The sequence below is a fragment of the Corvus moneduloides genome, chromosome 12 (assembly GCF_009650955.1).
Source record: "Corvus moneduloides isolate bCorMon1 chromosome 12, bCorMon1.pri, whole genome shotgun sequence".
Classification (NCBI taxonomy): domain Eukaryota; kingdom Metazoa; phylum Chordata; class Aves; order Passeriformes; family Corvidae; genus Corvus; species Corvus moneduloides.
This window is the reverse complement of record NC_045487.1, coordinates 19,368,298-19,510,848: the sequence shown is the minus strand read 5'-3', so window position 1 is coordinate 19,510,848 and position 142,551 is coordinate 19,368,298. Positions and strand designations below refer to the sequence as shown.

The window sequence follows — 142,551 nt, the reverse complement described above, 5'->3', positions numbered from 1 at the left end:
TTGGAGCATCTTTGTGGCCTCTTCTGAACTCTCTCCAGCAGCTCCATGTCCTTTTGTTGGTGTCCCAGAGCTGAATGCAAAGAGCCAATTTGATCTTGTACTCTTCCTATTCAGTGTATTTACTCAAGATAGGATCAAAGGAGACGTTAGTGTGGTCTCCATGGCAGCCTAATTAGGCAGAATTTATTCCCCTTTTTCCCACATAAGATACCTACTATTGGAAAATAGCCTTGTGCCCCTGAGGAGAAAAGTAGCGTTGCTGTGTGTGGCAGTACAATGGAGCATCCTGATCACATTGTCCCTGATTTGGTCACAGAACACGACAGACTGTGCTCTTAAACAACCATTACTGCTAAAAAGGTTTTCATCCCTGTCTCTTCGAACAGGAATTTCTCTTTCCTACCCTTGCTTCTTGCTCCTAGTTATCAACTACCAACTACCATCAACTAAAGCTGAGAAAGTACTCTTCTGCTCGTTATCTCCATAGTGCAGTGCAAGTGGGAAATTAGGATATTTGCTTTAATAAAGAACTACATTGGAGAGCTACAGATCTGACTGGGAAGCTTTTTAGCAACTTTGTGAATTTATGGACCTCAAAGGAAATCAACAGAACTGGTTATTAGAGCTTATGAGATTTATTGGTTTATAAACGGTATGAATCCAATAACGTTTACTCAATATTGCAATGAAATGACCCATTGGTTTTATCTGATAAGCAAAGTGATCTGTAAGCTAAACTGTTCACTAAATATCTCCCTGGTTACTCCTAAGCTGTACCCATGGAGTGCCAGACAATGGATAAGCATCCTAAGAAAGGAAAGCTCCTTTCGTATCCCATCCTTCAGTAATGAAATTCAGTAAGAAGCACTGTTGTTCTGCACTGTTCTCCAGAGCTCTAAAGCATCAACAAGAAAACCACTGAAAGCATGAAAATGTGAATTTTCTTAGCTTATGTGCTGATCCAAAGGTTTAAGTGGCCAAGGAATCTCCTGTGCAACTGAACCCTCTGTTGGTGCCAGACAGGTTTGTTCCTGCTTTGTCTCCAAAGACTCCTCCTGTCACCTGGAACAACACAAACGCATTTTATGTGTGTCCTGACTGCAGAGAAAAGCCAGCCAGCTTAAACTTAAACTGTCCCCTTTGCAGGGGTGGTTTGGGGTAGTCATGGTGCAGGTCGGCTGAGGGATGGTGACTTCCCAGGACAAACCAAACCAGTTGCTTGGCAGCTGTTTGACTGTATCTGCACACCTGAGTGGGGAGAAAGGAGGAATTCTCCTCCAAACTCACAGGAATGCTTTTAACAAAATGTCACTTTGGTGGTGTTGATGTGACAGCTACCAAAGATCCCTGGGGTCTCTGGGTCCAAGGAAAACTTGTGTTTTGGTGGGAAAAGGTCTGGATACAATGTGCTGCTAGCAAGAATTTTTCTTGCTTCTTTCCAGTCCCGTGAGATATTTTTCTCCCTCACAGAAGATATTAGTAGAGTTCTATAAGCTATGAACACCTGTGACCTTGCAAAGATTTGTTTATAGTACAGTAGAAAAATACTTTGACAATGGATGTTTTAGGATTTTAGCCAATCACCCCAAGGGGTGGCTGATCCTTTGACCAATTAGACTATGAAGAAAAAAGTCTATAAAAAAGTTGTAAAATAATTAAATAAAGGAGTCTTACTGCACAATTCCTGCCTGCTGGATCTCTCTTCTCCTCCCTACCACTGTGGGATACCGTGATAAAAAGTAAGTGTACCTCTTTCTGAAACAGCTCTAGCACGTACCTCTAAACAAGCTCCGGTGTATGAGAGGTTGGTTTTTCAGCTACATGTACAGGAACCCAGCTTTTCAAAGGGGAGAGGTTCCTGAGCCAGCAAAACTACCCCTGTTCCATGAGGATAACAATCAGAGAGTCTCACACACTTGCTGCCATGAAGAGAAGAGCTGAACTGGTTTCAGTGCCAGTCTTTCTGTTCCCTCACACTCTGAACAACACGAGGTGTGACTCTTGGAGTGTCCTGTGAAGGGCCAGGAGCTGCACTCAATGATCCTTGTGGGTCCCTTCCAACCCATCTGATTCCATGGTTCTGTGAATTGTTTTGTTTCCTTGTATTCTGTACCTGTCAATCTCTCCTCTTGTATCCACTAAAAGTATACTGGTGCCTACAACCTGTTAATCAAATAAGAACATTCCTCCTCACTAGTCCAAGGTAGGAAATGCACTGAATGACTGCTCAGAGTGAAGCTGTTTCTGTGCCAGACACCAGCAACCACATATTCACAGTGAAAGAGGAAGTCACAGTGAGAACTCTCTGGAGTCAAGCAGCAGGAATTCAAACACCCATTTTGTCCCTGGTAGCAGTTAAGCATCTCCTCATTATCTAATCCTAAAGTTGAACGTGATCAACAGGTTCCTGCAGAAATTTCTCTAAGTTCTCAGCAGAAAAGTTGGTTTGACTGCCTGAAGGGAATGACTTTCAAGAAGTGCAGCCTGTGCTTACAGAGGCACTTTGGGCCAGTAGAGTGAAAGTTCAGCTCAGTTGCACTGGGTTCACATTTGAACGATGCTCCTTGGAAACTGAGGTACAGCCAGCCAGCTGAGACTGCTTTTGAGAATGAAGACTTCTAATTTATAATTCATATGACATAAATACCCTCCCTGAGTGGTTTAGGAGAGTGTTTGTGTACCTTTGTAACAAGGAAGGGAATTTCGTATGAGGGAATTTCCTTTGTCTTGTGATAAGGGGGAGAAGCTTTCTTATAATTGAGGATGATTTGAGAGTTTTGAACTTGGAAAATAATTAAATCCACTACCTGTATGTCTGAACCTATTTTTCAGTAAATTTTAACTGGAAATACAACTGAAATGCAGCAGGTCATAGGGTAGGGAGACAGTGGAAGTGCACCAGGGACATGCAGTACACTACTTTCCATTTAGGTTTGGTACTGAGCCCTGCACAGAAATAAAATTGAAAACCACAAAAAACCATATAAAGTGAAAAGAAGAATTTTCGGTCACTTTCGGAACCAAAAAAAATCCCATCTAGAAAAAAAAGATTATTGGAATCAGGTAGAAATACTGTGGAAGCTAATTTTGTAAACCTGTGGAAGCTTGAGGGGCTGCTCTGTCCCAAGAAGTTTCCAGACAAAAATTGCTGAAATAAGTGACTAGGTAGGAACTCTTTTAACTTAATCTAATGAGCTTTTCTGGGGTTAGGAGGAACTAGCACCTTGTATGAAAAGATTCTACAAAGCAGACAGAAGTTTGAAGGGAAAACTGATGGAATTTTCATCTTGCTTGCCGAGAAAAGGACCAAGTTTAATTTAAATGCAGAGCATTCAGAGCAAGAGGGACACTCCCCCTCCTTATCCAGGGATCCTCACTCTGTAAAAACAACCTAATGACCTAGAGACAGTTTTAGCTTTTTTCTTGCACATATTTCTGCCAAGTCTGAGTGAAATGTTCAGGAGAAAGGAGAAAATACTGGTATCTTTTCATGGCACAGGATTCTGAACATGCTATGTCAGGTGATTAAGGAAGCTAATCAGGTGGAGTACAGTTTGATTTACATTTTGTTCCAGGAAAATTATGTATTTCCCAGCAAAATCATCACTAATGTACAGTTTTGATGCAGCTGAGTAAAACTGCCCCTAACAGATATTCAGGGATTCCCTTTTTCTTATGAGTATTCATTTCCTTGCAATGGTAATACTTAGAGCTGAACCAAGTCTCTTCACAATACTTGGCAAAACCATATCTTAGAGGGGGCCCTTTGGAGAATACTGTTTTGTTTAGATAGAATCTAAGAGAACCTAATGCCATTTCAGAAGTATCCACAAGGGTATTGCTGCAATTAGTTGTGAATTTCACATTAAAAAACCAGACATTGTTATTAAAATGCACAGCTTGGATTAAACAAGTAGACAATGAGCAACAACCTCTAGTTTGGCATGAAAGATAAAGGAGCCTGAGTGACAGATAAGAGGTTCACAGCAGGTAAGAAGCAAGTCAATTCTTTGCCATCTCCAAAACAAGTTCCTTGCTACACAAAATGTAACAAACGGAACTACAGGGCCTTGGCTGATAATTCTGGCGATATTTTCTAATTAATAAAAGCACACTGATTAGCCCTAGGGCATTTGCTTTGGGCAGCCGGGTGTTCTGTACCCAAATGCAACAGAAGTTGCCCCAGCTGCCTCACCAGTGTGTCTCCAGGACATCAGCATTCTACTGAAGTCATTAAGGTGAGCTTCCTATTTTTAGCAGTCCAGAAGCATATTCTGCCAGAATTACTTCAGCATTCAGGCAGTGAGCAGTTAGGGGAGCTGAAATTGCATTTCTTAAAATCTAAATCCTGGCAGTTCAAGTGTCAGACGCTCACAGAGATGTGCTGATGGTTCTGACAACTCCTCTCAACCTCCCGTGCAGAATTCCTGCTTTCATACTGGAAATGTGCAATCCTTAACCAGACCCAGAAATAACACCAGCTCAAAAGGGGCCAAATGAGACAAGTTTCCAGTCTAAAAGTAGCTTAAAAAATGAGCAATGAGTGATTAAATAAACAAACCAAAACCAAGAATAGAGCCACTATACACAAGGAATGTAAACATGAAGCATATTTTTAAACTTTTTCCATCCCCAGGATGGTGCAACACCTTAAATAAGGCAAATGTTTGCTCTGGAACTGAAAAAGACCTTGGTGAGTACCATATTGATCTTTTCAACTGACGTACAAATGCATTTCTATTGACAAATTTCTGTTAGCAATCTGCTCAGTAAACCAGCAATGATCCACTAGCATCCTACTGGGAAGTTAGAATATACTCCCAGATCTACCCATGGATACACATTTCCATTCCATATGTGCCTAAAAAAATGAACATTTTCAAGTTCCCATTTTGCACAGATAGGACTAGTTGGCCCACTAGAAATCTGTGATAAGAAAATGCATTTTCAACTCCACTGGCAGCCTCGGCACCTGAGCTAAAGTGAGAAGTCAGGTAATTCAAGTGTAATTCACCCTGACCTTTTGGCTGGTCACCTACTTAGATCAAAGATTCCTTGTTTGGCTGTGCAGTTGGGAACCCAACAAGGTTTACATTCCCTGTTGAGGCATTTGCATGGGAAACAAATCTAACAATACTTCTACTACTTCCAATACTAGTACTAGTATTTAACTTGGCCTGTAGAACCCCCACATCACATCAGGTCTTGCTCTGAGGTAAAATGAAAGAGCTTCTTCTGAGTTACTTGTAGACTGCTTTCTTATAGAGCTGAAGTTTAGGTGTCAGTGCGGTTACATATTTATGTATAATCACTTGTGCATCTCAGTCTCAAAACATATTTTGAACCTGGTGAACAATTTCACATAAATTGCAGAATCTAATACTATCAATCAGTTAAATTTATGAGGCCCTTGCCCAAGAGAATAAAAACCCCAAGCAACCCCTGGGCAGCAGAGTGTGCAGTCACTCTGTACACAGCTCCAGATCAGCTGCAGAGCGCTCTGTGTGTCACTCAGCCCAGGACAGGCAGCTGGGACACTCTGGCTGCAATGCCATGAAAAGCTGGTGAAGGGCAGCAGAAAATCCTCGGAAACACAGGAAGGATCTGGGGGATTGCAGTGAAGGTTGTGGGAGATGTGGGAGATGTGGGAAATGGTGCAAAGAGATGAGATGATTGAGATGAGATGAGATGAGATGAGATGAGATGAGATGAGATGAGATGAGGAGAGGAGGATTTGTGTTTATAAACTGGTGCCTTTTGGCCTCCCCCGCTGTGGCTCACACCTGCCCAGCAGGTTCCAGGCAAACAGAGAGCAGGGGAATAGGGGAAGGACAGGAGATGAGCTCCATTCCACAAGCACAGGAGGGAGACCTTGCAGTTAGAACTTGGCTTTTTCAGCACCAGCTCATCCCCTGTCTCGATCTATCTGCCATGTGGATTTTCTGGTGTCTAGTCAGGACACACTCCCACTGCAGAGTCTCCAAGTACACACTCAGCTCTTCCTGTGGCATTTCCCTCCCAAGTAATACAGATTCATATCAAGTTTCAGCCTTTTAAAACTCACTTAAAATCCATCAACTACAGGAAGTGAATATTTAGACAGCCAAGTTACATCAATGTTTCTGAGTGAGAGTGAGAATGAGAATATTTGTTTCACTTTGAGATCTTTTTTGGTTATCTGCATTACTCCTTACTCTAATATTGTCTTTGAAGTACAAGGTACATTTATTGCCATCCTATCTGTACAACCAGTGCCTGGAAAGGAGAATATTCTACACATGTGTCATTTAGAGACAAAGAGCATTCACTATTTATTTCAATGATAAAAACTACATTCATTATGTGCATCCTAATGCTGTAGATTCACAGCCATTTCAGACTTCAATAAAATCACATTGTTACTGAAAGAAAAGATTTCCAAATATCTCCCTTTTCTTGAGCAGAGCAAGCATTCACAGACAAGAACTGAACAAGATTAGCAACAACAGCATTTTCAGTCTTTGGGAAAAGGAACTTTTCCACATAAACTGGAACTTTGCCTTTTTCCTGCAGTCTCCCTGGCAGCCAGACACCCCACCTTTTGGCTGCTCCCCATCACTGCTTGCCTTACTAGGCAAAGTGTTTTAGGCATCCAGAGAGGGCCCACACACCCTGCTTGGGCTCCTCACGCTGTTTTCTTGCAAAACCCGCCAATTTAAACAGTTCCTGTTCTTAGCTGCATCCACATCACTCCTCCCACCGTGCCAGCACAGCTGATGTGCCAAATGTGCAGTGCACAAGATCATCTTAAAATGATGTTAAAAACAAATGCCCAGGCGTTTCAGGTGGTCACAGCCTATTCCAAGGGCACCCTTCACTTCTGTCATGTAATGAGGTGACAATGCACAGGTTCTGAATGGTGACACAGTTCCCTGGACTGAGTGGGATAAGTCAGTAGTTCTGCCTGTACAGAGTGAGTATCACACATGGAATTAGACTTCAGGAATTCTTGGATAAAAAGATTAGTAAAAAGCCCATATTTAGTAAGCAAAGCAGAAGAAGAAAGAGTAAAAATGTACAAAAACAGGAACAAATAGGAATCCAGTAAAGTTAAACAGCAAAGTCACTAAAATACCTTGTGCTTTGAGGCTGGCAGTGTGTTTTCATTCTGTGCCTGGCACAGAGGGAATCCTGGATTATAGCTGAGGTCCCAAGAGGTACAGTGTGAATAAAAATACCACAGGAATAAAGACTGAGCCCTCATCACACATTCTCAAAACCAGCACATCCTCAATAGATCAAAGTAATCTTTTTGCAAAAAACCAAAACAAAACAAAATCACTTTGAAGCACAACCTCAGACAAAGTATTGATTCCACATCACTTAACAACTATGAACCTCTGTTCAAGCCAGAGCTTTTTAGTTTGGAATTTACCTGAAGAAGCCATGAGAAGGAGACACTGCTGTGGGGAATATTCCAAAAATGCCTCAGAGGAAAAACAGTTATATAAATATTGTGTGCAAGGCACCAGAGGGGCAGAATTACTTTGGTTATTGAAGCAAAGTCTTCCTGTGGCCACAAGAACTGCCTCTGCAAGCAATTGTCAAGATAGATCATTGACATATTTACATATTTACATATTTGATATTGATATAATTGCCTTTAACTTGCATGATATTTAAATGAAAAATGAAAATTTAAATGCAAAAAAACCCCCAAAGTCTGTACATTTTGTGCTTTCAAACGTTTACATACAAGTCTTAGCACCACAGCTACAGAGCAAAGATCTGGGTTTACTTCTTCATTCAAGTTTAGGAAAAAATCCTCAAAGATTAAGGAAAATTCTGCATCTGTGTTTAGAGTTACCAAGTGAGGCATGTCTCTAAAACTGGGCGATCGACTGGCCTGAGCAAACCCTTTTTGTGTAGGGGAGATCAGTCCCACAGACGATACTGTTAGCAAACCCTGAGTAGGAAAACTGCCCTTGCTCTTTCTCTTCCTCCTGTCCTTTGGCCAAGCACTCTTTTAAAGGGAAAGCTGAATTGGGAAGGCATTGAAAAGGAAGCTGTAAGGTTCCCTTCCAGCTGGCCAGGGCTCCCTGTCACTCCCAGAAAAGGCACCAGAACTGCGGAAAAACAGAGGCAGGCTGCATGCCAAGGGCTGCTTCCATCCCTCCCTTTGCTTCCCTCCCTCCTCCTTGCTGAAACCCTTCCATGGACGAGGAATCACCACAGCCTGCAGCAGCTCCCTGGCAGGGGCACAGGGCCAGGGAGGATTTGAACATTTGGGTGTCCCGGTCACACAGCCACCCCCTGCCTGGCCATCGCCCCCAGGGGCCCTGGAGCCCTCAGGACAGCCAGGCCACGTGAGGGGCCATGGCCGGGCAGTGGCACCATCCCCATCCCATCCCCATCCCCATCCCCATCTCCATCCCCATCCCCATCCCCATCTCCATCCCCATCCCCATCCCATCCCCATCCCCATCCCCATCCCCATCCCCATCCCATCCCCATCCCCATCCCCATCCCATCCCCATCCCCATCCCCATCCCATCCCATCCCCATCCCCATCCCATCCCATCCCATCCCCATCCCCATCCCCATCCCCATCCCCATCCCCATCCCCATCCCATCCCCATCCCCATCCCATCCCATCCCATCCCCATCCCCATCCCCATCCCCATCCCATCCCCATCCCCATCCCCATCCCATCCCATCCCCATCCCCATCCCCATCCCATCCCCATCCCCATCCCCATCCCATCCCATCCCCATCCCCATCCCATCCCATCCCCATCCCCATCCCCATCCCCATCCCATCCCCATCCCCATCCCATCCCATCCCCATCCCCATCCCATCCCATCCCCATCCCATCCCCATCCCATCCCCATCCCATCCCCATCCCATCCCCATCTCCATCCCCATCCCCATCCCCATCCCATCCCCATCCCCATCCCCATCCCATCCCCATCCCATCCCCATCCCATCCCCATCCCATCCCCATCCCCATCCCCATCCCCATCCCCATCCCCATCCCCATCCCATCCCCATCCCCATCCCCATCCCCATCCCCATCCCATCCCCATCCCCATCCCCATCCCATCCCCATCCCCATCCCATCCCCATCCCCATCCCCATCCCATCCCCATCCGCATCCCCATCCCCATCCCATCCCATCCCCATCCCCATCCCCATCCCATCCCCATCCCCATCCCATCCCATCCCATCCCCATCCCATCCCCATCCCCATCCCATCCCCATCCCATCCCCATCCCCATCCCCATCCCCATCCCATCCCCATCCCCATCCCCATCCCCATCCCATCCCATCCCCATCCCATCCCCATCCCATCCCCATCCCCATCCCATCCCCATCCCCGTACCCATCCCATCCCCATCCCCATCCCATCCCATCCCCATCCCATCCCCATCCCATCCCATCCCCATCCCATCCCCATCCCATCCCCATCCCCATCCCATCCCCATCCCCATCCCATCCCCATCCCCATCCCATCCCCATCCCATCCCCATCTCCATCCCCATCCCCATCCCCATCCCCATCCCCATCCCCATCCCCATCCCATCCCATCCCCATCCCATCCCATCCCTCCACCTGGATCCACCGTGGGTGCCATCCCCTCAGCCACGGGGGGCTGCTGGCACCGAACCCCTGTGCTGGGATGCCAGTCAGCATTCCGGTATCGTGGCTTCATAAGCTGTTCCAGGCAGTTCCTGGTGAGCAGCTTCAGTCCAAGCATCCCAAAGGGAAGGAGTTATCAGCATAAAGAAGCAAGCAGTCAAAAGCAAATATTCAGACCCCACATCACAAGTCAGTGGATCCCCAGTGTAAGATCAGATTTCCCCAGCTGCTTTTCTTGCCAGTGCAGATGGTTTTCTGTTCACAATAGGATTAGCAGCAAAGAAACAATTACTGGTTAAAAGTGTAGATTCGAAACTGGGTAAATTTTAGTTCATAATCAGCTAAAGCCCCAACTCAACCATTGCGTTTTATAAATAGCAGTTTAAATTTGTTATTTGGGATTTCTTATACAAATGGGAAAGGAAGAAGGAATTTAAAAATCATTGTAAATGGGGAGATGAAAAATTTTAAAATAGTATTTTGGGAAGGTTGTAAGAGTTTTAATTAAAAAAAATAAAATCCATCCCCTCAAAATACTTTGATCTATTCAGGTTGTGATGCATGTGTGTAGTAATAGCAACAAATAATTTAATCTACTATGAAATTCCTCAAACCAAGACAAGGAGGTTACCTGAATCTTTTAGTCATTACAAGAGAGAGATGTTGGTTTGTTGACCCATTTACAAAACCAGAAGGATTAATTTTGGTTTAGATTTTAGGACAAAGATGGGGATGATAACAAGCAAAGGGTGGCTCCTGTCACCAGGCTCTGCTCGTGCAGGATCTCCAAGGGATGTCCAGGGGCCAGTGAGGACACCCACAGCTTGTGCCTCGCTTCTGAGCTGTTGGCTCTGAGTTCCCCCACGTAGGTTCCCTGTCTGAGTCAGGGGAGCCTGGCAGCATTCCCGATTATCCCACACAGCTCTGGGAGTGAGCACTCCCAGGGCCTCCCTCCCCAGCCCCTGGGGCTCTGGGTGCCTCTCTGGGTGGGTGTGAGCTCAGGGACACTCCAGACTCACAGACTGTGTCTCATGGACTGCAGCTGTGGTGAAATTCTCTCATGTGGAGGAAAGAAGTGCACAGGAAAAAAATCCCAAGTTCTGAACTCCTAAAGGACAGCTCCCAGGATCCACACACAGGAGCACCGTGGCCCTGCCTGGGAACTCCCTGGAAAGGGGGATTTTGTACTCGCTGGGTCCCTGTGCTCTGGGGGCCTCATTTCAGACACGCCACTGCATCCCAGCAGCTGCTGGGATTACTGGAATGGCCCTGCAAGCTTGGCAGAGCTGGCAGGGGCTCAGGAGCTGCAGGGTGTGCCAGGGCCAGCTGGGCACACACAGGCTCTTCATCTCCAGAGTCCTCCTCACAAGATCTTCTACCAACAGCCACTGATGGCAATGTTTTCTGTGTAAAAACCCATCGGCCAAATGCCTGGATGCTCCAGGTCTTTGGTCAAGCTATTTCTAAGCAGCGTACCAGAAATAGCGCCTGGGTTTATTTACTGTGGAGCAATGCACATTAATTCGCCAAGTGCCATTACATAACAGCAATTAATTACATTATTTCTTCATTACTAGCTGTGAGCATAGACTGTTTTCACAATGTGCTGAATGCATTTCTGCAGCTCTTCTCAGAAGCTTTGAAGGGAAGATAAATGAGGACAAGCAGAGTGCCTAGATTAACAACAAATGATAAATCCAAGCCCCTTCATTGAAGCCAAATTAAATATTCTGTTGTAGACCTTGACCTAATTCCAGCTACTTGTTATTTTTCTTGTACTTTTTCATTAAACAGATTTTTTTTAAATATCTGGGTTTGTCATGAGAATAGGCTAAACTCTTCCTTTAGACATACCTTCAGAAATTATTTGCAAGCTATCGATAATTTCAGATGGCTCTAAAAGTTACTACTAGATTTCCTGGAATCAGGATTTAATTCTCTATTTAAAGAGAAAACCTCCTGTTGTTAAGAATAGTGATTTATCTACCTCTTAAACACCACAAGACAACTCCAAATGTTATTGACATTGACCTGGTCCTCAGGTTTAACTTTTTAAACTTTTCTTTGGTTATTCTTGTGTTTTAGAACACTGATGTGTCCAGAAGATAGGTGTAAGGTATGTGCTGGACACCCCCCTGGCATATACACTGTATACTGTACTTACAGTTTTATCAGAGTTGTACTGCCTTTCAAGCATTTGTAAAGAGCAGTAAACACTGTACTGAATTACTTTAAAGTAGTCCATTTATTTAATCTTCTCTGGTTTTGCAGCCTTAGAATCTCCTGAATTTCTTTTTTTAGAGCTTTGTTTTCTCTCTCTACATCTTCCCTGTAATAACTGATCTCTCTGTCCCTAGGATTCAGTCTCCCGCATCAGAAAAACTCCGGTGTGTTCTATCTCATAGATTCAAAATCAGCCCTAAACTACTCTGACCTGTTTTACCCCTGTATCATGGTCAGAGAGAAGATGTGCCAGATGTCTGAGAAGTTTCATTATTCCCTCAGGGAATCTGACCTGTCCTAGAATAAAACTGAGATTGCAGAGAAGGACCAAACTCTGTTTTCAGACAGATTCAGAGCCTTGGAAGTGCCTGTGTATCCATACTGGTGTGGCTGGGGTCAGAATCTGGCTAAAGAGCTGCTCTCAAAATAACAGTTTTGCTAGCTGATCACCAAACTGGGTGCTAAACTGAGTCTCTCCTGTGCTCTTAAAATGCTTTTGGCCCAGGTAGGCCCCAGATATGTGCGGGTGTTGGTGTTAATGATATCTCTGATGCATTTGCTGAGCAAAAGCTTCATATCCAAACTCAGTGCCAGGTCTGCTCCTCCACAGGCAAAATCCCAACCAGGAGAGGATGTAATCATGGAAGTAAATAGGTCCACACATGCTTGTTTAGTCACTTAAGTGTAGAACTCTAAAAACCCCAGAATATCTGCAGTATCCCTGCCCTTCACACGCTCCCTGGGCTGAGGCTGGGGGCCTCCAGGATCCTCCCTCAGCCCTGCTTACCTTCTCCTCCACATCATAGTTTGTTTATTTCTCTTGTGCAGCCCTTCTTAAAATTTACTTATTTTGACTGGTCTCACAGCTGATTTTATTATATTCACAAGAATCCCAGCCCTCCCTGACCATCACAGCCCTGTGCCCCTGCAAGCCAGCACTGCCACCTGATCACTGTCCTTGCTCTGCTGTGTTTGCTTGGTGGGAAAACAGTTCCACTGCTGGAGACCTCATACAAAGGACTTCCAAGCTGTCAAAACAGAACTTACTGCTCTGGGGGTTTTCAATATCATTTCCTCAGTTCAAATCCAAAAAAGAATGATGCCTGCAGAAAGAAGAGAGGGTGCATTTTAAATGCTCCCTACCGTTCCTAAGCTTCTAAGGCTGTGTGACTTTTTTCCTGATCAGAGTTCATAAGGGATATACAGATAAGGCTCTCCTAAGACACACACTCAGCATTGCAAACACTGGATTTTGTATCAGACATTGAATTAAACTGGCTGTGTATTTGGGGTATCTGCAAGGGTACAGACTGAACTGTGTCTGTGTAACTTTAAATAACCACCTCTGTATCCCAGAGTGCCATCCCGAGGTGACCTTTTAAAACCCCACTGATTCATGAGAGACATAATTGAAATTTGTGCCTATTCTGATTAAATCCAAACTGGACCAGAAAAAGCCTATTTGGTGACCTCTGTACTGCAGTCGCTTTTCCAAAAAGCAAAAAGCAATGTTGCAGTTGCTGAACAGGAACTTATATTGAGCTGTTTTGGTGGAATGGGCAGTGACAGGACAGGCTTGAAGACAGAATAACCTGATCTTTCTCTGGGATGGCATCTCCAGCAAGGCTTTTAGCACAGGGGCTGTCAGCACAGGGGAGCTTACCCTGATCCTTCTTCTGTCACACAAGTTATTCGGCTGGCACCAAGTAACACTTACCCATCTAGTCCAAAGAAATACAAAAAAAATCACTTCATAGATATAAGCACATTTTTAGGCATGATTACTGTAAAAAATTTTGTGGGGTGTTAATTAGATTTCCAGCACATGGAACAAATATAATCAGAACAGTGTTAGTAGGTGCAGAGCTCAATCAGAACAAGCAGAAACTGTAAACTCTAAGTATCCCCTACGGAAAAATTTGGGGTGTCTTATTTTGACATGTCAGCACTGAAAGGAAAAATCCTGGGACTTATGACAGCAATGAATGCAGAGTCCAGAGTCAGAAGGCCTGGAAAATCTGCCCACTGCTCGAGGGGAAGGGAGACAGTGAAATCACATACACGGTAAAGATCCATACAAATTAGATAAGCGAATCCTTATTTTTAGCATTTGCCCAACAGCAAAGACAAGGGAACAGCACACAAACAACTCAGAAGGGAAGCAGTAACCTAAGCTAATCCAGGGTACATTGAGCAGTCAAGTTCCAGTGGCAGGAGGTGCTCATGTAACTGAAGAACAAGAACACCTATAACTGAAGAAAAATTGTAATTTGTAGTCAAACAGGGAAGAAAACCCACATTTTCTGTGGTTGGACCTTGCCACTCCAGGGGTGATATTGCAAAATGCCAAGGGTCTTTTGCTCAAAACTGAGTGCCAGAGTAAATCAAAGACTTCGCTTGCCCAGAATTATGAGAGTAACTTGGCACTTAACGCTCATTAAACTGTCATGAAAGTCAAATGGGGTTTAGGAAGATAAACCTCGGAGGATCTAGGCCTTTGGTACCTAAAATAAAACCTGGGCTTAATTGAAAACCAGCACCAAAACAGTGATTCTGAATTCTTTTCAGCCATCTGGAGATGCCTGATATTTTTAGTTTTCCCTGTTTTTCTGAGAGAGGCATAAAGATAGAATAACACTGTAGCATAGGGAATATGGAAATCAGTCTTGAGCTCTTTCCCTCTGACATATTTAAAGCAAAAAGAATGAATAACACACATTTCCATACCTCCTTCCTGAGCAGCTGCCTTTACCAGAAAAGGAGACACCACCACCACCTGTCCTCTCAAGGAACCTTTCAGGACAAAAAAGGAAACCCTGCTCTGTTCTGTGGGTGAACAGGCACAAGGGGCATCGTTTGGAAGGGGAATCAGAGCTGTGGCATCTGAATGGAGACAAGATCCCCCCTGAATGTGGAGAATGAAATCTCTTGCAACTCGGTGTGTGAGATCCAGCTTGTCCCCACTGCTTGCCTAAAAACCAGCACACAGCTGCCTGCTTGGTATGGGACTCTCCAGATCCCTTCTGCTGCTCTTCCAAACTCTGCTGCAGCACTGGAATATAAAGTCTGCTCCTGAGATCAAGGTCCAAAATGTTTGGAATAGATCTGGCCTTGAAGCCATTCATAATTCCACACCAGTTGGAACTCTTGTGGAAAGGGATATCAATTATATTTTATATACATACATGATTGCATTTTATATTTTGCAATGTATTGGAGAGTTTAAGAGGGATCTCCCAGACTATAAGAGAATGTAGGTGATAAGCTCCTAGGAGCTTATCTTATTCACAATAAATGAAATATGATCTACACCTGTTCATGGTATAAACAGAGCTAAATTGTAATTCTCTCCACTGATTCAATTCTGTTTGTAAGTAAGGAAAGCAATTAAAGATGCCATTAGCCTAGTGATGAGTATGTCTCCATCCTCCACGTGACTCTTACTTGAGCATCTGTCTTGTGAGCAATCCTGTGATTAAATTCGTGATCTCTGAAGATAATCTCCCAATTTCTGCTTGCTTATTCTCTCTGAAAAGTTTTGTCTGTAACCTGAAAACAGTACAATTAAGTGTGTGTAGCCTAAAGTAAAGCCATGTTTTAGAAATTATATAAATTGTACCTGTTGAATTATGTTCTCTGTTCAAGACAAAGGTTTTTTGCTAGGATTGGCCAAAGAGATTTTCAAAATCTTGCTTCAGGCACTGGGGTACAAAAAGGAAACAGTTTGTATAACTGCATTGTAAGAAATCTGAACAACAGCAGTAAAAACATTTCCCAGAACAGAATCTCCTGGAGTGGGAGTCAGTGTGACCCACATGCTGCTTGCAAAAAAAGTCTAAGGAAAATCTTTGTACTTGACTTGGAGCAGATCAACAAATGGCAGCTCTGGGAAAGACTGGGCTGTTTATTAGCATTTGTCATCACCCTGTTAAAAAGGATTGGTTGCAACAGCAGGGGCCTATCATAATTAGTACCAGTGAGGGAGGGGTATGATCCTAATCTAGAAGAGGAAAATTAGGGATTAGGGAGTTTTCATATGGACTTGGAGAACTTTGTCATCCTTGGTTATTTAATGAAGTGACTGAAGCAGTTCTGCAGATCTTAATAGTTCTCTTTCAAAAATACTACACAAGGGTACCAAGGGGAAAAAGAAAAAGAAACACAACTCTTATGGTAAGAAAGAGTGAAGCAGTTAGCAGATGGGGAATTATAAATTACACTCATTAATTAAAATTCCTGGGAAAATACTGACATATTTTCCAACAGTTTATAAAAGGATGTGGGAAACCCAAAGATTCACAGGCATCGTGGATTTATCAAGAACAAATTCTGTCAAGACAACCTAATTCCCTTCTCTCAAAGACAACTGGCCCTGGGAATGGAGAAAAAGCAGTGGGAGTCAAATGTCTGGGCTCCAGTAAAGCCTTGGCTGTTGTCTCATGGAACATCCACACAAGGAAGTATCCTCTGGATTAAGTTACTGCAGGATGTGTGCAGGGAAAGGATATTGAGACTGCAGAGTCCAGTGATTCAGAGAAAACTGAAGGACTTGTGCTTGATTCTGTCCCAGAAAATCCTGTTTGTGCTCTCATTGCTGACTTGGAAGATGGAATAGAGAGTCTCCTCATTAAATTTGCAAATGCCAGTAAGCTGAGCCTGCAAGTGCTCAGGATAAATTTGGAAAATAAATGTCTGAAAAGAGACACAGGTCAATAGCAAGAAGTGCTATACTGGTCCAAACAGAAATAGTCAACTGCAAAAATAAAAGATGGGGAATAAATAATGAGGGAACATTAATGCTGAACTTGGGAGCCTCAGTGACTCACAAGCTGGACGTGAGTCAGGGAGCCAACACTGCTAATGCAGTCACAAAAATGAGAGAGGACAGGCTGAGAGGTTTAAGTGAAGGAACCTTCTGCTCTGCAATGGTGCAACTTCTGGGCCCCAATTTTGTGGGCCATTCTTCAAGAAAGCTGTTTCTGAGTTTAAGAAAACTCAGAGGAGAGCTACAATGAAGGATCTTTTAAATTCTGTGCAAGAATGAACAAAATGGGTTGTCTTGCTTAAAGCATTGAAAACTGGGAAAACAATGAAATACTCCCCAGATGGACAGGAAAAGAAAAAAGAGATTTAATGGCAGCAAAAAAGCCCCAATAATGTTCAGGTTAGACATTAGGAAAGCTTTCCAAGGATAATAGTGAAATTTCAGGAGAGCTGACCCCGGAGTATTTCAGTCCCCAGCGCTGTCAGCCCCTAAGGACACTGCTGAGGAAAGGCACAGAGCAGTTTTCTTGCCATGTGGCTGAGGGATGAAGCTGGTGATAAGCTGAGGCTTCCTGGAACAATTCTCTGTGACTTTCTAGAATGCCTTAGTCTCCAGCTGCTAACAAATCTCCATTTTGGAGTAATGATAAACCCATTTGTATGCCCATGATTTGTTCTCTGAGATAGCCCTGTACATGGCCCTGCCTGTTTGCTGGGGGAGGTTCTGTCCACACTGCCCCCATTCTCTAATGGCTTTATTTAATATCTTTCAATAACAATCTTTTTTTGTCTAATTTTAGGATATGGATAAGAATTATCCAATACAAAATATAAATTACCTGCATAAATACAACAAAGTGGATGTGAACTCAATAGAGCTGTTTGTGAAGACACTTGGACATAAATATGTTGTGGAGTTTGAACAAACAGAAAAAGGAAGCCCTTTTGTGTTACAGCATAACATACATGTGTTAAAGCAGTAAGCCTTTGTTACTCAGGTGAAAAGAAAAATACTACAATGTCTTTGCTCATTTTGTGAGTGACTTTACTTGAAGCAGATACTCTTTGAACTAATAATCTCATACATGGATCAAGCCCCAAGTGCCAGAGCTTTTCCTTGAAGTCAAAAGCAAAAATTTCTCCTTATATCATGCAGAACAGATAAAAGCAGCATTGCAGCTGCACAAAATTTTCTTTGAAAACCTCGCTTCGAAATAACACCAGAAAAAACCACAAAACACCAAAGTGGAAAAGGTTAATGCTGGTACATTCACAAAACATCTATGTTAGATACCTTCTTGAATTTAACCTAAAATTATTTCTTTTGCTCTTTCCTGTAGATTAGGAATCTTCAAGAAACACAGTGACATGTCAGTGTACAAATGAACCATGTAATACCTAAATAATTTTCTCATTTTCCCTACAAAGTTATTCTATACATCAAGAAACACTGATTTAACAAAGTAAACTCTTTGCATTTTTACATTTTTAAAAGGATCCTTTCAGAAAAAATAGAAACCTATTGATTATAAGATGGCCTATTTGTGTGTTTATTGTGAGTTTATCTCTGTCATAGCTGATAGTCTCCCAAAGAGCCTATTCATCTGGATTTTCCCACTAGATCTCTGGGACAGGATTCCAGCTGGGTTGAGAGCAGGTGCCTGGAGCTGCACTAAGGATTCCACAAGGACACTGGCCCAAAGAAGAAATATTTTTCAGGAAGCTGCCAAAATGAGGAAAAATTCAGGAAGTGAGTCCCACTTCAGTGAAATGCATGTTGCTCATTTCAGAAGAATTTATTGAAAGTGCTTTACACTTAAATCTGTTTTAAAGCTACTCAGAGTAACCGAGCTCCCAGCGAGTTTTGTTCTCTGGGTAAGATTGAAATATTATTGTTTCCAAGTAATAGAGGATCCCAAAATGATAAGCAATTGATCAGCTCAATCCCAACCCCTTTTGCTGTGTGCCCCCAGCCCAGGACTCTCCCTCTGGCTGAAAGCACAGGCACGCAGGAGTGAGGGACTGGCACCCCACCAGCCCCAGTTCGCTGCGCCGGCAGCGCTGCTGCTCTGCTGGGACAGCACACAGGCACTACAAACAGCACTGAGAGCTTTGTGGAACCAACACTTCCCCCAAAATTGTAACAGTGGAACACAGAAAGGTCAAATAAAGGTGATGAGATACAAATCAAGGCTGTTCAAATACATAGGATTTGGGGTTTGACTTCTCGTGTCCATTAGAGGTTTCTGTTAACTGACACATTCTTTTTTTCTGAAAAATCAAATGAAATGGTTGTTTATGGTTTGACCATGAGTCTAAACACAGGCAACTGGAGGAATTAACTGGGCTACTCATCAAGGATCTGGCCTTCCTTTCTAAATGCTGGCTAAACAATACTTCTGAAGAGGCGTTTCTTAGCAGTCATGGCTCATTGAGTGAAGGAAGAAATCCACTCTGGCTTGGGTCCTGCTTCGAACAGAACCTGGGTGAACTACAGTCTGAGCACAGCCAGAATTGATAAAGGACAGAGACAATCTCTGGTGTCACCATTGCTAAAGACACTCAGCAAAACACAAAAAGACTCAATGTACTATAAATGTGATGTAGACTCCCCAAGCTGGGTATAATAACATCAAAAAGAGAGACTTCGTTTCAATAACCCTGGTTAACCCTGGTCTCTTTTAGCAGTAATGAATTTTTAGTGCCCATTCCTGCCTCATGCAGGGAGCCTTTCATGTGGTTACAGCAACCAACTGAGCTTCTTTGAAAAATCATATGCCTGATAAAATGGAAAAGATTCTGTTCCAGTTAGATACCAGCCTGTTGGCAGCCACAGGCTATTCTGGGAATCACACTTCCAATACTGCATGTCAAGCCAAGATATTGACTTCTGCCAAGGGTACAGCTTGATGGGAGTTTAAAAAGACTTAAGGTTTTCTACCAAGATCTTAAAAAAACTATTTCTGTAAAGCTGCTAGAATCAAGATTGTAGTAATTCAGGGGATTAATTATTCTGTAGTGAAGACTATTATGCGCACCTTTTTATAGTATTTGGATCCTATACAGCAAGGTACATAAACAACTGTTTACTGCTAATATATATTTCAGGATAGATGCATGTGTCTTGCCAAAGGAAAGCCCAAATTACTGAGGATAAACATCTGTGTCAAATTTTCAAAAGCAGCTTTTCATTTTACTGCTTGACCAAACTGGTTTATTGCTAACAGTCAAAGCGTAGTTCTGGGGAAAAATTCCAGCACCTTTGCAGGTCTCCAACCTTCTGAAATCTCCACTGCTGGAAGACAAGTTCTTCTGTGAGCCCTGGAAATGACAAGAGGGCTGCTTTCTGTCAGTGTGTGTTCTTCATCTCCACGAAAGCTTGCCTACACCATTGCATTAACACATTTCTCTCCATATGTTCTAGAATGTCCCTGCCTGTGGGTTGGCCTGTTGGCCCTGCTGAGCAGGGTGTGGCACTCAGGGTGTCCCTCTCCTCCCCTCACTTAGCACAGATTTTCTCTTCTGCACAGCCTTCAGTTTTATAGGAACCTAATTATGAATCAGTCTTCCACATTTTTTGTCAGCTTTGGCTAAAATTATCCCATGAGTGTAAAGCATTTCCAGGGAAATAGAATGATGTTATTGCTAATAGTATGATAATATAAATCTCATTTTCATAAGAAGCTAAGCTACACAGAAAATGACTGCCAGTGATTATAACTTCCATGAGTTCAGAGGAGTTCTCCTAGGGCTTCAGCTGATTTCTCCTTATCTCAGAAGGCAAATCTGGGAAAGAATCATTGGACTCATTTCTTTCAGTGAGAATCCAGTGGCTGAAGTCACTGTCCTCAAAGAGACGATTGTTACCATCCTGTCTGAGAAATTCCAGGGACAGTGACCTCCAGAGTGTAAGACGCTTTGCTGTCTGCAAGTTTTCCAGAGGCACTGACGAAAGATGGAAAAAAGTTCAGTGTGCACCATGGGAAGGCCTGGTGAAGATTTTCTGGATCTGGCTCCTATTCTCTTTTTACATTTTTACCTTTCCTGGATATTGGTGGAAAGCAGATTCAAATTCCCCAGAAAATGTATATCTGGATATAAAACCTGAATGGTGTGTGAGACTCTAACAAATAGGTAGGTGCCTGTTGTCTGCTGTTTTTACTGAATTCATCAAAAATACTTCTTTTCTGATTTGGAACAGACTGGATCTAAAGAAGAGGGGTGACAGTTCAGTCTTAAGGGCCACTGCTAATAATGGCTCTACAAATGTTTCTTGGGGCTTCCAAGCCTTCAAAATAATGAAGTATTTATTTGATTTATTTTAAAAAATTGTAAATCATACCCACTTAAGAAGCAAACTTGCATATCTCTTTAATGACTCTTTCCTAGTAGCTTAGAACTGTGCTTTATGTACAAGCTCTCCTTTCTAGAGGTGGGACTTTTGCAGGAGCCATTTCAAGTTGGTGGCTGATTCTCTTTGCACTTTATCAAAGCAACGCTGACCTGTGAAAAATACCAAAATTCCTCCCAGTTGCAACCATGTGTCTGGAAACTCCTTTCAAACTTATTTTTGGAGTTTCCATGTACCTTGTAGCACCCTTGAGTCCTGCAGTTTGCAGGAAAGGTCTCCTGTTCCCACTCGAGTTGGATTTGTGCCCAAGCGCACCAACGTGAGCAGCAGAGGGATAAGCTCTGCTCTCAGTAAAACCAATGCCAGTGAGCTCAAGAGGCCCATTAGAATAGAAATAGTGAAGACAAGTGGTGCAGCCATACAAAATTTTCCTGGCAGGGAAGGAAAGGGGTGCACTGGAGCTAGGACATAAATGTCAGTCTCCGGATTCCCCCCCTGTGGTGATCTCACTGTAAATCCCCAAGAGGGGCTGCCTCCTGGTAATGGTTTAGCTACAGAATAACATTTCCCCTCATTCAGAGGGGATGACAGAAACCCAAAATGCCCTTCTTCTGCTCTTTTCTTGCTTTTACAATCTCGTTGTTTCAGTGAAACATTCAGAAAGCTGGGATACGGGAATGAGTTTCTGCTTGCCCAGCTCCCCATCATCCTCCAATTTGATTTATACTTCAGCAACATTTAGGATTAGGTCTTTTGAAAATTTGGAGTTTTGGAGAAAATAGGTAAGAAAGACTGATTTTTTTCATTTCAGCTATTGGGACTGTAGACTTTTGCAATTATTTGATGGCCTGACAGTAGAGAAAGTGATGACTCACAGAAGGTAATGAGAAGAAGCAATTGTCTTTCATGGACAAAGCAAGTGAAATGACACAAAATGGAGTTGTATTTCAGAGATTTCCATAGTAACAGCAGAAGCAAGTCGTTTGTACAGGTTCAGAAAGATTCACAAGAACAGACCTAAGGCAGAAAACACCTTGGGATCACAGATCTGAAAAAGTCAGAAAGAGCACCTTCTTCTTCCAAAATGCGCTTCAAACACTGGCGCCTAACAAATACAAAGGAAGCAAGCAAGCCATCAGCCAGACAGAAATCTGGGCTCAGGTGCTGATTCTTGCACTGCTGTTGTCTCCTCTCCCTGTTCCTGCCACCAGGTCTGGCAAGACTGGGATGAGAAACCTGGAAAGGAAAGGAATCCTCCTTCTGGGAGTTGTGCCTTCCCTTGGGCACTGGTCCCTGGGTAGTCTCCACGTGGCTCCTGCCTGTGGGAGCCCTGACATCTCTACCATCAATCAGTGGCTGTAAACAGCACCCAGAAATGGGGTGAAGGTAGAATTACTCATTAATTACGTGCTCTTTACCTTCTGAGTGGCAAAGGCTCAGCTGTTCCATGGCAGGGACTCAACAGAGCCCATCACTGAGGGCCCCTCCTGGGCAGTCACCCTGATCCCATTGTGGGATATCCCACACCGGAGGCACCAACAGCGTGGGAAAAGGACTGGAACCAGTTACTCAGGAGCCTCCTTCCTGCCCTGCTCCCCTCAGACTGAAAAGTCACCTTGCAGCTGCAGGAGCTTCCCTGCCTCGCTGGCAGCTCCGCCAGGAGCACTCTGGCTGTGGGCAGCTCGGCAGTGGCGAGCGCTCGGTGACTCTCACAAGTCACACTTCCCTGCCACTGAGTGCTTGAACTATTTATAGCCCCTGCCAGATTGTGCAAGGATTCCCAGAACACTGCAGACTCCAGTTGGAAATTATATCTGCATAGCCTGGATTATATCAAGCAATATTTTTTAAAGCCCACTGTTAGCAAAATAAGCATCTTGCTGCTAAAGCTATAGAAAAGCTGAGGTAAATTGGGATCGATTCCTTACAATAAAGAAGTTAATTTTGGTTTGGTTTTCCAGGTAATTTTGATAATTTATATCTTTTAAAAAACCCAAAATATTAGCTGCATTTAAAAAAGCCTGAAAACCCAACATAAATCGCTCATTTCTTTGAAAAGTGAGATTTTTCTGATGTTTGAGACAATATATTTTAGAAAGTGTGAGGGAATAACTGTGTGAATAATTTATACAAGAATACCTGAATTTCAATATTTCAATGTCAACTTAAAATTTCTTGAAAGCAACAAAATGTTTTCAAATTTCTGACAAAATACAGTACCTTGCTCTCCATTCAGCCACGGGACAGGAACTTTCAGTGAAATCTTGTTTTGTGTTGCAAACATAACAAATTTCTTACACTTGCACGTTGAAAAAACCAAATAAGAAATCTGGGACAAGATATTTCAGACATTTAAAAACCTGATAATCCACAAGAAAAGCAACTTAGCAGGAGAGCTACATGGATATAAAGGCAAAATACATCTTTCACTCAGCATCCAGGTTTTCAATGCAAATACACTGTAAACACCTGCATCTATTTCTTTTCTTATGCCATGTAAACTTGAAGTACTCTTATGCTTTGAAATAGGTCAACTGGCAGAGCTTATTCTTAATATTCATACGGCTTATTGCTCCTGAAGCAGGAATTTCTGGAAGTCAGGCTCAAGAAGAGCCATTGTGAAAATTTGGCTGAGTTTTGTCAAAAGCAAAGAAGATTCTTAATTCTATTAAAAAGTTTATTATCACTGAGTTATCACAGGTTTTCACTGAAACATCAAATACAGACACAAGTTTGGGTCAAGTCTATTCAAAAATATAACCAACAATGACCATTTTCATGCCAGTGCCTTCTGTTAGACTTCATAATCTTCATTAATTTCAGAAGTGGACTATTATTATTTCACAGTCTATTTTAGTGAAACAGTGAAACTCTGTTCACTGGTTTGCTGGTTAGCTAACCAATCCAAGAACAAATTGCACTCTTCATTATGAAGTGAACTTTGTAGTCTAACAATAAAATACAGCTACAGAGTCTGCACAGTCATCCTCAATAATAGGCTCACACAGTAACATACCTGGGCTTAACTGTAACATTTCATGAAATGCCTTAAACCTGCTACAAAGCAGAGTTTATACTACTAGAATTAAAAACCCCAACTTCTGTGCTTGATTTAGAAACTGGGAGTTAACAAAATTTCCTATCAAACTGTTAATTAATGCAGCATTCTGGTCTCTGTACCCACATGTCAGCTTCTGCAGCCCTTCAGTGCATTAAAAATATAAAATAATGGGAAGAGGAGGAAGAAGAAAAGGGGTTGTTTCTAGACCCCAGCATGATGTGGGAGGGCTTTTTTTGGTATTTTTGTTTAGTGATGTCACTCAAATTTTAACCTGAGAAGTGCCATTTTTCTCTCACCAAACTGTGGGAAGAGGGCGATGGGAGCTCCTCGGTCGTGTCTCCAGTTATCCATCACTAATGGCCTGGGCTGCAGCACAAACCCTCAGCAGTAACTTTAGAGTCAGCAAGGAGCCAGATTAGGCAGTTTTAATTACCCAGGAGTCATTATTCGAGCCCTTTCATCTCAGACCCCTCCATTTTTGAATCAAACCTCCCGCCTCCCACGCTGGGTCTGGCACCCCAGCCCTTGGGCCCTGCAGCAGCTCCCCCAAGGTGTGAAGGAGCCCATTTTTAGCTATCTGGGACAAAGTTAGCAGCGTTACTATTCTTACTGGGCACAGCGTGCGAGATCTATTCCCACACTAGGAGAGTGTTTAGTAAGGTCACAAGGATGCCTAATCCTTATCAAACACATTCTCTGGAAACTTGGCAGGGGTTTCGTTTTACAAGAATTCAGGTACAAATTAATGGCATTTATTTCAGACTCGTTTAAATTTCTCAGTGTTTGTGCAGAAAAAGATTTGCATTACTGACCTACAACAGAAAATTTGTTGTCAGCAGTATTCAAAGTCTAATTTTCCTTTGGTTAAATTGATTTTGGATCCTTTTAGTTGACCAATTTTGGTAGAGTTGCTTCACATTTGTACCAGAAGCACGCTGCATTTACACTACTAAGATTTATTTTAGTCTATTTAATCATTTCTTAAGGAAGAAAGCTGCACTTTTGACATCATTTTAAAGATGGTAACATTGAGGCTGGAGGCAAACACAGACTGATATATGCAACAACTGGATGCAATTTTCCATGTTCAAAGAGGATCCTATGTAAACCAGAGATGCAGAAGCAATACGAGTGTGGCTCTAAATGAAAACAGAGCCCTGCAGAAAGACAGGACTTGGGCAGAACACTGTGTCTGCCTAATAAACTGTGGGAAAGAGGGGAATCCCCCACAGACTTTGTTTCTTGTCATTTTCCTGACATTTTCCTGTGGAAAGTGTCTGTGTGTGGTGGGCTCGTTGCCAGAAACAGAGAGGTGTAAATTGAACATGACCAACCAGTGATGGTCCCCCAGAGCTCCCAGACCATCTGTGCAATCACAGGGGGCTCTTCAAACCCTGCTCCGAGCCAGATCAAACTGTGTCCTGACAAGATGTAGTGAATAACTCATCACAGTGCATCCAGTGGAAAAAGATGTGATATGCTGGCTCCTGAGGAAAGCCTTGTTTAAGGAAGAGCCTTTTTTAGAAAACTTATTAAAAGGAAAAAAAGAAGAGCAGGAACAGAGCAAAACCTGAATAGAGCCACAATAAATGAATTGAGGGGGCTCGGGCCACTCTGAGAATGCAAGAATGTGTATAAAAACGGATTATGACTCCTCAAAAATATTGCATTTAACTCCATATCCTGAAAGCAGAATATCCACATCTTATATGCAATGCCAAATATTTTCTGTGGCATCATCAATTGGGGTTTGTCCATTTGTTATGCATTGAGGCCCCTCCTCAACTTCCTCAGCCTCAGCCAGAAATTGGAATGTGAAGATGGGTAGTTTATTAGTTTCAACTAGTAGGAAAAGGCCTAGATACTGCCTTGTACAAGTCCTGTGCAATTAAAGCCCAGAGGCCTTTCCCAGGCAGGCAGAGCAGGGCCAGCAGGCAGCAGAGCTCTGCTCTCTGCTCCCACTCTTACACCTTCATCCCCAGCACACTGGAATGGCACCCTGGATTTGCAGAACATCCTGGCCAGAAGAGGACATTTGGATAAATCCCCACTCCAGAAGCCCAGCAAAATAAAACCTCCCAGCCTCTGTATCAGAGTGAAGTCTTCTACCAGAGGACACCTTTTGTCAGACGTTGGCAGTCCTGCCGAGGACAGCCACACTATGGGAACCTTCACATCTGCCTCTGTGACCTTGAACAAGTAATTGGCTTGTCTGAGCCTCAGTTTGCTGCCTGAAAAGTATTTGCAGGGGTTCTTGAGGATAAGATTGCAGAGCCCTCAAATACAATGGTACTGAGGACAAAAAAAGTGGGCAAACTTCTTTTGGAAACACAGCTTTCTACTTCAACTATCAAAAAAAGCCCCAGCTGCACCAGAGTTCAAGTATGGGGGTCGAAAAAGGCTGTGATAAGAGAGAGCCTTCCAACTCTGCTCATGGGTAGTGACCATGTCCTGTGACACTTACACAGCCCTGCTGATAAACACTGCAGCATCTTGCCCTTCTGGCCCACACGAAGGGTCACCACGCGCAGGGCTTGGAGCTGCTCTGGGAAATGCAGATCCTGGAAGACTTCAGCACGAGTGCCACAGTTATATAATCACCATTCCTTCTCCGAGATACAGAGCTCTCAGCCCCCGACGTGCCCCGGCTCTCCTCGCGTGAGCGCCGCGGTGCTCTGGGAGCAGCAGCGCTCCTGGAGCTCACGGCTCAGTGCCCCTCTGGCTGCTGTGACTCTAAGTGGCAGTGTCAACGCTCAGGCCAAAAATAACCCCCTGACGGATGGCATGGATACTCCACAGGCATCCAGGCATCTTTTTATAGCAGCCCTTTGATTTCAGATACCAAACCTGGGCTATTTTGGGCGCACAGGCTTGGAGAAACTTTCATGATCTTTAGCTTACATGACTACTTTTGCACACAGGTGCTGTCAGAGTTCTTGTGGCTCTTCTTGAAGATAGGGAATATATTTATCCCACTGGACATTTGTACTCACTGGAGGGATAACTAACCTAGAAAACAGAGACTGTGCTATCACATGAGGTTTTCCAAATTTTTGCTGGGGTCTAAAGCACTTGTCACTTCAAGAAGTCCTAAGATGTCTGATAGTTTGATACTCAATGTAACTGAAAAAAATAATTTTGAATTGAATTAACTAGAAGTGAAATGTGACCATGGGATGACTTTGATGTCTTTCCTCATTTAATGACCAGGAGAGGACATATATACACACACATATATACCTACATATATATATATATATATTTTTAGTAAGAGAATGTGGTACTAATGGCCAATATCCAATTCACCCTTCTGGAAGATGGAAGTCCACTATTTATTCACATTGCAGATATCCTTATCCAAACACGTTTTTTAAAACAGAATGTACCTCTAGTGCAATTCTACAAGCCATAAACAGCACTAGAGTCTCCTGTGTGGGCAGAGCCCTCGTTGTGTTACCTCACATCACTTCGGTACAGCAGGGTAACAGAACAGGAACATTTTGGCAGCAGCACCTGGTTCAGTCATTGCTATCAACATTCTAGGGAATTGTAATTCTGATATTTACCATTGTAGTCGCAGCCAAGCCTCAAGGAAAGGTGTATAGATGGTAAATGTTCTGTAGCTTGAGGAATGCTGCCCAGATCAGACCTAGTTTACCACAATACATACAGAATCTGGAATGTAATTTCATTTTCCCATCCTTAAAACCTTCACATCACTGGTAAGATTTTTCAAAGGAAGATTATCATTTCCATGACAACCATGTCACGTGCAGCTGATTAAATACGAGTCCGAACTAGCAAATCCACTTTTACCTAGGAAAACATAACACAAGGAGACAGGAACAAGCAGACACTCTGGAGGGGCAACTTTCAAAGAGAGAAGAGGCCTTGTAAGGTGACACATCTGAAATTCTGTGTCCAGTGTGGGCTTTGCTGCTCTCCAATGCCTCCAGTTCAGAAAGTCCCTGCTCCCTGCACCTGGCACCATTCACAGAACAAAGAGAGCAGCCTGTATTATCCAGGACAGGCACAGAGTGGGAAGGTAAAGAAACACAGCAAAAACAAATCCATGGCTCAGCATCAGAAAAATTGATTCCCAGCTGTACTTTAAAACTTTTCATTGAAGTTTCTTGCCCATGTTGCCTTTTAATATGACTTTGTAGCCAATCTAGGCAATAAATGTACCAGGGGAAAAAAATCAGTGTTATGGACATTTTGCCAATATTTGAAATAATTTTAAAAGTTAATTTCACAAGAAGTCTGTGAATAAGGCCTTATTTCTTCTAGAAATAAATCTGGTCCTAAATACCAGTGCATTAAGGCTGCTTAAGGCTGGAAGTAGGGTGATTCCAACTTGTCCTATTTTAACAGAGCATACCCAAGGTATACTTTAAGACTACAGAATGCAATTCATTTCCTAATTACTTCTAAAGGATTAAAAACCTGACCAGATTAGATTCAAAGCCTGGGCAGCAATTGCTGCAGCTGAGTATCTTCATATACCTCTGCATTTCAGCTCTTCCCTGATGGTAGAATCCACTGGTCATCAAGGAAACACTCAGTCCTTCAGCCTTTCTCCCCTAAGGCACACTAATGAATTTATTCATGGCTATTAATCCAACTAGGAAATTGTTCCTCTATACATAATCTCCCTCTCCTTTAGCATTTGACAGTTTCAAATGCTGGAGGAGGGACCATGACCTCCAATGGAAACACTAAAATTAAATGAATAAATGAAAACAAAGGGATTGAAAGGTTACTACACTTATGGTTGAGGTAAGTGGGGACAATTGCCTTTTATTTTAAAAGCTGTCCTACAATGTATATTCATATATCTGTGTATGTGTATCCCTGTGCTTTAGCAGATTTCTTCTCTACCTTTTCCATGGTCTCCACAGTCTGGTCTGGCTCCAGGGAAAGCCTGTTGGAGATTATGTACCTTTTAGTGCTGTATCTGCCAGAACTGGTTTATTTGGGAAAACAACAGAAAATAGGCCAAATTAAAATTAATAGAGAGCCATCACTTACACTGTCAACCAGAGCACAGGCATCAGAAAAATATATAGTAAAGCAATGAGCTGGTTTGGGAGGGAGAAAAATCCCCTTACCTTATCTTAGAAATTTGGCAGCGATTTTTAACTCTGCCATTTGTCAGAAAATGTACTAAAATACAGCGAAATATGAAAGCTTAAGAGAGATGCAGCCATAATCAGAGAGGAGCTGTGTTGTCACAAACCATCTTTCTCTCAATTTATTGGTGTTATAAAGCCTGACAGGAAATTAAAGTGGAAGAAATTCTTTTGCTGCACTTCTCTAGTGCAGGGTGTCTGCCGAGGAGTGACTCTCGGGCTCTCTACAGCAGGACCAGCAAGTCAAAGTAAGCAAATACTGCTTATTATCTATTTTCCACAGCCTCCCGTGTGCAAGCACCTCAGAGAGGAAACCAGCCCACGTGCACAAGGATGCTCTGAGCAGCAGGCATGGTGCAAAAAGATGGTGCAAAGCTCCCTGAGAAAGCCGTGAGCAGAGCCTGGGTGAAGCTCAGAGCAGCCCAGCACTGCACAGAGAAAGGGCAGCGCAGCCCAGGAGCCCCCTGGACTCAGGCTGGGCGCTCCCCAGTCCCTGCCCGGAGCTGCTGGGCGCTGAGGGCTGTCTGCACAGGACACAGAGAGCGCGGCGGCACAGCTCACACCGCTGATGCGCACTGAGTCCCTATTTATAAACAAACCGTGCTTCACACTGCTACTCATCTTACCAGTGACTTATCACCTCGCACCCTCACTTCAAAGAGTGATTGTTGCAACCACAACTGTCTGATCCATTCTAAATACCCAAGCCTATTCTCCCAATACATTACACTTGTGTGACCCCAATGGAGCAAGAATTTCTCCAGACTGATGACAAAACAACAGGTCAGAATCTTGATTATTTTATTTTTCTACTGTCTTGGATGTCTGGTTTTACCTGGAAGTATTATTTGTATACTGACATACGTAAGTTTTATGATTACGTTGTTCAGAGAAATAAGCAATGAGCATTCTTGGACACAACCTGCAGCTGACAGCAGGTTGGCCAGTAGAGGGAAATAATTCTGAATTCTCTTCATTTCAGCATGAAATAATGCCAAGAAAAGGTGAATACCATTATGTAAGCTACAGACAACTCATAATTAATGTCTGAAATACCCTTATAATTTAGGCTTTAAAGGGAAAAAATTGACACAAATATGAAAGATCAAAAAGTAGTATGGGACTGTTGTTTTTACATTTAAAACTTATTCATTTATTTCCAAGATTTTTAAAAAACCTTGGTGTCAGATACGAGCACCATTGTTTGAGTACAATGCAAATTGTCAAGCACATAATCTTCGGGAGGCTTTTCTCATCCCCAGTGCGAGGTGCTGGGGGAAAGGAGGGCTGCTGACAGCAGCCCAGATGACTGATAAAACACACATCTAACACTGACTCAGATGCTCCACAGCCCCAGCTCATGCAGGTGACAGACGGACAGACAGACAGACACTGGTGTCCCTGAGCAGGGGAGTGCTCCCAGGTGGTGGCTGAGAACGGAACAGCTCTGGCTGCCTGTGCCACCTGCACTGTCAGCCAGGGCTGGGGGCTCTGGGCTCACAGCCAGGGCTGTTCACCTTCCCTAGGCTCACAGAGGGAGAGCCCTCCCTTGCCAGAACCAGACCAAAATGGACTTTTCAGCAGACGTGAGCACAGTGTGGGTTAGCAGATTTCTAAACTCACGGGCAAAAGATTGGAATCACAGTAAATGACATAGTTTAAATATTTCCATAATTAGAACTATAAAAGTCTAAAGGATGTCCATAATTAGAACTGTAGAAGTTGAAAGAATCTGTACTAAAAAGTAGATGCACTGGAAACACATTTTTGGTAGAAGCCCTCGTTCTCCTTGCTGGAAACCAAGAGAAGCCCTATTCACTCATTGCAAAGGGTGAAAAACCTGAACCATTTTATCTTTTCTCAAAACCAAGCATCTCTGCAAACAGCACCCCTGCTCCCCTTACCTCCAGATTTCAGCAGTAGATTTCCTGCCTCTTTTCTGGAAGGGCTGGGATATTTTTACTGAAAGCACGCAGTGCTCAGCATCGTGTTTCAAACCAGCTCCCTTGCCCACATGCTCCGAGTTGCGAGGCAGCAGCAAAGTAACTCACAACTGCTGTTTGTTTCCTGAAGCAAAAAGCTGGAAAGATGCCTTTGTTCCTTTGATTGACACAGAGTTTAGACATTCTACCCACAGCTGACACAGTTCCTTCTTGTCCTTAGTTCAGCTCTTCCATTTCCACCATATACCTGGAAAAAAATAAATTGTAAGGTGACAGATGAGGAGCCATCTTTTCCCTAAGAGTTAACTGTAAGAGAGAATTCACTCTTGCTCCTAAGAGGCATTGGTTGAAATGTAGGCTGTTAGCCTATTAATTGCAGAACAGACACAAAAAGTTAGCCAAAATAGATAAAGGATGATATTGTTTTTCTTTTAGTTTGTAGTGAAATGAGCTACCTGCTTTGATTTCATATGCAGTCACACCACTAAAACAGAATTGTTCTAGTTCAGCTGGATCACTTATTTGAGCATTTTAGACAAATTTTGAAAGCTAATTGAAGTTTACCAGGTACTACTTCCCCACTTTTTCTATGCTGTGTTTTGGTTACAGCTTGACTTTGTTCTTTCATTGGGCCAGGGGGATGCAGCTGAATGCTGCTTCTGTAACTTATTTTTCACCACCCGAACAAAGTGCTTGTGTGTTTTCATACCTCCACTTCAACACTGCTCTGTCTGGTGGATCAGACTCACTAATCCCCCATTCCCATGAGCACAAGTTATTGGAATGCTGATTCTTTAGCAGGCAAGTTCTGGCTATGGTTATTCACAAATATGCCTTTAAAAACCCAACAATATGGTGCTGCAATATCAGACACGGCTCTGCTGGTTTAGAGATGGCAAATCCTGCTGTGCATAACTCTGGAACCAGAATCCTGTGTGGACATATCCCATATTACTATTAGCTACCTTAAAACTAAAATTTGGTGTGACAAGTGCTGTTTCAAACCGTGGATATGACTTAACCTATTTGAGAGTTCAGGAACTCTTTGGGGAGCTTGGTTAATAGTTTCACCAGAGTACTGGAACACTACCACTTTTATACTCAGGAGGACATAATTTTTAAATATCCAGAGATTTTTTTAAAAAAGCAAAAATCTTCAGTCTTTAAGAGAGTATTGCTCTTTTTAAAAAATACGGGAAATTTCTATTGTGAAATTAGTTTTAAAAAATAGTCTGTGGTAGCCACAGACTCTGCTCAAGTCTTCCTTGCTTTTAGAGGGCTGGGTGCCCTTCTGCAGGATGGCTTAGAGACTTCAGCAGGATTTCAGACATTTATGGTAGCACAGCTTCTGGCTCTTCTAAGGGTGAAGCCAGTGCAAATAGGGAGAGCAGGAAAGTCACTCTGAAATGCCAGAACACATTCTGCTCAGTCAGCCTGGGCTTTATAGATCTCAGTCACTTCCAGCTGAAACTCTGAATAAATATGCAAGAAAAACTACATGACAAATGGGTCTTTCAAGTGTTGTTCAAGTGGACAGAACTTTAACTGGTGCTTTCCCATGCAGAGTCCACACACACTTCCAGGACACAAACACTCAGACACAGCTGCAGTACCGAAAAATCCCAAGTGACGTGGATGCACAGCCTTCAGCAACAGTGTCAGAACCATGTCATCAATGGCCTTCTCAGAGACACATGCCATAAACCAGCCAGGGCCAATGCTCCCCAGTTGTCCAGCAAAACAGGGGTAATCTTGGATGCCATACAACAGCAAGTAAGCTGAATGCATAAATTGGTGTCCTTGGCTGAGATTTCATCCCTGATCCCCTGCAAACCCAAAGCCCAGAGTCTGGGTGCTCAGGCAGAGCAGGCAGTGCAGTTGTGTGCACAGTTGTGTGACAGCTGTGCATTGACACGAGCTCAGAGGCATCCAGCTGTGCTTTAACTGAACACTTGCCCTCTGAGCTGTGAACTAGGGGTGTTCCACTTGTTCCATTTCTCTTTCTGCACAACTGTTGGCTTGAATCTGCATTTGAGTTAAATATGATGAGGTAAAACCTATCACAGAATTAATGTTTACAATCCTTTGTACATTAGGCTAAAGGCAGTATTAATACATCCCATCACGTGCCATTTCCAATGCCTTGTAGAAGACAAGATTATCTCATTAATCCTGTTGTGCTCCCCCCCTGGAGGTGAAACACCAGACAAAAGAACACAGAAATAAGGATGTTGGAAAGTGGTATCTGGCACCAGAGCATCAGAGCAAAGCTATGGGTGCTGCCAAAGGTTCTGAAAAAGCACAAATTTAAGTTAGGGATCTTCACATTCTGTATCTCCCACCTAGACTCACACATAAGAGCAGTTCTTTTTGACCAGTCTAAACTGTGGTAGAAAACAGACAGGTTTCATTCACTGCTCCAGTTACTCCCTAACTTTGCCTCTAAACAATTCACAGTCCTCAGAGCCTCAGAGAAAATTGTGACAAAAGGAGCATTTTTCCCCCAATTCAAAGAAATGCAACAAAAAATTCATATAAATATACTTTAAGCTGTCTCTTACTGTTGTATTTATGAAATATATCTGTTTATCTATACACTTCAGGCTATCTTTTAAGCAGATATGACACTTCCTCCCCACCCTCCTAATACTTCCATTTTGACATCAATTAGTAGTTCAGAAGACAATAACAGAAGGTAAGACATTTTATATCAATCAGTTGTATTAATATTAAACAAGAAATGCATAGAGCATTGTGCTAAAAGTTAGAATTAGACAAACTACATTTCCACAGTTACTGTTAAAGTAGTGGGAACTCTGCAGAGCTGGAAAATGGAAATTTCCATCAGGGCTCCAATGGAAGGAAGAGAATACTGTGAAGAGCCTCAGCAGCATTTTGGATGTTCAGAGGTTCAGCCGCTTTCTGCTCGCATAAATATAGCTTTAGTCAGTCACATCTCCTGAGTGTAACTCATGGAGGACTTTGGCTCCCCGTTTTGTGCTTTTACAACCAAAAAATGTCTTCACACTGAGTGAACTCCCTTCTTACAAACTTTGAATGATAATCATGGGAAAGAAATAACAAGCCCTGGAGAGTAAAAAAGCAACACATGGAACAGAAATAGAGTTGTCATCAAAACTGTAAAAAATACATTATGAAAATCGAGTGTCCAAATGCATACGAGGGTTGAATGCCAGAGATGGAAACCTCAGGGACACCCTATCAGAGGGGACAGAGATAAAGCTTCCACACCATCCCTCAGATGCAGACCATCAATCCTTGCCTGACAGAAGGGGATTTTACTCAGCTACTTGGAGTTTTCAGTGTTATAGAGAGAAATGTTATACTTCAGTCACACTCAGCATTACACAGAGGTTTTGTATTTGAAAAGGGAGATCAGAATCCGACAAAAAATCACTTGGCTTCAAGAATTCTCCATTTTCTACAAGTTTATAGTTAGCATTTTTTAAGCTGAACTGTCTGGCCTTTAGACACAAACCGATATTGAAGACAGGGGCTGTCTGAAATCTTCTCATGGATTTCCTTTTTCCCATAAAATTCCAGGTATTAACATTGAGTTTTCACCCACTCCCTACACATGTTGCAGCTCAGAAGGAGCAGTGATTTCTAGCAATCACTTCATAACAACAGGGAAAGCTTTCTGTCCTTGTTACCAGGACAAATCTGTTCTCAGATAATTACTTCACAGTATCATTGGCATAAACTCCTTCATCTCAGAACACCCAAAACTGGGAACATCCTGGCTCAGCAGTCCCAGGCTCTGCAACAGACACCTACAGTGGACACCTACAGAGGGACAACTAAGAGTTACTGCTTGCCAAAGACTTGCTGAAGGCCCAACAAAGTATTTGGGGCCAAATTATTGGAATAATAAAAAAAACCCCAAACAACAACAACAACGAAACAAAACAAAGCAAAGCAAAACAAAACAAAGCAAAACAGTAATAATAATACCTGGTTTTACATTTTTGTATTATATTTATGATGGTGATGATGATGATGAATGAAAGTATCCCAAAACAGCCAGTTTCTTTAATCTTGAAATGGCAAAGAACAGGAACAATCTGGTGCCATTGGTCAGCTCAGCTCTCCCAGCAAGATGCTAAATCCCTGGAATTACCAGGCAAATTAAGAAAATGTGCTCTAACACCAAAAAAACCCCAAAACATCACTCAGCCACTAAGAGAAGTCAGCCTGTAGCCAGTGACCGTTCACAAAGGGATTTGTAAAGCTCTCCCTAAGGAATGATCCATGTCTCTACTGTGCAGGAAGCAGCACGTTCCCAATCCAGTCATGGCAGAAGTTTCTTCCCAAGGGAAGATGCAACAAATGTGGCCTTGAGGACTAATGGCACTGGATTGTCATGATTCCATCTGAATCAGTCTGCTTAACTCTTACACAGAGAAACTTTTGAAATTAATACTTGGTTTTATATAAGCTGCTCCTGAATAAGCCATTTAACTTTAAAAAGTGCTGATGGAAATTCTGAATTGCCTTTTCATAGGAAAATAGCATTTTTCATCCCTACCCTAAGGGAAGGAAAAAATTTATTGCAGAGTTTATTTCCCTGTAATATTTTGTTGATTACCTGCAAACATTGCAGGTTTTGTCCTGTGAAAATCAGTATGTAAGACTGTGAAATGTGTGACTGAATAATCCAGTTTCTTTAAACCAACAGAAAATTATTGTACGTCTCAATTTTAAATGAAAATTAGAGCTCTATACGCTACTGAAAAGCTGTGAGTGCTTTAAAACTTCTTTTTTTTAAAGAAAAACCTTTTCATAAATTAAAAATTACCGCTTTATATCACTTTAGTGATTGCCCTAATGCTGTAACTTGGCAGGTTATGGGCTTTGCAGATGACTTGTAAACCTTCCAAATAGACATCAATAATAGAAGTAATTGCACGGTCTTTATAAAGCAATCTGAACAATTATGCTCCAATATAAAAATCTATTTCCCCTATAACCAGCAATGAATCAGATACCCATTAATGAATAAAGATTGTGAATCATCATCTTTAAAAGATTTAAGACTGGGAAATGTAACAGCTTCTTAAAATTGGCTCCTGAGCTTGTCTGGATTAGTGACTGCATGGCCGAGGTGGTTTTTTCAGTGTCCCAAAGTAAGTTAACCTGATGTGCATCCTGGAAATGCCCCTCCCAAGGACACACCCTCTGTCTGGGAATGTCCCCTGCTCTCGCCTGGGCTGGACAACATCACAGAGCCACAGAATTAACCAGGTTGGAAAAGGTCTCTGAGATCATCGAGTCCACCCTGGGACCCAGCACCACCCTGTCACCCAGACCAGGCTTTCTTAAACACCTCCAAGGACATTGCCACAAAGCAAAGGGGCCTCCTTCAGCACAGCATTCATGAGCAGTTTCTAATTTCCTGTGAAAGAATTCCCTCCTCCATCAGTATCAATTAAACACGGTGTGAGTCAGATGGGAGCAGACCCCGCTGGCTGCTGCTGACTAACTAATTGTCAGCATCAATTCCTGGAGAAATTCAGTGAACTAAGGGTGATTGGCAACTTTGGTCAGAGGCAGCCATGCCAAGCACAGTATCTGTGCTTTAAGGATGGGTATTACTGCATTTAAGCCACTAACATGAGAAGGCAAGATACATCACAAAGACTTTCATATTGAATAACCCAAAACTACTTTTGTTGCCAATCTTTTGTATTTTATGAGTATTTTACATTCTTGGCTCACTCCTTTTGCTGAGACTTGTCCTTATGAATCTTGTGTGTATGCCTAAAAAAATTTAGGCAATGCATTATTTTTAACCTCTTCTTTTTATAAGCATTGTATATTATGTAAATAAACACATCCTTTGCCAGAGGGAAAAAAGTTTGCAAATCCACAGAGACCAAAGGAAAAAGACAAGCATACAAGAAGTACTTCAGTAATTTTGAAATGAGCATGACAAACTTATTTTTCAGGTCAGTGCATGATTTTCTATTACTACCTTTTCCTTAAACAGTCCTGGCTTACATTACCCATAGCATAATTAAGATCACTAATTTAATCTGAAATTGAAATAGATTTTTAAAAGTCAGTTGTGCTTTCAGCTCGGATCCTTCACACACAGCAAGTCAGCTGCATGTGAGGAGGTAGTTTGGAACTGTGGGCACAGGTTTTTTCTACAGTCTCCAAGTCCTCTGAGCTTCACAAACACAAAAAATCTGCTTAGACAGACTGCCCATTCACACGTACTTGGTTTTGAGAGGATGGTGTTTGTTTCCATGGAGCTTGAGGGTTTTGGGGTATTTTTAGTTTTTGGAGAAGGGACCAAAATTGTAGTAAGGCACAATTCAAAGGAGGATGCAGTGATTTTGAGCCTCAGTTTTCTTTCTTCTGACTTCAGGATACTCTAGTTACTATTTCAATGGTCTAATTTTGCCACAAAATGCTTAGTCATATACATCTACATAGCTACATCAGAAATTTCCAGTTTTAGGGAAGTGAAAGAATGATTTTTAAAAGAAGTGTCAAAAAACACAGGAGGAAAGAGACATCCCCTTGAAGTTATGCAAGTTATGTGTATTAACAGTAGAAATAACAAGCATGAGAAACAAACAAGTCACAAACACAAAACCTAAATGGAGTTTCAGGTACTGCCTGTGTCCTTCCCATTAGGGTGGTATTGATGCCATGAAGATTTTTGCCTTTTCTTTTATACCCCTGTTATACCTTTTTACAACTTCTGTATTCTTAGTGCTTTTTGCCTACATTCTTGGCCTTGTTTGTCAAGCTGAGAGACTCAACATTTAGAAGCTTCGTAGCCAGGGATCAGTGTGCCCCAGACCCCAAGGTCCTCTCCAGAACACATTCTGTAAACCAAGATAGAACCATCCAGGGGAAGGTTCCTTGGGGAGGGGGGCTCACTTGAGCCTCTCATTGGGGAATCTTTGATAGATCTGCTAATTAGTAACACCTATAATGATATACCCAATGTTGGGGGGGGCGGACACAGGGAAAGACTCGGCGGGGTGCATCTCGATGCATGTGACCTGGACGTGTGCACCTAAGGATCCTTAAAATAAATACCAAGGTAAATTCCCTTTTCCCCTTCTAACCGTGTATGACTTTTGATTTTAAGACCAGGAAAAGGCATCAGTATAAGTGAGTCTAAAAAAACATTTGCAGTTTTGTCTAAATCCAGCAGCCACCCTGATCACCCAAAAGCCATGTGAGAAACAGTTGGGAAAATCAACCACCTGTCTTGCCATTATCACTGCTTCTTTTCTTAATGCAGTGCCATGAACACAGAAGAGCCTTCTTTATCTTTCAGACACAAATATTGGGTGTTTTATTTAAAAACAAAAGGATTTGTAGCCAACACAATTTTTCAAAGTTAGAAGTATCTCTTTAAATAGTCCTCTCAAAGATCGAATTCTTGGTATAACTAGATGAATTTTGCAGTTCTGGGTGTGAGCAAGAAAAACACCTCACGTCAAAGACGTTTCACTCTTCCGTAGTGAGGAAGAGGAAGCAGGACTCTCCCAAGGCCTGTTCATGCCATGTCTGAGCTCAGAGCTGTGCACTGTCAGGGCTCACAGGTTTCATCTGCTTCTAGGATGGTCTGATCTCAGCAAACTTTCTCACTCCACTGGTTGCCCTTTCTATCCTTTATTCCTTTCTCAGGCACTTACAATATATGCATTTTCTTGTATGTTTTGTATGAGGAGAGGTGAGAGAGCTGGGATTGTTCAGCCTGCAGAGGAGAAGCTTTGGGGTGAGCTCAGTGTGGCCTTGCAGGGCCTGAAGGAGCTGCAGGAAAGCTGGAGAGAGACAATTGCCAAGGGCTGCAGGGACAGGACACAGGGAATGGCTGCCCAGTGCCAGAGGGCAGGGCTGGATGGGAGATTGGGCAGGAATTGTTCCCTGGGAGGGTGGGCAGGCCCTGGCACAGGGTGCCCAGAGCAGCTGGGGCTGCCCCTGGATCCCTGGCAGTGTCCAAGGCCAGGCTGGACACTGGGGCTTGGAGCAGCCTGGGACAGTGGAAGGTGTCCCTGCCATGGCAGGGGTGGCACTGGATGGGCTTTAAGGTGCCTCCCAACCCAAACCGTTCTGGGATTCTGTGATAATGTAATTCTTGAATATCTAATGTTCATATCCTAGAAAAATGTCCTCCAGCTCCCCCTCATCTCCCTGTGGGTCTCAGGGTGTTCACCCTGCACAGCGAGCTTCGTTCCTCAGTGAGGAAAGAAGTCAAGACATTCCTTGGGGTACTACCTCACAATAATAAAACTGACTGGTTTGGCATCCAGCCATGTTTGAAACATGACAGTAAGGGAGGAATTAGGGCAAAATCTTCATGCATGCCCAGATCCAGAGTTTCCGTGTGCCCAGAGTTACCAGTTCCCAGAGGAGTTAGCTGTGGCCTGATGCAGTGAGTCTTTACTCTTCCACGTGGGTAGGTAGGTTAGAGGATTTTTGCACTTTCCAATAGTAATCCTACTTGAGACAGTGAAATAGTCACACATCCATAAATTTACCTCACCACTTCAGCACCCAGTGTTGATACAGGAGACATATCTGCCTCTTACATCTGAGGAAGACTGGCAGAGGTTTATAAGACTTTGATTTCATGCAAGCCTCACGTGGAGATAGCTCAGAATAGCAGAAGATACCAGAAATCACTTGTTTATCCCACAGTATAGACTTCATTTATTTTCCTTAGCATTAACTACCCTCATTTTTTTCCTCCTTTCTCTCCTTCCAGTATATGCTGCCTTGAATCTCTTTTTCCAGATGGTTTCTGTCACCCTTAACAGTAATACAAAAATTGCCCATGTGTTCTTTAAAGGCTGTAAACCAATTAGCTAAGTCTTTGCTTTCATTTCATCAGCTCAAAATTTCTGTATATCTGATCACATTGTTCCAGCTGTGATCCTAATGAGCTAGAATTTCTCATTTTGGGGGCCCCTAAATTCTATTTATAGAGTCTTTTCCAACAATGAATTCATCTGTTCAGAAAACAAGGTCGGACTGTGCTCAAAAATAACTTATAATGAGCCATGTCAGCAAATACCAGATAAAGGTAGTGCTGAAAGAGGGAAATGAATACTTCAAGCTCATTTATGATTTATGAGTTCAGGGTTGAAATGGAAATGGCACATAATAATGAACAATGGAAATATCTCTTGTTTGGAAAGTGCAGATGAATAGAACTTTGGGCTTGACTAAGTTATTAATAGGTTATTGATCCAACCTATTTCTGCTACAAAAAAAAAAAAAAAAAAAAAAAGAGACCAAAGTTCAAAAACTGGTCAGCAATAAACAAAAATATACTCCATCAGCCAATAGCCAAAATACTCCCCAGCCATAAAAATAGAGATCCTCAACCATCAGTCACAGGTATCTCACATCCAAGACCACACTGCACCTGCAGTTACAATGGGCACATCCAGGGGGTCACACTCACTCCTCCCGAGTTTCCCAAGGAGAGGTCAAGTGACTCTGGACAGAGTCCCAGGACGTCGTGGGAGTGAAAATGTATGTGACTTCAAGGGAGAGCACAACACTGCGTTTTCTACCCAGGTCAGGGAATCCAAAACCCTGGGATTTTTTTAGAGGTGGACATTTGCTTCCCTTCTACTTTCCCAGTAGAATTGTCCTACTGACCCGTGCCTGGTCTGTCTTCAGGTGCAACGCCCACACCTCTGGCATGTTTGGTTTTAGTTCAACAGCACCCTGGCAACCAGAGCCAGCCTTTGCTGTGCTCCTAAGGAACATGTCAGAAATACAGTTGTGCCTCTCAGCTCATGGCAAAGCTCTTAGAACAGCTAAAATTTCATCAAGTATAGAAAACCTCCTTAGACAAAAATAAAAGTTTACTTGGATGCATCTTCATACCTCTCCCTTTTCTTCACAGAGCATAAAAATCATATTTTCATCACAAAAATGTATTTAAAGCAGGAAGATCCTTGGGCTCATGACTGCCCAGGATCCCATCTTGCCTACAGGTCTTGCTCTTCCTCTGTGGATCAAGTGATGTGTTTATCCACACTCATATATATAATATATATACAGCTGCAGCAATCAGTTGGTCTGGTGAACAGCACAAATTTCTTTAGGAATTTTGTTATATTTTAAATAGATAGGCAGGCTCCTGCAGCAATTTGCAGTCTTTACAAAACATAATTGCCAAATACAACTTGAGGAGAGTGGTTTGGTTACAGCTGTTATTTGCTGGGTACCACGTGGGTATTTTGCAATAAGAACATAAAGTAAGGGCAGGTTCAGCTGTTGCTACATTTCCTGTCTTACATTCTTCCCCTTGCTCTAATTAACATCAGAATTTTACAATTCCTAACCTCTTCAAGAAAAGTAATAAAAAATTCTTACACTAAGCTGAAAAAGGATCAATTACATCCATAACTGGAAAGTTTTTGAATTCTCTCAGCAACAGAAGTTTCGTGGGAGATTGTTTTCATCAGCAGGATGAATAAAAGATGAGTTGGCAGGTGAATCAAGTAGAAATATTTATTACTAGCATGCACTGAGAATGACACTAGAATGCCTCTAAAAACCTGACTGGGGGAAAAGAAATAAATGAAAAAGCCATTTAAAAATTAACTCTCACTCCAGAAAAGGAAATGAAGATAACCAGATAACCAAGCACACCTACTTTTATATCATGTTGTTAAAAAACCACACAAAAATTGAAGTCAAAACAAAATTGAAGCCAAAATGAAGTTGAAGCCTCTTTTCCTTTATGTCACATGGTCACAGAAGGGCAACAATGTCCCATTGTTTCTGTGGGTTTTACAGAGGGTTCCACACTCTCTTCCCCAAATGCCACCACAGAAACTCAAACTACTGGCCAGTGCCATCTGCTCTACTGCAGCCAAAGATTTCAAAGACACAGGGTTTACCACAAACAAAGTGACCATAAAAGTAAATAAATCACTTTTTCAGCAGTGTTGGGATTTTACTACTATTGTCATAGTTTCAATAATTCAGCAGTTATCTCTTATTCATAAACTGAGCTCTGCAGATGAGGGGAAGGTTCTATGTGCCTGCCTTGGGAATTCACAGGGGATTTCACAGCAGAGAAAACCCCTGGCAAATTGCAGGTTTCCGAATACACAGCACATCAGAATCAGGGTGGATGCACTGATTTTATTTGTTTCTCATATGCTTGCAAACAGTCAGAGATAACTATTCCAGGCTTTTTTAAAATAGGATGATGCAACATGAGCCCCAACCCTGGAAGATTTAATCATGACCTATTTCCTCTGAAAATCTGGCCGAATGATTGGATTTCACTTCTGAACGAGCGAGAGCACAGAAAAGATCTGGTTAGCAAAGACTCCCAATGGGTTTGGGATCAGAACCTGACCCAAGGCTGTGTGTGGAGCAAGTCCATGGAGGACCAACTCCAAAGTCCACAACTTTGCCCTGCCCCACCACTGCCCAGCATCTCAATCTTTCAGATGAGTTGCCACTTATTGTCTGATTATTTTCTTTTCATGGTAAGTGGTTAGAAACAGACTCAAACAAATCCCAGGCTGAAGTTTGGGATTACACAAAAGGTAAAGTTGGTCTAAGATGAGGATGCATTACTTTTATCAAATAACAAAGAGGACAAAGCGGTTGCTCTGTCCCCCAGCACTTCAGACAGGTGTTATTTGCTGTGCTAATACTGCATTGCTGTGACAGCAGCAAACAGTGGGAGAAGCTTTTCCACGCAATTGTGGATTATTCACATGTGCACCTGGCTGAAAGCACGTCCGGTCACACTCTGGAATTCCCTCACCCTCCTGTGTGGAAGAAAGTCATGTCTCCCTTCTCATATTGCTCTAAAATTACAATGTTGCCCCTTTTTCTTGATGTAGTTGCTCAGATCAGTAACCAGAAAATATAATACCGTGGAGTAACAGGAACGGGAGGGGGACAGGCATGTGGGAAATGTGACAGCAAGAATACACAGAAAATGCAAGTTTTCATAAGTTGCATCCAATGCAGGCAACTATGTCAAGAAAAAAAGAACTGAACATGAAAGGATAAAGGTGGGGAAACCCTCATCTTACTCAAGAATGCCAGCTGACAACGAGGTTGGAGCAAGACAACTCCGTGAACACCCAGATTAACAGTGTATCCCCATTCCTCCCAGCAGCAAGTTCCCCGGGAGCATCCCAACGCAATTCCCAGACTAGAAGTTTGTCCAGATGGAAATGTTTTAACCGAGGCCACAGCATGGCCCCGGGGCAGCCGCGGCGCTGCGGCGGGATCTCAGCAGGAGCCAGGCACCGGGGTTATGGCTGAGCGAGATTTCCTCGGCTTTGGAAGCATCTTTTCCTCTTGTGCAAGCGAAGACTCTCCAGGAAGCTCAGGCAGGTGTGTCCTGGCTTCACCTGCACTGTTCTTGTGCCTCACAGTGCCAGGACAAGGAGACTGTTCCACAAAGCCTGACCCTTTAGGGTACCTGCACCATTCAAACTTGGTCTAGAAAAAGAATTGAAGTTAAACTCTTGCTCAGATTACCCCATTCACAGGTGGGAAGTACTAATAAATCACATCGAATTTTTAAGATGTGTGTAGACGATTGGTGGGATTTTTTTCTCCATTTTCAAGAGCACCTGAAATTTATGTCATGAACACGTAAGAGCGAGGAGAGACTGGTCAGAGCACAGCAACCCTTTTGCAAAACTCAGGTGACACCGTCTGGGCAACCCCGGCTCTGCAGGAACCGAGTCAAGGATTATCCAGCAATGCACTGAAATGGGAATTCTGCTTCTTAAGAAAAACACCGCGGAAGTGTGCAGCGTGAAGTTGTGCTGTAAGAGCCACCTCAAAGCAGCCAAGTGCATTTCAAAAGGGACAAAACAAAGCAGCAGAACACACAGAGAAAGGAGCGTGCCCGAGGCTCAGAACCCCCTGCACTGGCAGCAGGATGCTGGCTCCTGAAGCACTGCAGTCGCCTACAGGTGGGAAGAACTTCTTCCACAGGGAGCACCTCTGCGTGGGTTTGAGAGAAGTACAAAGCCAGAGTCTGAACTAACCTACGCACCCTAGAACAATCCTATAGGATTGGCTCCAAAATTTCGGCAGGGAGGAGTAGGAAGTATGCTTTATGACCCACTCATCTGCTGCCCATATCATTTTAAACATTGCTTGCTGACCCCAGTTTCCCCTTCTGCACTGTTTAGTTCAAAAAAGCTTCACCAAGCCATAGTTTTTCACTTTAAGAAAAGCGCCCAGATAAGTTCCCTTAACCCAAATAAAAACCATAATTATTCTTCCCTGCCACAACTGCTGGCTCCCAATCACCTTTTTCCTTGAGGATGTTAAAGAGCTTCAGTCAGAGCATCCCCAGCCCCTGACACGCGGGCTCCAAACGCCAAGCTCCGGCAGAAGTGCCCTGTGTGCCATGTGGGGCTGTGATGTCCCTGAGGCACCAGCACAGAAATGACTCTCACCCGACCGACAAGTGCAGAGATCAAAGGGGAGCAGTGTGAGCCAGCTCTTCAGGATGAGTACAAGGATCTGGTAAAATGTAAAGAGTTCTGCTGGACAGGAACAATTTGAAGGTCAACATCCCCGCCATAGATACAAAGAAGGGAAAACTTTTTTTCATGTCATGGCATTTTTATTCATTGTAACCCCGAGAAAAACACACACCTGGGATTCTTCCCTCTCTACTTTCTATTGAAGTATTCAGCCTGTGGCAGTACAGAGCACACACCAGCTGTGTGACCAATTGATATCTGACAAAACCCCAAGGTGTGCACAGCTCTGGCTCCAGTTCTCAGTACAACTACGGCTCTGAACAGAGAACCTCTGGTCGACTTAAACAACACCAAAAAAACTCTTCCTCAGAGTCTAGACAAGTATCTTCTTTGGGAAGAAAAAAAAAAAAATCAGTCCCAAATAGTTTTCTCTTTACCTCTCCTAGAATAGACAAATACTTGAAATTAATGGGAATAAAGTTAAGCTTCGAAGATTGAATACATGAACAGTTGCCTTGCTACTGGTCTATTGCAATTTAAGGATTTATTGTTTCTATAGGTGTTGTAGGGGGGTTTGCATTATTTTAAGACAATTACAACATTTTAAATGTTACAGTGATGTTTTATCTGTTGATGAGCTCATACATACCGAAGTTAAAATAACTTTCTGTAAGTGTCAAATTAACTAAAGCCCAATTTGGGTATTGGGCCAGTGAACTCGTGTCCCCTGTGCTGCCTGGTTAATTTAGTGGAGCCTCAATAGTGTCGAGATGTCTTTACTTTCATTTCTTAAGAGCTGTTTTCATTGTGGAAAAGCCCCAGAGCCGCAAACACTGCAGCAAACTCGCACCTACTCAAGCTGTTTACCTCTATCCCAGGTTGAACATTTGTGCTCTCTGACCTGGAATCTGGTGTATTTCCCTAGGGGCTACATTCCAGTGCAGCAACCAAAACATTGCCTTCCATCCATTTAATAAAGATTAGTTTTAAGTGTGAAAAGAATATTTTTACTTAGAAAAACAGTGATCTCCCCTCACCAATTACAAAAAAAGTTACCCTTTTTTACAAAAAAAAAGACCCTCTCCAAACTCCAGCTGTGTTACGGAGGTCTGAATACTTTAAATAAGCATCACAATTTAGAAGTTCTGGAGAAGAAAAAAGTGACGAAGCTGTATTTGAGCTCAAGATGTAAGTTTTGGGGAAGAAAATAATATTTTTCTACTATTTACATCCATGCTTAACCTCAGATGTTTCACTTCAGGGTCATAATGTCCATAATACCACATTTTAAGACATGGAAGTTGTGTGAATGCTGTTGACTATTACTTCTCTTGCTGCCATGGAAGTGAAAAACACAAAAGGGAAGCAGAACTATCTAACCTAAACCAGACAGATTGCCTGCAAAGTTGTTTGTTCCAACAGATTTTCAATACTGCAGGAGTTGCATCTAAACATTCTTCACATCATCAAGCTTGCAGGAGCAGGTTAATGCAGTTAGTTTGCTCACCTAAACATTGTCGATGCTCCATGTCACAAAATCCTATTTTTATTAGTGCCAGCTAGCTCTGATTGCACTAATTGATGAAGCAAAGACAAGAGAATACCTACGATCCAGTTCAAATGGTACAATCCCTGTTTTCCTCACCACAAGTTATGGTGTACACATTACTGGGAATTTAGTGTGACTGAAATCTGGAACTTCTTTAAAATACATTGGATAGAAGACATGATTGAATTGCTGTCAATTCAGGCAATTTCAGGGTGCAGTAAATTGTTGAATTCATGCATCTTACCGTGGTTGTAGTGGGTGAATTCATCAAGAAACGTTTCACTGTGTGCACACTGTCACACTTCAGTACGCCTGTTAACTTCTGCAGTGACCTTAAAATGTGACTTTTTCCTGGGTAAACATGCACATTTAATACTGCAGAGAATTGAGACTGAAAGGAATTGTAAGACAAGTGCAACATCTCAGCATGGTAAAGCATGCAAGTTTGAGCAGCTCTTCAGAGCTGAAGATCCCTCATGCTTGTTGAGAGGACACTCCCTTGCTTTGATCAGGTACAGCTCTTTTGGGGCACCTGGCTACCAGCTGTCAGATATCAGGAAAGGAGGGGGGAAGGTGTTGTCATCTTGCTCTTATGCGAGCATGGAAATACAAATGAACCTCAGTGCTCATGTGGCTCCAGCTGCTCAGCTGTTTGATGGGATGGATGGCCCGGGTGCCGCAGCAGCTGACTGCGGTGCGTCACCTCCAGCCGGCTGCTGCTGTCACCTGTGTGACAGCTACACTGACAGAGAGCGGACAGCCAGGGGTTCTGTGGTAAGAATCCATAGCTCTGTCATCTCCCAGTCCCAGGATACAACCTAAGAATGCAAAACTTAGTGTCCTGATAACAATGCAGAATAACACCTTGCTTACCTGAAGGTAAGGTCTTTGACAAGTGCTTGGCATCTCAGAGAATGCGCTTTGGGTTTCCAGAGTTCTCACACACTTCCACATGTGCAGATTTTTCACCCTGGGGTTTTCTCACCCTGCTTAGTTCTAGTTCACACACATTTTGTGGAGGGGCAGGAATTTCTGGCAGGTTCCTGTCTTTCCCTGTGTGCTTGCCCAGGGCAGTGGTGGAGTCACCACCCCTGGAGATATTTAAAAGACACGTGGATGTGGTGCTTAGAGACATGGTTTAGCAGTGGCCTTGGCAGTGCTGCATTAATGGCTGGATTCAATCTTACCAATCTTTTCCAACCTGAATGATTCTAAGTATGGATGGGTTGCCTTCATTGACAGCAACAAATCCCAGGGAATATGCAGTTGAATCCACGATTTGTATTTAAAAAACCAACCAACCAAACCAAACCAAACTTTTAACCAGTTTAACGTTATCCTTTTTCACCACAGGATGATTACAGTGCTGCATGGTACAACTGAGCAAACCTACCATGAAATGGGAAATATCTAATTTTCAGACACGTTCCCCAAAACAATCATTACCAATTTGCCGGTGCAGGTACAACCTACACATAGTATCACCAAGAGTTACACTTGATGAAGAAGTGCCACAGTGACTCTTTCAAAAGATGAGCTGGATTTCACCACTGGACAGTGGAAGGAACAGAAATTTGTGTTTATTTTATGACTAGACACTTGCTGGTTTGCTACACTACTCTTGCAGCGGCAGGTTGGCTCTACATGAGATGTTTTCTAGACTATCTTCATAAAACAAGTCCCACTTCACACCCCTCTGAGAATGGTTTAGCACCTTTGTGCCTCTGGCTACATTGCAAAGTAATCTATTAAGAGGTAGTCAAAGAAATGCTTTCTTTCACTACCTTAGGGCTAAACTTCAAGCAGTGAAGCTTGTAACTGATCACACAAGAGGATTTTTTAGAGCAAACAGAAGCCGGAAGGGTCCAGGGATGCTGCTGAGGAGCTCTCCCCTCCTCACCCGCTGCCTTGCAGGCAGAGCAGACCCCTCCCGAGGTTAACACAGGCCTGACCTCCCCTGTTTGCCTTTCCTGGCACAGGAAATCTCGGTCTCCGCAGCACCAGCCTCGAGGATGAGAGCAGGACACATTTTAAAGCAAGCTGGACCGCAGCAACAAGAATTTCAACAACCTCTGTAGCATCTGGCACAAACCCAAAGTCTGCCTGCAGCCCTTATCACCCAGAGCTCAGGGGCAGATTTCCTGAGGTAAATGCTGGTTTGGTGATATCAAGGGGAACAGACCCACTCATTGAACATGCCTCCAGGCTGAACTGCTGGATGTATTCCAATATGTACTACATGAAAAAAAAATTAACAGTAAATTCAGAGCAAAGGTTTTTGTAAGGATGCATTCAGTGATTGCAATTGTAGCACTGAATTACAGTCAGTCCTGAATAGTCAAAAGCATGAATATTTTTGGAACAGTTTTAGCTTCCTTCTCCTTCTAATCCCACCTTCAAAAGATTATTAAATGCCTGAAAAAAGCACTAAGAAATTTTATGTGTAAGGAAAAGCACACAAAGAGCCCCAAATCCACAAATGCTACCTGTTTAAGCTCCAAGACCTCATCTACTTAAGATCTTGAGAAAAAAAAACAACTACTTTTTCACTTGCTAAAAACCCAGTATTTTTATTTGCTCTGCTGCTCCCACACAAGTTCTTACTCAGCAGCAAGAAGAATGAACAGTCCTGTATTCCCAATATTCCTGTGGGCAACAGTTCCTGTTGTGTGTAAACAAGGAAGAGGCACCAGAGAACACCATATGTAAAAGCTAATTTGCAAACTTGGATGGCACTCTGGAAAGCTCAGTATAAAAGAAAACCATTGTAAAATACACTTTCGTGTATGTTCAGAGACTAAAACATACATTCAGTAGTGAAAATAACTCTGTATCTATAAGGAAAAGCAAGAATCAAAGATTAAACATGTTTTGGAGAAGTACCAGCACTGTTATTTCTTCTAAGTGAAATCTGGAGAGAAAGGTGCTCTCTTTTGTTATATTTACCTTTAGGTGAATTTTTGAACTTCTAGATCTGACAAACAATTTAAATTACAGTTGGTAGATTTGATGCACAGCACTTCATAGATCAATACCTAATAAAGGGTACATTGTTTAAGCAAAACACTCAAATGCTTAAGTCTGGTGCTGTTAAATCCTAAACAGGGAATTGTGGAGACCCTCGTGTTTGAACTCTAAGCTGTCACACAAGTCCACACAGAGTTAAGAGAATATGCGTTCACTCTTAAAAAGAATTGCACAAGAAAATAACAATTTTTCCCTTGCTTAAGGAAGAGAATCAGGAAATACATCTGACAATCTGACAAAGGCTCTTTGAACAGCCTTCTTTCATGTTGTTTTATAAATATGGGGCCATTTGTTAGAATATCTGACACATCCAAAGAAAGTTTGGTAGTTAATTTATTTAATTCAGTTACAGTGCTTCAAGAGGATGCCACTCATTCTCCACAAAAGCAGAGCCTGACACTCCATGCAGCTACACCTATTATCCATCTCTATTAAATTGTACCAGCCTCAGTGAAATTTGCCTTGTTTGTTCATTTGGAAAGTTTTACCAGAGGTTCTCATGGAATCAGAACTGGTCCACAGTCTTTAGTTCAGCTACATTTCAGTGAGGTTTTATGAAAACATTTTTCTTCAGTGCATACAGACCTGGAAACCCAGGGCAATTTCACCTTCTAGAAAGTTATTTTCAAAGCCAGTAAGTAACAAAGATTTAGGAACTTGCAGACACTGGTAGCAGCTCAACTACCAGAGAATGAGAGGAATGCTTCAGTATCAAAGTTCCCTAGTGGTATTGCACTGCAGCAGTGCAAGGCTCTATTTGTGGTTCCTGTAGTAATCTTCAATAGTTTCTGAGTTGAAGTACACCACAGTGACTGTGATGTCGTCCCTGTACATGCGGGCCAGGTCCTCAGGCAGTGTCAGCATGGCAGCCAGCTTCTCCGGGTCCACCTCGCCGTACTCGTTGCTGCCGATCGCGTGCCGGATCAAATGGGTGGCGATGTTCTGGTCCAGGGAGGCCAGGCCCTTGCTCTTCCTCTGCAGCAACAGGTTGTGCATGTAACCCAAATTAACTGGTTTCTTAAAAGTCAGTGATGGTTTCTGCATGTTGAGCTCTGTAAGGTGTCCAGCAACAAGTTTTACAACCTTCTCATTACTCAGCATCTCCCATAGCCCATCTGAAGCAATAACAAGAAACTTATCCTTGCTCCTTAATTTGTGATACGTTACTTCAGGTTCTGCAGTTAAATAAGGGGGGGTATGGTAGTTTGGAGGAACATACTGATAAATGTTTAGAGCCTCAACATCACAGCTGTTCTCGAGAATGCTGTGTTGCAATTCTTTACTCCATTTTAATTGCACATCTCCAAAAGCTCTGGAGGGCATGAGAATCCCCAGTAATCTGTCATTCACAAATAGGGTTTTCTCCTCAGATCTAGGATGTTCTCTCTTCAATCTTCTAATTTCAAATTCATCATAGGCATTGTGGTCTCGGGTTAGAGGGAGAGTAGACCATGTTCCATCTTCTTCACGAACCCCTAAAACCGCTCTGCAATCACCGGTGTTTGCCACGTGTAGGTGAACACCGTCAATGTGAGCTACACAGGCTGTTGCACCAGAAAAAGCTACTTGCAGGGCAATATTTCTCATCAACTCACTTTCCTGAGGAGCCTGAACTTCCAGTGATATGTCTGAGTCTAACCTTTTGAATGCACAAATCATGGCTTCTTCTAAACTAAACCCCAGCTCAGTGTCCAGGTCCAGCAAGTGCTGCCAGTAAACCCGAAGGTTTTCAAAGTACTGTGAGGTGATTTCCCGGTACTCTACATCGTTGGGATGCTTGTGCCACTGCAGGATGGGCCGCACTGGTTTCATGGCCTCCACGGCCAGCTCGATCTCCTCCAGGCTCTGGCGGGACATGAGGGACACGGCGATGTAGTGCAGCAGCCTCTCGCTCACGGCCTGGGCACAGGCGGCGCCCGCATGGCCGTCGAACACCCCGAACATCATCCCCGCCGTCTGCAGGCACGTGGCCGCGCTCCGCCGGTCCTCCATGGGGCTGTTGGAGGCCAGCTGGTTGCTTTCAAACCTCAGCACGGAATTTGCATTCTTGCCATTCAAATCCAGTGTTTTGTGGGATAATTCACCTGCTCTGAGCATGTCGTTGATTTGTGCTGGAGACAACTGGAAAGAAAAGTGTTCTTCTTCGGTGGAAGTGTGTCGGAATGCTTTGGGTAAGGAGAAGGTACTGTCTAAGCTGCAGCTCCCAGCACGGTAGGGACATGTTTTGGAGAAAACAAGCTTCCATTTGATCTTGTTTCTATTTGGGATACAGATGGAGTACCAACGTCCTTTCCCTTGTAAAACAATGCTGCTTCTGGCTGAGCTTAAAATCCAGGATGATACAGTTCTTGACATCATAAGTCACTCCAAAAATAGAGCACCTTCCTTCAGTAACACGGAATGTCCTTGCAGCCTGGAATAGAAATGCAGGAAAGGGAAAATAATTAGAAAGTTCATAAGAAGCTTTCCATGCAGAAATACAAAAGCATGTCTAGAGCTCTCAGAAATATTCAGAACTTTTTTCCAAAGAGATCACTATAGTTGAGGCATCTCAAAAGCGATACAATTTCCATCCCTTAATTATAACCAAGGATATGACTGCTCCTTTTAACTCATCAGAAGAGGTAATTTTTACTTTCCAGACACGTATTTTTCCCTCATCGTAGCAAGACTAAGAAAAAATGGCAACATTACAAGAAATGCTATTGGAAACTGTACAATGAAAAGCCTCATCTTTCAAGTCATGGCACAGAACAAACAGACCCAACGAGATTTAAAGTAGGGACTTAAGTGACAATTAATGCACAGCTCTCACAAAAGCCTGCTAGAGTACAACTCTATTAATAGACTCAAAACTTCAAACCCAAGAGAAGATAAGTACTTAAACCCTGGGGAAAGACTGAAAGATGTGGCCAGTTAATGATTTATGTGCACTATCCATGATCCTCACAACTAGAACAAGCCAATCTACCTTTCCAATTCTGTTACAGTTTATAAGCTCAGCTGTTCTTTTTTTTTTACTTTCAAGGTCTTAACCAAGCTTCAGGCAGGCAGGATCTTTTACACAGCTGAAGGCAGATTCTACTGCTGGTAGAATCAGTAACATTGACAACTTTTACAGGTTCACAATTTGGCTTGTTCATTCGCAGGGCAATTAGAACAAGCAGCAGTGAAGATCTCTGCCGCCAACAGCACTGAAACCTAGGGAACTCCAGCAGCTGAAGCTCTTCAGCTGCCATAGGGGAGGTCCCCACATTGTCTCCTGCATTCAGTAAGCTATTCCAGCTGTGCAATATTGCTAACTACAACCAGATGTTCACTCACAACAGAATTTTGCCCCATGGATTTAAAAAACTCACTGTATGGCAGCACTGCAAGTACAATTAACTCCCAAAAGATCCCACTAGCAACCACTGAGAACAAGAGAGTCCTCTGAGAGCTTTCAAACACTTTGAGGTGGTCTGTGACACTACTTGCTCAGGCCAAAGACACTACGTGCTGCTACAACACTGGTTTTTTAGCAGGGTGCTTCACAAGAAATAATGAGAAACCAGCCAGATCAGATGCATGCAAATGTTTCCAAGAAACCAGCAGGAAGCAAAAGTGACCGTGAGCTATTCTAAAGAGAAGGCCTATTGCTACAACCCAAGGACTGCTGAAATCCCACTTGGAACCCAAAGCAATGTGTCACAAAACATTTCTGAAGTGTGCTACCCATATTTAACACAAAAAAGAGCAGACAAGCATTGCAACAGACCCCACCACTATGATTCTGGTGACCTGGTGAGAACAGGCAAAGACACAGCATAATTTTACTGCTGATGTCAGGAGAGCAGATGGAAAAGGCAGTGCCAGTTCACTGTCCAAGGCGTGCCTGCAGTCTCCTGGGACACTGCATCTCCCAACACACAGTGCCTTTTGTTGTGCTACAGAAAGAATGCAACCAAAATAAGAGGAAGACAGCTGACACTGCCAACTCCAGCAACAGCTAAACCCAAAAAGCACCTACAGCACAAGACAAGCCAAGGTTTGGCAACCTTTTTCAGTCCATTCCCCGTCCTTCTTTGTTTTCGTGCCCCGTCAGCAACATCAGATTGAAACAATGATGACTTTCACATACTTATCAAAAAGCCCAATGAAAGAGCGTTTTAAAGAAACCTCCCCCGTTCACACCGCCTGGCTGACAGAGAGAGGCGGTGTGGTTTTCCGCCAGCAGCAGTCACTAACACCAGTTAGCCCTGAGCTCGCCTAAGCACTGACGAGTCCTGGAGCACTTGTAAGCCAGCCCTGCTCACTGCGTTCCCATCCTCAGGGTCCTCCCCAGCCGCAGTGTGCAGACGCTGCTGCCCAGGACGTCCCCGGTAGCGGTGCTAATTAAAGCGGTGTGCTAAAGACCATTACGTAAGAGCCAATTGTTACATAAACTCGCTCCCGCTCCAGCACTGCCTCCCCGGGAACGCGGTGTCCCAGCGAGGCCCGCCTGAGCCCGGCCCGCGCCGTCAAGGCCGCGGCACGGCCCGCAGCTGCCGGAGCGCAGAGCGCGGCAGCACCCGCTTTTCCCAATGAAATTAGCAGATACCCGCTACATTTGGATTTACAGCCCCCCTGAGAGCCCCACAACCCCACATTCCCCTCACTCACTCTCCTGACGCTGCCCACACCCATCCCTCACCCCACACACATCCGATCTCTACCCGGCCACCTCCCCACTGCCCCAGCCCCACACACCGATACACAAACCCCCTCTGCTGCCCAACATCCTGTGCCCCCCACACCCCTGTCCCGCACACGCCCCCTGTGCCCCGCACACACCCACACCGCACCCTGCACACACCCCGTCCCCCCCACAGACACCCACCCTGCCCCGCACAGAACACGCCCTGTTCCCCGCACACTCACCCCTTACCCCGCACACATCCACCTCACACCAACCCCGACCCCACCGCCGCCGCGGCCCGTGCCCCGCACAACTCCCACCTCCCCGCTCCCGCTGCCTCTTCCGCACACTCGCCGCGCCAGGCCCGGCTCCGCTCCCTGTGTCCCGGCACGGCTCCCCCGGCGGCGGCCGCTGTCTGCCCGCCCCGTACCCCGCCCCGGGCGCACCCACCGGCCAAACAGCCACCTCTCGCACCCGCCGGCCCAGCGCTGTCCCCGGCCGGGCTGAGGGACAGCGCTGACCGACAGCCCCGCCGCCCAACCCGCCCCCTGTGCCCCGCCCCAGCTGCCGCGGGTTCCCGTCAGGACACGGTGGGGCGGGCGTGGCGCGGCCCTTCCGCCATGTTCTGCGCGGCGGCTGCGGCTGGGCTGGGCTGGGCTGGGCTGAGCTGGGCTGGGCTGGGCTGGGCTGGGCTGAGCTGAGCTGAGCTGAGCTGGGCTGGGCTGGGCTGGGCTGGGGGGCCCTGGCCCCCCTCACTCCCCCGTCACCGCCGGCCCTGCCCCGCGGCCGCCGCCCCTCGGGTGCTGAGGGAGCGTCGGGCCCGGCCCCGCGCGGGCCTGGGCGGCGCAGTAACGAGAGCGAAAAGGAAGCGAGTGACACGTGTTAGGAAGCAAAAGCACCAGCAGGGATTTCTTCCTCATTAATAACAGTGAAACTCACGCTATTCCCTTGAGAGGGGAACCTCGGCTTTTCGTTTCAGTACTCTTCCACACTCCGCAGCACTGAGGGCACCGGCTGATGAGGCTCAAAATCGCAAAGCTCTTAAGTAATTAATTCGCCATATAAATTATGGAGAAGAAAAGGGCTCATTTTGCTGACTCCCCGGTTTTTTGGTTTCATATGACTGCTTGTCTTGGTTGAAATTTCCACTGAGCGATTCTAAGCCCGGTAACGAGGGGAAGGAATGGGCCCAAAGTGCATGGCGGTTAATCGGTAGTTACTGCTGTTAACGCAGTGGTTACTAAGTAGTCCTTGCTTTAAAACCCCTAACAATCATTTATTCAAAAACAGAGGCTCAAAAGTCAAAAGGGGCTTTGATATTGTCAGTGCATTTTTTAATTCGCCTGGCTTCTTGTACTGAAGGATTTTTTAGTTAAATAATGTGGTGCAAGTATCCTAGATGAGATGAGAGTGTTCCCAGGTTATCTCATTGTGGAAAGATGCAGAGCATCTTCAATGACTCTGAGCTTTCACTTGTTTCTTGTTTTTATTAAAACAATGAAATGTAGCTTCATGTTGCGTGGAAGAGTAAACAAAAAAATAGGTCATCTTAAGGAAAATTTTCAAACAGTATTTTAGCACACACAAAAAAACCTTAAGTTTGAAATAATTTTTTTATCTGCCTGACAAATCTGCTGAACTGAAAGAGGACACCCACAGCAGCCCTTACCTGCATCTCCCTGCTCTGTGCAGTGCTCAGATACACCAAGAGCAGTTTCTGGATCTCCGCAGGGAATGGGCACAGCCCGAGGCTGCCAGAGCTCCAGAAGCATTTGGACAGCGCTGCCAGGGATGCCCAGGTTGGGATTGTTGGGGTGTCTGTGCAGGGACAGGAGCTGGATTCAATCACCCCTGTAGGTCCCTTCCGACTCAGGATATTCCATGATTCAATGATTCTTCCTTTGGACCTACCAATTTTCAGCTTTTGTAACATTTACAAAACTGATAAAGCCTCCTACAGCAGCCTGAAAATGAACCTGACTGCTCTGAGTTTCCTGTGCTCCCACCATGATTAAATGCTTCTCTTCAGCTGAAAGCTGTAACTTATTGCTCACATGTTCATGCAGTAATTTCAGAAATTCATATGCATAAGCTGAAGTGGCTTAGGAACCATGTAAATGAAGGTGAAACAATTAACAGTCCTGCAGGAGAAGATGTCCCTTTCACTCCGTGTTTTCTAAAAACAAGAAGGAATACCATATTGAAGGTAGTTGACAGGGCTGGATATTAAGTTGAATTGAGATTTAGATTCTACTTTGGACTGTTTGATTATGCTGATGAACTAAAGTGATTTATAATTAAAGGAAAAAATAATAGAAATGCTACTCGCTGATGTGATCTGAGAAAAGAAATAGTATTACTCAAGCTTGCAGTATTTTTGCTTTTAGGAATATCTAATAAAAATGGCAAATTTCTGTAGCAACGTTGCTTGGTTGCCATAGTGCTCTATGTTCTTAATTTGCATTGAAAAAATTAGAACTCGGGTTTCTTTAAATAAAACTCAGATTTGGTATTGACTTTGCTGATTATAGATGAGCAAAGTTTAGGCCAGTGCCAGAAGAAAATCCTTACCTGGATTTATTAGAAAATGAGTCTAATTCCAGATATTGTATTAAGATAAGGTTAAAATGTAGCAAATCCTATATTTAGATTTTTTCAGGGAGCAATTTCATCTGCTGACTTGTACAGTCAGCAGCTCTGGTTTTCTTTGGAAATACGTTCTTGTACTCATTTCTGTGTTCTTATGTAGGCCAGACTGCACTATTTGGGGTTTCCTTCTTTCCCATGGAATGTTATTTTTCCCCCTTGCTTGTTCGTTTGGACAACTAGCTGTGGCTACTTTGGTGCAATTTAAACATCTTCTGCTTCCAGAGGCTGCAAACAGCTGCCCCTCATCCCCACTGCCTTCACAGCAGGTGCTAGCATGGATTACTTTCCATGACCTCGTTGATATTCGTGAAAAGTCTGGGACTCCTGATGCTTTGTAAACATTTCTTGTTTGGGGACACACAAAGATCAGAACCACCAGATATCCCTAAGAAAGCAAATCATAAATTAGACTAATGTTTCTGATAAATAGCTAATCCTTTTGTCAGAAAGCTGACCAGTAGCAAAAAGTTTGAATCTAAAGAAAAGTAGTAAACTACTACTAAAAGTAGTTTCCTAGTTTTCAGAAGTTTTTCTGCAACAGAGACTCAGCCTAGTGATACAGATTGGAAAACAACCATAGATCCAAAGCCTTTGGAAACTTGTGAATGGCCAACATGCAAAGAAAGGTGGGTCCTTTGAATGAATTGTCTCTCTGGCCCATCTTAGTGAACACAGACTGAGCTTTGTGCTTTTTGCACAATAAGCTCAACAGTCTAATAACCAGCTTCTGGAGAGGAAACATGGCACCAGCCCACAAAATACCTGCTGAGTGCCATTAAGAATGGATGTATCTGCCTGTGAATAGTGACATTTCATCTGCTGTGTGTGGCATTTTGGATTTTCACAAAAGGCAAATTGGCACCACAGATGCAGAAATCTCTTATTATAAACAAACAAAACCCACAAATAAATGAAGAAATGAAGGAGGCTCTAGGTCTGTTAGAGCAATTGCATTTTCTAGTTTGGTTACAGCTGTTTCCAGTCTGATCTTCCTAAGTAATCTAAACCAAACCCTCAAATGCTAGAAAAGAAGGCAAGCTGCAAGAAACATTGATGAACAGAGGTAAACACCATGCACAATTGTAGGAAAGGTGCCATTCCAACTCTCCAGCTGCATTTAGCCTCTCCTGTTGCAGCAGAGGCTGAGTGGCATCTGGAGTTGCAGGGGTTAACCTGAAGACCCAGTTTAAGTCAATGTAATGACACCAGTGCAAAGGTCTTTCCAGCTGCTGTAATGCAATCTGAACTTCACATGGATCATTTTTATTGGATGTTGCTTACAAATTGGTTTAAGTTAAACTGAAACAAATGTTCATTAAGGTTCTGTGCCACTGTAAGAGTAAATTTACATTTCTTGGGGCAGTGTTCAAGTACAGGAAAGTCTTGTGGCTTGGGAAGAAGTGCTCATGTGTAAAAAAGTGATTATATTCCTTTCCTCTCTCTTCCTCCTGCAGCAGACAAACAGGGTGAGCTGGCTCCTAAATTGCTGTATTTAATATTCCACTATGTTGATATGAAATGAAATGATTTGCATTACTATATTGCTGTTCACAACCTGGAGTAAGGTGCTGAAATTTTACTAAATTTCAAATGTGGTGCAAGCAGCAGCATAAATGGGACATCAGAGGAATGAAAGTTCCCCGCCTTACAGCTGTGCAAGTTGGGAATAGTTCCATGCAAGTCAGTCAGGTTCCCTCATCTGCTGTGCTTTCCTCAGGGTAAATGAGAAAAAGTGTGAGCTCTCCTCTCCACCAGGCAGAGTAGAGACAGTGGTCTGATGCTCGGTGCTGTTACTAAATGGTCACTTCTGCCTGCAGAGGAATTCAGAGAGGAAAACAGCTACACTGAGCTATGAGATAACATCCCATTTTCTTCAGGCTTATCTCTGTTTTTCTCCTGAAATGCTCTCTTTTTTATCTTTCTGACCCTTGAACCCTGCCAAAAGCACCATCTGGTGCTGATGTACATTGCAAAACTTTTCCCCTGATGCTTATATGTGGATTAATTTATACTCATCATGAAATGTATCATTATAAATCTGCTACATCATAGCAACTGTATGATGGAAACTGCCTAAAAATCTTTCTGCTTGCAAGAGTTGGGGGAAAACCCCTAAGCTGAACTGTAACCACAGCTATTAACATTTAAAAGCTAAAGTTAAGAGAGTGTGCAGTTCAGCAAGCAGAGGATAGGATAGCCCTGCTCAGCAGTGAAATGAGGAACAAAAAATTGTAACTAGTTTATCGAGTTTCTTTTGTCAGACCGATTTTTATCTGAGAAAGGAGTTTCAATGACTACATACATAAAGCCAGCAAGGGGTTGTCAATTGCAATCACTCATCTCTTTAAAAATTATTATTGTCAGAGTTAAATTATCTCATCTGTTGTATTTTGACTAAATGGGCCTTAAAAATTATTTTAAGGATTGTGGCAAGAAATGGGAGGAACGCCACTAGGTGGCATTTTTAATCCAGCCTTTACAGCTGTGCCAGTTCAGTCGCTGTCCTAAACGTGAAGCCTCTGTTCTCTCAGTCAGGACAGCTCTAATCCCAGGAGAAGGTAAGTGAATTCTTGCTGGAATAATTACAGTCAACTCCCATTTTTCCTTCAACACAATTGGTTGTTGTTGGATAAGGATAGCTCATGTTTTAGTATCATTCAATCTCAAAATAAATGAAGTGCATTAAATAGGTTTTTATACAATACAATATTTGTGGGTTTTTATTGTCTGATCAGGGTCTCAAGAAACAAAAAAGAATATGCAAGTCTTCCTTTTATATTTTACTTCACCGTGGTAAAAAATTAGATCATGTTCTTCCCTCCAAAAACTGAAAAAAAACCCCCAACCCAAACAATCAAGAACCCCTGTAAGTAAAAACAAATTTATTTCTGAAGGAAGGTACAGTTCAGTTTCTCCCTGGAACTGAACACCTCAGGGTAATGCAGCATTTAAAGCTCTTTGCAATAGCTAAGCTCTTACAAGAACCTCGTAAGCTAAACATTATCCTTCTGTGGTTCATGACTAAACCACCCTCAAAGAAGCTTAAGTACTATGTGCAAGGTCACAGAATGAACACATTCTGGGCATAAATAAACTTTTTTTTAGATTGAGGGGTTGTAGCTGGGGAAAACTGGACAAAGTTTCAATGCACAAGCCCTCTACCTACTGCAAGAGACAGGGAGCAGAAACCTACTCCTATGCTTAAAATGAGAGGGAAACACTGAAAATGCTGATTTTGACCTGCTCTGTGAACACCTGTACTAATATTAATGCAGCAGTACTGGGATAGCTTGACTGTGCAACATATGGTAAATAAGATTGTTTATATTTTAATCAGGAAAGTATTTTAAATTTGCCCCTAATAATTTTTTTTTTTTGGCTATCAAAATGTAAGGTTTTTCGAAAGACTTTTTACATTTTAGAATGCATCTCAATGTAAATTTTAACAGGGACATAAGGTTCATGATAATAATTTAACTCTGGGCAAGAAGTCATTCCAGGTATACAGTAGATCAGAACTTAAGTGAAAGGATTAAGCTGAAACAGAAACTGTTAATCCCAAAAGATGGTAAGAACTGTGATATAGACCAAAAAGAGGTGTCAGAAATCATTTCTAGAGTTTAAAAACATGCCCACAAACTTGTGAGGGATAACTCTTATCTGTACTTAGATCATTCCACTATAGCTTAGTCAAGGTTTTAGAGCACTGAAGGTAAAAAAATCAAAGCATTCCTCAGTCCAAAAGAGATGCATCAGTTGAAAACATCAAACATCATTTCTGTTAATGTGCTGTAAGTAGGGAGAGGTGGGTCTTCTTAAAATAAAAGCTGAAGATATGCACATATGATTTTAAAGTCTCATTTATTTCATTTGTTAAAGAACTTAAGATACATTAAATAGAGTTTCTGCAATACCAGTTTGCATTACTAGCAAAGTTACATTCATAATAGCTAAAACCATTGCATTTTGTAAGAATTTTCCATTGCCTTTAGCATCTGCTGGATAAAAATCTCACATCTAAAACAATGCTGAATTAGCCCTCACAACAGCCTGTGAGGTAGAGGTCAGTGTTACCCTCTTTTTACATAAGAGGAAGCTGAGAAACAAAGTTTTAGATCAGTGTACCAGAAAAACCATGGAGATTTGAGGAGCAGAATTCTAGTCTTTCATTCCTTGTACTGTGCTCCACATCTCATGTCTTCCTTCCTTGGGGAAAGGGGAGCAGCCCACAGCAGCTGCTGTTCTCCCTTCTCCCCACTTTCCTTGTAAATCTTTGATTTCTCCATCTCAGCTGATAAAAAGTGATCAACATCAGCGATTTCTGCCTGAACTACACGGACAGAACAGACCATGGGAAGCCCGGAACTAAAGTAACTGGGAATTGACTGTGGGTAATCACAGAGAACATCACAGTATCGAGTACCAGAGTTGGAATTTTGTCACTGATCTGCAGAACCAACACATGGCTTTTCTAAAGCAACTTTTGCAGAGGTAAAAGGACTCAGGAGCACTGAAGCCTCTGGTGCACAGGGAGCACCCCCTGCCAGCCAGGCAGGGTCTGTGCAGCAATGCACACTCAGGGCAGACAGGATCTACCCACATTAAGTCCCAAAGGAAATGAAATACCTGCTTTCTGAAGGAAGTCGTATTGCAGAGCATAGCATTGAACTGAGGTAGAATCTGAGCAACTGAGGACCACAAAACACACCTGGATCACTACAGAGGAACTCTTCAACCAAACTGACCCTTACCAGGGCACTGTGGTCCTGTGTTCTGCATGGGCTGAAAGGATAAATACCTAAATAACACTGTGCGGTAAACTGCTCTGCTTTTCTTCACAGCATTACATTGTTGTTTTCATTATAAGATAGCATCTTAGAACAGTAGATTTAAAATATATATTTAATTTTCATACCAAGGCCTACTTGAGGCAAGTAAAGAACTTCTTCTAGTGCTACTCATACACTCTGTGTCATCAGGCAGCAAGACTACACTGAAAGCAATCTTTAAATCAGAGCTCAGCAAATGCTAACAACAGATCAGTAAGGAAAATTTAAGTCAAATTTGTCCAAAATTCTTGATTATTGTTTCCTCATGTATTAAATGAGACAATTAGAAGTTGTGGCTATCAGCACTAGTAGATCGCTACGTAATTTCCCATTTTCTATCAAGATGGATTTTAATTTCATTTTAATTTTATAGAGTTTTAGGTCTTGGATAACAACCTAGTACACTCAGCTATCACTTATATTAGGTAGTGCTGGTTAAAAAGATCTCATTTCTCCAAAGAATGAGCACTTCAAATAAAATACAAAGCCAGAAGACTGTTCCTCTCCGAGCAGAGGGTTCATGGAAATGCCTGTCTTGTGTGTTCCATGAGTGGTCTGAAGACCAGAGTTTCTGTTTATAGTATCTCACACGTGGAAGCTCTTGGATATCTCAGGACCATTATCAGTTTTTTTCAGGCCTTGAAGGAAGCTCGAACAATTCTCCCCTTCAGAGGCTGAGGGGGGCGAAAATTATTGGCCATTTGGATCCTCTGGTCTTCCTCACCAGTGAAGAGCAGCATGCGGAATTTCTCCAGCTGGAAATTCAGGGGAAACAATTCACTGCTTAAGAGGGCAATCAACAGTAATGTTTTTAAAAAATGACTAAAAGGAAGTATTCAGTATATTTTAATCAGTTAATGAAACAGGTTCCCAGAGAGTATTAACAGAAAGTAACAGAAGCCCTGAGGATTGAACAAGCTGAATATTCACAGACTTTTAATTTAGCCTCATTTCAAATCAAAACAGTCTCTGCCTGCTTACCCAGCATTGAATCCTACAAGAACTGAGAGAGTATCAGAAGTTTACCTGTTTCACAGAGATTCTGATGGGTTCTTTCAGCACTATCCATGTCACACTCTCATTAAGGGGTGGGGTTGTCAAAGAACCAAGGTATGTCCAATAATCTAGACTCAAGGGCAGGAGACATTTAGGGTTGAAGCCTCTAAACTGAGCTTTTGTTCCCTGAGAAAACAAAATGGACTTGAAATTTATCCTTTTACTTTTAAGTGCAGGTTAAATAACTTTTTTGAAAGAGAAGAAAATGTTAAAGTAACATTAAAAATAGGGGAAAGGAGAAGTCTGTAAAGGTTTGACTGCCTTATAACAGCTGTTAGCCAAAAGTAGATGGCAAGTGTGATGCCAAATGCTGCCTTACCAGACTTTGAGGTCTTGCACAATTGTCTTTACCAAAATTCATCTCTTGTCACAATAGGCCCAAAAATAATGCAGGAGGTGTGTTCTGTATATAGTGTTCAGTGTGAGCTACAGATAATATCATGGCAGAGTTCCTTGTCTCATTACTTGCTATTTTCTATTCTTCTCAGCTATTTTAGTAGAAAAATTTAAATCCTATAGTCATTGTCTGCTGTGGTAAATATTGGCTTAAAAAAAAAAAAAAAATCAAACCTTCAAGTCTAAAATTAGAGGAAGGTAGATTGACAGAGGAAGATACATTAACCAGAGGTTGGTAGAAATAGAAGGAGGTGCTGTCTAAAGTAGTGATTGCCTTAGGTACCACAGTCTGGAGCAAAACTCTTCAACCTGTAGGAGTATCCAAAAGGATCTCAGTCACTCAGAAAACACTTCAGGGACAGACTAATTGTGGACCTCAGTGAGATCATCCTTGACAGAGCTCTGCAGCAAAGAAACAGGCAGCTTCTTCCAGCCTAGGCTCAATGGAAAAGGGATTATTTTGCTGAGTCTAAGAGCTGAGCCTCAAGGGCCATGGAGCTGCTGATTTTGGGCTTTTTGCGAAAGGCAGAACCTCTGGATGACCAGTGGGGTCAGCAAAGCCTTGTGAGGCACCTGAAATTAGGAAAATAATATGAACTTTGGAGGGGAAGAAGAAACTACAACTACAGTTATGTTCTAGTTATGGGAGGACCTGTGGGTGGGTGATTTTTCATTTTTGTCTCAAACATGTACATGAGCATGATTTTTAAAGGATATCCCAGAAGAAATTTAAGGAGCTGAGAACTTACTTTAAATTTTACCATGTACAAAGCATCAGTGAGTCTGTTCATACTGGCATGTTCTTTCCCAATCTAAAATAATGGAATAGACAGGTTAAATAAGAAGGATTACAACTATGCTTTAATTAAGTGTTGTTTTCTTACCCAAATCTTAACATTCCTACCAAAGTTTATCAGCAATTTGCAATGCATTAACGCTTCCAGTAAGTCATCTGTTTTCCTTAAGCACTTCTTAAATATGTGGCATGGTCCTCAAACACTTTACAGCATAATGCTTTTCATCATGTAAACATGCTATTTTTGCAATTCTTACCTCCAAGAAAACACCAACTACTGCCAAGCCATCTGGAGCTGCTGCTGCCTCTCCAAATGTTGCATATTTTCTGGCATTCCAATGAACTAAGTGGAGCTTTAAAGAAAAATAACAAATAGGAATTAAATTAGTGATAGAAGCTGTGACTGTGGTTTCTTGTTGACAGCACTAACAATTGTTCATAACAGAACGGTTTTGTGTCAAAGGCATTGTTGGAAACATGAAGTTCAATCTTTTGGATAGGTCCACGAGTGTGGGCAGGCACTAGGCAAGTTTTCTGTAACAGCCCACACTGGGGTGGCATGGCCAGGCTTTGGGAGTGGGAGGGTACAGGGGTGGCTTCTGTGAGAAACCGCCAGAAGCTTCCCCAGCTCGTGATCACAAGGAAGGGACCAGGCTGGAGCAGCTCCTGAAGGACTGACTGCACCCATGGAAAGGGACCAGGCTGGAGCAGCTCCTGAAGGACTGACTGCACCCATGGAAAGGGACCAGGCTGGAGCAGCTCCTGAAGGACTGACTGCACCCATGGAAAGGGACCAGGCTGGAGCAGCTCCTGAAGGACTGACTGCACCCATGGAAAGGGACCAGGCTGGAGCAGCTCCTGAAGGACTGACTGCACCCCATGGAAAGGGACCAGGCTGGAGCAGCTCATGGAGTTCGCTGTCTCCTGTGGGAAGGACCCCACACTGGAGCATGGGAAGAGTGTGAGGAGCCCTTCCCCTGAGGGGAAGGAGCAGCAGAGACAACCTGGGATGAGCTGAGCACAGCCCCCATTTCCCATCCCCCTGCACCACTCAGGGGAGGAGATGGACAAAGCTGGGAGTAAAGTTACGCCCAGGAAGCAAGGAGGGGTGAGGAGAAGGTGTTTTAAGCTTTAGCTTTTATTTCTCGTTATCCAACTCTGATTTGGTTGTTAACAGAATTTTTTGTTTTGCTGTGTCAGTAACTGGTGAGGGATCTCTCCCTGCCCTTATCCTGACCCATGAGCCTTTCCTTACATTTCCTCTCCCCATCCAGCTGAGGAGGGCAGGGATGGCTGACATGGTGAGCAAGGAATCAGAATCTTAATCCTGCCCCCACTGCAGACAAAGTCATGTGACAACAGCATTTGCATGAAATAATCCCATCTGTGAAAACACATCCTTACCTCACAGGGAAAAGGTTTTCCATCAATGGTATGCTCTGATCCCTGGCTGTGCGTGGTCCCCCAGTGGAAGTGGAACTGCTTTAGCCGGAATGGATTCTGAAAGGGCCCTCCACTGATTGCTGGGCAAAAGAACAAAAAAAAAAAAAAAAAATTAAAAAGAGAAAAAAGCTTAAGCATTCTGGCTTTCTAGCTTCCCGCTAGTAAAACTAACCACTGTTGGCACAATAGTGGAAAAAAGCCAGCAGCCTCTCCCAGCATGAAAAAGATGCATCATCCAGGCATTTAAGAGGGGTGGATTTATTAGTGGAAAGCACCGAAATTCATCTGAAAATGTAAATTAAAACGTTGTGTGACTACCTGTACAGAATTTGTAGCTTTCTTGAAATAGTCTATTTGACACATGAAGATGTGGTAACCACCCTTATGGTTATGCCTTTCCTGTTAAACACAATACATACAAGTGGAACAGATGGAGCAGCCCTGGGAGAAGCACTTGGGGTGCTGTGGGTGAGAGCTGGCCCTGCCCCAGCCCTGAAACCCCCATTGTGGGCAGCAGGGGAGGGGGGATTCTGCCCCTCTGCCCCTCAGCTGAGACCCCACCTGCAGAGCTGCCCCAGCCCTGGGGCCAGCACAGGAAGGACCTGGAGCTGCTGCACAGAGCCCAGAGGAGGCAGCAGCATGAGCAGAGGGATGGAGCAGCTCTGCTGGGAGGAAAGGCTGCCAGAGCTGCCATTGTTCAGCCTGGAAAAGAAAAGGCTCCAAGGAAACCTTATACCCTGAACATCAGGTAGACAATTCAGCTAAGTATTTCCTTCTTACAGTATCTTTACTTCCAGGGGAGGTTATCTATATTCCATTTCCTTTAAATACTTGATCCCATAAAAGGGGAAATAGAATAGCTGGTACTTCACATGACACCAGTCAACCTCAAATCACCTTCTGAAGGCAAGGAAATGCCACAGAGACACTTCATACATCATTTAGAAATAACACCTAAGAACAGGTGAATGTTTAAGATGCCACCTATAGAAGATATTTTATCAGCAGCATCAGTAATCCCTGTAATTTTATATGCCACCAAATCTAAAACATTTTGCCCAACAGACATCAAAACCTGATCAGAGTCTCACATTAAGAAAATTAAAATTACATTTAGTATCTGTAAAGCTTGTATCCTCAGTGCAGTTCATAACACTTTAAATAAAGAGTGAAAGCTGGGGCTTGCACAGTGCCACCACATGTGCATGGTTCCAGCTGGCCTTTATGCAGGAAACTGGCCTTGCCAAAGCAAAGGTTTTTAGTATTATTTAAGGATATAAATACCACCTACTATGTTTTTCTAAACTTACAAAAAGAATGCATCACCTGTCCCAAATATTTTAAGAAATTTAGCTATTATGGATTACTGTCAAAATTCTGTTGTGTCATTTATGCAGAGCTTTGAGTCACTAGATCTAACACAACTAAAACCAGTTTAAACCATGTTTTCCACTCCAAGCAGTCATCTTCCTTGAAAAAGTGTTACTGAAACAAGACTTGTCCTTAGTGTAGAAAGGTCTCATTCCTGACAGGTGCTCTGAGTCTGTATGTCTAAATGCAGAGTAACAGATGTTCTTAAACTTCTAAAGCTGAATAAAGTTCACTGTTACACAGATACAGTTCAGCTGAAAATTGCATTAAAGTTGTTAGCCAGCTAAGATAATACTTCCACAGATATTTTACAAATTCTGTTTATAGGGTGACATTCTGAACAGATCTGTGCAGTAAAAAGTCCTCTCTGCAAATTCAGTTAAGATGCTTGAAAACCTGACCATTCCATTGGGCAGATTCTTAAATTCATTCCAGAAAAAAACTTAAAACAAAATGGCTAGAATTTTAACCTCTAGCCCTCATTTCAAAGGGTCACCAGCACAGACAAGCCACTTCACAGAAAAAGTAACTTGTTTTGAATATCAGGGTATCCTATTTAGCTTGCATCAATGAGCACACCCAAAAGGACGATGAAATCAGCTGATAGGTTTAAAAATTGTTCCAGTTCTTTTTGTTTTGTTTTTTTTAATGCACTCTTTCCAGATGTAAGGGCACAATCTACCATGGAAACAGACCTAACAGAAGAAATAATCAATCACTTAAAAGAATTTACATCCTCTGCCAAGAGCTGAGACAAGAAAAATGTACAACTGCAGACAGTCCAACATCGAAAGTTGGCTGCTACCAACTCAGAACCCAGAATTAGCTGAAGATTTTATAATTCCTGAAGAAACCAAACTTCTACAAGTCAGGGAGGAAAGAAAATGCAAGGCAACAGTGACCAGTCCAGGTACAGCTTGGTGCAGTGAGTATGATTATGATGACTGTTCTGCATGACCCATCTCTTCTAATCCTCTTCCCTTCCCTGTGGATGGGAGCTGGGCACTGAGCCACAGCTGGCACGCGAGTTGGCATCTTTGATTTAGGTGATCACGAACCAGGGCACTGAAGAGCTTACATCCATACTCTGGGTGCTGGATGGGGTCTGGCAGTGCTGGAGAGATGCCCAGCAAACTTCAATTCTCATCTAAAAGAAAAGCACTGCAAACAAACTTCTGATTTTCCTGATGCAAGAGCTTTTCCTAATGAAGAAACACTACATTGATCTGTGATATTGCATTGCTAGAGAGGCTCAAAGTGAAGATAAAAATATAAATGGCTCCAGTCACATGCCTCATTCTAAACTGAAATTATACATCATAGAAGTTACACTGTACAGAATGTACTTAATTTTATCTCCCCCACTACGTCACAAACTGCTGTTCTGAGCTAGCTAGCTGTGTTAGTCTCACCTGTCCTGTCATCAGTGTCTTCAAACTCCACCATAACAGAGTGGCCAGTGTTGGAGATGCTGAGAGAGGTACAGGACTCATAGGAGATGACAAGGGGCTTCAGGTTGGGGTCATAGACTGCTCTTGCAGAGACGATGTCAATGGGGGACTGGCGGTTCCCCTGGGCAATGGGGTAAGCTTTGTGCCACTCGGAAGGTCCTTCAAAAGCAAACAAAGGAAAGCATCATTATTCCCTTCCTACCATACACAAAATGGTCATTATGGGTTTTCATGAGGCTTGAAATAAAGCTTGCTCAGCAAGAGTGACTCGAATGTTTGGAATGTGAGAAATTCATTTATATTCTAGGCTGGTGTGTTTTTATTAGCACAAAGCAGGTTGCAACAAGATGGGGATTCAAAAACCTTGTACAAACACACTGAGGAGATCATGGCACATCAACAGACTGCTGTACCCCCAGTTACTTGTGCCACTCTGTCTCTGCAGAGGCTGCAGTCACCTTGCTAAGGTGTTCCAAGGTGGGTACAGGTGTAAACACTTGCGTGCACAAACACACTCCTCCAAGGAAACAGCATTTAATTCTCCCTGGGAAAGACAGTGTAAAAGCTCCAGCAATTCAAATTAGATACAGATGACTCAATCTCTTAGCTACTGACTATGAAGTTATTTTTAAAATCATTTTATGACTGCAGTAAATCTTTGAGACAGCTCCATTCTTCACTCGTGCCCGTTATGGTATCTCTCTAACCTGAGTGAAGGGTACAGGATGATAATTAACACTTTGGGACTTCCTGACCTCAATAGAGCAGGGAGAAAGACCAATTTAATAGCACAAATCTGCTGCCAGACCTGGAACATTCTTAAGCCATTTGAGATAACAAAAGCTTATGCATATCAAAGAATTCCTTTTTCTTATGGCTCATTTTCTATGGTAGTGAAAGCAGCAATTAAATTCCTCTGCTGCTTCTGTTCATAAAGTGTAACAGTAACAATTGTACTTCAGGATTCTCAAGAAGCACATTTTTAATTGTAGCATTCTCACATACTTTTACAAGAGGAAGCTTTTTTAAAATCAATCATAGGTATTTAGCCTCCATGAGTTTACATAACAAAACAGTGATCTATTACACTCTTACTTGGCTTTGACATTTTTTGCAAAGCTAAGCTTATAAAATAATATCTTTTCTCAGCTTGCCTGCAAAGCAGATTTAGGAATTAAGTGCTGTTACGCAAGCTAAGGCCACATCATTTGGCTCTCACAAGCTTCATAAGAGTATACATTGCTTTATTACTACTACCTACAAGCACAAACACATGACATTACCTACTAGCACTAACCAGCCTCACCTGGTATTCAGATTGGCTTTTAGACTCACAGAAACTAAAGTAATTACTGTTAAGAAAGAGACTGGCCCCTGAAGGTTATGCAAAAGACTCTTGTTGGACACTCAGCAGCTAAAATAATTGCTGTAAAGAGACAGACTCCTGGAAGTTATGCAATTGTCTTATTGGCCAGCATCAGCCACTCATCCATCCTCTCTGTAAAGGATACAGGCACTATAAACCACTACTGTGGCAATCTCTGAGGAGCTCCACATCCCCCCTCACGCTGTGACACACATCCTTGGAGGTGGGAAGCAAAGGAGGAGGACTAAATTAAAAACTGTCAAATCAGAAAGCATAAGTTGTTCTGTAAGAGATCTGATACTGATCTGTACAATTTATCGATGTACCAGACATACATAACATATAGCTTATTTTATTCACTTTTATGAAAGCCTAAATATCACATTTCAGCAGCCACACAGAATCAGGAGATCTATTACTGCTCTACTAAATCTTCTTTGCTTAACAGAATTGCTTTTGGAGAGAGACACAGGTAATCTTTTTTATAACAGCATTTTGGAAAGGGACCCATCTATAATATCTGCAGTCTGAAAAAAAACCCAAGCCACTCAAACTGCTTCCCTCAGCTTAGGAATGTTGATTGCAACACTGAAAGGCAGCAGATGTAAACTTGTGCATCTTTTGGTGCCACTTTCTGGGTGCTATTGATTATCAATAAAGTAATTAATTACCTGCTGTATATACTTGATTCTTGCAGACATCAAAATGCAGGCAGCTCTGCAGGGCTCAGGCAACAGCTCTAGAAAGAAAACGAGTGGGGGAAGACAGAGAGATGCAGCACGGAAATGCCATAACCTACCGTCAGCCTGCCCATATCCCCAACTGTGGTGGCCAGTCATTTTGGGAGCTGCCCCTGCTTGGCTCCAGCTCCCTGAGCAGGGCACTGCTGCCTACCTGCCTTTATACCGGCTCCCCGTGGGATAGGGTCAGCCCCTTAAAGATACAGAGCAGCCAAAGCAATTCCTGCAGGACAGGGAAAGCGCCCGTGTTCTCCTGCTCCAGCCTTGCTGCTGCTGCTGCTCCTGCTCCCCCTATTTGCTAAGGCAGCACAGGTGAAGGAAAATGTAAAACTCAGATAACTGAAGTCTCAGAACTTAGAGAGAAAGCCAAACTGTGGATCACATTTAGGAAAAAATATCAGTGTTTTCCCATTCTCTGCCCCAAGGAAGCAAAAGCCATAAGGTGCTCTGAGCGTCAGGACAGTCGTGCAGGTGGGACCTGCCCTTCTCACATCTGTGTTCTGCATGGAGAAACATCACTGCCTCTGCTGAATTCCTCCTTCCAGCTGCAAAAAAGGAATGATGTTTTTACCAGATCTGTGATTAATCACAGTCGGCGCTTAGATGAGATGGAGAACATCCTCATCTCGGGAAAAATTACTTGTGCTGCTTTTAAACAAGGTACAAAATCACACAAATTAGCAATGAATTGGCAATCTGATTTTAATTTTGCAACTTTAAAGAAACTTTTTAAACAGACAAAATTAAAAGTGTGGTTATATTAGGGACAGAACACAGCGGACTCCAGACAAAGGAGTTGATCTGTGAAGCCCCAGTTATCTGGAATGATCCAGTAGTTGCCTGCTCCCTGCTAAAGCCATGGAGAGGCTACAATGAGACACCCAATCTGCAGCTGTAAAATGTCTTAAAACATCTCTGGGGCAAGGAAAATGGCTCCTTCATTGTAATTTTGTTAGATCTGAGGAAATGCTCTCTCTCAAGGCTACATTTTACAAACACATTGATTTTCACAACGACAACAGCACACAAAAATAGGGATTCTTCTATTATGCAATCAAGAATATGGAAGGAAAAAATCAATAAGAGCATTTTATGCAACTTTTATGTTGTGGTCCTGCCTTGCAAGTATTAATTTCCTTTTTCAGGAGGTTTCCATGAGAGTCAGCTATAAAACCTTTGAGAGTTGCTGATGCCAGCTAAATCACTCACAGAGGGCTGTAAACTCCTTCAAAGGTCTCCACAGGAGAGTTCTACAATGACTTACTCAGGTGAGCTCCTCAATTTATTCCTGTTAAGCTGCTGTGACCCGCTCAGGTCCCTGACACGTGCCTGGCACAGACACTGGGTACGGCTGTGTCCCACCAGTCTGGGCACACAGGCCCTCATGAGGACCCAACACTGGAACTAGGACCTTAAAATACTCACTCAGATGCAGAGTCAGGAAAGCTGTTCTAGGGAAAAGTATAAAAAATGCCAACGCAGCAGTGAAAAGAAATGGAAGAGGGATTTTGTGTGTTAAAAGAGCAGACCATAAACTGAGGAAAGGCACATGCAAGGCAGAAAATGCTGAGCAACTGTTTTCAAGACTGTTTTCAATTGTTTTCAAGCCAACACTGGGCTCAGGTGAGCCCACAGGGCACAGTGGCACTGCAGTGCCCAACCTGCACTTGACACCATTGACCCCTTCAGCTGTTATTTTCTCACTCAAGCCCACACAGGTGTCTGCATATCTGGACTACAAACACATGGCACAGGAAGAGCTCTGAGACAAGTGGATATATCCTGATGACATGGCAGGAAGCATACTTCACAAAATGGAGGTTTAAATGGATGGATTTAGAAAAAGTGGATAGGGGAATGACAAGACCTGAGAGGAAAGGAAAGAGAGCCTGAATAAAACTTTAGCTGTAAATGATAGTGAGTGTGTATATGACAATTTAATGTGCTTCCAATCCAATCAGCCTTCTTTCTTTATGAGGAAAATATTAAATTTTCCTTAAATATAAGGTAACACAGCTGCTTATAGAAATATCACATTATTCTGTAACCCTGATACCCCTGGATATTGGCTGACTCTAAGAATGGATTTTCACTGATTGTGTCCTCAAATTATCCTTTATCACTTCAAAAGCTGCAGTCATCATGTAATTCTGCTCTCAATTTAGTTTGAATCCAGGAGAATTACATCACACTCATGAACTTATGGAAGTGAGAACAACAGAATGATAGGTGCTTAAGGGGTGGATTTCTCCAATGCTGAGCAAAAAGTGCTTATGATTTCCACAAATTTCTCCTGGGCTCTTGACTCCCATGTCAGAAGTGTCTGCTTAGCAGTGAATGGCAGGAAGACATAATTCCATTCACTACAGGGAGAAGTTTCAAGCTGCCTTAAAGCAGAAATCTGTCTTCCCCAGCCTTCTCACTAGGGTTTTATTCCCCTTTGCCAGTAGTGATGAGTGAACAGAGCAGCAGCCCAGGACAAATACAGGGGTTCTTCTGAACCTGTCACCAGGTGGTGATACCAAACTAACACAAAAGCTTCAGGTTTCCCACCTCTATATCTAGAATTGATTTTCTTTGTGATTTAATTGGAGCTCCCTTTATTAAAATTGCTGTGTAAGGACTAACCATTACAGTTAGAAAACTCCAAGTAAGATTAGAATGCTCAACTGAAGCTGAACATATTTAAGCTTTCAGGTTTGAGGAAATTGGTTTTTTTAATCTCTAAGGTAACATGTCTCTATAATATTACAGGTCTGTAGTCATTGGGAGGTTCTTGCAGAAAATGTCACTCGAGGATAATGCTCCTAATAAATATTACTGCATCACCATGGAGGGGCAGAGCTGCATTTCAAGGTATGTAAGATGAAGTAAGAGTTATTTGGTTCCAAGGCGAATGGCTCAATGGCACTCTAAGTGTATTAAGTAACTTGGCAATTACATCTGCTGACATCATTAATAATGGTGACACATTTGAACAAGGTGTCGTGCCTTCTTTAGTGCACCCCAGTGTGTCTGGTGCATCACTGCATGCTAACAAAACCAGGGCAGAAATCTCACCAGTTTGGGTGCAGGCTGCACACTCCGAGCCGTTCATGTACCGTGGGTAGGAGCAGATGAAATGTTAAATAAAACATTCATCACTCCAGAGCCTGTCTGTGCCTCAGGTTCTTGACAGAGTATCTGTTTATCCAGGCAGCTCCTCTCTCCTCTTACATTGCCACTACTGACGCTGGCAGTTCCCAAAGGGGGTTACACTGAGCTGGCATCTGTTCTTTACATGTGTGTTAAAGGCATTTATAACGAACCCAGGAGCTGCACAAAAATACTCCACACAGTAAATATAAGCACAACAGTTTCCTGCCAACACTGAACACTAAAAGCACAATCATTCCAGATACTTTTTCTATTCTTTAGTATTTTTTTTTTAAAACAGACTGCCTACGGTTTTTGATTGACCACAGAAATTTCAGCTTTTATATTCTCAAGTTTTTCCTTGCAAGCACAAAAATGTGATGGCTTTTGTATATGTATTGATTATTGAGATTATATATATATATAAAAAAGTATATTAATATATTGAGATTTTCATGCATCCAGTGTAACTTCAGGAGCTGAAAGTGGTCATCCTTCTCCCATAGCTACAGAGGGAGAGTAATGAGATTTCTAAGGGAAAAACTCAACTGGGAATCTCCTTCTGGCATCAGGGGGAAAACAAAAATAGAGTGCCAAAGTAAAGAAGGGATTAAGAAGAAAAGGACAAAAAGGGCATGCATATAGCTAACAGCTCTGCGAGATAAAAAGCTTGAATCAAACATGGGCCAAGATGGCCAAGGGGATAGAAGGAATCTAGTAGGAACACTCTTGGGAAGGTGGGGCAGAAAAAAGGGAATGGGGTTCTCCAGGAACCTGGCTCTCTAGGAGCTTCCCAGCCTTCACACACCATTTTTTTATTGCTTATTTTTGACTTTTAAAGCTGTACACAAATGGCTGCCTTATATTAGGTATGGAAACTACGTTCTGGAACTGAGCCTGAAATACTAGTTCTTGCAATTCATGGTTTGTTCAGATTAAGCAGTGTAGCAGAGAGCAAGAACAGGAGACTGCTTTTGGGAAATAGGATATTTGGGAAATAGGATGTTCCTGAAATACTGCAACGGTCACTGAAATGACAGCAAAAGGAAGGATTTACTGCGGCACAGCAAACACAAAGCCTGAAAAAATGATCTTTGGTGGAGATGCTGTACATGGAAAACAAAAGAGGAAGCACTGTATTGTAGTACATCATCTGCAAGATATAAACCACTCTGTGATAATGCACTGCTGTGTACATCATTCCAGCAGATATGCAGAAAACTAATTTTACTGAAGAGAGGCAGATTAAAAGGATAATGGACTTTATATGGACTAACAACTCAGTGTGAACGATGCAGATATTTCAGGACCTCTCTTTTGTTGTTGAAACTTAGTGCCAGAAATGTTGGTTGAAACTTTTTAAGATGTGAAAGTTTTCTCCTTTTTTTGTACACTGTCAAGGTCCAACCAACGCTGATCCTACATGGAAAGATCATAACAGAAGCACATAGGCACAAGAGTTTTCACATGTTCTTGTCTCCATACTAAGCAGGAATAACTGCAATAATATGCAACATCTCCACAAAATATATGCTACTGGATTTTCCTGACTGCAGGGACTTCAGGGCTTCTGCCTCAGTCTGCCTGAAAATGCCTCAAAAGTCCATACAGGAAGTGTGTTGAGAGATGCAGAGAAATGCCCATTTTGAACATAAATTCTGGGAATGGCACTGTTGTCCAGAAAAGTTGGATCCATTACTGTGCAATGGCCACACTTGAGAGAGACATTGATTATTTATGTCAGAGTTGCCAAGCCTCGTGTTCGGTGGCATTCCACAAATCATGCAGCCCAACTATCCATACTTCTTCCTATTCATGTATTTTAGCAAACACAGGCATGAATGTTCATTGGCTACAGGTTACATAGTTCTCTTATTAATTAGTATTCTCTCTTTTATTAATTAATGAGTGTCTTGCCTCTCATGCTAATCAGCGCCACGATCTATCTGTCTGTCTGTCTGTCTATCTATCTATCTGTCTGTCTATCTATCTGTCTGTCTGTCTGTCTATCTATCTCTTCCTTTGGCTCGGCGGTTTCCTGTGTGGGTGGTCCGTGAGTTGGTGGTCCTGATCTGCCCCTGCCGGGATTCCCTTGCCCAGTCGGAGCTGATTTCAGTACAGTTGCTGAGTTGGCTTTATTGGTTTCTTCCTTATCTTGGGGGTTCTGCCAAATGTCCTCGTGGCCCGTAAATTCTGCATTCTCTGTGTCCGCTATCAGAAAAAGCTTCTTCCCAAGCTTTGTTAATCTCCCGCTGGGCTGAGATCAGTGAAACATGTCCAGCCCTAAACCTTAACAAGGCAACTGGGCTGACCAGGAATTTGTATTTCTAACACCTGGACATCACTTAGAGCTTGTTGGCTGCTCTGTTTCATGGATTAAATCTCCCTCCTTGTTAATTAGGCCAGAAAATTACAAAGATCAAACAGCAAAGAACAGGTTTTCTTAACAAAATTGTACATATTCCACATTTTATGAGGAGTAGTGCCAGGGCATAGGTAGGATGTGATTAAACTCTCCATGAGCTCTTTTGAGTGGAATCCTGCTAGGAATGGGGTTCCTACAAGGGCTGGATTCCTGATGGTTAGGCATGGAGTGGTTGTTGGAAGTATTTTTTGTAGGCCTCCTACTTTCCAAATGTCACATTCTCTGTGCAGGCTGTGGATAATGGACCCTGAGCAGAGGAGTAACATTGCTTTAAGGAATGGGTGGGTTGAGTTGCCGGGGAAAGCTTCTGGGGGCAGGTTTAGTCCGATTGTGACTATTATTAGGGCTAAATGATTTATGTGGAGAAGGGCGGGTTTAATACCGTTCTGTGTTGGGCCTCATGTGGCGGCAAACGGTGTGGAGAGGGTCCCCAGGAGCGGCACAGAAGGGCGGGGACGGCGCTGGTGAACACAGGGTGGGTGCGAGTGAGGGGCGGAACTCCGGCTACCAGCGACCCTGCCGGGTTCACGTCTCCAGGAGCGCAGGCGCTGCTATCAGCCAGGGCTGAGGGAGGCACAGAAGCGCCCATTCCCAGCGCACACCCCGGGCACCGCCCCGCACCCCGGCACGGCCCCGCACCCCGGGCACCACACCGCACCCCGGGCACCGCACCGCACCCCGGCACCACACCGCACCCCGGGCACCGCCCCGCACCCCGGCACGGCCCCGCACCCCGGCACGGCCCCGCACCCCGGGCACCGCCCCGCACCCCGGGCACCGCACCGCACCCCGGCACCGCACCGCACCCCGGCACCGCCCCGCACCCCGGGCACCGCACCGCACCCCGGCACGGCCCCGCACCCCGGGCACCGCCCCGCACCCCGGCACGGCCCCGCACCCCGGGCGCGCTCCTCAGGGCAGGAGCCGCCCCGCCGGTCCCGCCCCGCCCCGCGCGTGCGCGGCGGGAGCAGCGGCCATGGCGCGGCCGGGCCGGGCCGGCCTGAAGGAGCAGCGCTACGATCGCCAGCTCAGGTACCGCGGGTGGGCTCGGACCGGCACTGACCGGCACTGACCGGGCGGGGAGCGGGGCCGCGCCTCCGGCTGCCCGCCGCGGCCACGGGCCCGCTCGGCGCCGCGCCGGGAACAGGCCCCCGGGGCCGCGCCGGGCCCGGCGGAGCCGCGGGGAGCAGGAGCTGTGTCCCACCTGTCCCTCTCGGGCGGAGCTGTGAGGGCCGTACTGGCTCACGGAACAGATATGCAATAAATAAGCAGTATATATTAAGGGGAGCATATTAAAAAAAAAAAAGTATATATTCATACATAATTTTATGTATATAAAGGGGAATAGAGATACGTAGGCATATATATAGCTACTTAAGTACTTATATATGTTTTTATGTAGCATATAAATTATTTATACAATGTTTGTTATATAAGTATATAATGTGTAAGTATATAAATCTGTATATTCTGTATATTTATATTATGTATGTCTATCTGTACCTCTCTGACTCTGTATATATGTAAACATATAAAGGGGGGTGTGCCAAAAAGATGGAACCAGGCTCTGCTCCGGGGCCCAGCAATGGCCCCAGAGCCACGGGCAGGGCCTGAGCCCAGGGAGCTCCCCCTGCACAGGAGGCAGAACTTCTGCCCTGGGCAGGGCCCAGCCCTGAGCAGATTGGCCAGAGAGGCTGTGCAGTCTCCTCCCTGGGGATATTGCAGAGCCCCATGGACACACTGCTGTGCCCTGTGCTCTGGGATGGCCCTGCTGGAGCGGGGAGGTGGCACCAGAGGAGCCCCTGGGGGCCCCTCCAGCCTCACCCATCCTGGGGTTCTGTGAAAGGGCAGAAGAGATCCAAGTTACCAGAGAAGGATAACGGCACTGGAGTCAGGGGTGTCTGTCTGCAGTGTGGCTGTTTAGTTTTCACGTGGATACGTGTGAGTGAAGGGCTCAGCAGTGGTGATACCACTGTGCTGTTCCCTCCTGTGCTGTCCCCTCCATAGGTTTGTGCAGCTCTGAAGTGCAGAGTCCTGAGCTCCTCAGTACAGGAAAGACAAGGAGCTGCTGGAGAGGGTCCTGCAGAGGGCACAGAGAGGATTTGGGGTCTGGAGCATCTCTGGTGAGGAGAGACTGGGAGTTGGACCTGGTTAGCCCAGAGAAGAGAAGACTGAGAGGGATCTCATCAATGCATGGATATATCTCAAAAGTGGGTGTCAGAGGATGGTGCCAGACTCTTTTGGGTGGTGCCCAGCAGCAGGACAAGGAGCAATGGCCATAAACTAAAACACAAGAAGTTTCGCCTCAACATGAGGAAGAACTTGTTTTCCTGGAGGGGGCAGAGCCCTGGAGCAGATGCTCACCTGGGGAGGGTGTGGAGTCTCCCTCTTGGGGACATTCCAAACCTACCTGGACACATACCTGTGTCACCTGCTCCAGGTGAGCCTGCCTGGGGCAGGGGGGCTGGACTGGGTGACCTCCAGAGGTCCCTTCCAACCCTAAAAATTCTCTGAGTTACCACCCCAGTGAAATTAGTATGATGTGTGACACGGGACTGTCCTGGCCTGATTTCAGCCTCAGTGCTGTTTTCTAGGGGTCTGAAATACCAGACTCAGCAAGACTGATTTCTGCCTCCTGTACATTTCAGTGTCTTGTATAAGAAATTTAAAAAAAATATATATGTAGTTCTGTTATCTATAATAAAAGTTAGGAAGAACAGAGCATTCAGCATTAGGACAAAATTTGGGCAAGGATTATTTTAACCCATGGAATTTTTAAAAAGTTAAAGTATGTTGCAAGAGGAAGAGGTGTGTGTCCATGCATGTGGTGTAATGCCAGGGAGACTGGGTTGCTCTTTGGAAAGTCTCAGTTTTCACAGTAAGTTTCCTTAATGATGCCTATTTTGGTTAGTGCTGTTTAGGCCCTCAGCAGTGAATGGACAGTAGCACGCCAGCCCTCCGTTTGTTGTTGTTGTTTGTTTATACTGGCTTTGCAATCTGAAGTTAAATAACTTCGTTGTGTTTTGGTTTCCCTCCCAATACAGGCTGTGGGGTGACCATGGCCAAGAAGCATTGGAATCTGCCCATGTTTGTGTAATAAATGCAACAGCAACAGGAACTGAAATACTCAAAAACTTGGTGCTGCCAGGTCAGTAGATATTTCTTCTGTTTCTTCTTTGTGATGTATCTGATAACTTGATGATGCCAAGTTATTTATAGGAGGTTTTTCCCCCCAAAGGTATTGGTTCGTTTACAATTGTCGATGGGAATCAAGTCTCTGGAGAAGATGTTGGAAATAAGTAGGTTTTTTACTGATTTCTGTTGCAAATTGCCAAGTAACAGAGTTTCATAGGTAGTTCTATCTCTATGTTTGCTAAGAAGTCTTGTAAAACTCTTTTAAAAGCCTCTCTGTGTTTCTCCAAGTCTTCTGTGAGTGACAGCATGCACAGTCATTTTGATATTAGCTGCTAAATTATTGTACTTGCTGGGTTTAAACCTTACAGGTCTATTTGCTTCACACATCAAGTTTATAAGGACAATGCTCTACTCAATATAAAAATACTTCACATTAACTTGTTTGCTGTAGTCTCGAGCTATGACAGTGCAAGCCTTGCATGTGTTTCAGTGTAGCTCAATGTATTTTCCCTGATTTTGGTGATGAAGATGACTTAATTTTCGTTAGTCATTGTGCAAGTGTGACTGCTAGACATTTATTAGCTTTTGTAGCTTTGAAAGGCTCTGTGCAGCAGAGGAAAGGATAGAAAAGCTGTTTGCAAATCCTGTAAAAATGATTTTCTTACTAATTCTTGATCAAGTTCTGTTATGGTGCACATAGATACCTACAGGGGTTGTGTGAGGGGGAAGGATATTCCATTATGTGAGGAAATCAGTGCTAGTGGGTCTTTAATTAGCCTGGTGAGAAAGAACCTGCAGCATGATCCTGTCTTCTAGAGGAGTTTGGCATGTCTTATATTTCAGATTTATGGCTTGGGCATTGAAAAGCTTTCTTAAGAAACCATAGCTGAGGAAAATACAACAGTGGTGGAAAAAGCAGCTTTAAGGGGCAGTGTGGTTTGTTGTGTATGAGAGTCAGCACATGTAATTCTCTCTTGTCTCCTTTTCAGTTTCTTTCTACAAAAAAGCCATATTGGTCAGGTAAGGAGATAATAAATGTCAGTTTACATGTATTGAAAGTGGAAATGTTGAGTATTTAAACGTGGTATTATGAATAATGCCGAAACCATGTGTGTATGGGATGCATTTTTGCTTCAGATGAGCAAGGCTTGGAGTAAGGAGCCTTAGCTTATGATGAGCTTTGTTGTGGGGTGTTTCCTGGGGTTGTTTGCTTGGTTTGGCATTGCTGGCTTGTGGATGTACATTGTTAGCTTGTACTATGTAGTACTGATACACTGTATAAACTGCGTTTCATTTTGATTGCTCTGAAACAGAATCGTGCCCAGAGTGCCACGGAGCTCTTGCAGGAATTGAATAGTGATGTTTCTGGAAACTTTGTTGAAGAGGTTTGTCTTCTTAAATGAGTTCTACGTGTGCGTTACATGGTGTGATAAAAATGGGAAATAACAGCTCTGTGTTGCTTTGCAATGTTGCAGTTTAAATAGATTTCAGGATAAAACAGCATTTGAGGGAGATGATCTGAAGTTAAATCATTTTTATGTATTTCAAACAAAAAAACATTTTATATATTTCAAACATTATTTTGTAACTTCATCTTAATTTTATAACTTTCACTTAACACTTTATGTTCAACAGACTTGTTCTCACTTCTGTGAGTACTTCTGCACTCAGAAATTTTCACTGCTCCCTGACATACATTTTTTTTTCTCCTATTTAGAGTCCAGAAAAGCTTTTAGACAGTGACCCTTCCTTTTTTAATCGGTTTAACTTAGTGGTTGCAACACAGCTACCAGAAAGGTAAGAAGTACCTCAGGTTGTTTGTTTTCATTCAGTTGAAAAAGCAGGTGTATATATATATATATATATGTACACATATACACACACACATATAGACACAGGCACTTTCTTGCAGAAGAACTTAAACAGAACAGAATTTTGTCATTGTGAAGGAAAGTTACAGCCAGTGATGGCATTTTCTAGAGACCTTTTTGTACCTCTGATTGGAACTGCCTCTGCTGGAAGTTAGGATTGTGCAACACATGGATCTAATTCTTTTTTTCTCTCTTTCACAACTCCTTGAAGCTTTTTGTTTGATATGTGGAGCATTTGGGAGGATGGAATGAGACATAAGTAAAATGATGGATGAACATTTTTCCAACTCACTGTAAATTCCTATATGAAATTAATCACCTTATGTACTTAGGATCATGATGATATTAGAGAAGTTTTCTGAGAGATCTCTTTCCCAAGTATAGGAGTTGAATTCATAGTTAACTGTCTTCTTCTGTATATCTGAAAAAAGAATGTTTTTCTTGCAGTACGTTGCTGCGCCTGGCTGAAGTTCTCTGGAATTCCAACATTCCTCTGCTGGTCTGCAGGACTTATGGACTGGTTGGTTACATGAGAGTCGTTATTAAAGAGCATACAGGTTAGAGGGTTTTCTGAGATAAAGGCTTCTCTATAAGGTTTAACGCTTCAATAACTAATGTCACTTTGGGGTTTTTTGTTTCTCTTTTTTCATCTTGTGATATATTTAATATTTGTTAAGTCTTAAGTAGTTTGCATTCTTTGAGGAATGCATAGGGATTATGGACTGCAACAAATAATAAAATTTGGGGTTATCTTGACATTATGGTTGACTTACACAGAACTTTTACTTTGAGAATCAAGCAGTGAAAGGAGCAGGTGATGCTGTATTGGTGTAGCTCTGTTTTGAAGGCCAGACATAAAGCTGAGAAATGCATTGTGACGTTTTTTCACAGTTGTTGAGTCTCACCCCGACAATATGTTAGAAGATCTGAGACTGGACAAACCATTTCCAGAACTGACAGAACACGTTCAGGATTATGACTTGGATCATATGGACAAAAAGGTTGGTGTGTGGTTTGCACTGTGTTCCCCAGGACAGATGCAGACACAGCACAGGGATGCTGTGAAAATGCCTCCTGGCAGATGACTCTGGTGCCAAGTCTCATCTGAACAGAGGCAACTCTAGAATCAGTCACGAGGAACTATTTTTGCCTCTGCCCCAAATGTTCCAGTCTGTTTAAATCTCAGGCAGGTGGGGTCTTGGGAAATAAGCAGTATTCTTGGACAGCTTGATCTTTTGTTAAATTGAATACCCCCTCACACCCTCTTTTTGAATTTGGTTTTTAATTTTTATGGTTACCTACTGCTGCAGAGCTTTGTACTGTGGGTGTTTGTGCATAGGATATGTTCCACTCCAGAAAAATATTGGAGAACTTGACTCACCCTTTGTAAAATAAAGTAATAATAATTTGATAATTTCTTTTCTAGTAGTTAAAGAATGTTAGAGCTGAATCAAAATCTGGAACATGTCCTGTGTCTTTAGAATAGTGGAAGGGATGTTTGGAGTTTACACTGAAAATAAGTTTTTAATTCGTTTCCTATTTTTTATCTTTTCTCAACCTGACAAAGATTTCTCTGCTGTTCAATTACAGGACCACAGCCACACTCCATGGATTGTGATTGTAGCGAAGTATCTCACAAAATGGTTCAATGAGGTATGCTGCAAAACTGTATTATTATTTTTATTGGTCTGTCTTTTCTAAACTAGTTAATTATTTTGGCAGTGTGGAACATAGAACAAGGTGGAATCATAAAAGATTACTAATTGAAATACAAGTGTATTGAAATACAAGTGAATGCGTGAGCAATGACAGACTCCTGGAGTTCAGCAGTCTGAACACAGTGAGATTAGTAGTAGGTATTTTAAAGACAAAAATCTCTTTGTGTTTTTTAAATTTAGAAAAGTGAGCAGTTGCCTAAGAGTTACAAAGAGAAAGAAGCCTTCAAAGAACTGATTCGGCAAGGTAATCCATGTCCCAGGAGTCCCTTATTCCTACTGGCAGAAACAGATACAAGGTGGTATCTGAAAAGTAATCACAGGTTCTCTCGGGTTTAATTTGGGAGAGATCTGCTGGTATATACTGTATTATTCTTCTGCTAAATGATTGTTTTGTACAGGTAGATCTTAAGATGCCAGACATGCTTACAAATGTGTGTCAGCAGTATTTCATCCTTTGGGTGGGAGGAAAGGCCTTAAGAGAAAATGCTGTTCAAAATGTGATAAGGAGGAAAGCAAGTGGCTTTTGGCACTGGAATTGTTATTAACTGCAAATATTTGGTGTGTCCATTGACCCACCAGACACTTGGTAATCATTCATCTCTGAATGAGCAGGTTGTGTAGCACTGAGTGCACTGTAACCAGTGTGTGAATGACCTCATTTGTACAGGTGTTTCAGTCCAATACCTTCTGAGGGTGCTAAAATTCATGTGGCATTTTTAAGATGTATAAATACATTGTCTTAAATGATTGTAGAAAAACACCATTAACTGAATTTTTGGTGTTCCCTCACTTAAAGGTAGCCTGTGTGCAAATTTGGAGTGCTTCTGTCACCCTTATCCCCAGGCTGTAATAGGGAACTGATCTGTAGTAATTACCCTTGGTAAATCAGATTTTTAGTGGAGGCCCTTTCTTGGCCTGGCTTGCTCTGTGGATGCATAAGTGTTTGCCAAATTTGATCAAAAAAACTCAGGAAAACATGACTGGCATGGGAAGGAGAGTTGAATTGTTAATTTAGTGCTTATGAAAATTGATTATCTCTTTCTCACACAAATAAACTGGTGTTTTTGTGCTAAGTAACTTCTGCTTAACATCACAGGAAAATAAATCATATGCAGAATTTAAATGAGGTTAGCTTTATAATTACATCTGGTCTTTTTTCTTGTGATTTATTTTTCATTTTCTTGCTGGTAGCTGTTATGCCATGAATATGTCCAAAGCCAGTCTGCTTTGTTGGTAAGACATAAATGATGAGATGTAATTCAAACAGTTGTGCATTTTAATTTTTTTTTCAATAAGGTATCTTAAAGAATGAAAATGGGACCCCAGAAGATGAGGAAAACTTTGAAGAAGCTATAAAAAATGTGAACACAGCATTAAATCCTACAGAGGTAAAATAAACATTTCTGTGATAAAATTGAAGCAATTTCAACTGCCTCATTTTCTCAGAACATATTATACAGTTTTAGGACAAAAATTTCATTTATAACATTTGTATTTACCTAAAACAGGATTAGTACAATGTTTAGAACTGAAATTGTGTAGTTAAATAGACCTAGGCTAGCTGGCACTGTAGCTTATGAAAAGTCTCTTACTCCCTTGCTCTTGCAAGAAAGCTGCATTTCCCTCCTGCAGACTTGAATTCAAGTCTAGAATGAGTCAGCAACCAGAGTGCATCAGCAATGAGTTCTTGTCTCAGACTTCTAGAGTTCAGTCTGTAAAAAACTCTGTGAAGTGCTGGGTACAATTGTAAGGATTTAGCAGTGAGTGGTGTGGCTGATGCTGATTTAAATACGCTGCTGGGGGAGAGACTGAGAGCATTTACTGAAATTGTGCTGTATTGAAGCTAGGGGCTGTAGTAGTTATTCTCTGTGGAAATGAAGGGCTGCAAGGGACTCCTGATACTATAAATTCACTTCTTTCCTTTTGAAGAAACTTACTACAATATTCCCTTCATAAACTGGTCAAGCTTAAAAGCATTAGAAGGGATGTTTTGTTTTTTAGATAATCCTGACCTAGTAACTCGTGGTTTAAAATTGAGCTCTGATTTCCTTCATTTCTCATCTGGGGTAAACTGCAGAGGCTACACGGGGCAAAAGCACATTCTGTGATTCTTCCTAGATTATGTTCTGTTGTTTTGAACTGTGCTGATCCTTGCTTGGACAGTCATGTTAAGGCTCCCAAGAAAGCAGCAGGTAAAACTTAGTGCTGTCATCCAAGCCACTACCAGACATGGCCCAAGATATTAATATTCATTTGAGTTCATGTGCCAGACTGACCTGCAGCAGTTAAGGAGTCAAAACACTGACTTTTGTAGCCCCATTCCCCTTCCGTGGCCTTTTTGCTGCTCTGCCCCAGCAGGCAGAGTGGGAAGTTGGGACAGTTGCTGCTGTAGTTTTTTTCAATCTTCTCTATCAAAGATAGAAATCAGGTGAGATTTTGTTTGTAACACTGATCATGCTCAGAAGCATTGCCTTGCTCTTGGGCAGGGCTGCTATTAGAAATGTGTCTGAGAAGCACTGACTGTAGGATTCAGAGGGGATTTGGTATGAAACTGAGGTCACTTGGAGTTGGCTCACCTATTTAATGAGTGTTGAGATAATTCAAGAAATCAAGAGTCAACAAATTACAAACCCAATTTATTTATTTTCATAGATTCCAAGAGGCATCGAAGAGCTTTTTAATGATGATTGCTGCCTAAAACTCACAGAGCAGGTATGAGTAGTTAAGGGTAAGACTTAAAAGTAGAAAAAGCATTGTAAATAACATCTGTGTACATGGCTGTCTCTTGTGCATTTGTAGTCATCTTCCTTCTGGATTTTGGTTCGAGCTTTAAAGGAATTTGTGGCAAATGAAGGACAAGGAAGCTTGCCTGTCCGGGGCACCATTCCTGATATGACAGCAGACTCCAGTAAATTCATCAAATTGCAAAATGTGTAAGTAGACAACGCCTTGAGAGAGCTCACTTCTATTCATGTGGCTTGTATTTTGTCTTTATAATGTAAAGCAAAAAAAAAAAGACAGCCTTCACTGTGGAGTTGATGGTTTTCTGCTGTAATTTTTTACTTCTTTATTATTACCAGATACCGTGAAAAAGCAAAGAAGGATATTGCTGCTGTGGGGAACCATGCTGCTAAATTGTTACAGTCCCTGGGCAAGGTGAGTGCAAACCTATGGCCATTCTTCTCATGGAACGAAGTATCTGTGAAGTATCTACTTTATTTATCACTTTTGGTTTGATCATATAAAAGTCAAATGCATAAAGGGATATACTATTTACAATTTAAGACACTTCTTTTTGTACATTGTTTACTTGTTATTTCACAATAAACATGTTAATATATCCAAAAGCAGGAATTTTCTGGCCATTGTGTGTACTGAAATGAGTATGTTCTCTCTCCTAGGCACCTGAGTCTATTTCAGAGAGAGAATTGAAATTGTTCTGTGAGTATGCTTGGATTCTCTTCTGGGTTTAGGCAAATGATCAAATAATCAAAAACTTTTGAATGATCATGTAGTTATGAAGCAGTAAGTCAATATTTGAACTTTTCAAGTAAGTGCTAAGTGGTTTGCATCCCTCATTTTCAGGAGAAGTAGCAGATGTTCAGCATCTCTCAGGAGTGAGTCTGTAAAGGTTGGCTTTAAAATGATGTTTTTTTTCACTCCAAACAGCAAGCATCAGCTGCCCTCTGCTTTCTGTGATGAGTACCTGAGCACTCTTGCCCATGCTGGGGTACTGGTTTCAGAGTGTAGGCTCTGTAGACTTAAGGTAGTCTGAAAAGCTGTAACCCAGTTGATGGCACTTCAGGCTGTGTCTGTTGTGGATGTGTACAGCTGTCCAGCAGCAGCCTGGCTGAGGCTCCTCACAGCTGTAAACTCCCCTGTAAGCACAGAGCCAGAGCATGCTGCCCTGCATTGGTAAAACATTTGGGAACCTCCCAGTTGCTCCTTTTTCAGTGCTGGGTTGTAGCTGCACCCTGGGTTGGTTCATAGCAATGATACTCGAGAATAACCTTTTCCAGCTCATGGCTGTGCTATTAAAATATTAATTGAGGACATTGTGAGGCAGTGTTAGATGTAGTGGAAGATGGAAAGAACCGTGTTGGTTTGCAGCAGGGAAGAGGGAAACATGGTGGCTGTGACTGATGAATTGCTGTGGTGTAGCTGTTACATTAACATGACAGATACATGGAGACTCCACATGAGCACAAAGTATTTCCCTGAAGCTCTCCTGACCATAGACCTAAGCGTAGTTATACAGATTTTTATTACTGCAAGCTAAGAAGAAACAGGAAGGTGTTCAATAAAATCCTATTAAGTTGCAGCCTTGCCCATGTCACAGAGCAGCGAGGCAGGCAGCCAGGGCTGTGGTGAGTGGTGCCACTGACTGGCTCTCTCCTTGTGCCCTGTGCCCAGGCAGCAACGCCGCCTTCCTGCGCGTGGTGCGCTGCAGGTCCCTGGCTGAGGAGTGCAGCCTGAGCTCTTTCAGCAAGGATGCAATCAGTAAGTACTGCTGCTTGGCACAAACTTCACTGCACTTCCACCTTGGAATGGTTTGGGGAGGAAAAAGGACTCTGTAAGCTACATGTTCTACTGTGTTGGGCAGTTTTACCATTTGGCATCAACTACAAGTATGGAGTTTTTAAGTCTAGAATGTTGAATTCAATTTGATTTTGAAATTTCAAAAATGACCTTACTGATTGATGCAAGTTTCAGCTTTTTTTTTTCTCGTGGATTTTACTTGTAGTAGTCTATAAATAAAACACTGTTTTCTTCAAACTTCTCTTTTCTGTACCTCAGTTATTTCTGACAGAGCTGAAAAGGTGCTTTAACCTGACAAAATGAAAATAATTATCTTGACCCCTTTCAGCTTATCTCTTTAGTATGTGAACTAGCAAACGAGTTACTTAATATTGCTTTTGGTTTTTATATTGCCTTTTTTTTTTTTGAGCCTGCATAAATAAAAAAGCTGGAAATACTTTTTTATTGAAGCTTGTTGAAGTTAAGCTTATACAAGTCCTCTGAATGTTTTGGACAAAATATATATTTTGTGTATACACGCATCTTGTAATATTTATAATTTCAGTGAAAGCTCCTTAAATTAGTTGGCAATGGGCAGGGGGATATAAGTAGTTAGTATTTACAAAGACTACTGAGCTGTGTGGTAAGGGATTTAAGACCTGTTTTGTAATTACAGTCATTACAGTTAAATACTTAAAGCATGTGTTTCAAATCCCGAAATTATAACTAAGGAATACCCCATTTAAATTAAAGCAGCTGCCAGAATTGAAATGTGGGTTTCTTCACTGAATAGTTTATATTAAATACATGTAACAAGGTCATAAACTTTGGAGGCAAAATTGTGTATCTGACAGTTGTTTGATTAAGATTCTGTCACAGGTTGTATTCATTAAAGTTTCTTTCTACTGCAGATTTCACAGTTTGTTTTCAGGGAATTCAAAACCTTTCTTTTTCCATTTCATCTGCACCAGCTAACCAGTTCTCTTGCTGTTTTCAGTTTCCCATATGGATAACCCAGACAGTGAAATAGTGCTGTACTTGATGCTGAGGGCTGTCAATAGGTTTTACAAGCAGCATGGTAGATACCCAGGTATGCCAACACCAGTTACTTCACATCATCAAAGGAAATACTAAGATCCAATAGTTACTGTAGTACAAGTTACAAACTATGAATACAACATCAGTTGTGGTTTTGTTTCCATACTAATACAACTTTAGGAATGTGAAAATTAAAATGAGAATTTTTTTCTCTTTGGGAACTTAAGGAATTTATCTGAATTAGTACCACTGAAATAGGTTGTGTGGATTATGAATCAGTTCAGCTATGCAGTAATTTGTCTATCATGAGTAGCATCAACAGAATATTCAATTATTATTATTCTAGTATTAATAACACATTAATAAGCTTAGAAACTTTTTAGGAAAACAAAATATTCAGACTGCCATTTAAACCCATTAGCTTTGACTGTGGTGTTACAGTTGTGTGATGAAACAGTTGATTTATTTTGCAGGTGTCTACAACTACCAGGTAGAAGATGATATTGGAAAACTAAAATCATGCCTTACTGGTTTCCTCCAAGAACATGGGCTGTCTGTAGTGGTGAAAGATGACTATGTGCATGAGTTGTAAGTGTTGCATTTGAAGTGTGGCTTTGTTGGTAAGGCTGCCTGGCAGTTTCTGACCGTTCCTTTCCCGTGCAGTTGTCGCTACGGAGCTGCTGAGCCTCACGCTGTTGCTGCCTTCATGGGAGGTAAGGGTGCCACTGCCTTTCCCAGGGCCACACCAACAACAGCCTGCTGAGGCACAACCTCTGCTGGCTTAATTACTTTGGACTGTCAGAGCAAAGGCTGCAATCACAGGCTGCAGTCAAAGATGGGATTAGGGCAGAATCCTCCCCTTCATTCTCCAGATGTGTGTGTATATATAGAGTGAACGGGCAGAGCAAGGGTGTAAAAGCAATAAAAGCAGCCAAATAAACTTCAAACACAATCTCAGTACCTCAATTCCTCAAGCTTAAAAATGTGTTTAAAAGTGAAATGCTTGAAAGAGGCTTATTTTTTTAAAAAGAAAGTGGTAATTATAGTAGTATTAAAATTGATGCAGAACACATCTTTTAACACAGAACACTTATGTTAAAGATCTATGAAATATAAATAGCCTTGGTTTCTTACCTTCATTCAACCTGCAGGTATGTTTTAATGGATGCTCAAAATGGATATATCAGTTAACTTACCTTCTTTATTTGGCTTCATGCGGTGCTGAAGATAATTATGTATTATATACTCTGTATGTAGGAATTTTTTTCTGATTAAGCAAAATTTGGTCTGTATCATTCTTTAGAAAAATACATAAAGGTAACTTCTGAAGAAATTACAGAATGTTTCCTATTACAGGAAAACTCAAAGGGATCACAGTGAAGTGACCCTTCAGTTTATTTTGCAGTTGAGGTTTACATGGTTTTTTTTTAATTTAACTTCTCAGTTTAGAGAGGTCAGAACTTGCATGGGCCTGTCTGCTCACACATTTTTGCTCTGTGTGTATGTACCTGGAGAGAAAGAGTATGCAAAGCTAACATTTGAAGTAGCAGCTTTGTGATCTTCTTTTATACCGGGAAGTACTGAAAGGATTTTTGCCTCCTAGGAGATTTATCAGATTTATCACAAAACCAATTCCAGTGTAGGGACTTCTAGATAAATAACATTATTTTACTGTTGTTTGAATATTACCTGCTAACTGCCTTCTGGTTTTTCTTCTCTTTTACAGGAGCTGCTGCACAGGAAGTTATCAAAGTCATTACAGGGCAGTTTGTAATTTTTAATAACACTTTTATTTACAGTGGAATGTCACAGACTTCAGCAACTTTCCAGCTGTAGGACAAGCTCTTGCATTTGATGCCTCCAGGCACCGCTGCTGCTGTATTTACAGTTTTTACAGTATTTACAGTTCTGTAAATACTGTGGTGTTCTGCCACTGACTGGACTGTTCTGTTCTGTATTACCTGCAAATTAAAGTTACTTTATTTGTAATTATCTTCTTCTTGTTGTTGTTGTTTCCTAAGGACAAATAAAATCATACCATATCCTGGCAATATTTTAAATCTAGAATTTTCTGATTCACCTCTGGAAGAAAAAGGCAGTAGCTGCTTTTGGCAAGGTAGGTTGCATTTGCAAATTGGCGTACCTCATTTGCAGCAGAACTGAGGTTGTTTTTGTAAAAGCTGCTCATCAGCTTGAGTGGGAAGAAGGTGCAAAAGGGTGAGAGGCTGATGGAGCTCTGATGGTCTGAGGATCCAATGGTGTGAAGAGCTGGAAGGTGAAATACCTTTTATGGAGTTCAGGGTCATTAGGGAAATGGAGTGTGTGCCTGAAAGCTTGGTTCTGCCAGCTGTATTCACCTAGTAAAAGGTTATTTTCCTGCACCTCTGTGTGTAGCCAATGCCAAGGGATGGCAGCTCTTTCTGTTGTGGGGGCATTGCAGCCTCCAGCTGCAGAGTATGCAAACCGAGCTGCACTGAATTGTGTTCTCCAGGGCTCTGTTCTGGGGCTGGTCCTGGTTAACACCTTTATTGATGATTTGTGTGTGGGGATTGAGAGCACCCTCAGTAAATTTGCAGCCAGCCAGTTGGGTGGGAGTGTGGATCTGCTGGAGGACGGGAAGGCTCCGCTGCCAGACTGGGACAGACTCGATCAATGGGCCAAGGACAACGGTGCGAGGTTCCACAAGGCCAAGTGCCACATCCTGCAGGTCACCAGCTGCCTCGGTATGAGCCAATGTGTGCCCAAGTGGGCAACAGGACAGCGGCACCTGGCCAGTGTCAGCACTAGTGTGGGCAGCAGGACCAGGGCAGTGCCTGTCCCTCTGTGCTGGGCACATCTTGAGTGCTGCGTCCAGCTCTAGGCCCCTCGTGAAAAAGGACATTGAGGGGCTGGAGCGTGTCCAGAGAAGGGCAACAAGGCTTATGAAGGCTTGGGAAAGCGCCCCATGAGGAGTAGCTGAGGAAGCTGGGTTTGTTCAGTCTGGAGGAGGCTTGGGAGGGGCATCGCGCTCTCCAACTCCCTGCCAGGAGCGTGCAGTGCAGTGGGGCCGGTCTCTTCTGCCGTGCCTGCAGTAAGAACCAGAGGAAACGGCCTCAAGTTGAAAGATGAAATTCAGATTAGATTTTTTCACTGTTCAGGTGTTCAGGCCTGGGAATTGGTTGGCCAGGGAGGTGGTGGAGTCGCCATCCCTGGAGGTTTTTAAGAGGCCTCTGGATCTGACACTGGGAAATAGTTTAGTGGTTTAGGGTTTGCAATGGTAGTGCTGGGCTGACGGTTGAACTGGTGTGAGAGATTTCTTCCATCCCTGACGATTCTACAATTCCAATTGCTTCCCGCCTGGCTGAGGGGAAGGCTCAGGGTTGTCCCAAGTCCGAGGGCGGCCGTGCCCTGAGGCGCTCGAGCGGCGCTGCGGCGGCTCCTGAGGGGCCAGGCCGGGCACTGCCCTCCGCCCGGCGGGGCCGCCGCTCCCCCTCAGCCCGGAGATCCCAGCCCTCAGCCCGGCGGGGCCGCCGCTCCCCCTCAGCCCGGAGATCCCAGCCCTCAGCCCGGCGGGCAGTGCTCGGCAGCCGGCACCCGCCTCGCCTCGGGGTCTGCCCGGAGCCACCCGCGCCGCCGGATCACAGGTACCCAAGCCATGCCCCATTTCCCCCCTCGGGACTCCCCAGCCCTGCCACAGAAGAATGCAGCTGGCGTTTCATTTTTCGACTGTTGCCCTCCTCCCGCCACTCCTCCCGCCCCCCCCTCCTCCCGCCCCTCCTCCCGCCCCTTTAAAAATATTTTTTTTCTCTGTTCTTTCCTATTTATATTTGGGCTGATCTGGAGTGCTTGTTAAGACTTCAAAGTGGAGCTCGAATAATGAGCTGTAAATCACACACAGAGCTCATCTGAGAGAGGAGGGGTGGGAGGGAGCTGAAATAGGCCAGAACACCCCCAAGTCCTGTTCCACAGCACAGCGTCCTCACGGCCTCAGCTGCTGCTGTGGGGTTTGATTTCCACAGGACGCCAGCAATCCGGACTTCCCCCTTCTTTGGGATTTGGTCCCTGGGTTTCAAAGAACAAATCCCACCGAGGCTGGCTGGTCTACTGACCGTGCCAGCCATGTGCTCTAGTGCTGCTGAACACACACACTGACAGATCTACACTTCTCCAGGAGTGGTTTTTGAGGTTTGAAGGGATGTTACTGGGTTATTTTCCATAACTGACGGAGAAGAGGTAATCTGTTTTATATGCAACATTTGCCAGATGTTTGTTGAAGCAAATATAGTTGCTTGTCTTTCCACCTTGCCCTGTGATGCACCAACAGAGGTGAGCTATTTGCATCTAATTAACGTAGGCTGGTGTATAAATACTGTTTCGTGTAGGCTGCAAAAGTAAAAGATCCAGGTAAGGTCCAGATGTGTCCTTGTATACATACGGTTTTAACCCCTTGTGCTTCCTATATTGTATAATTGTATAGACACGTATTAAATTAAACTCTTCTGAAATGCAATTAGCTCCAGAGCGAACTCATTTTTACAGCCCTCCTTTTGTTAAGGTGGTTTTTGTTTTCTCTTAGGCTGGTGGGGTTGTAGCAGTAGGACAAAAAGAGGTGAAGAAGGCTTGCATGCTTTTCCCTGTTGTGGCAGGGTTGGATTTGCAGGAAAATGAAATGCATGTCTATTATCACTTCTGAAAAGTTAAAGGGAGATGAACTCTCTAAATTCTCCCTCTCTAATGGAAGCAGCAAAGGAATGGGGACAATCAGTAACTAAACAGAAAGCAGGGCTGTCTGTCTTCATTAAGATGACACTGATACTGCTTCCAGCCTTTGCTCCACTTTGAGAAGGAAAGCTAATCCATTATTAAGCTGGATTCACCACTGATTTAAAGTTTCTACCTGGAGCTAAGTAATTTTTTGAGAAATTGAGTAATAGGTTACTGTGATGCTTGCATCAACCTTTTGTGTTTGGGACTTGGGGTATGTTTGAGGGACCATCCTTCTGCCTCCAAGTGTCACTGCTGCTCAGCTCTCAGAGGCTGCCACAGTGGGTTTGTGAAGAATCAGTGATGTGGGGTTTTGTGGGTTACGTGGTTCATGTAATGTGGCAATGTCTTTGGTGAATTAAAATAAATTCTTAGTGTAAGGAATATGTCTCTGTGCTCATTGCCTTTGGTTTGTTCGGTACCACTAGAACAACACTGATGGTTTAGTGGCTCCTTGAGCAGCAGAAGGCTGAGTGTTTTATAGTGTTCACCCCCTAAGTAACATTACTTGAGTGCCACATGTTGGCTGATGGCAAAGTTGGCCTCTATTGTAAGGAAAATTGGCTCAGCTTTGTTGTGATCAGTGACACAGAGCAGGGGATATCCTTTACTGACAGGGACATTAACAGTGTCCCTCAGTGGGAACATGGAATTACCTGATTCCTGCAGAGTGTCCACTTTCAAAAGATGATAACGCAGTAGTTACAAATGCAGGGTTATTCTAAAATACTCTATTTCCAAAGGAGAACTTTGCCATGCAAGAATACATTAAACTGTATGTGTGTGTCAGATGACAGAGTAAAGGCAGAAAACTGGAAAGAGTGCATTTTAGAAAAATGATGTCATTTATTCTGCAGACACTATAAAAACTGCTAAACTGAACAGAACTGAAAACACTTTTTCCTTGCTGTTGTAGAACAAGAACAGAGATAAAGCAAAAATGAACACTCAAAATGTGCAGAAAAATCAGTGTGGTAAGATATCTAATATAATTTGTCATTATAATCTGCATCAATTTTACAAAGTTTTAGTAGACTGTGATAGGCCTGTCATGGGGTGGTGTGCTGTTGGGAAAATGTTCTTCTTGCCAAATTTTGGATACTGTATTGGATATATAAAGGGTAAATCCAATTACTTACAAGTAGTAAAGTACACCACCACAAAGTCACTTTTTTTTTTTTTAATTTGCTAATATTTATCCACATTTTTATTGTATTTTAACTTTCAGAAGCCCCAAATCTTACAAGGGTTTACAATATCCAATACCTGCTGTGTACTATTGCAAATAATTATCAAAAAAGTCTTTTTATGATACCCCAAAGACTAAGAAACAGATTTTCCAAGTTTGTTTACCCACCTAGGGTTGTATGTAGGTGCCCAGAGAATACTTTGTGTTGCCTCTCTAACCACCTGATTGAGGGCTCTGCTGCTGTGGTGCATGATTTATGTCTCTTGTAACTTAGTACCATGGAGCAGCCTTGTGCTGTTGGACTCTTCCCTTACTACTCTATAGATTTTCAACTCTATTTGCACTCTGAATATTTTAATTGTTGTGTATTATTTACACTTAATGCACCTTGCAATTGTGAATTTAATATTTAGTAGCTTACATCACACTTAACAGTTAACTAATAATTAAAGGCCAGAAATATTAGAATATTTCCTAACAAAGGAAATCATGCTCAAATAACAAACTGTGGACAGAAATATTTCTAGGCTAGGTGTGTTTGTTGTTTGTGGGTGAATAGAAGTGATGTAGCTCCATTTTGGCTCACTTTCCCCCCCCTTTTTAAAAATACATGCACATACTACATTTTGGACAGGTTTATTCTAATACTGGATAGATTAATATATAGCAAATATAACAATTTTAATGAAGTGTTTTGTGTTTGCTCCTAGATGTGAAAACAGATCTGAACTTACTGCTTGAATGCCTTAAATATCAGATGGACTGCCCTGTGTCTCAGAAAGAGGCTTTGATCACTATCTATTCCATTTGTCAACAAAACAGTAAGAAATGCTTTTCCTTAGAAACAATGCACTCATTTATGTTCACCATGTATGTTAAGAAACTGATGAGCACTGTAAAAGTGTTGTCTAAAGGATATGAGGTTTGAGATGTTGTAAAGTCTTAGAAGCCTTTTGTTTTGCAGAGAAGCAAAAGCAAAAGTTTTTGTTCTTTTTTTCTCTTGTAGGTGAAGCAAGTGAATACTTTCGAGAAATTGGTGGTTTGATGTTTATAAATGACCTTGCCAAGTCGAGTGTTCATTGCATAGTAAAGGAAGCAGCTTTATTTACATTGGGGATTATTATAGAGAGTAATGGTAATAAAAATAATATTTTTTGTATTTCTGAGTGCGTTTGGCCCCATCATTACTAGTGGTTGTGCTTTGTCTCCCTTTTTTTTTTTTTGGTCTCACAAAACGAGACTACAAGATTGTCAGTTGGAGCAAGGGGCAATAAAGGTGCCCCAGTTCCACTGTCCATCCCCAGATTTGATCAATGCCTTGTTGATTCGTGTACAAAGGATGTCTTTAAATTACCAGACACACCCGTACTCCCCCTCTCCCTCAGCAGCAAGTGCTAAATGACTCCTAGATTGTTCCAAAGCTTGCCAGGGTCCTGATTGGTGTAGAACTCACTGCAGGGGGAACCCTCACTTCGTAGTCCTGCCTTGTCTCCACTCGCCACATACAGGCCACAACTGAGACTTAATAGTTTAGGATTATGAGTGGCTTACTTTAGGACTTAATGGTTTTCACTTTCTATTTTCAGTGTATTGTCAACAGACTTTGTGTACTTCTGAATTGTTTGAAGACCTCATTTTATTTTTAATTAAAAAGGATTCTGGTGTGAACTTGAAAAGAATGTCTGTTTACGTCATCTTAGTACTGGTTTCAAATAACAGTAAGTTGGGTTCTTTTCTGTGTTACAACAACACTCTTTTTCTATTTGCCAATCTTCAGTACAAAATTTGGAACATTTGATAAGTAATGTTTTGGTAAATTTAATTTATAAAGATGAATGTTTGCATGTAACTGAACCTGAATTGTCTAAGTAGGTCATTGCTCACTGGGATTTCCTTAAACAGCAGAACGTGGTTCAGTTCTAAAAATACAGTTTGCAAATGCAAAGCCGTAGTTTCTGAGAGTGTATAGAAAAACCATAGAAAGGTGTTTTTCCCAGTATGTTGATATGATTTTGTATTTCTTCTGGGGAGGATACGTACTTGGTAAAGGGAATGTATGTATGTAAATTAAACTTGATGTTAAGATTTTGTCTGCATTTGCATTTGTCTCTGGAGTCTTGTGTGTGTTCTCTTTTAGAAAATGGGCAAACCTATGTCAGAGATACAGGCTGCATCAGCCTGCTGCTGCAGTTATTCAGGTAACCACAGACAGATAATAGACTGGTTAGCAGTTATGTTGCCTTGACTCTTTGGGACTTGTTTGCATTGTCCTTAACAGAACAACTCTCCCCACCTCTGAGAAGAATCTGTCAGATGAAAATACTGACCCCTGCTATCAGCTCTGGTCTTCAGTGTGCAGCACTCTCTGTGCCTGTGTGAACAATCCCCAGAATGGTACGTTTTCCCTAAAAATTGTGAAAGAAGTTTAAAGTTATTCTTGAAACTGGTAATACTTTGGTTTCATTTTTACTTTTCAGCTGAAATTTCATTTCATTACATTTTGATTTGGGGTCCTTTGTTTCTATTTTTCCAGAAGATAATCAAAACATTTGCTGCTCAGTTTTTCCCTATGCCAAAGAGTGGCTCGAGAGTTGCACAGAGCCTGAGATAGTTCGTCCCATTTGTTCATTTCTTGGTCTCACAGTTGCAAATAACTGTAAGTGCACCTCAAGCTTTACACAGTTTTGCATTTGTTAAAAGTAAGTTTAATTAGAGAGTTAAATGGTTTTTTCTTTCTTGTCAATCTCTACAAAGTCACTTACTGTTCTTCCAACTTTGACAACTGTATTCCACCATCTTTACTTAGACTGCACTGTGCTTAAGTCCACAAATAGCCACAAACTGGTTGCATTTCACAAGGTCAGTAAAAACTATTTGGAAGCTGTTTTGATTAAAAGTATTTCTAAATAAAAGTCATTATTACATGACTGGAAACAGTGACTTAGGTAGAACTCAGGCATGATGTTTGCTATTTGTATGCGCATATTAGGGTCACTGTTTCCTGTAACTATTTTATATGCAGTTACTACATTTCTTGAGATTAATATATATCCAGCTTCTGTTGTACAAGAAATGTAATGACAGAAAAACTGTGATAAACTTACTTGGTAAAATGCTAAAATAATTTGCAAACTGTATTGCTTAAATCACATTTTTTCTGTTTTTCACTAAGCATACGTACAGAAATATTTTGTTTCTATTGGAGGATTGGATACATTAGCCAAAGTTCTCCTTGAGCTTATGCATGATTCCTGTTTGAGTCACTCGAGCATGAAACTTGCAGTGGTAGTAACAAAGACTCTGGATGCCTGCATTGCTAATAACTGTGAGTGAAAAGACATTTTTTATCTATGATAATTCTAAAATGCAATTTTTAAAGTCTCGTGTTGGTGGAAGAGTTTTATAAATGGATGCTTAAAGGCAGTTAAGTTATATACATCCCAGTGGATGTTGCAGATTTTTTTAGAATTCAAAGGTGTAAATGAGGAGTGATTCAGTTCATCTGAGGTGGATTACTTTCCCATTATTGCTAAAATAAACACAGTGAAATTTAAACCCTACTGAAAATTAAAAGTAAGATGCTAGAGCTAGTTTTGGGTAGGTAAAGCTGAGCACTGGGCATGGCAGTCAGTTTGGATCCTGGAGTTAGGCCTGTGCCTGAATAATAAATTGTGTAGCTGTAGGAAGCTTTAGTAACTCAGAGGTGGAGCTGAACAAATGTGGTATTTCTGCAGAACACACATCTGCTCTGATTTGCTGGCTGGGTAGTGCTCTCCCACTGAGGTCTTGTGTATTCCATCAGAAGGTTTGGAGAAACCTGTGTTCCTGACAAATCTGTGCTGTGGCCATCGTTTGTGTACCTGCCACTTCTGCCATAAGAGCTTGAAATGGAAGTTCACAAAAGTTTAAAAGCATAACCCTGCACTAGTTCTGAGTGTAGTTTCAAGTCAGTTCGTGTGTGACAGGATTAGGCCTCAGCATGGATGTTCCCAGTTTCAGGAAGGGCTTGCCCTTCTTTTTGTGGCAGATACTCTGTGTCAAAGCTTATTCAACTCTTCCTGGCCCTATACTGGAGCTGATAAAGGATGTGGAGAAGCTCAGCAGAGATCTCCAAAACTTGCACAGTGAAAAGCCCTTGTTTATCATTATCTTCTACCACATCTCCGTGGAGCTGGGAGGAAGGGCAGGGTTGGATTTGGGAGCAGCACAGGAGGGATGTGGTAATCTGAAGTGTTAAAGTGAAAGGCAGAGCAGGACAGGGCTGAGCAGGTCCAAGGCTTTGGGGGGGTCTCTAGAGTTTCCTCAAAACCCAGCATTTTATACTTGGATGATTCCTACACGCTTAGTATCTAGTTTCTTTTCCTTCCAATTGTTTTAACAAACAGCTGCCGTGGGTGTTGTCTTGGCAAAGTATCACACTGTGTCAGAGCTGCTGAAGCTGCTGTCCAATGAGACACTGAACACAGGAGAAAAAATCAGTATTATTCTAACAATTGGACACTGTACTGAAGTTTGTGGTAAGATTTGCTTTTTCTTTTTTCTTTCTGTCAGCTTCTCCTAAGTTTTCATACACCGACTCCTCCAGTGGTGTCACTTCATCAAGACTGGAACGCGAGGGAGAGTTCTATTAAATAACGTTAATATTTGGAAAAAAAAGTTTTTTATAATGTTCCATCTTTACATTTTAAAGCTTTTTAGTAGCAAGTGTCTTTAATAGCTTTGAAAAAGTAGACTAATATGCAAGAACTCAGAGCTGAGCGTAGGGATCACAGGGAATAATTAACCCAGACCTGAAAACTGCTACAATCCAGACAGAGCAAATGAGTTGTCCTGAGCTCTCTTTTCATGGTCCTTGGTGCATACAGCTTCTGTCCGCTGCTTACAAGGCCAGTAATATTTGTAAAAGCCATGTAAGAGCATTGGTTTTGAAGTCACATAAGCACTAGGTAGCCCTGAAATGGTTTTTTGTCATGTTCCTTAGGGCTTGCCCAAGCATTTCTTAGGCATATCAAGCATACCAAAAATATAGCACTTCAGTTGGTATTTTATGGTAGTACAGGCAAATAGAAAGGGAAGTTCATTTGTATTACTGTTTTTTTCTCATGTATGTTCAGATAAACAAGAAAAGGGGATTATGCTCAAAAATTCTGATTAATTTTCATCCTCTGAGTGCCAATAATGTGCAATAATTAGCTCAATAGGTCATAAATTTATTTTAAAAGACATTTTTTCATGAAGAATTAATTGAAACAAGGCTTAATGGAAAATGTCTTTTGAATAGAAAAATGATTAAACCAACAGAATAAAAGCTTCTCTTAAAATGTCAACGCTGTCAAAATAAAAATACTTTCTTTTTAGAATTAAGTTTAAACAAGAAAACTATTTTTAGCAAGTTATCAGTTTTATGAATACATATGCAAATGAGATCACAATTTAAAAAATTAGCTAATTACATAGTAAATGAGGGACAGATTGGCTAGACCAGGATTAAACTACTAATTTTATTAGAGTTTTGCTAATTATAAACTTTAAGGTTTTGATATTTCTACATCTCAGGGCTTACAGAAATGTAGCATTATCTACTCCAGGAGCAGGTAATGGAGGAAGAGAAGTCATAATTCGAATGTTTTAGGCCACAATTAAGCGAGCTTGGAACTCCATCATATAATTTGTCTCAGTCATCCTTCAGTTTTCTTACAGAAATTTGAGTTCTTGTCAAATCATCCTGTGTGGTGTAAAGCTCTCCTGCTGGGTCATTGCAGCAGGCTCAGGTCTGTAATGCAAATCTCTTTTTCTACAGAAACTTATGGAAAGTTGCTACTATTAGCTCTTAAAATTACTGTGAGGTTAAGGTGTCTGAGGCTGAAACCAGCCTATTTTCCTTTACCATGTCCTGTTGTAGAAGAAAACCAGTGTGAACTGCTCCAGAACAATGGTCTGCCACTTATGATTCAGGTATTGACAGAATCTCAGGACGAGGAACTCATCAAAGCTGCTACTTTTGTGCTGCAGAACTGCAAACAAATGAGTAAGCTTGCTGTTTTTGCTTTAAAAATGACAGTGATTATTTCCATCTCTGTGTTCTGCTGATTCCCTAAGTGATTTTAACTGTGGCAGCTTTGTAATTCTGTGTACTCCAAAAGATGTTTGTTTTCTGCAGAGAAAGTTGCCTATTTGCAATGAAGAACTGTCTTAGGCAGAAAAAAGAGAAGTAAAAACTCCAGTGATGTTGCAATAATGCATTTGTGAAACCTCTCCATGTAGGGCCAGTTCTTAAAAGCTTTCCTGTCTAGAAATTTTGTGGAAAATACTAACATTGTCATTGAACACCCCATGGATGCTCTCCTCCTGGGGATGTACCACTAGAGAGAGCAAATAAACCAGAGACAATCAAGCCTGAAATCACTGTGACTACATTCATTTCCAGTATTAAGAAATCCTGATCTTTCTTTTTGAAGTACACCCTTCTTTTGAAATACACCCTTATTTTAAGGTACACTAAGCTTTTATTAATTATTTGTACAATACTACCAATGAAACAGAGATACCTTTTCTTCTAATCACTAGAGCATGGAAGGTATTCAATTCCTATTTAGTAAAAAACAAACCTGTATCTACACTTTTGTGCTGAAAGCATAACTGAGAGTTTTGTGTAAGATTGAGAGGGTGTTGGGATTTGTAGTGTCCATTAATATGGAACTGCTTTTTGAAAAAGCAGAGACTCATACGGGTTAAAAACCTATAGGGTTAGGTTTAAATCAATGAAAAAGTATTTTTTCCACAGCATCATTGTGCAAACAGTTTATAGTAACTGTAATTACAAGCTCACCTCTTGTAACTGCAGCTTATATTTGAAGTGTGTTAACATTTATATATAAATTTAAGTTTTACTAAAATTGTTATTTTGCATTAAATTATTGGGGCTGTCACCCACTAAAATATGATAAATACTTTTTGAGATGTTAATTGATAAAATTTTAAATATTAATGTTGTTTTATATTTTAAAGCTGAGCAGTTGTCTCTGAAATCATATGATAACTCATTAAATGTGAACAATGCAGAAGAGTTGGGTGCGCAAGTCAGAAAAAGATGTCTACAAGACTACTGGAAGAAAGCAAAAGAAATTTTACACAGAATAAACTTGATGGAAAAAGAGCATGATGAGGTTGGCCTATTTACCAAAATAGGATAAAACTAATCACATCTTTCCGGAGTTTAGCGAGAAAGAGAAAGTAAACCTTTAAGATAATTTCAATGTGAGCAAAAACACCAGGAAAAACATTGGATTTGTATGAAACTGCAACCTGCAACTTTTATCATTATTGTAGATCAGGCCGAGTTACAGGTGTGCAGAGAATGGGGGCACCTCTATTTTATGAAGTATTCTATTTTATTGTAAAACCAGATTTTTTACAAGACAGAAAAAGAAGAAAATGAGTTTATTTTTAATTGCTGGACATTCAAACCTATAATTTTAATATTTGCAGGCATGAAATGCTCAGGGTTGTACAGCTGGGGTGGGATAGATGATAAAGGAGAATGTGAACATAAGCTGAGATAAAGCTGTTTCATATTTCCCTTGTGCTTTATAGCTGCTAAATATCTGTGGGTTTGGAACAGCAAGTTTATGAGTTATTTAGATGGATCTTAAGTTCTAGCAGTGCCTTGCATTAGTAGCAAATTCATTGTTTCAGTCTGAAATTACCACTTAGTAAGTACCCCTTCAGCACCTTCAGTGGCATTGCTGTCTTGTTGGCTCTCAGCTCGGTCAGGGGCTTTTCTGAAGCTTCTCTGGAATTTGCTTTACCCTCAGAGTTACACTATCTAGTTAATCCTGTTACTAGATTTATTTACGATTTTTACAGAGCTCACATAGTCACTAACCAGTATTTTTCAATACAGGGAAGAGTGCAAGGAGAAATACTTGTAGATGAATCTTCAGTAGCCAATTCTGAAGCATTAGAATCCCATGAAGTGAATCCTGCTGATCCAAAGATGCACACAGAAAGAACACATAAAGAAGTCTGTTGTCCACAATTGACCTCAAAGTTGAATAATCAGGTTCTTGCTCCATCTGCAACTTCTGCTCCACAAAAAAATGAAACAGTGAACACTATGGATGCAGCTTCTACCAGACAAACTGAACAGAGGAATAATCCATGTTCAGTTACTGAGCTGCAAACAGACAGTGTACCTCAAAGTCACAGTATAAATGGAAAAACTGCTTGTGTAAAAAGTCAGTCTGGTCTTCAAGCAGGGTAAGAATCTTACACCTAAGCAGAAATATTAAGTTGTTTTTCTTCAGTAATTTCCAAGCTGAATGTCAGCCTTTTAAATTATCTGTTACTAACTATCTTTTTCATCTAGAGAAAAGACATAGCCTTTTGGTGGCCCACTAGAGATTATGCTGTGAAAGTGTTTTTGAGGTCACAGATCAAAGCTTATGGTCATCGTAGTAACAAAAGCTCCTGATCTCTTTCTCTGAGTGGTGGTGTTGTACAGAGAGCCTGTTTCAGGGCATGTTTTCAGCATAGTGGTGAAAATCATCCCTGGCTTTTGCCCCAAAGTTCTCACTGATGTAACAGATCAAGATTTAACCCATTGGTTCGGATAAAACCACAATGGTTTCTGTAATGTGCACTTACTAGGAAAACAACAGGTAGAGAACTGCTCAGAAAAATTTTGAAATTGAAGTGTCTGCAAAGTAGGGGGCAAAGTTTCAGCACCTCTGCTGTTCTCCCCTCATGTTCCATTGCTGCCCTGCATGGGAAGAGAAAGGAACAGCCCTGTTTAGTCATTCTCTGTTCTCTTACTCGTTGCTCTCACACAAATGCTAATTTTCCTCTTTTTCTATTGCTTCTTATGGATATCTTTCCTCTTGATAACCCAAAATTATTTATAGCCAACTTGCAATCATAAATACAGATTCCATTCTCTTGAGTTTATATCTGGAATATCCTGCAAGACAGTCAATGAGAAAGTATCACCAAAACGACATTTTTGGGGGGTTTTATGTTTTGTTTGGGCTTTTTGAGTTCCACATTTTTATTGTGCTTTTTTGTATGTGTCTGGCTGCACCTTGCTCTATGCAGTTTCCTGGTATTATATTGTTACTTTGCAACTACCACAGAAATTACCATGGTAAATTCAGGTAAATTTTGTTTTGCTACTGGTTAGCATAATTTCACACAGCTTCTTTATTTGTTGTTCTGGGCTCTGAAGCACAAAACTATTAAGACATCATTAAAAAAAAGTCTCTCCTTGAACATGTGTTTGTGAACACAGGAATTACTGAAAAGTAACCACGGGTCAGGCTCCTTGCTCCTGCAGCTTTCAGAGGGAGTCAGTGACACAAAAATCCTCAATCAGGGTATCACAGCAGTGTGTTGGTTGCACAGAAGTTAATCAGTGCAAGAAAAGAAGAAACCTAATTATCTTTTGGAGCTTTTGCTACAAATAGTGAAGGCTACAGTATTCTGAAGATTTTGTGAAAGTTTTATGTGCACTAGGTAATCCTTATGTGAATCAGGATTGCAAATTACTCTGGAAACCAGCACCCCTTGAAAGCTCTGCACTCCCTGCTGAACAGACTGCAAGGAATGCCAATCACAGATCTCTGTAAACAGGTTTTAACATGCACTGATTACATGCTGGGTACCAGAAGTCCAGTAACTTGGGATAATTAGAATAATTTTTTTAGAGTTTTCTCTTTTATATATTTGATTTTATATATTTGATTGTTTCTTTTGTGCCCTTGAAGTGTGTGTATTCATTTGCAGGTAAATGTATGTTGTTTTTATTGTTTGTAATTTGTTCACATTTTGATCTTCCCAGTGAACAGTTATTTAAACAACCAGCAGAGACTGTTAGAAATATGAAACAGACGTGCACATCAGGTACAAATAGCTACACATATTCCTTTCTGAGCTGATTTTGTTCTTAATGAGATTTTAATTAGCTTTGTGTATGTTTATCACTACTATTTATCACTTGTTATGTATCATTACATGACAGAGAGTGCATTGTGTGTAATATCCTTTAACTGGTTTGCACAGTGTTGGAATTTTATACTGTACACAATTTTACCAGGAGAACTGTTATTCTACTTTTCTTCTAATACATATTTTAGCTTTCTTTTTTTAAAATTGACTTTAACTATTCAAATGAATGTATCAGAGATTAAGTTTAGTGTTTAATCTGTACTGACCAGTGAAAACCACTAATAGAAAATGCAGGTTTGGTCCTGTGTCTGTGAGGTAGGGGATAGAACCTGCCTGCGAGAGTGACTTTTGCCTGATGTGTTCCTACATGTTGAACATGTGTTTAAGAGAGAAGCTTTTCAGATTTGCATTAATCCTAGTCTGATGCATTTATTTCAGAACTGGGATCTGTTCAATCAAATCTTTATTCACTGTTTAGTTTCCTGTTAATTTATAAAATTGCTAAGTATTCATTAGATTAGAATTTGCCAGAATGGGAGCTTTACAGGTGACAAGCTGATCTCCAGGCTACACCTGCTTATCTGAGAATATGCATTATTCCAGTACATCACATTTTTCAGCATCTGATTCCAAAGAGAAATAAAGTTTATAGGGCTTAGTTAAGCAATATGGGTTTACAGGGTTATTTGCTGTGTTCAAGTTGATGTAATATCCTTTGGGAGAGTGATGAAAAAACACTGAATTGAACATGGTTATTCTGGATTTACAAAAATGTGAATGTGATGCATTGAACTTGAGGAATTTCATTTAGATTTTCTGCTGTTATGTTAATTAAACTTTAATAATCTACAAATAGAAAATGCAGTTGAACGTAGGTATGCTATGCATGATTACCATGGCAAAAGATAGGTTACATTTTCTTAGTGACTTTTTTCCTCCCTCATTTAGATCAACATTCATTCTGCTCAAAGAAAACTGAGGAAGTCAGAAATACTTCAGCTACATCTTCATCCCATAAAATAGCAGATTTAAGGTGTTCAGGTAAATATTATCATAGATCTTTCTCTCCATACATAGAAGTATATAAAAGTACATAGAAGAAGCCTTAAAGGGTCAGCAGTGCAGTAAGTGGATTGACTTGACAGAAATTTTAACACATTTGTTCTATCACCTCTTACGTAACAATAAATCCTGAGCTGCTTCCTTTCCTTTCCTTTCCTTTCTTTTTTCTACCTCTAAAATAAAAGATAAATATTGAAGTAAAGCTGACATATTGCAATTTTGGTCCATGGAATAGTGTGGGTTTACTGACAAAGAGAACACAGAGTAGCTTAACAGGTGACCCCCTAATTAGAAGAATACTTGAGCGGGTGTTTTCCTCCTTTCTCTGGTTGCAAAGAGGGAGGAAGAACGTGTAGCCCTGCTCATTTCCCTCATTTGCTCTCCTGCTAAGCCTCCTCACTATTCTGCAGCCCTTCTGTTCTCTCTGCCTCACTGCTGTGAAGTACAGGCAGGCAGTTTTATGGCAATCCATGACTACAGCCCAGTTACCCAGGTTCTACTTCCTCAACCTGCTCCATCGGTAGGTCCTGAGAATGCTGCTGGTACTCCGGATTTGTGAGTGCATTTTGTAATCAAGTCAATGTTTCTTAATTTAAAAAACCCCAACAAAACAAAAACCCACAGAAAACCAAAGAAACCCCAAAGCACCCCATAACACACCTTTGAACATTATTTTTATCTGAGTTGTCAAACTAAATTCAACCTGAGCTTTAGCACTGCTTTATCTTAAGGTAGAACATTACAGATATGGACCTGTGCCCTTCCTGTGACTCCTCACACAAGTCCTCCTTCAGCTGATGTAACTTAACTGTGAGACATCCAAGGATAACTAAACCATAAATTACCCTAGGAATGTCCTCAAAAATGAACAGCAAGGCTTCCTATGAGGGAATTCATGCCTAAACTAGACTTACTGTTGATTAAGGTTAATACAGGTAAGTGTAACAACATGAAGTTTCAAAAAAAAAAAAGTATATAATATATATATTTTGGCTCCTGGATGGAGTGCAAATGGAACTGAGGCCTGTGTCTTCCCATCCCACCAATATTTTTACTTCTGTAGAGGATCTGTGCCTCAGTCAGTACTTCTGGACTGGAAGTGCAGCATAACTTGCTTCCATAAAATGTTGAAAACAATTTTTTTTAAGAGAGAAAATACAAAGTATCTCAAGAAGGCACATAAAAATGACACGAATATGGAAAACCTGAAGTCAAAATGATCCTAGTGAGCAAAATGAAAAACTGAACTTTGTGGTGGCTTCTTTAGAAGCTGTGATTGCTATTTCTACAATCCCCTATTTTTCTCAGGGTGTACAGCAGGAGGACTGTCCTTCAACAGTAGAACCTTCACCAAGATGTTACAGAGTTGCCAGCACAGGTGTTCCCACCACAGAGTCCTCCTGGAAGCTGAAGAGAGATACCGAAGGGAACTCCGCAAAGTGGCTGCTGGTAACAACAGCAGATCTGCAACTTGCCAAAGTATGGAGTTTGTTTTCAGTACTTGCAACCATTACTTTGAATTGCATTTAAAATTCTGAACTTTTTTATCTGCTTCTGCTTGTCTTGCTGTTTTAAACTCACTCATGGAATTTGATTTACAATGGTTTGTACTAAGTGAGATCTGAACTGGCCACTTCTGTTTTGAGGATCTTGTGTATTTCATGCCATGGTGACAGATGCTCGTAATAGGCTTTGATGAGATTCTCATGTCTTAGCAGAAATAGGCAAGTCCTGAGGCAAGGGAATGTATTAAGTTGAAATAAGTGTGAGTAGATGGATGACATCATAACAAGGTAATTTCATTCTAATATTACACACTTGCAGGTCTAAGATAATTCCTAATGAATTAAATAGAACACATTCTATATTTCTCTGGTTTAAAGGAGGAATTTTGAAAATGAAAGTTATTACATACTGGCATTTGTACTGGTGTTCATCTTATATTTTCCAGAAATGCTGCTGGCCCCAGTGAAGAAAGACAGGCTGCATAAAGAAATATCAACTTTTAGGAGCAAAAAGGATAGTTTCCAAAGTAAGGGCTTGGTTTGGAAATTGATGTGAAAAGCCCTTACTGTCTATTAATTCTTTTGCAGAACTTTACCATGGGAGGCTGTGGATAGGAAATTATGTTGGGGTTCTTTTCTTTTTTTTTTTCCCTCTAGATTCTGAGAATAATCTGTATATTATAAGGCCAGAAAATGCATATTCTATAATAATGAAATTGTATAATGCACATTATTGCACTGCAAAGTTATCTGGCACTTGCTGTGTTGATCCTGTTTTGAATAATGTCAGGGTTACTTCCATAGCATTTGGTATTTCTCAGTTTTGTGGCATGGATTTCTGAAATGGAGAGGTTTAGTCAGGCTCAGAGCAAGTTCAGCTGCCTGCTCCTGGATTCAGCACCACTCCATTACGCAGTTCCAGCCATGTTGTTCCATTAGACCCATTCCTGTTCCTGCTGGGAGCTCTGCTAAGGAGCTGAACAGCTGTAAGGGGAACCCTGAACCTGTGCAGCAGCTCTAGAGCAAGTAACCTAAAAAAACCTATCAGGAAATTAGTACAGATCTATTTACTTGTTATTTACTTATTTGTTATGAAGTGTTATTAACAGGGCAGAGATGGAAAAGTGAATATAAATCCCATCAGTTTCTGCAGTGCAATTTGGGAGCCCTGTGTTTGCAGAACCATCAGTTGCCCATAAAACCTGGTGTTCTTTATAATGCACAACTGCCCCATTGGTAACAGAAAACTCATCTTTTACAGATGTTATTCTCTAAGATAGCAAAAATGTTAATGGTTGTATTTCTTCCCTTATATTTTTACATAATTCACCAGAAATTGTTTTCAGAATGTGTAGTGGGTACCTGCAGATCTCCAACTAAAGTCACACCTACTACACTCATCACCTCGTAACCAACACTGTTTCTTATGACTGATGACCAGGATTTTTAAAGTAGGCTGAAGCAGTTCTCTATCATTACTTAAATTCTAAAACATCAATATTCCTTTAAAAGGCATTCTCTTTTGAAATGAGAATTGAAATTTGAATTTTGAAATTCCCACCAGAAATCTATTTTTTGTACTCTTATTTTCAAAAGCCTTGTTTACATGGTTATTTTATTTAATTAATGCCCAGTAAAAGCCAGTGGGTTGATTTTTAAATTTATTTATATTTTTCCCCTTCAGATTCAGAAATTGATTAACTTGTCTTATGAAAACCACTAAAGTATTTTAAAATGTAAAAAGCCCAACCAAAGCAACAGTATAACTTCTTGAAAACCCATTACAGCAATATATTATCTTTAGCAAGTACACATTTTCTGTAAGCAGAAGTAAACTGAATTTTCCAGTCTTTCTTCCAAGACCAGATTAGTGGCATGGCTCGAAAGATGGTTCTCTCTTAAATTTTAATTCCTAAAACATAACTTGTGTTTTGTCATTTGGTTTTTTTTCTAAGAAAGATGAGTAATGTTTTATTGTTTGGGTTTTTATTGTTTATTCTTTTAAGGCACTCTTTTGACTCCAAGTAGAAAAGACAAATCTAATACTTCAAAGAGAGATGAACATAATAGAAATATTAGGTGGACTAACAGCTATAACTTGACACCTGCATATGGGAAGTGTGAGTATTACCAGAAAATTAATTCTCTAATATACATAACTGAAAGATCAGTGCTTGCATTTAGGTCAGGGCATTGAGAGAAGCACCTGTCATTGTTATTGGAGACAAATGGCTAAAAATTTAAATAAACTGTTACACTTTCACTCATAGAAATCCACTTGAACATCAATAACACTATTACTTGCTTCTGATTCATAAATAGTCCTTATGTGTTAATGTGGGTTATGAGAAAAAGATCTAAGGAGAATGAGATATTACTAATAAAGCAACAGTTATATATTCAGATTCATTAGAATAAATGCTCCTTTACAATTTTAGATTCAGTTTTTCAGTAGATTTTAGTTATTTTAAAGTGACTGACTGGCCTCCTTGTTCACAATTTCATAGCTTTACAAAAAACCCAAGATGCTAACCTGAAGAGACAGAGAGTCAAAGAGATGGGCAGCCAGAAATGTCAGCACGTAAAAGAAATGTGCACACATTCACTTGACAAAGATGAGGTTAGTTATGCAAAGCCTAATCATGCACTCACATATTTATAAATGTCCAAATAAAAGCACTATGAATTGCACAGTTTCTTTTTTAGTCACCTTTAACAGGAGCCCAGTAGCAAAATGAACCTTATTAAAAAAATATTCCTGTGTTGGTTCTACTCCAGTCACACTGACTTATCCCTGAATTGAGTTCAGCATTTTTCAGCTGACATCTCTTCAGAATGATGGATCTGGAGGTATGATTTCTTCTGTACTGATGAAAATTTGCACAGTATAGAAGTAACAGAAACTTAAAGGAATAAACCTGCTAAAAGTATAAACTATGTAGGCACAACAGAAATGAAGACAAAGATCATGGAAAGGTACTGTATTTCGGTAAGTGGTGGCAGGGATGAAACCTTGAAGAACCATTGTTCCCTTGACAGTGTGACCATTTCTTTACAACTACTAAAGATTGCATTGCCAGTAATACGTTACTTCCACATGCAAAATAGTACGTAAATTTTCATAATTCTTAATGACACTAAAAGAATTATTTTCAGAGCAATGAAATATGTTCCCTGGCCATGAGCATGAGACCTTTGAGCAGGAGAAGAGCCCGAAAAGATTTCACAGCTGAAGAAATCAACTGCCTTTTGAAAGGAGTCAAAGAAATGGGCAACCACTGGAATTTGATTTTGTGGTCTTACCCTTTCCAGAAAGGACGGACAAGTGTTGACCTTTCCAAGAAGTACTACAGGTTACAGATGCAGGTACTCATCACTGAATTTTCTACTAACTGCAAATGCTGTAAGCATTTTCATCACTAGCCCCTGAACTACCTTGCAGAAACAAAGACAGGCTTTCAGAATGTGCATTCATGGGATTGTGCCTGTGTCAGTGCAGTGCCCATGAGAATGGTCTCTGGTGTAATTCCATCAGGGACGGTGCTTGGAGAGAGAGAACTAAAGTAGGGAAATATCAGAGAGCCTTGGAACGTGCCTCTGCCCCCTGACAGGGTACAGAGAGTGGGAGTGTCAGTTGAGGACTCTGAATGAATCCCTGTTTATCAGGAAGTTGGTCTCCTCTCTGTTCAGCCTCTTTTGTGATGTTGGTCTGTGACAGCCTCTCCAGCAGTTTCCCAGTGGTTAATCATGCATCCCTCACACAGGGAGCACTGCTCCTGTGCTTTGGAGACCATGGGAGTGTTTAAGTGACAAGCCTTTGTCTACTGAAAGCTGGTCTATAATTGTGCAGTGATTTGGGGCTACATTTATCTTGGTATTGTGTCTTTCATCTCCATTTTATAGATGAAAAAAAACCAACAAGGACATCAATAACATCATCTAAGAGTGCTTTGGATTTCGTTGCAGAATGTTCAAGAACAGCCTTTGTAGCAGTGAGGTATTGCCAGAACGACACAAACCCTTGGAGAATTTAGGTTGGCTTGGACTCCTGTTTTTCAGTGACAAGTGACAGAATTGTTATGCGTTGTAAATTTAATTTACCATAATTTGGCAATTTCTTTAAGTGATGCTATCATAGGCAACAAAATCTCTATCAGTAAAAATTACATGAGTTTGGAACTTAATTTAACCTTGAGCATTTGATTTATGCAACTTTTGATTTAACTTTTTGTAGCTTGCTTTATACCATTTGTAAGAAATGGCTGTATTGCAAAAATGAGTATTTTATGTCTGAAACTGGTGCTAATGTTGTGTCTGAATTTGTTTCCTCTTAATAAGTGAAATGTTTAAAGCAGGTGGAATATTTTGTCATGCATTGAATATGCTGCATGTGCAGAAAAATGTATCTGTGACAGAAAACACTGAATGTGTGGTTAAACACTGCTGCACAGAGGAGGCAAATCTTTCATTGTTACAGAAATACTGTACTCACTGTTGAACTTAGTAGGTAATGACAGAATTTGGCTTCTGTTTACAGTTGGACAGTTTTTTGGTGTATTTTTCAAGTGAGCAGAAATTAGAATTTCCGCTAATTACACAATTTTTATAGGATGCTTTAGTGAAAGCCTTGGTAACTTGATAGCCTTACAATTTCAGTTGTATTTTTTACTTGTTCTGATAAAGGAATGATGACGTAATAGTTAATTTCTTATGGAAAAAAGTTTAGTTATTGTAATAGCACTAGGTTTTCACTGTGATGTGGCTTAAAGACAATGACAACGATACAATAAATACATTTTCTAATATTTTCAGCTGTTGCAATTTGGGGGTTTTTATTATTAAAATATTCCAACATCTATAAAAGATGTCTCTGTGTGGAGCTGTTGCAGCAGCAGGGTTAAGTTTCAGTGGAGAGTGAGAGCCAAAAGGGCTCCTGAGGTGGACTGTAAACAACGAGGACATTGGGGTCCCCTACGCACTCCAGGTGTTTTTCCAAGGACTCCAACCTAGTCCAGACAAGCTGTTACTTCATCCATTGCTGAATGTGTGTTAGTATCCACATTATCATGGCCTGAAATATGTCTCAAGTGGCTAAAATATGCAAGGTGTAAATCTTTACTTGACACAATGTGAGAATATCACAATACTGACAATTTACCTCACCTTAGATACAGTTTAGGTTGTGGCCTAAAGGCCCTGTGGAGCCTTTAGTCTCCTCTCCTCTTTGGGGCAGGGCTGAGTTCAAAGTCGGTCGAGTTGCTCAGTGCCTTGTCAAGTTCTGAGACTCTTCAAGGAGGAAATTCCCGCTGCCTCTTTGGGCAGCCTCTGCTGGTGCTTCACCTCCTCCGGAAGGCAAGGGCTGGAACGACACTGCTGGGACATTCTGGTGGGATCCAAAAGAGAAATCAGGGACCAGGAGCAGGCAGAAACCTGAGGTGTGAATTTGTGCAAGTCAGTCTTTTGCTCTTCTATGGATCAACTTTACAGTCTTGATCAGTTTAATTTTCTTGCACAAGTGCTTTGAAATCCACGTGTAATGGACATCATGAAAAGAAAATTGCATAGGAATAGTTGATGTCACTTTTAAGCTGGTTGGGCCATCCAGGGCAGTATTTCAGCACTTTGAAAAGCTGGAATATCCGACAAACCACCCAGGGAAGTCTGTTCGCAAAAACCCTGATGTGCTTTCGTGGTTCTGCTGGACAAACAGATGTCAGGGGTGTGAGGATTGGGTGGTAATTATTGCTTGACCAGTCGGCAATGACTTACACCGTGTGCTCACCCAGATCCTGCACTGAGCCCGGCACTGCCAGGCACCAGGGCTGCACCGCACGGGGACACGGCAGGGCAGGGAGCGGGGCTGCAGGGGAACTACTGGGACAGCTACCGAAGGTGCAAGAGAAGGCACCTGAGCAGGTACCAGAGCAGAGATGGGGGGTCGGGAGAAGGTACCAAGGCAGGTACCTGGGATGCAGGAGGAGGTACCTGAGCAGGTACCTGGGATGCAGGAGGAGGTACCTGAGCAGGTACCTGGGATGCAGGAGGGGGTACCTGAGCAGGTGCGGGGGTCAGGAGGAGGTACCTGAGCAGGTACCTGGGATGCAGGAGGAGGTACCTGAGCAGGTACCTGGGATGCAGGAGGCGGTACCTGAGCAGGTGCCGGCGCTGCCCGGCCCGGCCGGTGCCGCTCCCGCGGGCGGCAGGGGGCGCTGGCGGCCCCGCGGACGGCGCGGCGCAGGGCGGGCCGCGGCCGGGGCTGCCCGGGCACCGCCTGATCGCGGGGCGGGCGCGGCGCGCGCGGGGCCGGCGGGGCGGCCGCGGGGCGGAGGGGCCGGCGGGGCCGGCGGCGCGCGCGGGCGGGCGGGCGGGGCGGGGCGGGGTCCTCGCGGCCCGGTGAGGTCACTCTTTGTGGCGGCGGCTCCAAGATGGCGCCGGTGCTGGCGGAGAAGAAGCTGCTGGGGCCGGACGGGCCCGGCGGGGCCGAGCTGCCCGGCGAGGAGGACGAGGGGCAGAACCTCTGGTGAGCGCCCGCGGCCGCCCGGGGCCTGCACGGCGGGGCGAGCCCCGGCTCGGCCGGGCTGCAGCAGAGCGCGGGCCCTCGGCCGGGGCAGGGCCGCGCTCGGGCCCCGCGGGCGGCAGCGGCGGGGCCGGGGGCCAGCGCTGGGGGGGGCCGGGGGAGCGTGACGGGAGCCCCGCGGCCGCAGGGACAGGAGAGCGGGGCTGAGGCAGAGAGGGGGAGCGGGGACCGCGGCTCTGCGGGACATCCTCGGGGCCGGCTCCGGCAGAGGCGATCTCGTGTTTTTTCGGCTTTTATTTCTAAAGAATGCTTAAAAAATATCTACGGTGGTAGAAAGGCTTATATAGAATGCAGCAATCGATTGTGATGAGAGTTAGTTGAAAAGTAATGTTTTGCAGTAATGTGGCCTCCTATGAGGGGGAACTTTAAATGTTCCTGCCTGTGGTTTAGAAATCATTAAAGCTGTTCTCTAGAAGGTAGGATGCTCGTGGTGGTTTGGAATGAAATTGGCCTTTAGGTGTAACAGCAGCCCTGGTTTGTAAATAGCCCGCATTTGCCGGGGCCGTCGGTGCGGATGTGCTGAGCTCATGGTGCTGTCACAGCCTGCGCTCGCTCCGTGCCGCGGAATAACGCGGCTGCTCTGCTGCTTTTCCAGGTCCTCCATACTCAGTGAAGTCTCTACACGGTCCAGATCTAAATTGCCATCGGGCAAAAATATTCTTGTTTTTGGTAAGTAACACATGCAGCCAGTTGGTTGTGGGTTTATTGCTTTTTTATTTGTAGAAACAAAGTGTGTTTCAAACAACGATTGGAGCAAACTGACACATGGGTTTGTTACAATTGGGTTATGTAATTTGATCTGTGGTCTTGTCTTCATGCTTATAGATTTTCTTTCTCTTTGATTTACACGGTTAGATTTATAGCCTATTTTAAATAATGATAGAGAAGAAGATAGTTCTTCATTCTTATTGTTCTGCTATAAACCATTGGATTCAGATGAAATACTTGAAAGAGAACAGCACATAAGTGTGATTTAGAAGTGTACAAGGATGCTTCTCATTAATCAAGCAAGTCGTGAAAAAGTCTTTTTTATGAAGTTAAATGTAATTCTGAAGGTGTCTTTTTTTCCTGTACAAACTTACTGGCAGGTGATGATGGTTCAGGTAAAACCACACTTATGGCTAAAATACAGGGAGCAGAGCATGGCAAGAAAGGAAGAGGACTGGAATACTTGTATCTGAATATTCACGATGAAGACAGAGATGGTAAGTTTCTTCCACATGTAATCTCTTTAATTAAGTAGCTGACATGCTATTTTAATAATTGTGGTTTGATGAGTGCATTCTGGGCTGCACTCAAGTAGCTGATTCAGCATGGTGCTGTGAGTTTTAGGAGCTGTGTGCATTTCTGTGGAGGGAAAGGTGTTTCCCAGTCAGTGTCTGTTCTCCCTCCTGCCCTGCTGACAGCCTGACCTGTGGGTGGGCAAAGGCAGCTCTGGGGATCCCCTCACTGGCAGGGGAGATCCCTTTGCTGATGGTGACTTTGTAGGAGCTGTAATGACATTGCTGTGGCTACTTTGTGACTAGAGAAAGTGAGTGATACATCCATGAGAATTTCGTGCTCAAGATGGATTTCTGGGCACAGAGGTTTGGTGTTTCTCATGGGGGCTGTGTGTGGAATTTTGGTTAGCTATAACAGATGTTTTGCTGTAGTTGACTGAGTGAAGAACAGAACTTAAAGTCAGAAGTAGTATTTCCTTTTCTCAAGTTGGAGCTGGTCTCTTTGCCCCTTGTCTTTTTGTTGCTGCTGCTGATTGCTTGTCTCTACTGTATGGAGGGAGATTATGCCAAGAGTCCATTTAAAAGCAGGTATCATTATTTGTATTTTTGGGAAGGTTGGGGACAGGAAGAGATGGGGAGTGAGTTTGTTGTCTTTGCTCCTAAATCTGCCTCTGCTGATCTCATTTTGGGCAAGCTGCTAGACCTCCTTGGGTTGGTTTGTCTTTGAAAATGGGGAATGACGGTGTTCCTATTCATGACTTCCTTCTGAGTTCATAAGAGGGAAGCACTGGTGGTGGTTTGTCCCTGTTCCTGAAAACAAACAGACTAGGAAGGTCCTATAATGGTATTTTGAAACTGGAGATGCGCTGAAGGCTTGCAGGAGTGATTAAGTGCCATATGTGACTGGTTGTTATGGAGATTGGTCCTGCACTCACGTGGCAGGAAGCTGCCTTTGGATACTAAGTTAGGCACAATGCAAGGATGAGTACATTGTCATGTCTTCCAGTGGCCTCCTTGCAGCTCCTAAAAATCTTTTGGGCTGTAATTTTGAGTGCTGAGCCATTCTTGGCTTCTTCAGGTTCTGGGTGTGCTTTTTCACTATGCACAGTCTGCTTTAGTGCTGCATAAAAACTTCAGGGGGGAAAAAGCCCCCTATGGTTGGAGGGCTGGGACAGCCTGTGTCATCCAGCCTCTTGCAGCCTCAAAGGAGATGGTATTATGAGCAGAAAAATGTTTGCTGTGCTATTTTTCCTGGGGTTCCCTATCAAACCTCAAGTATATCCCTACACGGAAAATATTCTGGGGCTATTCCTGAGTGTCTGAAAGCGATAAGTATTTGAAGTGATTAGGAGAGGCCTGTCATAAGAACTCAGGCAGCACTAGCAGGGAAAAAAGAGATCTTTTTGACTGACTACGGGCTCAGCTGGCCAATTCAGGTCTTCATGCATCCCTCTAATGGGTGTGTTAGGAGCTAATAATACGTGCCTTTTTCCTTTCTGTCTCATTAGTGTCATCCACAAGCAAAATAAATAGCAAAGTGGGTCAGGACCTCCCAGCAGGCAGAGATAACGCTCTTTCTTCTCTAGGACAGGTTTGGATTTGGTTTTGAAACTCTCTGTGTGCTTCAGATGAGTGTATACTCATATACCGATTTAGGAACAAAGCCTTTATAATTGACCCACAATTCTTGGAAGCCATAAAGAAGCTGAGGGTAGGCATTCAGGAGCTCAGGAGCAGATGAGTGATTCTGAGGGTCTCAGCTTTTTGTTATACTCCAACCTAGCCAAGACCAGATCACAAGGATTTCCAGGGGTGCCAGATCAACACCGGTAACTGAAACTTTGCAGTGGAGTGAGATGATCTCAGCTTCTTTCCCAGGTGGTAGAAGATTTATTTGCTCTCTTTGCCTTATTCTTCTTCATTTCAGACCAGTTTACTCTGTCCAGGAGAAATATTTTCCTCATAGTGCCGAGTCACTCATTATCTACCTCCCACTTCCCCTTGGAAACCTTAAGGAAAATCTGTGTTGTTTCTTATGCCATGGTCTCCCCACCTCCTTCCTCTTCAAGGGATGTTTGAACCTGGCTCCTCCTACATTTAAAGTAGGATTTTTCTGGATTGCTCAATGCAATCTTAGTTTTACAGCTACTTTCCTCCTAAACATCAGCTCAGCAGTTAAATTGTCCTTTTCAGTTTGTAGGAAAGTTTAACAAATGCCGAGAAAGCATCTCTGCCTTGCAGGCCCCCTGTGGCTCACAGAGGTGCCCACTGACTGTCTGGTTTTCCCTGTCCCCTGCTGGTTTCTTGGCAGCTGGATGCACATGGGCACTGTGCTTGTGTCCAGCAGCTCCAGGCCTGTCAGGTGTCCACTGCTCGGTGTGATGTGTGGGCTTTGGTCCCCAAGGTTCAGGGTCACTTAGATTCTAAGTCTGTTACTGAATCTCTGCCTGGGTACTGTCCCAAATGCTGCCTACACCAAGGCATTTGCTCAAGAAGAGGTTTGGAGATGCCTGAGAAGCAATCCTGGGAGAGAGAGGATTCTCCTAAATCCCCAGCTACATTATCCTTGGAGCATATGGCTGCTCCTTCATACATGACACCATAGTTCATCTGGATGAAAGCATTTATAGCACTGGCTTGAAACTTAGCTTGGAATATTAAATGATCTTGGAGCTCGGGCACCAGAGTCTTCCATTACTGGAATTTCTCAGGGAGTGTGACAAGTTTTAGTTTTTTGCCTGTCTTTATGATGAACAGATGTTTTGTGTCTCTGCTGGTTAGTCTGCTTTTGAGGACTGAGAATCTGAATTTGTAGGAGGTAGAAGAGAAGCTGTGCATAATTTTCCTGAAGGATCTGTGTTTCCAGAGTAGCTTTCAGAGGCCCTTGCAGGGCTAGGGCAGAGTTACAGCGGGGATGTAGAGCAGAACAGGGAGCCAGACGGAATGGACTGGTCTGTGCTGTGTGTGTCAGCTGGAGGCACAAACACCACAGGGACATTTCTGAACTGCCCAGGCTGCAAATGCACCTTGGCTGTGCCTGGTATGCCTGGGAAGAAGAGCCATTCTGGGCTTGCATTCTTACTTGTAACAAAATCAAGGAGTCCTGGGTTTTGCCTCAGGTTTGGTCTGGCCTTAGTCATATCATATGCATATTCCAGCTGAACTGGTTGTTCCAGGTTGAGCCAAGTCTTGCTGCTGCACTGTTTCTAATGGGAAAATTGTCTTTTCTTTTTTTTTTATCCACATCTTTAAAGTGGTTCTCTTGGTGGTTTTCTCCTTTTTTGCTTCTCTTCACAGCTTGAGCAAGGGATATCTAATTGCCACTGATATCTTTTGGATAAATGTAGATGTAGTTGCAGTTCACAGAATCAACCATGTGCAATAAAATTCATCAAAGCTGGAAAATCTTTTTCAGGACTAAAGGGATAATGGAATAATGACAGGATTTAGACATGTGGTTTTAGCACCTTTTGTAATAGCCTGTAATAAGTAGCCCCTGCTTTTCCAACAGGATCTGGTAATTTTTTGCTCTGTTTTTGTATCTTGTGTCATGGCCAGTAAGAAGGGCCCAGTTAACATTCATGACTAAGTAGGAGCTTGACATGGTGCTGACAAAGCTGAATTTGCCATCAAGTCCTTCCAAATTGTGAGCACCCAGTACTGTATTTTTAAGTGTGTTTTATGTTTTAGCAAGTGTAAATCACAAGACATACCTCTGTCCTGTAAGAAAAAAAGCAAAACCTTTCCTTTTCCTACAGTGTTACATTTTTTTGTTAAAGTACATTTTAACATGAGTGCAAGGCTTCCAGGCTTCCTAGCAGGCTGGTTTTGAGTGGTAGTTCCAGCTGCATTCTAGTTCCACCTGTATTCTAGTTCCAGTCTGCATTCCAGATGTTAAGCAAAAATTAAATCCTTAAGGTGGGCAAAGGTGCTTAGCAAACAAAACACTTTTAACCTCAGATATTGGCTTTAAAAAGTGACTTAGAAGCAATGAATTTGGAAATTATTAATTTTTGTTATTTGCCAAAGTGTGAAAGCCTTTTCTGCAGTCAGAGTACTCCCCACAGGAGAATCCATTAGTGCTGATGAGAGCTGTAAACTTGCATAAACTATGGATAGATTTGCATTAGGTTTTCAAAACTTCCATTCATGCTCCAAGGAGACAGTTGTACATACACACAGTTCATGTCTATTAATAACCTTTAGCTCATAGAAAGCTCACGGGGTTTTTATTTACTGGGAGGCTGCTGCTTTAGGGCATGTACAAAGGATGCTTCTAGAATGCAGGGTCCTGCACAGATGTTTTGTTTACTGTTGTGTAATAGCAAACATGTAAATGTGTTCACATTGTGTCCTACCTTGCTTTCTGTTTTTCCAGACTTTTCCTAGACCTTGCCTCTGACATCAGAGGTCTTTGGGAGCTTTAGATTCAGACCTCCAGTGCTGTGGGAATCCCTGTGGTGCCAGTGATTGGTGCCCTGGAGGGGGGCAAGGGAGGGGGAACAGTGCTGGGTGTGCACAGGTGCATTTCTGAGCTCCACAGGGATTACCCTGACTGATGGCTGGAGGGTGGATCGAGGGGTGCAGCTGGAGGAAGCAGAGCTGTAAGTTCACAGCGTGGCTGCTGGTCTGATTGTGTGCTGGCTGATGTTGGAATGCCTTAGGACAGCCCAACAGAACTTAGAACAAATGCTGAATGTGGGCTGCCCACATACAGCCCCTTGATGAGATCTGTCTGCAACTGGGCTGCTCAGTAATTTTGTCCAAGGTCTGATTAAACAGGTAGGATGTATGTATCTGTCATCTTTTCTTCTTCCAGATTTCCTAGGCAAGCTTTTGCCTGTTTCTGGAGTCAGGAGAGATGGATTCCTTCCTGGAATAAAGTTGCGATAGCCATAGTAACTGGATCTATTTTGTGAAGCTGAAAGATTCAGGACACGGAAGTACAGTGAGGCAGGGTAATTATGAAGCTCAGTAGCTGCTTTGAAAATCTGGGTTCTGCAGTGCCTGGTTTGCAGATCTGTGTGTTTCAGAAGTCACATATTTTGTATGTAGTGCAAGAGAGACTCGCTGTTCCCTCTGGATAGCTGTAGTAAAATAGGGAATACTTAGGAAGAGTCTAAAAGATAGAATCAATGAAGTTGTTCCTCTTCAGCAGGAAGTTCTGATGATAATGTAATTATTTTCTTTCTTTCTTTTTTTCTTTTTTTTTTTAAATTTGGAAGAATTGGTTGTTCATGGTACCTAATACATAATTTCTGGAGCAAACTCTTTTTTCAGTTCTTATATTCTTGCCAAGAATTCAGTTTTGGGGTAAAATGCAAACTTTCTGTCCCAGCTGATCCCCCTCTACTTTACCTTGCATTCCACCAAAGTATCCAGCCACTATCAAAACACTTGTGGGAGAGACACAAAAGCTAAAATACCAGGTCATTTCTCCAGTGCTCATTTTGTCAGGAGCCTGCAGAAGGAGCCAGTGTTAAGTCAGTGTGAGTTAAGAGCAGATGGCACAACCTTGCTGGGAAGGTGGGAAGTTCATCCTGTATTTGCTTCTCCCACTCCTGTGCTAGAAACCTAAGCTGCTTATTGCTAGTATCTTGTTTGCAGCTTATTTCTGCTGGGAGGTGTCTCGAGTGTGTGAAGCCAGCTTATGTGTCTGGGAGACCCCGAAGGCAGCGTTCATCCCCTGCTGGCCTGGGGCAGGGCCACCCCTTTGGGCCTGCACTTCCACATCCTCTGTGTTCTGGCTTCACTGGCTTCACTGTGCATATTCTAAAGCAGGACTGTTGTGCAGCAATTAAAAACCCTTGTGAGAGCTGTTCTGAGTAAAAGCCCAAGAACAGAAATGATTTTTTTAAAGGAAAATGTTCTGAACCCAGAAAGGAAAGCATCTACTGAGTAATGTAGGCATTTACACAGGAACCAGGCAAAGTCTGCAGGTAGCTGGGTCTGCTCCTTGCACTGAGAACTGATGCTCTCATCTGGTCATTCCTAGCCTGGCAAAGCCAAACCCTGGCATCTGCTGGGTTCCAACTGTGCCTTTTCCTTTCAGATCACACTCGCTGCAACGTCTGGATCCTGGATGGAGACTTGTACCACAAAGGGCTGCTGAAGTTTGCAGTTTCTGCTGAATCCCTGCAAGACACCATCGTGGTCTTTGTAGCAGACATGTCTAGACCTTGGACTGTTATGGAGTCTTTACAGAAATGGGCCAGTGTCTTGCAAGAACACATTGATAAGATGAAAATTCCTCCAGAAGAGATGAGGCACATGGAGCAGAAGTGTAAGTCTTTGTGCATCTGTACATTCCTGTTGGTTTTTTCATTAGCTCTCACAACTTTTGATGGATTCCTTTGGGTTAGTGTTTTGAGAATGGGTTGGTTAAGACTTACTTTGAAGTTGTGTGCAAGTCTAATTCAAATAGACTGTGTTAGGCTTTAAAACAACTCTTCCAGTTTTGCTGTGCTGACAAAACATCAGGTGAATTATTGGTCTAGATCCTGGGCAATAATGAGATTTTGATAATTTGATTTTTAAAAGGGGCAATTTAAAAAAAGTAACTCAATAAAATGACAGATTCACTTTTTAGAAAACGGTGACAAAATTCAGTGATGAAGTGAGCTGTCTGCTTTCCTGTGATATCTTAGCCAGGTCCCACTCTCATACTGTGCTTGTCTTACAGAAGGTCTCTTTGCCCTTGTTTTTCTGGTGGCTCAGACTGTGATCCTGGTGCAGCTAATTGTGTCTCACTACAGCCATTCCTACCCTGTGACTTTAGGAATGTTGTGTATAAATTAACCTTCTTTCCTGGCATATCTGTGGCAGAAAAGAATCTGGCACTGGCAAGCAGTCATTGTTGCAACTCCTTTCCTGAGGTAGTTTTGAATTTTTCTTGAGATTTTTTTTTTCTGTTTTCATATTGAATTACTCCAAAATAAATTCCTTTAGTGGAAAAGACCTTAGCAACTTCCAGTCCTTTTCAGATGAAGTAGATTCAGACTGATTCTCTCTGGTTGCTGCTTTGCCTCTGGGCTGGTGGCTGTCTTTGCTGGAGTGTGGAACCCTTGGAAATATGGTCTGGTGGCTTCCTGAGGGTCACTTTAGGGAGCAGTGTGATCTGTTTGGCCTGTGAGCACTCAGGTGTATTTGTATAGCTGATAATCCTTTCTGAATGTTAAATATTATGTTCCCAGAAGCCTTGTGCCTACAGCATACCAGCTAGAGTTTAAAATTAATGATTGAAACCACCCAGGTTTGATCATCAGGTTATGTTTAAACAAAAAGTAAAATATGAGGATTTTTATGGGAATAATTGGGGGGAGGTTGTTTGTCAGAGATTTTTTGGGAATGGGAAATGGAAAGGCAGTTCTGGTATCAAAATCCAACAGCTAACCCATTTTTTACTTTTCTGAGACACAGCAAATGCTATGGCAATCCAAGTAAAGGGGGACTTTGTGCACTTAAATTTTCCTTTTGAAAAGAGAAGCTTTTCAGCCTTCCCTTCATGGTGCACTCTGTGAAGGAGCTATGGCAAAGCTCAGGCACCCTGTTTGAGGAACTTAGAAGACTTTCCAGTAGTGGTATCCTAGAGAATCTAGATTAAAGTATCATAGAAACTCCTGGTTTCTTGTGAGCTCTCCTGGAGTCAAGGGAAGAGGAGATGGGAGAGGGGCTGAGTTCCTCCAGCACAGCTCCAGTGCCATCCCCTGGCTCAGTGGGGGCACACAGGGCCCTGATGTCTCCTGTTCTCAGGCCCTATGTGGGACACTTGTGTCACCTGGATACATCTCTGGCTTCTTGCAGACTGTCCCTAGGGCCAGCTCTGGGCTCAGAACTTCGGCCACCATGGCTTGTAATTCTCTTAGCAGCTCATGCTGAGGAAAGGCCCATTGTAAGTGTGTCAGGATAATGGATTGGGCAGGGTAGAGCACACGTGCCTGGTGAATGCCTTGGGACTGCTGCCCATGCTAGCTGAGCATCTCCTTACTGAAATCCTGCTGCCTGTGCCTCCTGGGGTGGGCTGCCACTTAGAAAATGAAGTCACTGGGTTGCAACAGCCCAAATGTGTAAAAACCAGGATAATAAAGTGCACATGAGGGCAGTAGGAACATAGAAATGGAGTGCAGAGTGATGGGATGTGCTGAATTAAAGCCCCCTGCAGCATAAGACATGGATGTGTTTCCTGGCTTCACCTGCAGAATATTCCCTTACTCCTGCTCCTCCATCCCGAGCTGAATGTCCACAGTGCTTTCCCTGGCTGTCACACACAGCACCAGGAACCCTGGGGAAACACTGCCCAGTCCTGTCCCACTGGCATCTGATGCCTTAGGTTTTAACTTTTATATTTTTCAAATCCTGTACTGCTTGGTATGTAACTCTGAAGTTTCTTGTAGCCTGTTAATTTCTGTCCTGTCGTGCCAGGCAGACGTAACAAAGCCTCTCCAGGCCTGCTCTTCAAGGACACCCAGACCATCCTAGGCCCAAAAAGTACAAACCAAAGGGCCTCTAAGGGGGGCAAGCTGAGGGGAATTACATCATTAAACTGAAGCTTTAATTGGAGAATTAACCCTGCTATGCAAATAAACCAAACCTATAAAAGTGTGAAGAACTCGTGACCTGTTGTCCATCTTGGGGTCCATCTGGGCAGTGGCCTCTGGCCCCCCAAAGACCTTTGAAGGCCTTTCAAATAAATACCTACTTTTATTCTCTTACTCCTGTCTAGTCTCTCTTTCTAGGAGGCCTCTTAAGGCATCACATCCACCTGAAGTGCTGCAAGGCTGTTCCTTCTCCAGTGCTAAGATCCTAAGAGTTTCCAGAGGTCCCTTTGTTACCTCACTCTTCTCAGTGGAGTTGGACTTTGGACTGCTTGTCTCTGCTGGCAGGGTTTGTGAGGCCTTCCTGCACCCAGCCCTTGCTCCTGTGTTTGCTGGTTGAGATACTGACTCTTGGCTTGCCTGGGTGGGTGAGAAACTTCCCTTTGGGAGTTCAAGAGCCTCCAGAATGGGCAGCAGGACACACATGGAAGCAACAGGCTGCCTTGCTCGGAATGTACCCAGAGCATTGTCTGCCTGCACTCACTGCCATCAGCGAGCTGCTCTGGAGGTTCCTTGCTAAGAGCTTGGCTTATGTGAACTCAGATACATAATGTCAACTATGCTAATTTAATTCAGGCTCAATTGTGATAAATCATTATTTAAATAACATATATTTGAATAATTATTTCAGGGGAGATGTGAATGTTGCCTCCCCTATTTAAGACAGCAGAGCAGATAAGGCAGCTGTCAGAAATCAAGAGCTGCAGAAAGGAGCTGTATTGGTAAAATAGCAATTATACCAATGACCTCTGGGGTGTTTGAAGCTAAAGAATTGAAACACAGTAATATTATTTTGCAAATTGTGTACTGTCCCATTCAAGCAGAATTAATTTCAGAATACCTAACTTTTTTCTTTTTTAGTCTGACATAGAGCTGAAAGATTTCTTAAGCTAAAAGATAAAAAAAAAAATGTATCCAGGCATCTTTTGTCTAGGAATTCTTTTCACAAGACTAAAATTTTTAATGATCAATAAAGATAGGGCTACAAGTGATTGTAAATAGAGTGTAAATATGGATTGATATTCTTAGAAAAATACTCTATTTTCTCATTCTGCTGTTCAGGGCCTTTGTAGTATTTGCCTGCATTTCCACATGCAGTTAAGGAGCACTCCAAGCCTGAGCATCTTATTGTTGCTGGAACAATCAAACCTAAGAATAATCATGGATTGCTGTCTCAGTGCTTCCAGTCAATGCATGTCCTGAGTGATGCAGCAGTTTTTGGTGGCATTACCTTGCAGTGCCTCGTGTGAACAACAGCAATATGAGCAAAACAGTTTGCTGGAACCTTGCTGTTTTTTGCTCTGTTCAATGCAAAACTCTAAAAAGCCACAAGTTTGGTAGATAAATCAGCAGTCCGTAGTGGAGGTGTGATTTTAATGGCACATCATCACCTGGTGAGAATTTTTTAAACATAATAGGCCATTCTGAGTACTCAACCTTAGTGATGGGTGGGAGAATATTACAGATTTGCCCGAGGAACTGTTGTTTTTCTGGCTTCCTATTTTATGTGCATCATCTTAGGTGTGTTTCCTGTTCAAAAACCTTAAACCAAAGTAATTTTCACTACTTCTTAATAAAGAAAAGAGTTGTTTTCCATACCATATAGAAGCTGATTCCTCAATTAGAACTGTGTGGAGGAGAAAATATTCATAGCTTGCTAGAAAAAACGAAAATGAAAAGCTTATGTGAGCTGTTTGGATGCACAACTTTATTTCCATTAAATATGGATACTTTATATCCAGTAAAAGCCTGAGAGTGGAGCTCAAAAGAGAAATAGCTGTGGGAGGTAAGAGAAAGTATGAAATTGCTGTGTGTCAAAGAAGTGCTTTAACTGCAGTAAGCTGCTTTATTTCCTTGTGAGAGTGCAGTTCATTCACTGGGGCATCTGACAGTACCTGGGGTACAGGTTCACTTGGATTTAGCAGGACTAAGTTCTGAATGGGAATGGGGGTTGAGTGGAAGCCTTGAGCAGTGTTTAAGCACCTACTGCTGGCAGGCACTTACACTTGTTTCTGAGTTAAAGTGGTTTCTGTGTGCTCAGGATGCTGTAGTCAGAGGTTCTTGCTCTAGCTGTTACCTTCTGTCACTCAGGTAGTTGTTTGTTCAGGAGTCTTGTGTCCCATTGCTCAGTGTCTGGCAGGGATTAGTGCTGGGCCCAGCTCCACAGGGAAGGGTTTTCTCCCTCCATGTGTGAGGTGTGGCCTTGGTCAGCAGTACCCAGCAGCAGCACTCCTGGGGAGAGGGGGGAGCTGGGAGTCGTGGCTCTCTTCATTCCCATTCAGCAGAAATTCATGAGGAGAAAATTCGTGAGGATGAAGCCATCAGACTTCTGAAATTTCTGTGTTGCATTTGCTCTTATTTACATTACTAAAATTCTTAGAGCATCTTTTGTTTTCTCATGTTGTCGAGTGTTACTCTTTTCAGGAGAGGCTTTTATTCCCCTAATTTGAAGGGGTTTATGCCCCCATGTATCTCAGTGAAGAAAAGATTCTTTTGCTTTGATACGAACAAAAGCCAGGAAAGGAATCCTATCTGATTATAATGCTGTGGTAAATTGAGAGCTGTATTGTCAAATAGTCTTTTCTGTGTGATAAAGTCAGAGAGGCTCATCTGAACCATTGTGGGAGATGTAGATGGTATTCTTTAAATTGCTCTAATACACTTGGCCTCAATAGTAAATAGTAATGGGAAAGCTAATAAAAGTAAAGAAGCACTTCAGAAAAACCCTTTTCTAGTTAAAGGCTTTTGGTGAGATAGTAAACACATGTTATGGGCAGAATGTAGAATGGAATTTTGATTTGCTGTCGCTGACTAAGAAACAGTCCCGGAGGAAGCATCCCTTGGAGCACTGCTGTTTCCTCTCCACCAGACGGCACTGCCTCCCCACGTTTAAAGCAACTGCATTCCTTTTTCATTTGTTTGTGTTTCCTTGCACCCTGGCATATATTGAATTGGTGATTGGGAGTCTTATGGTCTATATTTAGTCTGGGGTTTTTAAGCTTTTCTCTGGAATGGAGCTCTCTTCTTTTCCACAGGAATCACACAATTTTATATTTCAGCTAAACATTGTAGATTGTGCAGCTCTGAACAGAAGAGTTTTTCTGATTTGTTCTTCCTTTCACACACCCATTCTATTGCAGGAATGGTTCCTATTTTGAAAATGTACTATGACTTCTTTTTGCAAGGTTTGTAGAAGAAAATTCCCTGAGGTTTTACCATTTGCTAACCTCAGGAGGCCTGCAGTGCACTGCACTTCCTTCCCTGGCACAGGTTGTGCTGAGCAGCCTCTCTGTGTGGCTGGGCTAGAGACTGGTGGCTTTTCTGAGGAGTTTTCCTTACTGTCCCTACAGTCACTCTGCTCCCACTGTTTCTAAAATAAAGGTGCCTTTGTGGGAGCACATCATGGAGTTTGCTTGGCTCTTTCTGCGAGGGTTCCTCATGGCTGAGTGAGGAGGAGGAGGCTTTGGAGGGGGGAGAGCCCTGGGCCTCGGGGCAGTGCTGTGCCTGGAGCAGCCACATCCAGGACACAGGTTTAGCTGCTCTGTGCCTTTGGTCTTGAATAAAAGACATTAAAGTGTAGACTGCAGCCCAGATTTGATAATGCATGTGTGGGCTCACAGAGCATTTCCAAAATGGCCTTAAAATTCCTTAGGTGCCTCAGTATTTGATAGTATTCAGTATTATTGGAACACTCACTGTTGCTGTAAAATTAAAATACTGAAAACATAGAAAGCATCTAGTTTCCTCTGGACCCCACTGTAGTTTTCCAGGATACAACTGAATCTCTTCAGGTAACATGCAGATGCCCTTGAGTCTGGGTTTACGCAGGTAGGTTTTATATTTCTAGCACTGGATGCCTGCAACAGAAATGTAGAGTGGTAGGAACTAAAGTAATTGTTCATAAGAAAAAGTGGCTGTTTCAGGTTGGTGTTTTCTGTGTACATCTATGTTTTCACCATGCTTTCTTCCACAATAGGTACAAAATGCAGGGTGTAGGCTGTGTTGCTAAACCACATTTATGTTTTCTGTTGTCAACTGTCGTATAATGAAATGTTCAGGAATATGCATTTGTGCATACTATAGCTCTTGCAGATAATTGTGATTATTTGTAATGGTTCCAGATCCCACTTGATTTAACTTCCTGTAATTTTTGATGGGGGAGAGTTGTGGTGTTGGAAAGGGCAACAAAGCTTAACTTGCATTCAGTTCTCATGTAGTAAAAAATTTTTTAAAAAAGTTGAGATTTCTAGTTAGTTGTAGATGAATTATGGTTTTAAAAGATCCAGTTCCTTTGTTGTACCCTAAGAGTTTCTCTCTTTTAATAGTTATAAAGGAGTTTCAGGAGTATGTAGAACCTGAAGAAGGCTACCAAGGATCACCACAGAGGAGAGGCCCTTCGTCTGGCCAGGAGGATGAACATGTTTCCCTGCCCCTCGGAGACAATGTGCTGACTCACAACCTGGGCATCCCTGTGCTGGTGGTGTGCACAAAAGTGAGGCTCTGCTTCTGTTTGCTGCTATGCAAGGGTTTCATTGCTCCTCTTGTAGGAGGGATGCTGTCTACAGACATGCAAAATGAGTTCTGGATTAACGGTGAAGGGGTTTGTTTTACAAGTGAGCTTCTGCCATCACCATCAATTTTTACTTTTATGGAATAGTAATAACTTTCTCAATTATCTGTTAATTACTTTAGCATTTGGTTTATCGGTTTGGTTTTAGAACCAAAATAAATGTGATGGGAGTGTGTAAGATTAAAGAAGGTGGTTTAAGATGTGCTGGGATTAAATGCCTGGGTTTTTCTGGTTTGTTTTCCTGCCTCCCCCAGTGTGATGCAGTGAGTGTCCTGGAGAAGGAGCACGACTACAGGGAAGAACACTTTGACTTCATTCAGTCACACATCCGCAGATTCTGCTTACAGTGTATCCTTTCCTGTGCTGAGGAGATTGCCTCTAATATGGAAGAAAGAAGAGATGTTTTCATGTTGAATTGCACATAAAGTTAATCCAAGAAATTGCTCTGCAAGATTGCTTGGTATTTGCTGTGTAACATTTGATTTTTTGAAAATGTTGACGGATGTATAAAACCTTCTCTAGTTTTTAAATTGTGCATGGGATTTGGAGCTTTTGTTCCTTTACAAAGGACTGGGTTTACATTTTGTGAAGTGTTCTTTCTTGGTTTTCCCCTCAGAATTTGCAGTTCCCATGTAAGCCTGAGATCTCATCTGTGTATTAAGTTTTTGACTTTTTCCAAGTTAAGTAGGATGCAATTTCCATGTAAGCCTGGGAAGATGGATAACTTTCGTGTATGTCAAGGAAAAGTGCCATGAGTCTTGTCATGTTATATCCCCTCCTCTCCCTGAATGCTAAATTCTCTAGTTTTGTCTTGAACTACTGCTCAAAGCTAAGTCTAGTAGATATAAATCTATTAACTCCTGCTTTGAAATTCTTATTATAATTTAGAAACTGTATCTTACATAATTTTCCTTAAATAGAAACTCAGATGGGGCTGCCTTGATTTATACATCAGTTAAGGAGGAGAAGAACCTTGACCTGTTGTATAAGTACATTGTACATAAAACCTACGGTTTCCAGTTTACCACGCCTGCCTTAGTGGTAGAGAAGGATGCAGTTTTTATGTAAGTCACTTGGACAAGCAGCATGGTGTCACATTGGTTTTTATTAAGCACTGCATGTAACATGTATATAAAAATAAATGGAATGGTTTGTTGTTCAAAAGCTTAGCATGCAAGTCCTGTGGAATCTCAAATTAAAAAAGCAACTTAGTGTGTATTACTTGAATCAGACTATACCATTCCAGTTTTTGTGTCCCTGGAATTTAGCTGAGAATTGGGACTGACCTGTAAGAAAGTTGCCTTATTTAAGTAGAGGACAGTGTATAAATGATCTCTGTAGAAGTTACAGAAAAGGCAAAGCTTTCTTCCTTTTTACAGACCTGCTGGTTGGGACAATGAGAAGAAAATTGCCATTTTACATGAAAACTTCACAACAGTAAAACCAGAAGATCCATATGAAGACTTCATTGTAAAACCTCCTGTAAGAAAGGTAAAAAGAGATTATTTCTTCCTGTACCCCAGCAAATAAGTGGAGTTTGCTTGAATAGCTGCTAAGGACTATCAATATGGAAGAACTCCAAATATAAATGTAACTTCTTAAAAAATCTAATTATGTGAAACATCAAGCTTTCATTTACTTAAAATACTGCAAGCAAACTCAGAAACCATGCACCTTATTGAATGAAAGGCAGTCCAGGAATAGCTATTTTACATTTTACCACTTTTGCATGTGTGGGGCAGAAACACACCCAGAAAATGGAGAATTTCTTGTAGGACATTTACATTTGTACATTTGGCATTGAGGTTACCATGCAAAGGCAAAGCAAGGTCATCTCAGGTCTTTGAAGAGATGCTGATGATATCAATATCCAAATTTAAAAAGATGAATGTGGCTACTTACCAAGTGCTCATCTTTTAGGTCAGTGCTCACAGGCTGGCATCACTGTTAGTCTGCTCCAATATTTTTTATTTTACAGCATTTTTTAATGACAACTTCTTTAATGTTACTATTAAATGTGAAAGAACAGTAAAAAAAAAAAAAGTGAACAAGAGTCCTAAAGGTTTGCCTCTCTCTCTTCCCTTTTGATCACCAAAATATAAAATGCAGTTACAGTAATCCACTTCAGATTTTACTTGAAGTAACAAAATGTTTTGTTCAACAGTTAGTCCATGATAAAGAGCTGGCAGCAGAAGATGAGCAAGTATTTCTTATGAAGCAGCAGGTAAGAATGGAAGAATGAAAATAAGTCTTTACTGTGTAAGATTTGACTTCAATTTCTCCCTTGTTATTGCCTTTGGTTTTTCATTCCTCATTTAAATCACCAGGTAGCTGTTTTTCAGCTTTGCAAATTCAGATGTAATTGTGAAGTAAGACTTTATTCTAAAAATACAAGTAGGAAATATGGTCACTTATCTTAGCAAGCTGAAGGGAAGATATGCTGAGAACTGAAAGAATTTACATGTCAAAGGAGAAGAGGAAGAAGAGACTTTGGATTTCACCATAAAGTTGTATTGATCTGTGAAATATAAATACTTTTAAAACCTAACATCTAAGCACTGCAGTTTTCTTTCAGCCAGAGGCTTGAAAGACGAATGTGTCCAATTTGGCTATACTGTAACTTGTTATTTTCTTTATTACTCTAGTTTAAAAAATATAACAATACTTCCCTATACAGGGGATTATAAATGTCCTGGAGGTTACAGACTGGGGTGTCTCTGGTGCTGGCTTTGAGTTCTGAACTGGCTGTGTGAGACAAAGGCCCAAAGCTTATTTACTCCTTGCAGCTCAGTCCTCGGGAGGCAGAGTTGGGAAGTATAGAAATATCAAAGAGGAATCCCGTAAATGTCAGGAAAACAATCAAATAAATTAATGGTTACTCAGCTTCACTGTATTTTATTCCTCTGTATTCTTTGAAATATATTTATGCATATTTATAATATGCTTAATATGTTGTTTTTGCAGTCATTCCTTGCCAAACAGCCAGCAACGCCTACAAGAGCATCAGTAAGTACATCCAAGGAAAAGAGTAGGAGGTGTTTTGTTTCCTTCAAGGGAAAAGGGAATGATTTGAACCTGCTGAGGTCCATTTTTTGTATTTAAATGTAACTATATAATCTCTCCAAACTGCAGAAAGTAAATAAATAATGAGGCAATATTTTAAAATGTTGCTTGTAAATTCACTGTGGAAACATCTGATTATTGAACAGAAAATTTCCTGCAGTGATTCAGCCTTTCCTGTAGTAGAGGCACATCCCCAAAATAACAGATCTTTTGGGTGCCTGTTTGTTTTCTTTCTCCAGTGTGCATCACTACAGTGCCAATAGAAAGGTTGAAAAAGTAATATGCACGTGACATTAAACTTGCTTTATGTAACTAATCTTTGAAGTTCTTCTCTGATTTGTGTGATTTGGACTTTTTTTAAGGAATCTCCAGCAAGAGGCCCTGCAGGATCCCCAAGAACTCAAGGCAGAGCTGGTCCCGCCAATGTACCCAGTGCCTCACCAATCACATCAGTTAAGAAACCTGATCCAAATATTAAAAGTATGAATGAGCATTTTACTGTTCTATTATGTGTTATTTCCCTTAAAGTGAATCCTCTGCTGTAGAAAGACCTGGGGATTTATTCACTAATAGTATAGTTACTTTAATAACAGAAATGAATTTGTGATATAACTTAGGATTGATTCTTTTCTGGTCATTTATATGACTTGAAATAGAGTTCTGTTACTGCCAAGCAGTCAGACAGAGGTCAACTACATTCTGATTTCCTTAAGTTGCCTCAATACATTTATTATGCATCAGTTGGATTATTAGGGTGGAGACTGCTGTAAACTACAAACAGTTTTATACTTCATATCACTTATTCTGGAATCTACAGTGAACCCCGTTCTATTAAACCCTCTCTGGAATGTCATTTGCTGTAGTAGATGGAGTAACTCAGAAATGAGACCATTCCCTGAGATGCAACTCTGTGGTATTGAAGGGTTTCTTTCCCCTCTGGGCATTAAGGAGGTCTGCAGGGCCAGTGTTGTTTTTTGTTGTGCACTGTAGGGCCGTGCCTCACTTCTGGGGGTAAAATGCTCTTCTGGATCCTGTCCTGTTGCTGAACTGCCAAGTTTTGATTTGTTAAAAGCAGTGTGGCATGAAAGGCTGCACTGGAACATCTGTGCATGTTATTAATGGGCTTATCAGTCTTTGAATTTCATGTCCATACTTAATAATCTTGCTCTTGGCTTCTACATTTATTACAAACTTAAAAGCATACAAATATTTAGATTAAAATTTCATGACACACCCCCCATCATTCCAGAAAAGCAGGAATGTACTTTCAGCCATCTCTGCCTATGCCAAGGTATGCAAAGGACTGGGGTCTTCAAACTGAGCACGGACAGACTTTCTCAGAGGTTTATTTCCTTGATTAGCAAGAGATTTGTATGTATGTGAAAATAAGTTATAATTTACCAGCTCTAAGTGTTCTGTGGGATCTGTATTTGTTTTTTTATTTAGATAATGCTGCAAGTGAAGGTGTCTTGGCTAGTTTCTTTAACAGTCTCTTGAGCAAAAAGACTGGCTCTCCTGGAAGTCCTGGTGCTGGAGGAGTGCAAAGTACAGCCAAGAAATCAGGTATTGGACTTGTTATTGCACTTGTTTTTAATATTTTATTTGGCACCTTGGTCCATGGGTGTGTCTCTTACACTGGTCAGTAAAGTGACAGACCTTGTCTGATGACAATGCCAAAATGTGCAGTGTTTAAAAAAAGAACTAAACTACTGCAGCTTCACAACTCCAGGGCTTCTGTTAAGCCTGATATAACTTAATTCTTCGAGTGAAGTTGCATTGCTGGGATTCCAGTGACATTTCAGTCTTGATCCTGTGCTGAAAGTGCTGATTTCTTTTTCAACTTCAGAATTCCTTCCTTTCTTGATGCTTCGCTGTTACAAAGGAGATGCAGTTTTTTGGGCTTGGACTGGAGTTAGCAGTGAAACTATTGAAATCTCCCCAGAGTTCAAGCTGAAATGAGTTACTGCTTGTGACAGCTTGAAGGTGTTCACTCAGTAATTATTTAGTTCTTATTGTGATCCAACACAGCTGATAACACTGACAAATGGATGCACTCTGTGTGTGCCTGTGACTGCACTGTGTGAGATCCTTGCTGATAAATAATGCAGCAGTTCAGGTGAAAATGAAAGAAGCCTGTCAAAGTACTTGGTACCTACCCAGACCTTGGTGGTGTAAAATGCATTGTCCACCTGATAGACTAAATTTACTGCTTTGAATCTTTGACTGTTTCTGTTCAATACTGGCATTCCCGTCACGCTGAATGTTCAGGAGCTTTCCTTCCAGAATTCTTTCTCTATTAAAGTATTGATAGATCACTACTTCTGATCCCAAGCTTGTGCAATCTTGTGGACTTTATTGGTGATGCCAAACCCACAGTTCCTCGTGCTGAGAGGGGAGTGTAAGGCCTAGACATTCTGAACTGGAAATGAGAAATGTCTGCTGCCAGCCACACTGATGGTTCTGCCAGAGAACCAAGGCAGTTGGAGTGTGGGTATTTTTAATTTTTTTTTAATTGGGAAGGTGTATATATGACATTTCACGCTCTGAAAGCTCAAAAATGTCTAGAATTGGACTTACAGCAAGTCAGGCGTGGTTTTTTGTGTGTTTGTTTCAGCAGGATGAATTCTGTAATTTTGTTTTTATTAAATGTATTTATTCTGAAGATAACAAAAGGGATTTTGTGTTATGTATTATTTACATAGTAATATTGTATCCATGTTATAAAAATACTGAACTAACTCTTTCATAATCCAGAGTGCCCTCTTCAGTTAAACACTGAAAGGTGTCCCCTGCTTCATCAAATGCAGCCTCGTGGTTTACTCAACACAAGGTCAAAATAACTTTTTATAGAAATAGAACTATAAATATTTTTAGGTACTATTTCATCCATGCTTTTTATCTGAAGCAAAGTCAGTTAGGGAGCACCTGGCAAGTGATTAAAAAGCAAACAAACTCAGAAATAAAAGCTGTAATGTCACCTCTCCAGGAAGCTTATTCCAGCACTTAATTTCTCAGTTATTTTGTTCTCTTGTCCAGTGTTTCTGAATCCCAGTACTCTTGGTCTTGTTTGGGTGGCGATGGAGGTCAGTGTAGCCCCTTTGTGTTTGCAGCAGTGTTTGGGTTTGAAAGCTGCTCCCCTTTGCCTGTGACTTTTGTGTGGCCTGCAAGAGCAGATTTGTGTGCAGGATGTGTTGTTCTGGCTGTGACAGTTCTGTTCCCCTGGGACTCTGCTCAGGGACCTGTTTGCTTTGTGCTCAGGAACAACTGGGGGTGGCAGACCAGGCTTTGCCTGCCCTGAGAAGGGGTGACCTGATCTGTGCTACAGATGTGTTCTGTTCACATCTCTCAGGGGGACATGGGATTGTTTTCATCTGTGTGACACTGAACAGGATTTTTTATAACAATTCAGCCAGTTTAATACATTTTCTGCTTCCTGGTAGGAGGGTTTCTACTCTGTATCAAATGACCTCAGTGTCTCAAAATGTTATGTGTTTCCTTTATCACTGTTTTCCATTCTATCACCATGCACCACTTTGGTAATTTATGTAAATAACTTTTTCCCTCCAATCCTATCTTTCAAAATCTTCTGTTGTCCCTTCAGGCACACTTACCTACATATCTGCTATCTTCAATAGCTGGACAGGGTAGATTGCTGAATAAAAGTACTGACCAGTGCTATGGATAACTAATGGGTAATTTTGTGAATTAAAATCCATTCATTTTCTCTGAAATATCAAGGCTTTTTTTTTTTTTATTTCTGTGAAGGTTATGTGAAATGTGATATCGACCACTTCTCCCTTCTCCACAGGACCTGTTATCCTTTCATAGCAATGTGGGTGGCTTGGCAGAACTTGTCGGGAACAGACCCTGTTGGTTGTTGTGCTGGTAGGCTGTTCTAAGCACCTAAAACGTACCTGCAATTTCTGGAAAAACTACTAAACTAGTCTGTAATGGGCTTTACTCTTCCCTCTTTCAGTCTTCTAGAACACTCTGTGCCTTCCAGGACCTTTCAAAGATAACAAGTGGCTTTTTCTTTTGCTTTTTTTTCCCTTGTGTCAGCATTAACTTCTAACTGGAATAGATAATTTCTCTCCTGAAACATGTAGAGACAGCAATCGTACATCCTTCCTTAACTTCTTGATTTTGTTAGACTAAATTAGACAAGTTCTCTTCTAGTCTCCTGCTAGAGGCTGAGCTCTGTTTTCCCCACTAGTTTCTTCATTAGTTCCCATCATTGGCTTATTCTTGTCTTGAACACGAGTGATCAGAATATTGTATCAGCACTGCAGATCTATCTCATTGTAGTGCCTGCTGCAGCAGTTCTCTTTCTTGGGTGGAAGTGCTTCTGCTGAATGAGCTCAAGGTTGGCTTTTCTTGGCTGCATCAAGTTGGCAGCTCCCATTCCTCCCATTTCCTGACTTTGGGAACAGAACAGTCGGCTTTCGCTCGCAGGAGAAGGTGCCTGTTCTTGTCACCTGCTGTGCTCACACCTTAGATGAAGCAGTGTAAGATTAAACTGTCCTGAGAAGGTAAGGGCTCCTTATGCTGCTATCTGAAAAGCTCTTGTTGAGTTTGTGAGGTACCTGGTGCTGGTACCTGATGAAGAGATGACCTGTTCTTTGTGGAAGAGTTGAACAGAACACGTTGGAGAAAGCCTTTTTTTTCCAGCAGCACCCTCTGTGTGAGTAAATATACTAAAATTATCTTTATAGGCATTTCAAATGTCTAAACTGTTTAAAGAGCCCAACACTTTCAGAAGGTTGATGACAAAAATATTTAGCTTTAAAGAGACCATCTGTTTCTCTCATGGCTGTGAATAGCCTGAGGTTGAAACGTTGAGATTCTGTCCCAGGATGAGAGAGACGTTGTGGATCTCAACAATACTGGTCAGCCTAATTGATGGATTGGTTTCTACTGTGACAATTCTACCTGAGAGAAATCTCTCCTCCGGGCAGATGCTGCAGTGTCGTGTCCAGTTTTCCTGCTGTGCACTTCTTCTTGTTTGCCTTTGTTTCTGGACTCTCTTTGATGTCTAGACTACGATATTTCAAAGAACTTCAATTGCTTGTTTCTGTGGTGGATTGTTTTTCTTCATGTGAACTTCTATAGTCACAAAATTATTTCATTTATATTCACAAGAAGATTCTTGCAAATTCCAAGGCTGCTTCTCTCTCTCTTCCTGTACAGAGGATAAAGAACACAGGTTCCCTGCTCTCACTCTGATCTAGCAAGAGGAATAAATTGTACAGAACTGGGGGCATGTAATTGTGCGGAACACATCTCACTGAATGAGGCCATCACTCCTTGACAAATTTGTAGGGAAACTGAAAGCAAGTGTCACTCTCATTCAAAATGGAGGGGAAGCTCTTATTTTCTTAAAAACAGCTCCTTGTATTTCTTCTCCTTTGGAAGGTGCTCCCCCATGGTGGTGATAAAGGGGAGTGTGTTCCCCTGTGTTGGGAGTGTTTTTCCTGTCCACATGAGGTATTTGCTGGACGTTGCTTGGGGTTATTTTGGAGGCCTAAGGAGCCAGTTCATCCAGCATAAAAAACAGTCACAGTTTTTGTTTAGATCTGCTGTTATTTAAGCAAGGATTTTGTGTGGCCTTTATTGGTTTAGGGTTTATGCTTTTTCAGCTCCCCGGTGCTATTAGTCTACATGTGAATTGTTTTGTATTTTAAGTTCTGTTACAGTACATTAGTCAATGTACTAATTCCTAAATTTTGCTTAAATACTCCTACTTTGAGTAGATGCTGTTTAGAGTGCTGTGGCTTATAACTAGTGCTTAGGTCTAAAACCTTCCTAGTGATTAAAGGTAACCTTTTAACTTGGTTATGTCTTTGTACTTTGGAAAAAAACACTTAAATCTCTAACAGTCAAATCTTGCCTTCTTAATGTTTTCAGCATGTACCCTGGAAAAAATCCACCTAATATTTCACACACATTTGAGCTGGAAAACAGATGCTTGTTAAATTCTTTGGCTATGTAAGGAAGCTGTACATGGTTATATAATCTACTTTTTGTCTAAAAATATAGCTTTTTAATCTTAAATGCTTGTATGCTCCATGCATTAGGATATATTGTTCCAATTTTGGTGATGAATTTGTCCGTGGGTTTATAATTTTCAGAATCACTGAGGTAAGCTGAGGGTTCAGTTAGGGAATTGTTAAAAAGTTTTGAATCTAATATAAAAATGTAAGATATGCCTTTGCATGAAGTACTTCAGTGTGTCTGGTTCCAATTGAAGAAGTCCTTTGAAATGACTGCTTGGCGATGTTACATGAATATGCAATTCCTGTCCCCTTTTTAAGGGAAACATTGGCTGCAGATATGAGAGTTCTCCCTGTTAGTTGTTTCATATTCAAATGCAGTGAGTACAAGTGTGACCAAACAAATGGGATTTTTTTTTTAGCAGGTGTCCTACATACCTTGTGTTTAAAAGTTGGTTTAAATAGTCCTTGCTATCATTGCTAATAATAGAATTGTGTATGGCTGATTTTTATGGAAAATTCTAAATACAGTTATTTTAAAATGTTAGTTGCTATCAGCATATCACTGGTGGTGGTGTGCTTTTTGCTGCTGTGTAGTTCAGCATTTCATCTCTTTAAAGTGGATCAAATTTGAGTCTTTATCAGTTTTTACACAGGCAATACCCTGCAATGTGTCAGGCTCTGTGGTCTTGGGGAGGTGGCAAAATAATGAGAAATAAGTAATATATTGTCATATAAAGGTGATTTTTTGAACACCTGTGCTTGTTGGTTAAAACTTATCACTGAAATTTGAATGCTTTGTGTCCTTTTCCTTTCCAGGACAAAAGACAGTTTTGGCAAACGCTCAGGAGGAGCTGGACAGGATCACTCGCAAGCCTGACCCCATGGTAACAACAAATTCTCCTCCAACAGAGAACGAGGCTTGATAGGGCAGAACAATGCAGATGTAAATGACCAAATAACTATGTATAGTGATCTGATAAGACCAGGAATTTTCTGCTATGGCAGATGCTATCAGTTTTCTTGGGGCAGGGGAAATGAGCTTACTACATCATTGCCTTGTCCCAGTAAAAAGTGCACATTCAGGAAGTTTGCATATAAAATCCCTCTGTATAAGATAACCATTTAGAGTTTATATAGGGCAATTCTTTTGGTTTGGAGGTAAAGCAGGTGCAGCTGCATTTCCTGTTGTGAAGAACACAGAGAAGCAAAATGGAGAATTCTTTCAAAAGTACTACTGACTGCACATGAGACAAGAAAGAGAACTGAAACCCTCTTTCAGAGTTACTGGAATTGGCTACTTGTATGTTTGCAATGCATTATATTCTTGGAGTGGTGGTGGTGTAACAGCATTCATTGGGGGAAAGAAGCCGAGGTGGGGAATGGAGCCCTAAAAGGGGAAACAGATTTGGGACAGTGAGTAACCAGAATGTTGGATTGACTGGAGAGGAGCAATGTTGTCAAATCCTGTGTTTCACAGGGGGTTAATAGTCACTGTTTTTAAAAGACTACTTTACATTGGAGAACTCCAGGCCAAACACTAAGAACCACGGGAATTTATTCTTGTTATAAATCTTGTTTTAGTTTTTAAAGAAGTCTTAAGAGTGTGGATGCCCTTTCTGGTGTAGCTGACAAAGGGAGAAACTAAACTTGTTTAGCTCCAAGTGCCTGGCACAGTATGTGATGTGTCTTTAGAAGGTGCTTGAACTTATTGTGCACTGTAGTACAAACAGTCACTGTTCAGTTTTATTTGAAAAACAGTAGTTTGGCAATTTGTATTTAATTTTAAATCCTGTTTCCTGATAGCTTCTGCCTTTTTTATGCCAAGAGGCTGGCCTATGAAGAATGGTGGGTGATGGATCATTTTCCCATAATGAAATGTGCTACAGAACACTCTCAGTATTTTTTTTTCTTACTTTTTTTGTAACTAAATATCAGCTACCAAGCTAAAATGGATTCCTGCCTTACACCTATGGAGGTTTTTAAAAAAAACTTTCAAGGCCCTAGTTCCAACCACACCTGCTGCAGGTGCAGCCAGCTCCAATTCTGAAGGTAACCTAAAAAGTATGAATGTGTACACGATGGACATCCTGAAGAAGTCGTTTTGTATTTTCTTTCATGTAGCATTTCATTTGGAAAGATGGGTTGTGGTTGTCCCCGTTGCTCTAAGGGAGCCCTGTCCATGGTCACATAAACCATCATTCTGTACAAACAAACACAACTGCTATGGTTACTGAAATGGCACTTTGATTTTATACACAGTATGCTTGTTTTACATGTACACACTACCAGAAATTAAAAATACCAAGCATATTCTGTGCTCTTAATGCTGAAGGGAAAAACCACAATTTGAATTATACAGAGTTTACTTTTTATTGATATGAACTTGTTGTACTAAATCTGATGTCTGGATATAACTTCCCTAATATATATTGTTACTTAAATATACAGAATTAGACTGACCACTAACACAGTGCTGGGTGTTAACCTCAACTCCTACGTTACAGCAAGAGGCTGTTCCTGTAAGCCTGTCTAGACATCTAGAAAGCTAAGAGTATTTACTTGCCTCTTTGACAAACATTAACATGAGTATGTTACTTGTGCCAGTTTTTTTGTTGAAAATACTATATTTTTCTTTTTTTTTCTTTTTTTTTTTTTTTTTTACTTTTTTAATAAATGGTATGACCTGAAGTTATACAGTTGTCTAGATAACAGTTAGACTAAGACTGTGGCTGGCTGATGGTGATGTGGATGCACTTCCTGGTGTAACGGGTGCCAGTTGCAAGTTACCACACCAGAAGTAATTACACACTGTCCTCCTGACACTGAGAAGTGAGATTGGAGACTAAACCATCAAAAATTGGACAGGAAAACTTAAGTGTGTGATTGTAATGGGATAGTTTGAAAACCTCAGTCTGAAACTGCCTTTTTTGTCATCTAACCTGATAAGCACTTTTCTAGCAATATGGCTGAAACTTACAATTGAAGTATTTTCCACATGTATGAAAAGGTTAAGTATACTAAAACTGATCAAAACTGTTACTGTGTGATAACTTACCAGCTTTGCAGAGAGACAAAACAGGGACAGATTTCCAGTTTCTAATTGCAAGTGAATGCTCCTAGTTTACTGAAGAGAGGTGTAAGTAATGTAGCATCCTGTGGGTGCCAAAGTCTGCTGGCTTTGGTGAGCTGCACAGTTGTTATTCTGGTGTCTTCAAGCATTGGAACCAAAGGCCAAATGCAAACAGCCTTTACATTTTCAAGTGAAACTTCATTTTATTTGCAGATACACTTGTATGGTAGACTGTTTAAACTATTATATGCCTATATTTATATGCATTATAGTGACTGCATCTACTGTTCATGTTTAAACTAAGAAAACAAAAGATGAATGCATTCAACTTGAAGCAAATAGAGAAGTTTAAAGATTGGCCCTCCATAAAAATGCTGTGGTTATGCTGCTTGATTTTAAGTTTGCACTTTTTTTATTGGCATTTTAAAAAAACCTGTTTAAACTGAACAGAATTTCGTATTTTATTTAATTTAACTACGTTGAAAGTGACTGCTCTGTACATCGTGAACTTAACAATATACATGCTGTAAATGAAAGTTCACTGTCCTGTATACTAAGTTTATTGGTTTTTCTTCCAACTTACAATTAGGACTGCAAATGTATGAAACAAACCTTAGTCCAGTTGTATGGCTTTAACCAGGTGCAGTATGCAGTCATGTGGAACCTTGCTTTCTAGTGCTGGCAAAACGAGGACGTCTTTAATTACTGGCTTCAATAAACATGAATCCAGACTGCTTTCTGCTGTGCTTTGTTGTCTGTGAGATGCCCTCCTGGAGCTGTTTGTGCGGGAGCAGGGTGTGGGTGAGCTCTGTGAGCAGGAGGAGCAGGTTGGCTGAGTTGTGTCCCTGAGTCAGTGGCAGCTTCCAGGCAGGGCTTGGCCCAGCCTTTGCCAGTGCCCCTCCTCTGGAGCTGGGAGCTGTGTCCTGTGCCAGTGGAGCAGAGCTGTGCTTGTGGCAGCTCACAACACAACTGCTTTGGGTACGAAATAATGTATTTCATGGGGCTGGGGACACAGCTGAATGCTTTACCAGCTTCAGATGCATTTTGTGGAATGCTGTTCCCAAGCAGAGCACTGGTCTGGAATCAGCAGGATTCAAATCCAGGCTATGAGAAGTTTAAGGAGTGAATTGCTGGAGTGTTGGAAATGCCTCTTCTCTGCCAATAGCCAAGAATTCTCCCTTGGGTGGGTGTAAGAAGAGCTTCCCAGTAAGTTCAGAAAGAGTGGGCATTTAATTAGGATTCTGCTGGTTGTTTTCATTGTTACTTCAACTGGATGCCTCTATTCCCCTGCACAGATTGAAGCTCTAGGTATGAATGTTTGTTGAGTCACCCTGCCTCTGAAATGTAAATCAGCTGAGCTTTTGCTTTCTGGAATACAATTTCTTCACAAGGGAATCCTTATGAGGCCGTGACACAATTATCATTTTAGAATTGCAGTAATGTTTTCATTAGCTCATTAATGTGAAGAATCAATTTTAGCCTTTTAAGATGAACTTTAGAAAATATTTTCTGAGTATATGAAGAGAATTATTGGTGATACTAGTTTGGGAGAAAACCAAGTGAAGACTTCTTCAGATGTGCCAAAGTTGAAAGTGACTTTAGAAAGGTGATGACAGTGGGTGGAAGATGGAAGACAGTGGATGGAAGAACACCCTTTATAACTCTTACATTTACTTTGCTGCTCTTCAGCTGTAATTTTTTTTTTCAAAGCAAAATGTCCCCGAGTGAGGAAAAAAAAAAAAAAATTGGGATAATAAGGCTTTGGTGCAGAAAAATCTTTCTGAAGGCTCTAAGCTACTCTTAGAAGAGGAGTCTTTCACTGCCTGTGCTGCTCCAAATGGTGTTAACCCCTCTGGCTTTTCAGGTGTGGCAGGGTTTTGTTGGAGAATGAACTTCTTGGGTAAGAGCCTTTGCTTGAACAAAACACTCAATTTCTGAGTCACTGCAGCTCAAATACCTGCATGGGAGAGGCTTGGGGTTATGAGGTTGTTGTCAATGACCTAAAGGAGACTCTTCTTGTCTGGGTGTGTGTTGAGAGCTGAATGGAGTGTTTGGTACCAAACCCAAACTTGTCTGTTATATGGTCTTTTTCATTTAAAAATAAATAATATCTTCATAGGATAGACACAGTTTAATTCCAAAGGCACTCTTTCACTGGAATTCAGTTTCCCATCAAGGAAGCATTGACATAAAAATTCCAGCCTGACCTCCTACAGCCTTTGTAATAATGAGCTACTCCTTCACTGACCCATTCAGATTGTGTGGGGAAGACAACAAGCACAAATAATCACAAAAGCCAACAGTCTGAGCTGCTGCTTTGGGACACGTCCTGCTCATCTGAGATTCCTGCACTCCGTGTAAGTGGTTTTTATAAGCAGCTCTCTGGAATGGGCACTGCAGGGTGCAGCTGAGGGCAGCAGGGATTGAGTGGGATTTCTGCTCCCTGGAAGAGTGAAAGGAAGTGATCTCTGCTTGCACACGTACCTCAGTGAAATTCAGATGTTTAGAAAAAACCTCAAGGAAGTTAATTTTCTCAAATGAAGTTCTAGACAAGTGGTAGTATAAATATGCTGTTACAGTGCTTCACAATCATGGATGTCTCCAAAAACCTGAAGTACAGGGCCCCTAATTCTGCTTCAGCTGTCTCAAAAAGAATAAAAAGGCTTGCAGTATGAGCACCAGGGACATGTCTTGTGCCAAGTGCAGCAGTGCCCCAGGAGTGTGGTCAGCAGTGACTGATGCCAGAGGTGTGACCTGGCAGTGTGAGTTGATCTGGAGCACTGTCACCCTCTGAAAGAGCTCTGCAATCCCTGCTTTGTTCCAGGAGTCAGAGCCCCAGGCTGCGAGTTCCTGGAGGGCTTTACTGGAAGCACGTCAGTAATTACATGCAGGAGGTCTGTGAGATGATGTCAGGACTAAGGGAAGCAATTAATTTTCTCTGTTGCCTTTGGTTGCAGACTGCAGCAGAACCAACACTGTGAGTAGTAACATTTTATCTGAAGGAAAAGATCCCTGACTCCCCTTTCCCTGACACTTAATTACACTTCTGTTTTGCTTGAAGGTCTCTGGAGCTGGAGTATTCCAAGCCCAGGAGGTGGCAGGCGTGGGATCGGTGCCTGAAGGTGCCTGCTGGATGTGCTTTTGCGAGATGCTGTAGCACTGCTTGTCAGCTTCCCTCAATAATTCCTGTGTGGCAGATGATTTTTGTCATTTAAGTATCTTCCAAAGAGTGAGCTGCTGATTTTTTCCCAAAGAAAAGCAACTTCATTCAGTT

At 42.1% G+C, this 142,551-nt stretch overlaps 5 protein-coding genes and 1 long non-coding RNA gene across 10 annotated transcripts; 3 read left to right on the top strand and 3 right to left on the bottom strand.

Moving 5' to 3' along the window:
• Positions 1-49,470: 49,470 nt before the first annotated feature.
• Positions 49,471-54,373, bottom strand: PDP2 (pyruvate dehyrogenase phosphatase catalytic subunit 2). 2 transcript variants are annotated; one of them, XM_032121945.1, is made up of 2 exons: positions 54,263-54,373; positions 49,471-51,568 (listed from the first exon to the last, which is right to left on the bottom strand). In XM_032121945.1, the coding sequence occupies exon 2, from the start codon at positions 51,511-51,513 to the stop codon at positions 49,909-49,911; it is 1,605 nt and encodes a 534-aa protein (XP_031977836.1). In that variant the 5' UTR covers positions 51,514-51,568; positions 54,263-54,373; the 3' UTR covers positions 49,471-49,908. The 2 variants fall into 2 exon arrangements, with proteins under 2 accessions (XP_031977836.1, XP_031977837.1); XM_032121946.1 differs by lacking the exon at positions 54,263-54,373 and adding an exon at positions 54,133-54,238.
• Positions 54,374-60,303: 5,930 nt separating this feature from the next.
• CA7 (carbonic anhydrase 7) lies at positions 60,304-70,047 on the bottom strand. Its single transcript, XM_032122098.1, has 7 exons — positions 69,969-70,047; positions 67,765-67,962; positions 64,943-65,061; positions 63,796-63,891; positions 63,492-63,554; positions 62,317-62,472; positions 60,304-62,045 (listed from the first exon to the last, which is right to left on the bottom strand). The coding sequence occupies exons 1-7, from the start codon at positions 70,006-70,008 to the stop codon at positions 61,923-61,925; spliced, it is 795 nt and encodes a 264-aa protein (XP_031977989.1). The 5' UTR covers positions 70,009-70,047; the 3' UTR covers positions 60,304-61,922.
• Positions 70,048-76,395: 6,348 nt separating this feature from the next.
• NAE1 (NEDD8 activating enzyme E1 subunit 1) lies at positions 76,396-89,741 on the top strand. Its single transcript, XM_032121936.1, has 20 exons — positions 76,396-76,501; positions 78,514-78,617; positions 78,708-78,768; positions 79,594-79,624; positions 79,918-79,989; positions 80,322-80,401; positions 80,923-81,032; positions 81,367-81,476; positions 82,066-82,128; positions 82,374-82,437; positions 83,490-83,581; positions 84,846-84,905; positions 84,993-85,126; positions 85,274-85,349; positions 85,595-85,634; positions 86,607-86,693; positions 87,709-87,801; positions 88,223-88,337; positions 88,413-88,462; positions 89,476-89,741. The coding sequence occupies exons 1-20, from the start codon at positions 76,446-76,448 to the stop codon at positions 89,583-89,585; spliced, it is 1,608 nt and encodes a 535-aa protein (XP_031977827.1). The 5' UTR covers positions 76,396-76,445; the 3' UTR covers positions 89,586-89,741.
• A 3,691-nt stretch (positions 89,742-93,432) lies between these two features.
• On the top strand, positions 93,433-111,047 carry TERB1 (telomere repeat binding bouquet formation protein 1). 4 transcript variants are annotated; one of them, XM_032122055.1, is made up of 20 exons: positions 93,433-93,466; positions 94,392-94,502; positions 94,688-94,816; positions 95,268-95,399; positions 95,819-95,879; positions 95,960-96,075; positions 96,215-96,337; positions 96,854-97,006; positions 98,067-98,198; positions 99,584-99,709; positions 100,690-100,847; positions 101,585-101,940; positions 103,517-103,578; positions 104,572-104,664; positions 105,994-106,164; positions 106,637-106,717; positions 108,197-108,310; positions 108,698-108,810; positions 109,347-109,556; positions 110,157-111,047. In XM_032122055.1, the coding sequence occupies exons 1-20, from the start codon at positions 93,433-93,435 to the stop codon at positions 110,178-110,180; spliced, it is 2,499 nt and encodes an 832-aa protein (XP_031977946.1). In that variant the 3' UTR covers positions 110,181-111,047. The 4 variants fall into 4 exon arrangements, with proteins under 4 accessions (XP_031977946.1, XP_031977945.1, XP_031977944.1 ...); XM_032122054.1 differs by having other exon boundaries at positions 110,094-111,047; XM_032122053.1 differs by lacking the exon at positions 110,157-111,047 and having other exon boundaries at positions 109,347-110,080.
• On the bottom strand, positions 99,164-112,355 carry LOC116450024. Its single transcript, XR_004242630.1, has 2 exons — positions 111,354-112,355; positions 99,164-102,442 (listed from the first exon to the last, which is right to left on the bottom strand). It is a non-coding gene; the product is annotated as an uncharacterized LOC116450024 (long non-coding RNA).
• Positions 112,356-112,448: 93 nt separating this feature from the next.
• On the top strand, positions 112,449-140,013 carry DYNC1LI2 (dynein cytoplasmic 1 light intermediate chain 2). The gene is made up of 13 exons (XM_032121730.1): positions 112,449-112,710; positions 113,363-113,436; positions 113,856-113,972; positions 120,040-120,270; positions 126,907-127,073; positions 127,406-127,499; positions 128,080-128,215; positions 128,531-128,642; positions 129,316-129,375; positions 130,116-130,157; positions 130,577-130,694; positions 131,661-131,777; positions 137,024-140,013. The coding sequence occupies exons 1-13, from the start codon at positions 112,616-112,618 to the stop codon at positions 137,128-137,130; spliced, it is 1,470 nt and encodes a 489-aa protein (XP_031977621.1). The 5' UTR covers positions 112,449-112,615; the 3' UTR covers positions 137,131-140,013.
• Positions 140,014-142,551: the final 2,538 nt, after the last annotated feature.

Coding starts and splice junctions, on each gene's coding strand:
- PDP2 (XM_032121945.1), bottom strand. CDS start 51,513: ATGATGTCAAGAACTGTATCATCCTGGATTTTAAGCTCAGCCAGAAGC.
- CA7 (XM_032122098.1), bottom strand. CDS start 70,008: ATGACTGGCCACCACAGTTGGGGATATGGGCAGGCTGACG. Junction 65,062..67,764: donor AGACACTGATGACAGGACAG/GTGAGACTAACA, acceptor TCTTTTGCCCAG/CAATCAGTGGAGGGCCCTTT. Junction 62,473..63,491: donor TGTACATGGTAAAATTTAAA/GTAAGTTCTCAG, acceptor TTGTTTTCTCAG/GGAACAAAAGCTCAGTTTAG.
- NAE1 (XM_032121936.1), top strand. CDS start 76,446: ATGGCGCGGCCGGGCCGGGCCGGCCTGAAGGAGCAGCGCTACGATCGC. Junction 76,502..78,513: donor CGCTACGATCGCCAGCTCAG/GTACCGCGGGTG, acceptor CTCCCAATACAG/GCTGTGGGGTGACCATGGCC. Junction 87,802..88,222: donor GCAGCATGGTAGATACCCAG/GTATGCCAACAC, acceptor TTTATTTTGCAG/GTGTCTACAACTACCAGGTA.
- TERB1 (XM_032122053.1), top strand. CDS start 93,433: ATGAACACTCAAAATGTGCAGAAAAATCAGTGTG. Junction 99,710..100,689: donor GCAGAACTGCAAACAAATGA/GTAAGCTTGCTG, acceptor TATATTTTAAAG/CTGAGCAGTTGTCTCTGAAA. Junction 106,718..108,196: donor CAAAAAGGATAGTTTCCAAA/GTAAGGGCTTGG, acceptor TATTCTTTTAAG/GCACTCTTTTGACTCCAAGT.
- DYNC1LI2 (XM_032121730.1), top strand. CDS start 112,616: ATGGCGCCGGTGCTGGCGGAGAAGAAGCTGCTGGGGCCGGACGGGCCC. Junction 128,643..129,315: donor TAAAACCTCCTGTAAGAAAG/GTAAAAAGAGAT, acceptor TTTGTTCAACAG/TTAGTCCATGATAAAGAGCT. Junction 130,158..130,576: donor CAACGCCTACAAGAGCATCA/GTAAGTACATCC, acceptor ACTTTTTTTAAG/GAATCTCCAGCAAGAGGCCC.